This window comes from Mobula hypostoma, chromosome 14 (assembly GCF_963921235.1).
Source record: "Mobula hypostoma chromosome 14, sMobHyp1.1, whole genome shotgun sequence".
NCBI classification, from domain to species: Eukaryota; Metazoa; Chordata; class Chondrichthyes; order Myliobatiformes; family Myliobatidae; genus Mobula; species Mobula hypostoma.
Window position 1 is genome coordinate 55,762,477 of NC_086110.1, and position 116,378 is coordinate 55,878,854.

The 116,378-nt window shown below is 40.0% G+C and overlaps 1 protein-coding gene across 1 annotated transcript; it reads left to right on the forward strand.

Annotated features, from left to right (window-relative positions):
• The first annotated feature begins 21,015 nt into the window (after positions 1–21,015).
• usp10 (ubiquitin specific peptidase 10) lies at positions 21,016–92,450 on the forward strand. Its single transcript, XM_063067168.1, has 14 exons — positions 21,016–21,119; positions 42,260–42,328; positions 44,209–44,254; positions 45,190–46,287; positions 51,351–51,442; positions 60,026–60,135; positions 60,274–60,329; positions 60,460–60,563; positions 64,783–64,882; positions 67,129–67,306; positions 69,556–69,721; positions 70,968–71,112; positions 74,558–74,623; positions 90,402–92,450. The coding sequence occupies exons 1-14, from the start codon at positions 21,099–21,101 to the stop codon at positions 90,587–90,589; spliced, it is 2,439 nt and encodes an 812-aa protein (XP_062923238.1). The 5' UTR covers positions 21,016–21,098; the 3' UTR covers positions 90,590–92,450.
• The last annotated feature ends 23,928 nt before the right edge of the window (positions 92,451–116,378 follow it).

Below are 116,378 nucleotides of genomic sequence, written 5' to 3' on the forward strand. Positions count from 1 at the left end.
CCGACCAATAACCGAGGGGTCTGTGGACCCTAGGTTGGGATCCGCTGGTTTAGAGAGATATAGGGCAAACACAGACAAATAGACTAGTTCAAGTAGGCAAATTAATTGATACGGATAAGTTGGGCTGAAAAGCATGTTTCTGTTCAGTATGATTCATTGAAGATGTTAAGCATGTTGCCAAAGGGATTTCCAGGTCAGTTAAATGTAAAATGTTCCCAACCTGGAGAGAACTGATGTTACTACTTAACTACAAATGAAATAAATAACTGTTAAGCAGCATTTAGAAAGAATGCACAGAAGAAAACTGGTGAGAACATCTCCCAGCACAAAAATTTATTAAGGCACTAACTGGCAATGAGGTACAAAGAATTTAAGAACTAGGTTAATAAGATAATCTTGAGGAAGATCTAGATGGTAAAGGAGAAAGGGATAGGGTAAACATAACCGAAACGTTTGTAGCAATTGAGACAAAATGAGTGAGGCATACTAGAAGTGTGTATTTTCAGGATCATGTGCCTGAACAAGTTTTCAAAAGTAGTTAAGGGCATAGCTACATTAAGTAATAAAATTTAAAAAATGTTAATTTAAAGGAGTTGCCACTGGAACTATTTTATATCACAGAAGATGAGTGATAATTTTATGGGACATGGTGCAAATGGTGGAGTCTTAGATGAGCTAAATTCATGAAAGGTGAAGATTAGTTCTTCCAGGATATCAGAAGTAGCTGGTTCTTACCCTTTAATGTGGAGGGTTTTTTTTGGGATGTACTGTACCTTGCTCATCTCATAAACAAAATACTATTTAATATGTTAATTATGGCACTGACCAAAATAATGTCTGGAGTCACCACCTGATAACTTTCTTCCTTTCTTCCAGATAAGTTATGCATACCGCTGCCAAAACAACCCATAGAATCTCCTATTTGCCAAGTTTCGTACAAGATGGGAAAAAAACTAATTTGGAGGATCTTTGTATTTATTTCACTTTCAGCATGCCAGCAAGCTGGGTTCTTTTTCCTATGCCTCTCTAACCATTTGAAATAAATAAAACTGCAAAAAGAGTAAAGCTTTTTATTCTTAGATAATCGATTTTGAGGAACTGAGTAATCTAGCCACATGAAACTTCTGATTATTCAGTAATTCCAATTATTTATGATTCCTCGAGTTTTGTCAGTATTAGAATCTTTTCCTTCTTTTCATGATTGCATTAACATTTAAGTTCAGTATAGCTATAAAGGGATAATCTTTGATCAATCTTGGGATTAGTTCAATTCAAAGTGACCAAGCAATTGGGTAAATGAGCCATACATGTGGATATTTTTGAAAAATAATATGGAAAATATTTCTTCAACATAGGCTATCGATAAAGTAAGATGAAAATCTCCGAAAACCCTGAATTGGTGTTTCCCACAGTTTATTCATTATTATCAATGTTTCAGACTGAAGATCTTTTCATCAGAGCAGAGGATTGTCTTTGTATTGAAATATTAACTCAGTTTTTCTCTCCACAGAACCTGCCTCTGGCTTTAATTCCAATTGCCAGCTTTTGTAGCATTTTGCTTTTGGAGTGCCCTTTCATTGCAGTTCACATGAGTTCTCGTGTTAAGCCACATTTGTGTTACATGAGCTACCTTGTAAATTTACTGCTTTTTATGATGAAACAATCTAAAACCCAATGATGCTTCTGTGTATCGGACCATTGTTCTATGTGCTTTGAAGGATGCCCTGAATAACAGCAACGTGGGACTTTTATTTGGACTATTAAGTATTTTTCCAATAAAATTGTCAAACTGAGTTACCATCAATGTTTCCTTTGTCAAAATTGTGAACTGCAGGTCTGCTTGGGCAGATAATGAGGACAACACACTGGTGCCATCTAAATGAATGTGATCAAACAGAAACCAAATCTATTCAAGGGTGTACAGCATTATTTAAATAAGGGCTAATGAATGAAGAATGTCGTGGCAAATGCTCTTAAGAATGACCATATTTATATGTATATCTCAGCACATTGGTGTCTGCCTATACAGTAGCTACATTTAAGAAAAAAATTAATTGACTATGAAGACCGGACAATGTATTAAAGATATGAGAAGCACAATCAAAGTGCAAATTTTGCTGATCATCTTTGATTTTTATGCAACTCTATTAATGAAATAATTGGTACATTTACTATAAATGTAATTATGACTACCTCCATGTCTACTTAATTTGTCGTTTAAAATATGGCCATTAAAATTATCATAATCTGTATCCTGTGTTGGATAACCATTTTAAATATGCTTTAGGGAAATAAATACGCAATCTACCTAATTATGATCTTTCCTCAATGACTATCACCCAGTAGTTGATGCACCTACTGTGACGAAATGCCTTGAGAGTTGGTCATGGTTAGAATTAATCTCTGCCTAAGCAATGACCTGGATCCGCTGCAATTTTCCTACCACTACATTAGGTCTACTGTGGATGCAATCTCATTGGCTCTCCACTTGGCCTTAGACCACCTGGACAACAGCAGAACCCACGTCAGGCTGCTGTTTGTTGATTACAGCTCAGCATTCAACACCATCATCCTCTCAGTACTAGTCAACAAGCTTTAAAATCTGGGCATCTGTACCTCCCTCTGCACTGATTCCCTGACTTCCTCGAATTCCTCATCAGGAGACAACAGTCAGAGTGGATTGGAAGTAATACCTCCTACAATCAACACCAAAACATCTCAAGTACGTGTGCTTAGCCTATTGCTCTACTCTCTCTTCTTCCATAACCGTGTGGCTAAGCACAGCTCATACACCATCTGCAAGTTCCACCGGCTGTCATTGGCTATATTTAAGGCAGAGGTCGATAGGTTCTTGACTAGTAAGGCTATCAAAGGTTACAGGGAGAAAGCAGGAGAATGAGGTTGAGAGGGATAATAAATCACCCATGATGGAACGGCACGTTAGACTTGATGGGCCGAATGACCTAATTCTGCTCCCATGTCTTATGATTATGATTCTGATTCCAATTCCAATTCAACTGAAGCTTAATTATCATTCAACCACATATGAATACAGCCAAATGAGACAGCATTATTCTGGGGCCAAGGTACAAAACACATTACCAACAGTCACACAGAGCACACATGGCACTTCCAAGACAACAAACACGTGTAAGATATCAGTAAAATACATCTATGCAAAAAAAAAGTTCAGATCAGGAGTTCATGAACGCTGCAGAAATCTGCAGTTGACTGTAATAGTGTGTCTTCTGCCGAGTGAACACTGGGGGCAGCACTGACTCCAGCCTGGACGCCATGCCTCCTGGAGGGCATCGACTCTGACACCCTCTCCTGGCGGCTGTAAACAGGTGACACCGTAGCTTGATGCCCTGAGTCCACGAATGCCACAGAAGTCTGCAGTCGACCTCAATACAACTGCCCAGTGACTACTGTAGGTGAAGGGCAGCACTGGTTCCAGTCTGGCTGCTGTGCCACACCACTCTTGGTGGAGCACATTGGCTTTGACTCCTCTCTCCTGACGTCATTTACCTGAATTGGACTTTTTCAGTAATTTTTACAATTTATTCTGCATTGTTATTATTTTACCTTATTCTACCTCAATTACCTGAGAGTCATCTGTATGAACAGAATGCAAGACAGGTTTTTGACAGTATCTTGAGCAACACACACAAAATACTGGAGGCAGTCAGCAAGTTATGCAGCATTTATGAAAATGAATAAATAGTCGACATTTCAGGTCAAGGCCCTTCATCAGGAGTGGGAAGGAATGGGGATGACGCCAGAGTAAAAAGGTGGGGAGGGGGGAGGAAGGAAGATTAGTTAGAAGGTGATAGGTGAAGCCAGGTGAAGAGCTGGAGAAAAAAGAATCTGATAAGTGAAGAAAGTGGACTGTGGGTGAAAAGGAAGTGGGGGCACCGGGGGGAGGTGATAGGCAAGTGAGGAGAGAGGTAAGAGATCAGTGTGGGGAATAGAGGAAGAGGGAAGGGGAGGAAAACAATTACTGAAAGGAGAAGTAGATGTTCATGCCACCAGGTTGGAGGCTACTGGGATAGAATATGAGCTGCTGTTCTTCAACCCTGAGAGTGACGTCATCATCGTAGAGCAGGCTGTGGACTGACATGTCCGAATGGGAATGGGGATAGGAATTAAAATGGTTGGCCACTGGAAAATTCCACTTTTGGTGGATGGAGCACTCATGCTTGACAAAGCAAGCCCCAGTTTATGTTGGGTCTCAGCAGTGTAGAGGAGGCTGTATCACGAGCACCAGATGCAATAGGCAACCCCAACAGAGCTGCAGGTGTTGCCTCACCTGGAAGGACTGCTTGAGGCCCCGAATGGAGGTGGGGGGGGGTGGTGAATGGGCAGGCATAGCATTTCTGTCTCTTGCAGGGATATGTGCCGGGAGGGAGTTTAGTGGGGAGGGTCAAATGGACATGGGAGTCATGGAGGGAGCAATCCTTACGAAAAGAGGAGAGTGGAGGAGGAGTTAAAGATGAGTTTAGTTGTAGGATCCTGTTGAAGATGGCACAAGTTGCGGAGAATGATTTGTAGGATGCAGAGGCTTGTGCTGTGGTATGTGAGGACAAGAGGAACTCTATTCCTGTTTATACAGCAGGAAAATAGGTGAGTGCAGATGTCTGGAGAATGGAAGAGGTATGGGTGAGGGCAGCATCAATGGTAAAGGAAGGGAAACTCTGTTCTTTGAAGGAGGAGGACATTACTCATGTCCTGGAAAGGAAAGCATCATCCTGGGAACAGATGAGTCAGAGATGAAGGAAATGAGAAAAGGGAATAATACTATTTGTACAGGAAACAGGGTGGGAGGAGGTATAGTCAAGATAGCCATAGGAATCGTTAGGTTTATAAAAGATGTCGCAGACAATTTGTCTCTAGATATAGCGACAGAGAGATCAAGAAGGGGGAAAGATGTGTCAGAGATAGACCAAGTGAATTTAAAGGCAGGCTGGAAGTTGGAGGAAAAGTTAGAGAAAATGACAAGCTCAGCATGGGTACATGAACCAGCGTCAATGTAGCAAAGGAAGAGTTGGGAAGCATTACATGAAGGCAGGCATAGCTGGGGCCCATGTGGTTGCCCTTAAGTTTGGAGAAAGTGGGAGGAGCTGAAGAAAATATTGAGGGTGAGAACCATTTCTGCCAGACAGAAGAGGATGGAACTGGTTGGGTCTTTGGTTGAGAAAGCAGCAGAGACCTTTAAGGCTTTCTTTCTGGGGGATAGAAGTGTCTAGGGACTGGACATGCATGGTGAAAATGAGGCAATCAGGCTGAAGGAATTGAAAGATGTTGAGGAGATTGAGAGCACGTGAGGTGCTGCAGATGTATAGTAGGTGAGAAGGGACTGAACTGCGGGACCAATCTCAGTATCTTGGTGCATGTGACAATAATAAAACAACACAAATACCAATACTTAAAAAAACCTTTTCTGCTTCTGTTTTTGAAAAGGGAACACAGAAAGCTGTGAGGTTTTTGTCAGTTAATGATGAAATAAGGCATGTAAAACTTGTGACTGGAATGGCTTGATATTTTCCTTGAATTGAGTTAATATCTTCCTTTAATGACAAAATATCTTGGGGAAATTGGAAAGATAAGCTCAAACTTCTTGCTTTGCAGTGCATCTGAGACAAAGCCTTTACGATCATTATTTTTAAATTTCTTTTATTTTATTGAGATACTGCACAGAGTAGCCCCTCCTGGCCGTTCAAGTCACACCGCCCAGAAATCCCCTGACTTAATCTGAGCCTAATCACAGGACAATTTACAATGACCTACATAATTATGAGTATTAAAACTGACCAACACCCAGCAGCTTGGTTGTTCTGAGTACTTACAGTTTTCATCAATGATGCTGAAAGACATGGAGACCAGCACTCAAGCTGGGGCATAGCCTAAGAGACGCCATTTGTCAATTGCCAATAATATCTACACCAACCACTGTGCTCTGCCACAGAGAAAGTGCAGGTAGGCACTAAAGCCTACGAAACCCAATTTCCCTCAGGATCAGTAAAGTATATCTATCTATCTAAGTGTAAGGTTAATGGGAAATATAGAGTTCATCTTTATTGTACGTGGTCTGATCAAAGATCTTATAATAACAGAATACCAGCTGTCCTTGACCCTGTTGAGAACAACAAGACTGGGGTTGGGAAGCCTGAGGTCAATCAGCAAATCCAGTGGTTGGAAGCCAAAGGTCTGTTGCTGAGTCTAGGGATGGGGGCCCAGAGGTCAGTGACTTCAGAGTTCAGAGGCCACGGTTTGGAATTCAGAGGTCCACCTATATTGTTGGTTGCACAATCCTCAGACTGTGTTGGTTGTTAATACAAACAATGCATTTCTTTGTTTCAGTTTACATGTCATTAATAAATAAATCAAATTTAATCTAAGGGAATATGTGGAAGAGGTAAAGGGCTGAAGGAGGAGGAGGAGGGGGATCAGAGGGAGGTATGGGCAGAGAAGGGGTGAGAGGGTAGCCAGAATGGGAAATGGGAAAATAAAAGAGAAGAACGGAGGGGGGAGAAATTGCTAGAAGTTAGAGAAATCGATGTTTATACCATCAGGTTGCTCACCGAACCCGAGTCTGGTCTCATCATGGCATTGGAGGAGGCCATGGACGGACATGAAAGAATGGGAATGGAAGTCAAATTGAAATGGGCAACCACTGGGAGATCCTACCTTGTGACAGACAGAGCAAAATTGCTCAGCTAAGTGGCTCCCCTGTGTGCACTGAGTCTCTCTCACCAATGCAAAGGAGGCCACACTGGAAGCACCGCATACAATCAACGACCCTGACAGACTAACAGGTGAAGTGTTGCTTCACCTGGAAGGACTGTTTGAGGCCCTGAGTGGTGGTGTGGGGCAGGGGTAGCACTTGTCCCAGTTGAAGGGAGGGCTAAGTGCTAGAATGGAGATCGGTATGAAAGGATGAATGGACAAGGGAATATGTGTAAGTCCTTTTCATCATTGTCTCAGAAGCTGACTGCTGATCAGTTCAAATCAGCCTGGTCCACAGATGACCAAAAACAGGAAGTATATAATAAAGTGGCCACTGAGTGTACAGAAAATAGAAATACAAGCAAGAAGAAACCATTCACACCTTAGTGTTGACTCTGCCTTTTAAAAAAAATGTGAAGGGTCTGTTATCTCAACACCACTTGCCTACATAAACCTCACATCTTTTGTTTGCCTAAGTAACTCTCCTCCTTTAAGCACTTCTAACAACTCATCAAAAATTGCAATTTTCTTCCTGGCATGAGAGTTCTATAATTGAACTTCTATGGGAGTTCAGTAATGTGACTGAGTGCATCTTGCACAAGGCATTAGAAAAGAGGAAATTCCAGCTACATATATTGCTCGACCTTTTGTGGGGAGCTTTCTTCGAAGTTAGTGGAGTAGCATGCTGGGCTACTGCCTGTAAAGTTTAGGCTTGCATTTCCTTCCATGGTTCAGTGTCAATTTTTCTTTATCCACTTCTGTTAATGAGTCTGACCTGAAACATTAATGCTGTTTCTTTGTCTTGAGCTGTAGAATGTTTACAGCACTTGCTGTTTTTATTTCCAATTTCCATAATCGGCAGCAGTTTTTTTTATTATGAGTAAAATATTAGCTATAGTACTAACTATATAACTTGTTGATTGTGTGAAATATGACAAATTAAACATTTCTGTGAATATCTCCCTGAGTTTACACAGTAGTGTGGTGGCCAGCTTAATGCTTTACAGCACAAGCAATCGAGGGTTCAATTTCCACCGCTTTAATGAGTTAGCACATTCTTCTTGTGACCATGTGGATTTCCTCTGGGTAATCGGGTTTCCTCTCATATTCCAAAGGTGCACAGGTTAGCAAGTTGGGGGCATGCTATGTTGGCGCTGGCAGTGCGATGACAAACGTTGAGGCAAACAACGCATTTCTCTGTATGTTTTGATGTGTACATGACAAATAAAGCTAAGCTTTTTTTTGGAAGTGTCATTGTTCAAGTTAACAAAATTATGTTAATTAATGCACATAGTTGAGAATAGTAAAATGATTGGTACCATGATAAGACATGCATTGCCACAAAAGTACTCAAAGTTGGCAGGCACTGTGAAGCAACAGGAGTCTGAGAACATAACAGGGTAAAGCACAGTCCGGAATGGAACCAGATCATTTTCTTGCTTGTAACTAAATGAGAGCAAAGTTTGAAGTGTATGGTAATAATAATAACAGTAACTTATTTATAGAGCACTTTTCATATAAATAATGTAGTCCAAGGGTGCTTTACAATGGGATAATGTGCAAACATAAAAATAAAACGACAAAAATGAAAGCAAAGTTAAATAAACAGGTTTTGAACTAGCAATTAAAAGTGTCAGCTGAGTCTGCATCCCTTACAGTGTTAGGTACTTAAGTTCTACATTTTAGGAGTGTAGTTAAAAAAAAGAGCTGACTGGCCAATTTTCTATTGAGGAAGAGTGCTTAAATTTAAGAGAATGGTGTAGGAAATCCTGAGAGCTGGAGCAGGATTATGAAACGAATGGCAGGCATGGATGTGTTTAAACAGACAACAGAAGTACAGATTACCCTTTGACTAAGCTTAGATCAGTGTGGCCATTAATGAAAAACTTTTCTTCAACTTTTTATGTTTAAAAGCAATGTGAAAACTCACTACAGCTCCAGTTCTTCTACTTGAGGGAATTTTCTGTTTGTACATTAATTACCAGATTTCTTTTAATAACTTCTGACAATTGGTCTCTGAGATGCTAATTCTGTTTTAATTTACACATATGCTGCCAGTTTTAATTTTTTTTATTTCAGCACCTTCAGTTCATTTTGGATTTTCTTCATATTTCCTGTTACACTACTGAAAACACTTCAGGGATGTACTTACCTCCAGAGACCTTTGGAGCATCTTGAATCAGAATTAGGTTTAATATCACCGGCATATGTAGTGAAGTTTGTTAACTTTGCAGCAGTAGTACAATGCAATACATGATAAATATAGCAAACAATCTGAATTACATTAAATATATATGTATATTAAACAGTTAAGTCAAAGTAAGTAGCACAAGCGACAGAAATATATTTTTAAAAAGTAGTGAAGTAGTGTTCATGGGTTCAGTGTCCATTTAGAAATCAGATGGCAGAGGGGAAGAAGCTGTTCCTGAATCGCAGAGTGTGTGCCTTCCGGCTTCTGTACCTCTTTCCTGATAGTAACAATGAGAAGAGGGCATGGCCTGGGTGGTGGGGGTTCTTAATGATGGACGCTGCCTTCCTGAGGTACTGCTCCTTGCAAATGTCTTGGATAGTACGGAGGCCAGTACCCATGATGGAGCCGACTAATTTTACAAGTTTCTGCAATTTACTTCAATCCTATACAGTAGCATCCCCCCCACCCCCGCACCCCGTACCAAATGGTGATGCAGCCAGTCAGAATGCTCTCCATGATACATCTATAGAAGTTTTGAGTGTTCTAAGTGACAAACCAAATCTCCTCAAACTTCTAGGGTATAGCTGCTGTCTTTCCTTCTCTATAGCAGCCTCAATATGTTGCATCAAGGTTAGGTCCTCAGAAACATTGACACCTTGGGACTTGAAATTGCTCTCTCTGCTGCTGATCCCTCTATGGGAATGGTTTGTGTTCCCTCGTTCTACACTTTCTGAAGTCCATAAGCAGTTCTTTGGTCTTACTAACGTTGAGCACAAGTTTATTCCTATGACACCACTCAACTAGCTGACATATCTCACTCCTGTATGCCCTCTTGATATCATCTGAGAGTCTGCCAACAATTTATGGATGATTTTGGAAGAAACTTTAAAGGTTCTTTTTTGTTTCTATAATATTTCCACAATGTCAAATTGTCTGCCTCACAGCTCAAAATAATATTCCATCCTTGTACCCCGTTCAGCATGCAAATGAGCTTCAGCAAGGAGGCAATTCAGAATTTTGTCTGAATACATACAGCATTGTACATTGTGATGTATGCAGACAGGTTAGTTTTAAACTTAAATGAAAGAGTTTCACAGTGAATCTGCAGGACTTCACAAGGGCTATTGATTTCTTCATATATCTTTACAACATAGAAGGGGCTACTTCAGCTCATTGAGTCAAGTTCAAGATTATTGTCATTCACCCATACACACGATACAACTAAGCAAAGCAACATTCCTAAGGGACCAAGGTGCAAATCACAGTGCACATGTCATATACAGCACATAAAATGATAATGATCGCATCCATCTGTCTCAAAGGACAATGGAGTGTGTGCTATGGGTTAGTCTGCTATGGCTGTGCAGTCTAACTTTAGAGCGGCAGGTCTTGCTGCAGTTTCTCACTCGTAACTACTGCCTCCCATGTTGGTTCTGTCATTGCAAACGGCAGCACTGGCCTGCGCGGAAGGTACGGCGATCCCCCTCTCGTCGTCACTGGTGCAGTCCATAGGAAAGCGAAGCAGTCTGTTTGGCATCAGCTTGGCTGCAGGAGCTGCTGGAAGGATGTTCAGTGATGTCCTTAGGGGCTCCACTCTGGATTTCCTGTCTGGGTTTACTTCAGTAGCCTTCGTCTCTCCTGAGGCTGCCCACAAAGCAGTGGGGCTATTTACACAAAGCTAGGGATCTTGCTCACAAGCACCAGAGCACATAAAATAATATTAACACAATTATATAAACAGATAAAGAAAAAGTCTATACCATCTTCAAGAACAATTCCATTCCTCCACTAGTTTTCCCTGTAATTTATTCCGCCCACATTTCCTTCAACTTTTCCCAGATTCTACCACTCACCTACATACCAGAGGCTATTTACAGTGGCCAAATAACCTACCAACTTCTATACCTTTGAGATGTGTGAGGTAGCTGGAGCACCTGTAGGAAACCCATATAGCCACGAAGAAAATATGCAAACTCATCACAGATGGCATAAGAGGTTAGGATAGAGCTCGAGTCAATCTACATGCATGACTTTGCTGTTCTTTGTCCTGCTGTGCCAGCCACATCATGTCTAACTGGGTTCACTCTATGATGTTTCATCAACTTTTCTGCATCTCCCACCCTGTCAAATATCATCTCCCAATCTACCACGCACCTCTTCCCATAATGAATTACGTCTTACATTCGGAAATACCTTACTTTGAGACAGGGTATACAGGGAAATGCAAACGTGGAAATACACACAGTTATCTACAACTGGTTTATTTACTAATTATGGCCAATTTATTAGACTCACCTGCTCATTAATGCAAATATCTAATCAGCCAGTCATGTGGCAGAACTCAAGGGATTCAATTGTTGTTCAGACCAACATCAGAATGAGGAAGAAATTTGATCTTAGTGACTTTGACTACTGAATGAATGTTGGTGCATCTAATTTCCAAAGGACAGTTTTGCATTGTAAATGACTTCTGTCATTTTGTTTGAATACTTTCATTCCACGATTTGAGTCATATTTTTTGTCTCTTTCTTTTTCAATCTTCTTATTAATTTCATAATAAACATAGCATAGTATGTTTACAAAGTTATTGGGAATACGTTGTTATAATTGACATAGTTAAATATAAACCCAGTTGACACTTAAATGTTAAAACTCCCAATCATACAGAATACAGATGAACAACATAAAACAAAGAAAAATATCTTTAAAAAATTCATGAAAAAGGAAAAAAATAAAAATATAACCCCCCCCCCAAAAAAAACTAACCTAAACAGTGTTAATCAACTAAAAAAAAGACATGGGCTGTTATGTAACATCATAAAAAAAAGGAAGCAGTAGTGTCGATGACCCCGTTCCTCTCAACAAATATTACAAAGAAATAGTATAAGTTTGGAAAAGGTCAAATTACATCATACGAAAATATTTTTTTTTGTCTCAGTTCTTATACTTTCTTCAAGGTCTGGCTGAATTAAACTCAATCCTGGTCAGAGTTTTCTGCACTTTTGCAACTCAGCAGCAGCGTAACCTATTATGGAAGGTGGCAGAATGATTTGCTAATTGATATCTCATTGTTAAATCTGTAATACTTGATCCTTCAGCAATTCTCACTGACCTCCCAGCTGCACCATTTTAGGCTGGATGATATGATGAAATGTGTGTGTACTTCATACATACTTCTTGCTTCACAAAATGCTCAAATGAAACTGAAGAGCAATATCCAAGATTAGCAATGCTGGTAAATCACAACTAGAGAAAATAGTTCATATCAAATCAAGTTTAATTATCATTCAACGATACATGGACACAGCTGAACAAAACAACATTCTTCTGGGGCCAAGGTACAAAACATACACAGCACATTCAAACTAGAGAGCAAACAAAAACAGTCACGCAAAAAAACACACATACAAGACCACAAGACATAGGATCAGAATTAGGCCATTCAGCCCATTGAGTCTGCTCTGCCATTCTATCGTGGCTGATCCTGGATCCCACTCAACCCCATACACCTGCCTTCTTGCCCTGTCTTTGATGCCCTGACTGATCAGGAAACTTCTGCCTTAAATGGACTTGGCCTCCGCCGCAGTCTGTGGCAGAGCATTCCACAGATTTACTGCTCTCTGGCAAAAAAAAATTCCTCTTTACCTCTGTTCTAAAGCGCAAAACCTTGAGCACCATGTCCCGCAAATTGATGGTACAGTTTCTGGCACTGCAATCCAGCATATCATTCCACTGATCAAACACTGGAGGGCAGCACTGATGGGAGAGGCCAGCCCCCAACTGAGCATGGACTGCCTCCGGCGTCTCCTCTACTGGGCTGCAACAGCCAGCAAGCTAGCGACTTGAGGCCTAGTCCTCACTACAAATTAGGCTATGTAGCTTCCCCACTGCCTGTCACACCACCAAACAAGAGAAACAGGTCTGCAGTATCTTACATTATCAACGTCCAATAGGGTCTTGTGATCGCAAGAGAAATGTCCAAGACAATCAACCACTGTTACACTGCAGGCTGGCTTCATGCACCAACTTTGATGCCTTTGAGTAGTAGGCAGCTCCTCCAAACCTAATCAGGTTCTTTCGACACACTGGCTGGCTCCTCTGACATGCCAACCGGCTGCTCCGATCAATGAGCAGCTCACTGATTGGGTAGACCTGCGTTACCCAGAGTTCTTGGAGTCCAGTAAAGTCTTGCGATCGTAACATTTAACATATCTAACAAAGAAAACATCATTGGTTGGTTGCTGAGAGGCTGCTGCATCAGAATGTACCGCCATCTTACTGGAAGATCTCAATTCTCTGACAATAGTACTGAAACCCAATAAACTTTGATTGAAATAAAATCAAAAAATGCTCAGCGGGTCAGGATGAATTTGTGGAAAGTGAAACAGAGTTAAAGTTTCAGGTTGAAGACCCTTCATCAGAACTGATAATGAGACAAAATGGGCTTGTTAAAAGGGTGGGAAAGGGATGACCTCTCTGGGGTGTTTGAATCTTATTGTCACCAGTTAGAAGATGAGCTCAACAAAGCAGCCTACAGAGAAGAAGTCATCACCCTGACACAGTGGTCTCAAGAAAAAAAAATCCTCTCCCCCAATGTCAAAAAAACAAAGGAGCTGGTTGTGGACTAAAGGAAAAATGGAGACAGGCTAACCCCTATTAGCATCAATGGATCTGGGGTTGAGAAGGTGAACAGCTTGAAGTTCCTCGGCATACACATCACCAAGTATCTCACGTGGTCTGTACATACGAGCTGTGTGGTGAAAAAAACCTCTCTCACCTCAGGTGGTTTAAGAAGTTTGCTGTGGGTCCCCATATCCTAAGGACTTTCTACAGGGGCACAACTGAGAGCACCCTGACTGGCTGCATCACTGCCTGGTATGGGAACTGTACTTCCCTCAATTGCAAGACTCTGCAGAGAGTGGTGCAGACAACCCAGTGCATCATAGACGTGAACTTCCCAATATTCAAGACATTTACAAAGACAGGTGTGAAAAAAAAGGGCCCGAAGGACCACTTAGGACCCCTGTCACCCCCTCCCCCCCAACCACAAACTGTTCCAGCTGCTGCCATCTGGAGCATAAAAGCCCGACCAACAGGCTCCGGGACAGCTTCTTCCACCAGGCCATCAAACTGATTAATTCATGCCAATACAATTGTATTTCTATGCTATACTGACTGTCCTGTTGTACATACTATTTATTACAAATTACTATAAATTGCACATTGAGACAGGGACATAACGTAAAGACTTTTATTCCTCATGTATGTGAAGGATGGAAGTAATAAAGTCAATTCAAATTTTCTACCTCAATACCTATATACCGTCTACAAAGTCAGCAGAGAGGATAATTGATGTCCAGTCTTTGACGTATATTTGGGATTTCAGAAGATTTTGTTAAGATTGCACATAGTAGTTTTCTGAACAGTGATAAAGCACATAGATTTAGTGTAATATAACGGAATGGACTGAGAATCGATTAACGTATAGAAAACAAAGAGTGAGAATAGAGGAGTCCATCTCTGATTGGTTACCTGTGACCAAAAGGGTACCACATGACTTATTTCTGGTTCCTCGACAATTCCATAATCCATATCAGAAATTTGGATTAATTGACTAAATGCCATATTTCAAAGTTTATTGATGACACAAAGTTATATGGCGAGTACTGATGAGAATGCAAAGAGGCTTGAAAAAAAGATCTTGTGTAAATGGGCAACAGTATGGCAGATTTTGTGAAATACTTGAGATTACCCATAAAGGTATAAAAAAAGAGATTTCTTTTAATGAGTTTAGTGAGTAAAAGACCATGACACCATGGTTGGCATGAACTTGCTGGGCCGAAGGGCCTGTATCTATACTGTATTGCTCTATGATTACGAGTCAGCATCTTTAAAATTCCTGGGCATTAACATATTGGATGACTTGTTCTGGGCTCAACACATGAGGAATATGTACTTCTATCTTAGAAGGTTAAAGAGGTTTGGCGTGTTAACACCCTAACACACTTCTGCAGAAGTGCCCTAATTAGTTGCAATCATGGTGTAACAAAATATTTTCAGATTTGATCTTTCCTAATTCAGCAGCAAGAGGTATCCACGAACAAAGGAGTCACTGTACATGTATTAAAGATTAAGAAATTACTTTATTGGAGTATAAAATACAGAAAGGGAGATTGCTTAATACAATAAAGATAAGAACAAAATAATACTTATCAACCAATCAATGAACTGATTCATATAATAGAAGAGAGAACCTCAGGTGTCTGGGAGTATTTCTACAGTTGTTTTTTCCTCTCTCCCTCCCCTCCCCCTCTATTTGTGACCAATTTAATATTCTTCCAAAATTTACCAATTTTTTTTATCCCAGTACTTTTCCAATCCCTCGTGGTAACAGCCCGTACCAGCTTATCCCTTGTAACCCTTGACCTGGACTCATATCTTGAAAACAGAGACAGCAGATTTACAAAAGACATTCTTCACCAGTATCTACTCTGAAGAAGGTACATCCAAGTAAATTCTCAAGGTATTACCACATTCTTAGATGACACCATTTTGTATTAAACACATTGTACTTACCAAGGTGCAATGAGAAAACTTATTCGGTAGCTTTTTCTCCTTCCAAGTGACATGATGATGGGTAATGATGAGTTTGAGTACAGAGAGGAAATTATGAACCTGGTGGCATGGTGCAAAGACAATCACCTATCCCTCAACATCAGCATGACGAAGGAATTGGTTGTTGCTTCAGAAGGAGTAGCGGACCGCATGACCCAATTTACATTGGTGGTGCACAAGTGGAACAGATCAAAAGCTTTAAGTTCCTCGGGGTCAATACAAGCAGAGTCCACTGCCAAGAAGGCCCACCAGCACCTTTACTTCCTGAGAAAACTAAAGAAATTTGGCCTGTTCCCTAAAACCCTCACTGATTTTTATAGATGCACCGTAGAAGGCATTCTTCTAGGGTGCATCACAACCTGGTATGGAAGTTGTCCCGTCCAAGACCGGAAGAAGCTGCAGAAGATCGTGAACACGGCGCAGCACATCACACAAACCAATCTTCCGTCCTTGGACTCACTTTACACCGCACGCTGTCGGAGCAGTGTTGCCAGGATAATCAAGGACATGACCCACCCAGCCAACACACTTTTTGTCCCCCTTCCCTCTGGCAGAAGGCTCGGGAGCTTGAAGACTCATATGGCCAGATTTGGGAACAGCTTCTTTCCAACTGTGATAAGACTGCTGAACGGATCCTGACCTGGATCTGGGCCATACCCTCCAAATATCCAGACCTGCATCTTGGTTTTTTTGCACTACCCTACTTTCCATTTTTATATTTTCTATTTATGATTTATAATTTACATTTTTAATACTTACTATTGATTTATAATCCAGGGAGCACGAAGCGCATAATCAAATATCGCTATGATGATTGTACGTTCTAGTATCAATTGTTTGGCGACAATAAAGTATGAAGCATAAAGTATGATACAGCAATTCGAATGTGCAGGAACGCAAGAAGCTGCAGAGAGTAGTGGACTCTGCTCAGCACATCACTGGTGACATCTTCAAGAGGGCAATATCCATCATCAGATATCCCCACCATCCAGGCCATGCTGTCTTTTTTGCAGCAACCAACAGGCAAAAGATACAGAAGCCTTACCTACCATACCATTAGGTTCAAGAACATCAATGTCCTTCCAGCTGTTGGTTCTTGAGCAAATGAACAGGACCCTAATCACTACAGTTTAACATCACCATGACCACTTTGCACTAAAATGGACTTTAATTTTCTTTTCTAATTGTGTTCTTCATGTAAAAAATATGTACAACCTACATGTTTTCTTGTAAATTCTGCTTCTATGATGCTCTGTTCTGGTGATGTTGCTGCAAGTAAGTCCTTCATTTCACTCATGCATAACTGTACATATGCAGACTTCCCACCTCTCCTGGAAGTTCCAGGAGTCTCCCGCATATCAACAGCGGCTCCCTGACACCCAGAAATTATATACAATATCCCGGAAATCGATTTTTTGAGAGCAAGAGCGAGCACCCTGATTGGTCTCCCTTCGTGCTAAGTAGACCTATCAGTTTTCTCTGTGGGCGGGATTTACAGAGGACTTCAAAAATAATGACAGTGTTGCTCGCTGCACTGTTTGCAACAGTGACTTTTCTATTGCCCATGGTGGGTTAAAATGTAAAAGACATGTTGAGGTGAGTTCAACAGGTGTCATTCGTTCATTAGCATAGCTAACATTATTCAAACTAGCTGGCTAGCTGCTAAGGAGCTACTCTATTGATGTCCTATGTGATGAGGCCAAACTCCCTGTAGACTTGCTTAAAGTTGTAATAGAACAAACATGATAATATAAGGACATATTTTAATGTCACATTTTCTGTATATACCCAACTTGGTTTACAGATTAGACAAAAATCACTAAACAAAGTATTACATACACCCTTGGAGGTCGACCCGGGGCGGGGGGTAATATGGGTTGCAGGGGCCAGGGGTGCTACCTCCCTGAAATGGTGGTGCGACCTCCCTGAAATGAGTTTCTGCAGGGTGGGATGTCTGCATATGACAATAAACTCAACTTTGACTCCAATTAAAGAAATATTGACACGAAAATACATCTGGGTGTCCTTGTAGACCAACCATGAAAATGGTAATTAGGAAAACAAATAGAACATTTGACTTTCCTGCAAGCAGTTTGGACACAAGGATGTCAAACTAAAATTACATGAGGCCTAAGTGAAACCAGATATGACTTATTCTGTGTTTTATCTCTCCTCAACCAGAAAAGGATATTCTTCTTACAGAGAAGTACAGCTGCAGTTAATCAGACTTGTTCTTAGGATGGCAGATTTGTCATTGAGTAGATCAGAATCATAATTATCACAAGCATATATAATGAAATCTAGATTACAGTAAATAAATATATAAAATACTTGAATTAAGTAGTGCAAAAACAGAAATATAAAAGTAATGAGGTAGTGTTTATGGGTTCACAGTCCACTCAGAAATCAGTTGGCGGAGGGGAAGAAGCTGTTGCTGAATTATTGAGTGCGTGCCTTCAGGCTTCTGTACCTCCTTCCTGATGGCAGCAATGAGAACAGGGCATGTCTTGGGTGATGGGTGTCCTGAATATTGGACACTGGCTTTTTGAGGTAAACTCTTTGAAGATGTCTTCATTACTAAGGACGTTATTGTTCTTTAAAGCTTAAAGAACAAAATGAATTTCATCTATCATCTTTTATTTGTACTCCTTCCCCTCTCCCAACTTCTTATTCCGGCTTCTTTCCCCTTCCTTAGCAGTCCTGATGAAGGGTCTCAGCCCAAAATATTAATTCTTTACTCATCTCCAGACATGCCGCCTGATCTGTTGAGTTCCTCAAGCATTTTGTGTGTGTGACTAAGGAATGAGAAGTAACAACATTGAAAAACACAATAATTTTTTTTTTTGAGTACAAGGAAAGCAAAAGGAAAGTTTAAAAAACAGCAGATGCTGGAAATCTAAAAGTAAAAAGAAACAGAAGATGCCGGAAACACTCAGCAAGCCAGGTAACTTCCAAATCAAAGCTCCATTATCAGAACCAGGAAAGGGAGGTACACCAAAGCTCTATTAATCCACTGCATTTAGGACATTAGTGGGGCTGAACCAGCAGATTTTCTGCACTATTGTATGTTATTTCCATAAATACTCCAACACACTATCCTCTTTTTTTAAGATGCTGCACAGCAGAAGAATATATTTTGCAGTGAAACTGTTAAGTTTAAAGGGTTCATGGGGAAACAAGTCTGTGGTAAGTTTAAAGGGAGTGAAGGGCACAGCGCTAGAGAAATTTCAAGATAGCAGAAAATCTAATTAAACATAAGAAAATCTGTGGATGCTGGACAGAGTCTCGTCATCTTCAGAAGTTTTCGGATGACTCTGCCATAGTTGGATGCATCAGCAAGGGAGATGAGGCTGAGTACAGGGCTACGGTAGGAAACTTTATCACATGGTGTGAGCAGAATTATCTGCAGCTTAATGTGAAAAAGACTAAGGAACTGGTGGTAGACCTGAGGAGAGCTAAGGTACCGGTGATCGAGAGGGTCAGTGTGGACATGGTGGAGGATTACAAATACCTGGGGATACGAATTGACAATAAACTGGACTGGTCTAAGAACACTGAGGCCGTCTACAAGAAGGGTCAGAGCCGTCTCTATTTCCTGAGGAGACTGAGGTCCTTTAACATCTGCCGGACGATGCTGAGGATGTTCTACGAGTCTGTGGTGGCCAGTGCTATCATGTTTGCTGTTGTGTGCTGGGGCAGCAGGCTGAGGGTAGCAGACACCAACAGAATCAACAAACTCATTTGTAAGGCCAGTGATGTTGTGGGGATGGAACTGGACTCTCTCACGGTGGTGTCTGAAAAGAGGATGCTGTCTAAGTTGCATGCCATCTTGGACAATGTCTCCCATCCACTACATAATGTACTGGGTGGGCACAGGAGTACATTCAGCCAGAGACTCATTCCTCCGATATGCAGCACAGAGCGTCATAGGAAGTCATTCCTGCCTGTGGCCATCAAACTTTACAACTCCTCCCTTGGAGGGTCAGACACCCTGAGCCAATAGGCTGGTCCTGGACTTATTTCATAATTTACTGGCATAATTTACATATTACTATTTAACTATTTATGGTTCTATTACTATTTATTATTTATGGTGCAACTGTAACGAAAACCAATTTCCCCCGGGATCAATAAAGTATGACTATGACTAAATCCAAAGCAACATACCCAAATCATCAACTGTTTGTTCATTTTCATAGATGCTGCCTAACCTGCTGAGCTCCTGCAGCATTTTGTGTCTGTTGCTTAGCAAATAGAACTAGGTGAGTTCCAAAGGAGCATGGGAATCCTATACTGGTGAGTTTCAAAGGAGCGCATAATCTGAAATCTTGGTGAATGAGATATCAAGAAGTGGGATGCCCAACCTGTGAAAGGAACTGTGGAAGCAAGGCCCTGGTGTGTGAAAGAGAGCACAGAATCCAGGACCCCGGCATGTAAAAACGTGGGTAGGATCCGGGGTACTAGTGTGTGAAAAGGGATTGTGGGAAATGGGCCCCTAGTCTATGAAAGGTAGAGAAGGACAGGGGCAGTGGTGTGTAACAGTGTGGGAAATATCTTGTGAGCCAGATCGTCAAACATCAGGATTTCAAAATATTCAGATACTAGACTGTGAAGTCAGGTCCAGTTTGTTGTTACATGCACAACTGCACTGAAGTACAAATATAATGAAAAACGTAGGCACGTAGATTAAGACAAGAGAACAGAGTGGTTGCAAGGATATACAGGAGAAAAGGAACATCTGAACAGCACAAGGCCGAGGACTCTAGAAGTACGAGTCACATTCTCAGGTTAAGGGAAAGGCCACTTAGGACTGGGGGAGGAGGGAGAAATCAGAGAAATCATTCAACGGGTGGTGAATCCGCAGAATTGTTATCCCAGAGTCACATGGACTCTCTGCTATTGGTGGCTTCCTATCTGAGATCACAAGTTTTCCTAAAGTTGTGGAGATTAAGGAAAACTGGTGGTGGGGCAGGACGTCTTAAATAAAAACAGTAACAGATCTGTAAATGCTCAGCAGCTCAGGTCACGTGTGGGAAGATAAACAGATTTAATGTTTCAGGGCAGGAAAATGGTGCTGAGGTAGAAGATTGCTCTTTTCTGTTGGTGGGACAGTTTCAAAGGGCTGAATAACCTACTCTGGCCGCGATATCCCTTATCTACAATATATCATTCTTTAGCTCTACGTGTAACCAGAGACATATTTACAAACTGCAGAAAATAAATTGCAATTTAAAGACATGCCGATCACCAACATTGCTGCCTTTGGATCAATGTAAAAGGCGAATACCTGAATTTAACCAATCCTGAAGAAGGCTCTTCGCAGACGCGCGCTAACTGACCAATCCACTGTAGCTCTGTGTTATACCCGTAGGTTACTGGCGGAGCCCGATAATTCGGATATTCACCAATCAGAGAAAAGAATTTTCCGACTATCAACCAATGAACAAGGATCTAGGGGGTGGGGTGCTTCGTTGAGGGTGTAGCGCGCAGGCGCATTGGCTTTCACGTACGAGACAACATGGCAGCAAACGGGGAAGCATGAGTTATCTCATTCAAAGGCAGCAAAATGGCTAGCAACAATATGAAGGTGAGGAAAGTCGGCTGTTGCAGTGTCGTGCTGGAGAAAATATCTATCACCTAGTGCGGGATTGAAAACAACCTGGGTGGGGAAATGGGAAGAGTTTTATCTCCTTTCAGGATGATTGAAAAATTCCATGAGGTCGACGCTTAGGCCCTGGGGTGTTTTCTGGGGCCTGACTCTGAACACGGTACGGTGCATATTGGAAAGAAGGAATGTCCCTTCTTCCAAGCTGTCACTACCACTTAAAACATTCTTCGTTCCCGTCGGCTGGCATCTTGGTTTTGGTTGCGTTCCAAAATGTTCAGCTTATCAAGAAAACATTAGAAGATATAAGGTGTGGGGGAGGGGTTCCTGCCTGCTGGTGATGATTCATTCCAGCATGGACTGTTTTTACTGCAGATTATCCCGCTTCCTAACGTGTTTAACCGGGTAAATTGTGATCGAACGCTAGATCGGAAGAGGGTTAATTTTGTTCAGTAAGATCCATGCGTGTTTCATGGGGATGAATGGTCAAAATGGATTCCGATATACATTTTTCGATGAGAGGCTTTGCGTGCTGTACGATCAAAATATTTTGATTAAGTACTCGAATATATTGGTGGTCGATTCTTTTTTTTGGCCACACTAGCGTTAATTCTGTTTGACAGTTTCACCCTCAGTTGGTTACTATGTTGGAACATTTAAACAATGGTGTTGATTTCTAATGTATTAAGGTATTTTTCCAAGAGAAAGTAAATCAGTGGAAGTTTATTAGCGACTGCTAATTCAACTCTATAAATGTGAAATATCTTGTAATGAGCATATTCAAAATTTATAACTAAATGCTAGGTTAGAAAAGCATAGACGCTGGGGCAAAGTGTTGTCCCTGATAACTTGTTACTTTTTAAAAGGACTTTTATGTTGTACTTTTTTTTCTTGATTCAGCATTTTCATAAAAAAAGATATTCTGAAATTTACCTTTTGGAATGTTGAGTTATGCAGACGTTAGAATCTGTACACATATTAAAAGTCTATTACACAGAAAAGTGCTTCAGTTCTGGAGGTGAAAATCTGATGGAGAGAAAATCAGGTGATCAGTACATTAGTTTAGATTGCAGCACTCCACTGGCTGTAAAATAACATAACTTTGACTCTACAATAAAATTAATATTTTTATCTGCAAAGAAAGATGTTTGAAATCCTTTTGTGCAAGTGGTGATGAATGCAAGGTCATTTTTTAATCTTAAATTTGTAGTCACCAGATATTAAATTTATGATACCAAAGAGCAAAGGTCATAGAATGGAGGGCCATACGGGAGGCTGTGCTATTATGTGTCCAGTGTAAATCAGTGACCAATGTGTAACATTGCATACAACAGAGGCATTATAGAAATGTATAAGCCTATTTAAAAAAAAGTGACTAATAATTATAATTCCCAGTATTTATTTGTCAGTTGATTGACATCTAGCTCAGATGTTTTGTGGCCCCATGAAAGAAAGTTGCTAAACCATTTTGCCATTCATTCATAATGATTCAAAATGTTACTGATTTTTCTTCAGCCATAAAAGTAATTTTCAAATCGATGTTTTAAGTTTTAAAATAGTTTTATTCCACTTTATTTAGCCCAGTTCTTTTCTACTAGAAACAAAGGGCACCAACTCCACAGTGGCATTATTTTCAGAAGCAAGAGAGTGTCATGACCAGAAATCCTTGCACTACTGGTGCCAAGAAAAAATGCTATGTTTTCATTTTAACATTGCAAAATATTCCCGCCAAAATGGTTTTGTTTTAAACAATCGGAATATGTAACAGAAAATGAAGATTGGTTTTAAATTTATACAGGTGATTCTCTTCCCCTCCCCCCCAACTGTGATTAATAGACTGATTCTATTGTTTTATTTTTTCGTATGTTAATCAGTGGCAGATAACTATCTTTATCTGGCATTTCCTTTCCACTGCCTATAAATCTATGGACTATTATCTATAGGCTTTGTCCAATGTCTAGGACAATGAAAATAAAACATCATTCAACTAAAGCTTGGGAAGACTGAACAAGATGATTTTGGTTCTTCACTATTTCCTGTCCCCAGTGTCAACTGAACTCCAGTTCCTGATCATTGATCCCATTCCTTTTCCAGCATACTTCAGGACTGAAACTAGTTGTTTTTAACAGACCTGTCCATACAATCACCAAAACTATCTTCTGTAAAGTTGCCTGAGACTTGCTGTTATCCAAGCTGACTTGTTCAGACACTTACTCCTCTCTGCTTGACAACTCCAATGCAGTTCTGTTGTATATCTTGAGGTAATAAAGAGATGAGTGTTAGTGCAGAAAAGTGGTGCATAGCACAGGAGATTGAAGGACCAAATGTGTTATTTCTACTATTTCTTGTATTTTTGTGTTCATCTAACTTGGATCAAGCCTAGACTGTATGTTCACTTACATCAGTTCTTGGTTTTAAAAAAATCTCCATTTTAATGTGACTCTTCTTGTCCTTCTCTATCCTTCAATCTCCTCCAGTCTCCTATATTTAATGTTTCTCATTCTGTTCTCTTGGGCATTCTATATTTTATTTGCTTCACAATGACTGATATGGAATTCAAGGCCCTGGAAATCCTTCATTACATTCCTCTGCCTCTTTGCCTTTTACTCCTTAGTTTCTTTTTAAATTTTATTTTTGGCCAAACTCTTTATCATGTGCTTGTTCTTGCAGTCAGATGCTGTGTTGGTCGATAACATTTCTCCTGAGTGTCAATGTTAGGCGTGTTTTATCCTTGTAATGTGTTGTAACCTAAGGCTCATGCACTTTTCAAGCCAATATCATACCATGAGTTAAAGCTATTTTGTGTGCGTGTTGGGGGAGAGAAGGTCAAGAGCATTGGCATTTAATGCTGGATGTTCAAAGTGTGAATTTTTGTTTTTAATTTGGGGTAGGTGGTGGCAAATGAAGTCAATGAACAGCATGGTTAGGAAAGTGTTCTGCCTCCATTTACAATTTAAAAAGTCACATTTTCAAGTCATTGCATCCTTAAAACGCAAGGTTAATATTTCAGAATGTAGGTTCATTATCTGAACAGGACTGGGGTTTGTATACAGAACTGTGGTATAGAGCTGATATTTTTCCCGTTACTGGATTAAAATAATTTTTGCAATCACCATTTAATCTACTTATCTATTTCACCAGTGTTAGATTTTGAATCTTGCTGCTGCTTTGATAACCTAATACAAATGCAATTCATGACAACATTACACTGTAAAAGCTGCTTAAGGATTCTTTGACACTTAAGCTTGTTTTTTTTTATTCACTGAATATTTTTGTCTTTAACTCTTGGGAAGATTACTCAAATTTATCATGCTTCTGAGTGTGTTTTCTGTCCAAATGTCTAATTACTGTATCCCAGGACTGAAAATAATAGGCTACCATAGTTTTGTTCAAAATTTCACTTCAGGTTTTGCACAAGGTTATTTCTTTTGGCTAAAGTTAAAGTGTATATGTAAATCAGCCTTAATTGACCTTAAAATTAAAAACCAGAAGATGCTGCCAATACTCAGTGAACCAGGCAGCAGTTTTTTTTTTGGAAAGAGAAATTGTCAAACCATTCAGCCTGATAACCTGCTCTCAGAACTAGGAACGATTAGAAAATTTGTTTTAAATTGCAGATTAGGAGGAGGAATGGTTGAGGAATAGGGATGTTGGAGATCAAGAGAGATTGGATGATACAAATTGGGGTGGTGTGTGCTGAAAACATCTGATTTAAGGCTTGTTGAAGTTGATCTGGATGGATGGAGATGAAGAAGGCAGAATGAGAAAGAAAACATCGCTGGAACTGAGGTACAAAACACTGGGTGTCTGCTGCAGTCAAAGATAGAAATACTCGACAGCCCATTCACACTTCTTCCACTTTAATGTACTGCACTTTGGACCTCTTTGCAAAGCACCTCCAGGTGATCTTAACTGTCAGTTCAACTGTGACTGCAGTTTCCTTTCCTACTCCCATTTTGAAAGTTCAATGTAAGAGAAACATCTCATCTCCTAACTAGTCATGTTACAACTCTCAAAAATCAACATTTAATTCAACAATTTGGGTGGCACAGCTTCTAGAGCTGTTTCCTCAGAGTGCCGTAGATCTTGACCTTTCGTATTACTTGTGTGGATTTTGCACATTCTCCTTTTTATTGTGTGGGTTTCTTCTGATGCTGTGGTTTTGGCTTGAGTCCCAAAGTTCTGCAGGTTGGTAGGTTAAATGGCCACTGTGAATTGCCGGTAGTGGCGAATGTTGGCTGGAATGTTAGAATTGGGAAAGGTTGGGATTATTCCCACTGGTACCTAGGCCAGGTAGCTGACTTGAAAGAAGTTTCAAAAGTGAAAATTAGGGCAGAGGTGTCCAAAACAAGAGCTATAAAGTTTAAGGTCAGAAGAAAGAAATTTAAAGGAGATCTAAGATGGACATTTTTCACACACAGGGTGGTGGTACAGGTAATTGTCAAAGCATTCATGGGTCTTGGATAGATTTGTGTCTGTGGGCAGATGGGATCATCTTGGATCCGCATGATGGAGGACAGACGAGTGGAAAAGATCCATTTCTCTGCTGTGCACTGCTTTGATTCCTTATGTGTACGTGAGTGACATAATCTGGGAGATAAGAATGTGGGGGGGAGGGTATAATGGGTTAGGAGTGAATTCATTTAAAGAAAATGGGTACTTGGTGGTCAGCACAAAATTAGCTTTTTCTGACTAATCTCTTCAGGTTTATTTCAAAATGGAACACTTCTGAAGAAAGGTCATAACATCTGTTTATATCCCTTCACGGATGCTGCCTGACTTGATGGGCATCTTTGCACTTACGAATTTTAGCATCTGCAATCGTCTTGTATCTCATCGTCCTATTATTGTTTTTGTTTTATCCTCGTTCATCTCTCTGTTTACAACTCTTACAGATGGATTGGCTGTAATTAACAATTCTGTACTGTCCTCGGCCAAAATCACTATCATTGTTAAGTATCCCAGTTCCAGCTAAGTTCTATGTGGTGCTACAAGAAACTTTGATTGGCGTTTAAATAATTGGCAAGGATTGGAAATACTTTAAATAATGGGCTAAGGAAGAAAACTGTTTAAGAGATATAACAATAGCATTTATAACATTGAAAAACTTTGACCTTTAGTTTCAAAATAATAGAGATTAAAAGTGCATGCCAATCACACTTAAGTGAGGTAGAAGGTGCAATTCGGTACTAAAATGGGAACCTAGTTTTATTTGGAAGTACATGAATAGTTGATTGTAAAAGAGAACTCATTTAGTTAAACTAATGCTAATTTTGGACTTTGATACATTTGGTATCATGGTTGATAAGCTGCAGGAATTCTGGATCTATTGAAATCTTATCATTAAGGTGAGGAATTTAAGTAGATAAAATAGAATTTAAAGCAAATTTCAATAATGACCGTGCATTTTTTGGTTTATCAGAAAAGCTTGTCTAGTTCAAGAGTGCTCTTCAAGAAAGGCAATGTCATTATAGCTTAGGCTGGTCTCCAGAGTCACCAATGCATCACCTTGTCAAGAACAAGTGGGCATCGATGCTAAATACTGACATTGTTTAGAATAGCTACATCCAATAACTAAGTTAAACTCATGAGCAAATACCTTTTTTTAAGAACTATAAAATGTCCAGATTGAGACAATTTGGCACATTATTGAGAAGAGCTATGAAATACGCTGTCTTGTAATTTCCTCTTGGTGTTTAATTTGCTATTGAAAGGTCCTTTTTGAATCTGTTTCATGGAATCATTTTGTCATTAATTCTACCTTGAGTTGTTTGTGATTTTAAATACTTCTATTATGAAATCTCCTTTTGGCCTTTCTGTTCCCAGAAGAACAGTCCCAGCTTCTCTTATAACTTGTATCTAGTACTCTTAGAACATGGGGAAAGTGCAGCACAGAACAGGCTATTCAGCCTGTTCGTGTGACTTGTTGAATATACCTGCTTCTACCATTTCCCCTGGCACTGAGTTCTGGAATATAGAACTTACTACAAAGAAAAAAATTGCCTTATAAATCTTGTTTAGACTTTTTTCCCCTCTCATTTTAAACCCATGTCCTAGAGAATTTGACATTTTCACCCTGGAGAAAAATATTACCTTGCTTATGCCTTTCATAAATTATATGCTTCCATTAACCTCTGATATGTCAGAGAAAACAATCCAGGTTTATCCAACTCCCTCATAGTTATATTCTCTAATCTAGGCAATGTCCTGGTAAACCTTTATGCATCCTAATGTTATGGTGACCAAAACTTCACACAATACTCCAAATGTGGGCCACCTAAAGTGTACAGCTGCAACAAGACTTGCCAACTTTTTTTTTAAACTTAATGCCCAAGGTAAGCATGTTGTACAATTCTCTATGCAATTGTGTTGCCATTCCATGGTGCCTCCATACATCAATGATCCTAAGCGTTTTACCATTTACTACATACATTACTCTTGCATTTATTTTTTAAAATGCAACATCTCACATATCCAGACTAAACTCCAGTTGCAAATTTTCTCCTGATTTCTAAAGGATCTATATCCAACTGCATCCTTTGACAGCCTTCCTTGCCATCTATATCGAATGCAATCCATGGTGCAATGTTTTTGGATATATGTCAAGACCTCAAAACGTTAGGTATTTAGCAGAACATTGTTGGAAGTAATGTCTTCAAGTGTTCAGAATAATTAACTTGCTTTTTGTAAGTCAGTTATACAACCTGGGATTTCATGCTGCCTTTTACAGCCATGTTGATGTCTGCTGTATTCAAAAGTTATACCTGATGTTCCTTTCTTCATGGGCCTTTAATTTGTATAATTTAGTTGATCTTATCTCTTAATATATAATTTTTAAAACATCTATTAAATTTAATCTGCTATGCAACTGCAATTTTATGTCCAGCTCCTGAACTCTGAGCTCTTACTGAATGATACTTTTAATAATGCCAATATCTGCGGGGAGGAGGGGTTAGGTACATGGTTATGTGTTCAGCTCCTTTCTTCCCTCAGCCAATTGTGTATTCACTCAGCTCACCAAGGTCATGGATTTCAATTATTCAAACAAGTTAGTGTAATAACTCTCTGGTACAGTACACATTTTCCTTTGGCTACTTTAACTACCAGTTGACGTTATTTTTGGTTGAGCTTAAGTGTCAGTATTTACTGTTGTAAATTGCTGTCAACATTTCTTATTTAGTTTTGCAATGTCAACTGTCACAGTGGTTGTGAGCGAGTTGCTGAAGTCTTTCTACTTTCATGTAGTCTTCCATGAAGTCTTTCATGTTTACACATGAGCCATCTTCTGACAATGTGCTAAAGCCCAGTTAGCTAACAAGAGTAGTAGGGAAGTGGTGTTAAGTAAATTGAAGGGATTAAAGGCAGATAAATCCCCAGGGCCAGTTGGTCTGCATCCCAGAGTGCTTAAGGAAGTAGCCCAAGAAATAGTGGATGCATTAGTGATAATTTTTCAAAACTCTTTAGATACTGGACTAGTTCTTGAGGATTGGAGGGTGACTAATGGAACCACGCTTTTTAAAAAAGGAGGGAGAGAGAAACCGGGGAATTGTAGACCGGTTAGCCTAACATCGGTGGTGGGGAAAATGCTAGAGTCAGTTATCAAAGATGTGATAACAGCACATTTGGAAAGCGGTGAAATCATCGGACAAAGTCAGCATGGATTTGTGAAAGGAAACTCATGCCTGACGAATCTCATAGAATTTTTTGAGGATGTAACTAGTAGAGTGGATAGGGGAGACCCAGTTGATGTGGTATATTTGGATTTTCAAAAGGCTTTTGACAAGGTCCCACACAGGAGATTAGTGTGCAAACTTAAAGCACACGGTATTGGGGGTATGGTATTGATGTGGATGGAGAATTGGTTGGCAGACAGGAAGCAAAGAGTGGGAATAAACGGGACCTTTTCAGGATGCAGGCCCTGACTAGTGGGGTACCACAAGGTTCAGTGCTGAGACTCCAGTTGTTTACAATTAATGACTTAGATGAGGGAATTAAATGCAGCATCTCCAAGTTTGCGGATGACACGAAGCTGGGTGGCAGTGTTAGCTGTGAGGAGGATGCAGGGTGACTTGGATAGGTTAGGTGAGTGGGCAGATTCATGGCAGATGCAATTTAATGTGGATAAATGTGAGGTTATCCACTTTGGTGGCAAAAACAGGAAAACAGATTATTATCTGAATGGTGGCCGATTAGGAAAAGGGGAGGTGCAACGAGACCTGAGTGTCATTATACACCAGTCATTGAAAGTGGCCATGCAGGTACAGCAGGCAGTGAAAGAGGCGAATGGTATGCTGGCATTCATAGCAAGTGGATTCGAGTGCAGGGAGGTAGTACTGCAGTTGTACAAGGCCGTGGTGAGACCACACCTGGAGTATTGTGTGCAGTTTTGGTCCCCTAATCTGAGGAAAGACATTCTTGCCATAGAGGGAGTACAAAGAAGGTTCACCAGATTGATTCCTGGGATGGCAGGACTTTCATATGATGAAAGACTGGATCGACTAGGCTTATACTCGCTGGAATTTAGAAGATTGACGGGGGGATCTGATTGAAACGTATAAAATTCTAAAGGGATTGGACAGGCTAGATGCAGGAAGATTGTTCCCGATGTTGGGGAAGTCCAGAACGAGGGGTCACAGTTTAAGGATAAAGGAGAAGCCTTTTAGGACCGAGATGAGGAAAAACTTCTTCACACAGAGAGTGGTGAGTCTGTGGAATTCTCTGCCACAGGAAACAGTTGAGGCTAGTTCATTGGCTATATTTAAGAGGGAGTTAGATATGGCCCTTGTGGCTAAAGGGATCGGGGGTACGGAGAGAAGGCAGTTAAAGGGTTCTGAGTTGGATGATCAGCCATGGTCATACTTAATGGTGGTGCAGGCTCGAAGGGCCGAATGGCCTACTCCTGCACCTATTTTCTATGTTTCTATGTAAGTCAGGTGTATATTTTTATGAAATATTTGCTGTGCTGGCCTGGCTTGGTACTTTATACACATGAGGATAACTTCCCTAGTAAGCATCTTCAAGAAAGTGAAGAATTTCAGGTTCTTGCATTGTTTTGTCCTCAAAGAGCAGGTTTGATACTTTAATAACTTAATGGCAACTGTTGCATATGGAAATAATATGGTTTTGGAGTTATAGGGTATTAATTTTATACCCTCTTTTACTTCCTTTACAATTTATCAATGTGATAAAAGTTGTGGATGGCAGTTTGAATGCAATTTTTGTAGTAATTTGGCAATAATAATATATTGCTCCTATATTAATATGTCATCTTCTGTGACAAAATGTGATTTGGAGTATGAGAGAGGAACTGTATTCAGGGTTATAGTGATTCAGTTGCCATTGAAAAATAGAAAATAGTAGTTGTAAAATTTGAACACCTAAGACTGTTCAGATTCAATGAACTGTACAATTTAAATGTTATGTTTACATTTAGTTTCTCCTGTTTGCATCAGGGAGAAGAATTTGGGTATTGAGTCATTCTTACCTGTTCTTTGCCTAACTCTTATCACCAGAAAAATTCCACTTTGCATTGTTAGTTTTGTTATAGTATGTGGAGTTGAAATGAATTAGTATGGGTAATATGTATATAAAAATATGCCATTTTTGAACTAAATATTTTATTGATAGTTAAAATTGTAGACAATTGTACAAGACTGTTAGTAAAGGTCAGGGCTGTTATGGTACTTTTGTGAATGAGGATTAGTGAAGTGCTTTTCTCATGTTTTCTGCTCTTGGCTTAACTTCATTCTAATTATTCAGCATGTTTTTTCCATTTCACACAAAAGATCAATCTCCGAAGAAAGTGCGCAAATGATTTTGCTCTGGTTTGGAGAGTGTGAATAATCACATTAAACATGACTTTTCCTATCCTCTGATTTTATTTTTGGCAAATGAACTTTGGAAAATAGATCACAAAGAAATTTGTATTGCTTTGATTAATTAAATATATGATGGGTGGGAAATGCATGTTGCCAAACACAGTTAATTCATGAAATGCAAATGTACTTTTGCACGAAGTAATTCATGAACAAATCATAGAATTTCAAATTAGTTCATTTATATTACTTTTGAATCATAAGATCCCAAATAACTATTGCTCTTCCTATTGGCTGATACCAATAGTGCTTTAGAACAAGTGTATAATTTGAGTTGTATTGAAGCATGGAACTTTTCTAAGGCAATAAATGGATCCACATTAAATGCTTGGATCATTCTCATCTCAAAGAGATACTTTAAAAATAGAAGATAGATTAGCATGCCATCCGCTGAAGGCTAAATATAACAGTTACATCAGAACTTTGTGACCCAGTATACATTTAAATCAATGTGTGGTTAATTTTTTTAATTTGCGTACTTGCATTCAAACTGCTTAAGGGTTCAACATAAATCACAGTATTGGCTATAGCTTGCCTCTAGCATTTTCTGTCAGTTATCTGACTAAACTGTGATCTTACTGCTGAATAATAGTTTGACATTTGGAGCTTTTGGGAAGGGGAGTGGAGTTGCATCTTTCTAGGTTGGCCTCAAACAGATTTGTTCAGAGATTAGAATTTTTTTAAAGTGTTGAAGTATATGCTCAAAGTTGGATGTAAATAAACAATACTTTAATTTCATGTACAGGAGCAGTAATTTATAATAAACAGACACTGTTTATTTATCTATAGGAAGAGGTACAGTCGACATTTCGGGCCGAGACCCTTCATCAGGACTAACAAAGAAGAGCTAGTGAGAGATTTGAAAGTGGGAGGGGGAGTGGGAGATCCAAAATGATAGGAGAAGACAGGAGGGGAAGGGATGGAGCCAAGAGCTGGACAGTTGATTGGCAAGAGGGATATGAGAGGATCATGGAACGGGAGGCCGAGGGAGATAGAAATGGGGGGAAGCCCAGAGGGTGGGCAATAATGGATGGGGTACGAGGGGGAGGTGGGGTTAGAGAAGTCAATGTTCATGCCATCAGGTTGGAGGATACCCAGACGGAATATAAGGTGTTGTTCCTCCAACCTGAGTGTGGCTTCATCTTTACAGTAGAGGAGGCCATGGATTTCATCTTTACAGTAGAAGCATACAACACCTTATATTCCGAATCGTCGACTGTACCTCTTCCTGGAGATGCTGCCTGGCCTGCTGCGTTCACCAGCAACTTTTATGTGTTGCTTGAAATTCCAGCATCTGCAGATTTCCTCGTGTTTGCACTGTTAATTCATACACTATTTTTCAAAAAATTGTCGTGAAGTTGGTATCCTCATTTTGTGTAATTGGAATAAGAGTAGACATTAGCAAATTGGTAAATTATTGTCACATGTATTGAGTGGAAAAAATTGTTCTGTATGCCTTTCATGCCGGTCATTTCATTATAGCATTGTATTGAGGTAGTATGAGGGAAAACAATAACAATGCAAAATCAAGTGTTAGAGGAAGTACAGTGCAAGCAGACAATGAAGTTCAAGGCCATAATGAGGTAGATTGTGAGGTTGACTCCATCTTGTATTAATATTCTAAAAAGGGGAATAGACACTTTCCTCGAGCCTTGTGTTCTGTGCTTTCAGGCATTGTATATATGGCGTGGGTGGGGTTTTTTCATTATGTCGGCTGCTTTACCAAGGCAATAAGAAATGTGGACAAGGTCCGTGGGGGGAAGCTGGTTTATGTGATAAGCTGAGCAGTGTTCATATCTCTGCAGTAACTTAAGGTTTCGGGGAGGGTAGTTGTTATACCAAACTGTTATCTATTCTGATAAAATGCTTTCTAGGGAGAGTGCCAAACGGGAAGAGCCAGTTTTCTTTAGCCTCTTGAAGAAGCGGAGGCATTGGTGATCAATGTGATAAGACCAGACAGGCTATTAGTGATGTTCACACCTTATGCAAGAAACACAACATTGTTATAGAAGGTGATTTTTAACTTTCTACATAATGACTTGGACTCCTACTGTAAAAGGACTAGATGAGAGAGAGTTCATCATATGTGTTCAGAAAAGTTTCCTTAATCAGTACGTAGTAATCCCAACGAGTGAGAATGCGATACTGGATCTTCTTTTAGGGAATGAAACAACAGATGACTGAAGTTTGCGTAGGGATATACTTTGCATCTTGAGACCATAATGTCATTAGTTTTAAATTAAATATGCAAAAAGATAGGTCTAGTCCACGGGTTGAGATTCTAAATTGGAGTAAGGCCATGAGTTCGATGTCAATTCAGAACTCTGGTGGCAGAGGGAAAGAAGCTGTCCTGAATCATTGTATGTCTGTCTTCTGGCTCCTGGATCTCCTCCCTGAAGGTGGTAATGAGAAGAGGGCATGTCCTGGGTGATGGATGCCGTCTTTTTGAGGCATTGCTAATATACCATAAGTACTTCAATTTTTTTCTAAATTTGCCTTATTAAATTCACTTCAATAAAGATTCTCTTTGAATTAATTTCTCTTCAACCATCATTCAGACTTTTTATGGTGAAGATGTTAACACGAGTTTTAGATCAAAATTGTCATTGTTACTCAGTGAACCATATTAGAATACAATAGATGTAAACAATCAGGGGAAAATTCCAAACCATCTAGTTATTTTGCTAGAGAACAAACAAATGCATTGTGATAGGAAATGCATTTCATTGTGTATTTTTTTGCTTGTATTTAAATTATGTTAAATTGTTTCACGTGCAGTATAAAATCTTTGTAATTCGATAATTTACTGTTTAATGTGTGGTATTGAGATTTAGAAAATCCAAACTTGGCTTTCACTGCTGAACTGATTCATTCTCTTGTGCATGCTCTTGTTTGTTTTCTCTGCTTCTGAGCCAAGAGCGTAATCTAGGCTGGCATGTAAGTATTGCAGATGCAGGATTTTTTAATGATTCATTTGGATTGCACTATCACACATACTGATGATAAGGAATACTCAGTCACTTAGCTGGAAATTAAGCCCTCTACAAAAAGTTCTAAAATTTAAAATGTAAGGCTGATGGTGAAGATGGTGCATGATTCCAAAAACCTATCAACCTCCAAGGCTAGATGTCAAGCTACTGTCCCATTCCACTGCTTGCTATTGTTCAATACGAGCGTTCATGGACGATCTTGCCCTTTTGGGTCCCAGCACGGAGGCAGTGGAAAATGTACTATCTAGACTCAAGGAGCTAATGGATTGGGGAAGAATGAATTTCAAGACCAAGAAGTCAAGGAGCCTTGTTCTTGGGAGAGGAAAGCTGGCTGACTTTCATTTCACCCTTTGTGGAGAGGAGATTCCATCCATTCAGGACCAACCAGTTAAGAGCCTTGGGCTATGGTACACAGAGGAGCTGAGAGACACCAAGAGGGTTCAGGAGACAGGAGAACAGATCAGCAGAGGTTTGATGTCTGTTGACAAGTGTGGCTTGCCTGGCAAGTTGAAGTTGTGGTGCTTGCAGTACAGACTGATGCCACGGATAATGTGGCCGCTAACTGTCTATGGAGTGGCAATGTCCCATGTTGAGGCAATGGAACGGAAAATCAACAAGTATGTGAAGAAGTGGCTTGGAGTACCGAGCAGCCTCACCAATGTTGCAATCCACAGTAGCCAGACAAAGCTTACCATCCCAGTGCAATCTCTTGTTGAGGAGATCAGGGTAGCCAAGGTAAGATCATTCTTGATGCTTCGAGACTCAAAAGAGCCTGTCATCAAGAACACCCAGCCAGATGTGAGATCAGGCAGGAAGTGGTCAGCCCATGTAGCAGTTGATGAGGCAGAGTCTAGATTGAAGCACAAGGAGACGGTTGGGGCTATCCAGCTAGGCCTCCAGGGACTTGGATGGACAACCCACAAGTGGTGGTTATCTTCTACAGGTAAGGAGCGCCGTGAGCTTGTAACACAGGAAATACAAGAGGTAGAAGAGGAGAAGAGGTTAACTAAAACAGCTGGCCTGGCCAAACAAGGGGCTTGGACCCGGTGGGAAAGTGTTGAACAACGACATCTATCTTGGAATGTTCTGTGGCAGATGGAACCGCTCCGCATTTCTTTTCTATGCAGAGCAGCGTATGATCTGCTCCCAACACCTGCCAACCTCAGCACCTGGTATGAACATAAGACAGACAGGTGTGCTGCTTGTGGCGAGAAGGGAACACTTCAACATATCTTGAGTGCATACAGAGTCAATCTTTCCAGCGGCATGTACACTTGGAGACATAACAACGTTCTCAAAGTTGTAACAGAAGCGGTTGAGCAGAGAGTACTGCAGCACAACTTATCTCATGCCCCATGCTGCACAGAACATCGCATATCATTTGTGAAAGAAGGCTCCAAGTCAAGGGTGTACAGCACAGGCTCACGATCAAGCATACTTTCTTCAGCCAATGATTGATGTGTCAAGGCTGACCTGGACAGGAAAGACAGTTTCCCAGAGCAAATAGCTTTCACAACATTGCGTCCAGATATTGTATGGTCGGACACCAGTAGAGAAGTGGTTATTGGTGAACTCACAGTCCCCTGGGAAGACAACATTGATGAAGCCCATGAGTGCAAGTTAACCAAGTATGCAGAATTAAGATCAGAGTGCAGAGGCAGAGGGTGGAAGGTCTCATGCTATCCATTTGAAGCAGGCTGCCGTGGGTTTATTGCATTCACTCTCCAGAAGTGGCTGCGTGACCTTGGCTTCACTAGAAGAGAGATCAAGTCAACCAGCAGGGCTATAGCTGAGGCAGCAGAGAAAGGATCAGCATGGGTGTGGACCAAGTACGTCCAGAGGGGCAGATAGTCAGACAGTGTATACATATCTTGCAAACCCTTCAGTAGTTGCATGGACACTTGAAGAGCAGACTATCTGTTGGATGGAAGTGACCAACAACTCTGATAGAGGCAGTTCCCAAGTTTTTAAGCTCACCAGTGGGAGGTGATGTTTAGCACTGCTGGCCCACCACCTCGAGGGAGTCTTGATCATAAGTGGGCCGAAACTCCTGAAGCCAGGTGGCAGATCAACTGATGATCCCACTGGTGATAGCACAGGACAGTTAACATCTTAGTCCACGTGTATTTTGTAACTCAAGAAGTTAGTTCAACAGCAGGTACTTTCAGACATTAAAATCATTAATATGTGACCAAACTGACATCATGTTCAAAGCTGAAGTAAATTTATTATTTAAAAACATGTATGTCACCATATCGCACTCAGATCCTTTATCTTGTGGGCACACACAGTGGGTTTCCTCTGGGTGCTCCAGTTTCTTCCCACAATCCAAAGACCTACGGGTTAGTAGATTAATTGGTCATTGTAAATTGTTCATGATTATGCTCTGTTAAACTGAGGATTTCTGGGCAGCATGGCTGAAAGGATCTGTTTCGCGCTGAATCTCAATAAATAAACAGTAAATCTGAGACTACGTCCACATGACGCCGGTTTCAAGTAAAACCGACAGACGTCCACACTAAGCGTTTTTCAAAATATCTCCGTCCACATTAGACGGATATTTGGGCGAATCTCCTACTGGGCACGTGCAGGACACACAGAAAACAAGTGAAGAGGAAACGGTATACTTGGTGCGCGTTTGTCCAGTTACAGAGTAGAAAAACTTAAAAGGACTTGCTCTTGGCTCTCATGCAGGAGGACTTAAAACTTAAAAAAAACAAATACTGGAGCGTATGGAGGCAACCGACAGGGAGTTCACGGACAGTATGATCCAGCTGACGACGAACATTGAAAAACGGACTAACTTGCATTAATAAAGCACCTTGTTAAATGTATAAAATGTCTGCATTGGTGTTATCTTGTATTTCCATACAATGTTACATTAGGCTGTTGCTATTGTCAGAGAAATACTTGCATAAGTAGGTGAACCACCTTCATACAAGCAAGGACAGGAAACAGGGCAAAGTGAGTATACTTATTTATTCAGTAAGCTATAGGTCAAAGTATTTGGTGAGTACATTTCTAACCCTTCTGGCTTCAGTCTCGTTGCCATCTGTTCTGAAATTGTTAGGTGGTTGCGTTCAAGAAAACAACGAAATGCCGTGTTGCGGCTATCTGTTCCAGCACGTCATGACAGCGTTTTTAAATAGTCAAAAAAGCTCACTTTACAATTTAACTCTCAGGCCATTCACACCGACTGCCCGTTATAACAGCTTGCACAGTACCAAGCAGAAACAGAAAAAACGTTGTGGTGTTGTCATGACAGTGTTTTTAAATCTCTCCGGTTACCCCGTACACACTACAATGGATATTAGGCGTTTTCAGATTTATTCACTCTGGAGATCGTTTCTGAAAATCTCCGTTTTCGGGGGATGAAAATGCCGTTTCAGTGTGGACAGAAGGTCAAAACGAAGAGAAAAAGTTTCGTTTTCAAAATTATCTGGCGTAGTGTGGAGATACCCTAAGGAATACAATAGAATCAATGAGAGACCGCACCCAACAGCACAGACAAACAGCCAATGAAGAAGAGACAAACTGTAAATACAAAAGAGAGAACATAAATAACAACATAACATAAACATTAAATACTGAGAACGTAGTCCTTGAATGTGGGTCCATAGGCTGTGGGAACTGTTCAGTGATGGGGTGAATGAAGTTATCCCCATAGGTTCAAGAGCCTATATCTATTATGAAATTGTGGGAAACTGGTCTAGAATTTAAGTTCACAAAAGTAGGAAAGTTCCAATCCAGCCAATTATCACCCCATCATTCCACTCTCAATCATCAGCCATCTGAAGAATGCAGGAATCATCCCTCAAAATATAGTCCTGCTGTCCTAGGGATCAGTCAGATGAATCCTTACTGCATCACCCTCGAGCCCAACATTACCTGGAGTGAGTTGGTAGAAGGTTGGTTTCTGTGACAGTGGGGATCTCAACAGGAAGCAGTGATGCATCATCTATTTATTCTGCACTTCTGGCTGAGTTTGCCTCTGAGTGCTTCAGCCTTTTTGGCACTCCTATGTTTGAAATGTAAGGGAGTGTTCTAGGAGCTGCTGCTTCTTATTGGCTGTTTAAATTGTCCATTATTATTCACAAGCAAATGTGATAGGACTACAGAGATTTGATCGGAATCACTGACATGAGACTGCTTGGCTGTTGTATCCCAGTTAGCATGCAGGATTCTTGTACTGCAGCTTCAAAAAGCAAAAACCTTGACATGTTTAGGTATTCCTCTGCACTATCAGGAATGATCACTGGCTTGTAAGAATTGTTTGTGGGAAAGAATATGGTACTCTGTGGTCATCAGTGTTTCCGCTAGGAGGAAAGGTTTATTTCTATCTGTGTCCTCAATGTTGTACAACTCAGATCACCTCTTATTCTCTACTAGTGAGAGTGCATATTTCTGCTGCAGCTGATGATCCACAAGGTCTCATGGTTGCCCAGTTTTGAGTAACCAGAGGCTATCCCATTTATCATGCAAGTCATGCTCATTGCACAATTGGAAGTTGTCAGTGTTAAAAATGTGAGTTGATCTCCACGAGGGCAATGCAATGGTCACTTCTAATGCTGTTGTGGACATGTGCATCAGGCACAGGTAACTTGGTGATTACAAGGTCGAGTAGGTTTATTTATCTTGATGCACTTCCTGGTGTGTATGTGTTCAGAATTTTGTTTGGTTTGTATGATGGTGCTATAAGGGCATACAAGCCTCTTTCTCTAGGTTCTTGTCCTCCTCTACCCCCAGTATAAAATAAAAGTTTTGAATACATATCAGTGTGATCTCATTTTAGATTGGTTAAGCTGGCCGGTTGTGTAGTGGCATCCATACCAGACTTCGAGGTGAGTGGTCCTGGGTTTGAATCCAGCCGGCTCCTTGCACGCTTTCTTTCCCTGCTGAGTTGAGCATCAAGCTGGCAATTTGATCTTGTAAAAAAAACACAAAAATGATAAAGATATGGGAAAGTTGCCCACCGATGTGCCACAAGGCACAATAAGGAACATTAGATTAGTTGTTCTATAGTAATCATGCAAGTCCCACATGATTTTTGCCAACTGATTATGAGAAAAACACAATTGAAGCTAACTGCTGGACAGGCATATTCATTTATAATTGTCATCACTTGTGAGTTTCAGTTGTGAACTTGGAGAGCTAAGGCTAATTGCAGTGCATCTGACTCCGTCAGCGCAGACTGGCTGTTCAATCTGCAGTGCTCCTGATTCATTTTATTTATTTATTGAGTATAGCACAGAATGGGCCCTTCCGGCCCTTTGAGCCAGGCTATCCAGAAACCCCTGATTTAACTCTAGCCTATTCACAGGACAATTTACAATAACCAATTAACCTACCAACTGGTACATCTTTGGACCACGTGAGGAAACCCATGTGGTCACGGGGAGAACGTACAAACATCTTGCAGACAGCAGTGAGATTTGAACTTGAGTTGCTGTTACTGTAAAGCATTGTGGTAACTATTACCATGCTGCCTTATTAGTGGCCAGGTGGAAACATGAATTAGTTAGAGGAAAGAATATTATGAATGAATGGAAATAATTGCCGGGGGGGGGGGCGTCAGCTTTGGTCAAAATGGTGCGTACAAAGCTGCTTTGGTTGACATCTGGATAGATCGTGAAACCAATTTTTTTTTGTTACTACTTTCATGACTTTTACATTTGTTTCTCGTCTTGAATATAATTCTGGAACTGTTGGAGCCTGTATTTTGCTGTTTGGAGATCGTTTGGGTGCTTCAATGCTCTGCAGTCTCCGAGAAGATTCTGGAAGGTAGTGTGAATGAACCTTGTGGCGAGAAGGCCACAGGATGGCCTGTGAGTTGATGTTTGACCCCATTTCTCCGATTATAGCTTCTGTTGTTAATTGATTAAAATGATGAGGGCGACATCAAGGTGAGTGTGTAAGTTTGGAGATAGTTTGGGTGTTCCTGTACGAGGATTCCGAGAGGCAGAGGCCGTGTGCACGAACCTTGTAGCAGGCAGGCTGCGGGACAGGCGCAGGCCATTTTGCCAATTAAAGCGACGAGGGAGATTGAAGCTTCCAAATGTGTGCAACTGCCTGTCTTTTTGATCAGTGGCTCTGTACTGGAGAAGGAGAAGCCAGCCGCACCCAGAGAGTGTGCCCAGTTTTTTTGTGTGATTGGATATGGACTTTGGACGATAGACTCCTAGCTTTTATATTCTGTGTTTTTTCGCCCAATCGTGTTTTTTTATGCTGGGAGGGGGATTTTGGCTGTCAGTGTATTTCGGTCGCTTTGGTTTTTTTTTGTGCCCGGAGGAGTATTTTGAGTTCAATGTGCCTGGCCCATTTTGTATTTTTGTGTGGGAGGAGGGATTTAGAGGGTTGATGTGCCTGATCTGTTTTGCTCGGTTTTGTGTGGGGGGGGCGGGGGTATTTGGGGGTTGATGTGCCTGTTCAGATTTTGTTCGTGTTTTTTTTTGTGTGGAGAGGTCGGATTTGGGGTTTGATGATTGAACTGCCTTTTCTTTCTTGGTTTCATGGCTTCCAAGAGAACTGAAGAATTTCAGAGATGTACACTTCGATAATAGATCAATACTTCCATAAAATATTAGACATTTTTATAAAGGAATGGTTGTGTGGTGCAATTATTTTGTGTTTTTTTTCTCACCAGTTAACTGAAGCCTGCAAAGTGGAATCTTACATCTCCCAATCAAGAATAACACACAGCTGGATGAACTCAGCTGTTTGACTGTTTATTCCCGTCCATAGATGCTGACTGGCCTGCTGAGTTCCCACAGCTGTATGTTTTGTTGCCCAATTAATTTCTCTTTAATAGGCGAAAGTGGATCTAATCTTCCCATACAATATAGTCCTGCTATCCTGGGAATCAGGAAGATGAATCCTCATTTGATCACCCTTGAAGCCAATATATTTTTCATTTAGCAAAAAGATCAAAACTGCACACTCTAGGTGTGGTCTCCCCAGTGCCTTGCATATTTGTACCGAGATATCATCCTTTCACTCGTACTCTAAAATAAAGCCATATGTGCCATTTTCTAACTTAACTACATGCTGTACATACTTATCGGCTGTCAGTATCTGTTACCTTAATGAAGAAAGCATGGCAGCTCCTCTATTTCCTTAGAAGTTTACGAATATTCGGCATGACATCTAAAATTTTGACAAACTTCTATAGGTATGTGGTGGAGAGTATGTTGAGTGGTTGCATCACAGCCTGGTATGGAAGCACAATGCTCTTAAACGGAAAATCCAACCAAAAAAAAAGCACCCAGTCCATCACTGGTAAAGCCCTCCCCACTGAGCACATCTACACACAGTGCTGTCGCAGGAAAGCAGTATCCATCAAGGACCCCAGCTGCCCAGGATATGCTCTCTTCTGGTTGCTGCCACTGGGGAGAAAGAAGATCGCACACCACTAGGTTTAGGAATAATTATTACCCTTCAACCATCAGGCTCTTGAACCAGTAGGGATAACCATTCAACTTCACTCATCCCACCACTAAACTGTTCCCACAACCTTTGGGTCATGTTCAAGGACTAGTTTGTTGTCTTTTGCACATTGGTTGGTTGTCCATCATATTGGGTGTGGTCTGTCATTGATTCTATTTTGTTTCTTGGATTTGCTGTGTATACCTCAAGGTTGTATATGGTGACATACATGTACTTTGATAATAAATTTGCTGTGACTCTGTGTTCTTTAGGAAAGTGGATAGCCTGATTATCATTGCCATGATTCTGCCCCACTTGCTCAATATGTCGCCTTGAAATCCCATTATCCTTCTCACAATTCATGACCCCACCTGTTTGGTCTCATTGGCAAACTTTAAAATATTGCACATTGTACCCTTATCCAAATGATAGATATGTAGGCACTTGGAGCCCAAGCAAATTTACATATTATGCAAACTTTGCAGCAATCCTGGCTTTCCTGCTCTCATCAACCAAAGTTTTGATCACCAGTCCTAATATTTTGTGGCTGCTTGTCAAATTTTGTAAATTAAATTACTTGCTGGGGATGCTATGTTATGTGTAGTATTATAAATGTAAGTTGTTGGTCTGTGGAAACAAATAAAATGAGACCAATTTTGCTGTGATAATAGTGGCATTTGCTTGGTTTCTGGAATATCCTTCCCTTCCTTTTACAAGGCAGATAATGGCAAATGCATTTTTAGTTTCACTATTCTCTGTCTTAGATTTTCTGAAATCTGAGACTAAATTGTATTTGCAATTGAACTAGATTAAATGTTCATTTTTTTTCTTTCAGTACATCTTTGGGGAGTTTAGCCCTGATGAATTCAATCAATTTTTTGTAACATCGCGCAGCTCTGTTGAAGTAAGTATGCTTTCATCTATGCTCATTGTGAGCGAAATCTAGAAATGTTATTTCTGTTCCTTTATTGTGCAATACATATAAACGTGTAGGATGTTTATGTATTATTTTTTTTAAAACTAGAATGTGCATGGCTGTTAAAAGTTCAGAGTTCAAAACAATATATGTGGATTGGTTGAAGAGCTTCAGATGGTAGGATTTTACTTTTAACTGAACAAAAGCATCTGATACCTGTTTGTGTATCCTGAGTAATCCAAAAATGATGATTGAGCATAAGAAATTGGGTCACTGTAACCGTATAACCCAGCTGTCCTCCTTTCCCATTGAATAAGAGTATGGTAAATCACCTCCAGTTTGCTGTTCTGACCCTGTAATCCTTGATTCTCTTCATGATCAGATGTCGACTGTTGCTGCTCTTGAACATATTGCTTGAGCGTCCATCGATGGAAAATTAAAATTAGCTGAAGTAGCCTTTATAAAGCGATCATATTCTGAAATTTCTAATGTTAATGGATTCAAGGGTTATCATGGACAGAAAAATTGACTTGAAAAATATCAGATCAGACATAATCCTATAAAATGTTGAATCGGCTCAAAGGACTTCTGTATCTTCTTGTGGTCTTATTTCCTGTACCATACAAATTTGGACTCCTGCATTGACACTGTAATTTCTACATTGGATGAATCAAATGCAGTGGTTGACTGTCTCACAGCATACCACCTAGTCATTCCATGGGGTTGATCCCAGGCTTTTGGATACCTGTCACTTCAGTTCCCCTTCCCTCTGTTTCTCTGACACCTTTCTCCACTCACTCGGCTCTGACAAGGCCCAACAGAAGTTTGAGGAACATGGTCTTTCTTGACACCACATGAAATTCAATACATTTGGATAACTGGCTTCTTTTCTCAAGCCAGAATAACAGTATTTTGGAAACCTTCACCATCTCAGCTGACTTTTGACTATTACAGAATGTTTATTTGTCTTTTACCTCTCCTCCAGTCCTGCAAATTAAGTTGTTTGAATTTTAACTTGTAGTTGTTGAAGCATCACTAGAGGTCCTTACTGAATGGATGTTTCCCTGACTGAGGGAGTTACTGTCTTATAATAATTATTTGGGACTGATAAGAAAAATTACTTCAGTCAGAGGATGATGAGCCTTTGGAATTCTGTGCTCTGGAATGGGATATGAGTTTAGTCATTCAGATGCATAGATTCCAAAGGTAATGGGGATGGTACACGAAAATGATTATTACGGTTAAAAAGAAGAGTTATTGAATGGTAGAGTAGGCTTGAAGCTAAATGGCATATACTTATTACTTGATGATAAATTCACTGTAGCTCATTTTCTTGTAGATACTTATACAAAAGAACCAGTGTATGTCTAATATCTTACAACAGTGAAGCTGAAGAATTGTAAATTCTAACTGTATTTTACAATTGCATATGCTTGTTGATCTCCAAGTTTGTCCTAGGATCACAAACTTGATCAGCAAGCGTCATAAGTTACCTTGAATTCAATTGGTACCAGAGAACTGGATTATTCACTGCTGAGTATAATAATAAAAAAAATTGGATGTTTCAATGCCAGCTATCTTACAAATGAGACTACTGATATGTATCCTGCTAACATTTGGTTGCTATTGTTGGTCAAGAATTTGTACACTGTCACATCAGTAAAATGATTTTGTCTAGTACTCTTCCTCATTTGGTTTGAATTTACTCACAGATTGATTAAAACCATAAGGTAAATGTGGTTAAGATATTATCTTTTCTATTTCAGAGATTAAATCATATTTGTTAAAATTGTAGATGGTGGAATATAATTTTAGTGTATATAATGTTTACACTGGAAGCCTAAACTTTAGTTTTTGTTTTGGCACAGCTTCCTCCATACAATGATAAAGTCCTGCATGTCAGTCAATCAGCAGGTAAGTGTTCTCATTCGTTCCTCAAATATTACATTTAGCCTGACAACATATGGAGTCAAATTCTCGACACGGATAATTACAGGAATGCTATCTTGATTTAATAAGTTTATATGTAAAAAATTACAAACAGTACTATTATTTTTGAGCAGCAGTGTTCTTGATTTATGAATGAGCTTATAATGTGCATTAATTCTACTATTAAAGATGGAAGTAATTAGAATATCCTTTAAAGACCTGGCTTAATTTTTGTTTATAGTTGTTAGGCATGCTGATGCATATACAAGTTTGATTTTTGTGTTGAGATCTCGTACAAATATTTGGAATAATATTAAAAGTGTATTTCTGACACCACTACCAAGGAGTCAAATGCAATCAAAGTTGGCTTTTGACACTAGTTTATTTACAAAACTTGATTAAACAAAGATATAGCACATAATTGTGAACTGAATTGTTTGTTGGTTACGTATAACCTGAGTTATATGTGTGTTGGTGCGTGGCCAAGTGGTTAAGGCGTTCGTCTAGTGATTTGAATGTTGCTGGTTCGAGCCTTGGCTGAGGCAGTGAGTGTGTCCTTGAGCAAGGCACTTAACCACACATTGCTCTGTGACGACACCGGTACCAAGCTGTATGGGTCCTTAATTTCCTTCCCTTGGACAACATCGGTGGCGTGGAGAGGGGGAGACTTGCAGTATGAGTAACTGCTGGTCAGGCCTGCGCCCTGGAAACCTTCCAAGGCGCAAATCCATGGTCTCATGAGACTTAACGGATACCTATAAAAACATGAAGTATTTACTTTCCTGGAAAAATGAAATTTTGCCAGTACACAAGTTATCAGAGCTTCCCCCACTCCCAAGAACAAGATAGAAACTTTAAAATTTAGTGTACATCAGTATTTAGGAAAAAATCACTAATTTTTGTTTTGGTTGTTTAAATAGGAGATGGAAATGATTCTGACATTGAAGAAAATGATTCGGAGCCACCTGGACTGCAGAGCAATGTTTACAAAGTCTCCAGTACATTGAATCCACAGGCACCGGAATTCATATTGGGATATCAACCTGTACAGAAATCATTAGACAGCTTATCAGAAGAAGCTGCCTACAGCTCCATTGACTGTCAGTTTGGAGAAGGTAATATTTCTCTGGACAGTGGCAACTGCCAGGGAAATGATGATCTTGCCTACCGAGAACAAGGGCCAAGGGAAAGGAGAAACAAGAAGAAAAGACCGCCTGGTTATTATAATTATCAGGAAGGTGTGAGTGATGCAGGGAGTCCTACTGAAGCTTTGGATCTTGTTAATGGGCATGTGTTAAATCCAGGACTGAATGCTAATAGCACAGAAGATGTTGAATTGCTTGCCCAAAAGGAGATTCCTGAATCACATGGACCTATTTCTTCAAAGGCCAATCAGAGGACTTGTGAAAGCCCTGAGAATGATGCGGACTTAATTGGTGGAGCCTTCTGTAATGACTCGGCCTCTAGTGCAATAGATGAGGCCAGGACAGCTGAGCAGCCTGGATTTGATGCTGAGGGTAATACCCAGGCTAATAATGATGAGGCTACTGTTGAGATTAATTCCACTGAACAGCTTGGTCTCTCAGAGACAGAAAGGAGTAGTCCAGTAAGGACAGCTATTGCACAGTCATGTGCAAGCGCAGATACTAATCTGGATGCTAAAAGTGAACACACACTGGAACCCTCTGGTGATAGTGTTATAACACTTCCTAGTTCCTCTGGATCAGGATTGGATACTGATAGCACGGAATGTGAGCAGGATAAACCGGAGGATACGTGTTCAGTTGAGCCAGAGCAGACTGCCTTAGCCCCCTCTACAGCTTCAGCTCCTTTGCCTGCCAAATCATGGGCTAGTCTTTTCCACAATTCAAAGCCGTCTTCGACGGGAACTGTGGCCTATGTTGAGGCAAAGTTCACATCAACCAATGCTTCTGCTCAAATTCCTGAAAAGCAATCAGAAATGAGAACCGATTCCCCTGTTCCAGTGTCTGAGGATTCTGTAGCTCAAAAGATGGCAGGTAATTTCTTAAATATATTCTGAAAAAAGCTTTTAAAAAACTATCAGTTCTGGTTTGTACATTTCTAAGTACAACTAATTAACTATTTACTCAGGTGTAAACTGGGTCGTTAACAGCGTGACACCTTTAAAACCAGTAATTCAGAAAAAATTGTTTCCAAGTGCTTATTAAGCTGTTCTTGTAGCTATTTTTGTTCTGCAGCCATTGTTAGTTCTGCATAACTGAACTTGAAAGTGCATTTCATTGTATCTGGAGTTAAAAGATGAAATTTCAATAAATTTTGTTCTTATCTGTGCAAGGTATATAAAATTGTTAGCATAGATATCCCTGTTATTCAACAAAAAAAATGAAAAAACCCTGTTGTTAGAACAGGTTTGAGTACCCTTTGTCTGAAATACCAATCTCCAAAAATCTGAAATCTGAAAAAAAAATTGAGCGCTGACGTGAAATCACAACTGGAAAATTCCATTAGGCACTTGGGAAGTCTCTGTGTACCATAGACAGTTCTGAGAAGTGACCTCACATATGTAATGAACAGTAGTTAATGAAAAATAGAAAAACACTGCATATGGCAAAAAGTGAAGATCTCAATTGTGTATTGAAAGAATGGGTTTGTCAGCTTTGGAGTGAATGTATACTGCTTAACAATATACTGATCATGAAACAAGTAAAGATCTGTCACAACAAATTGAAAATTCAAATTGTGAAGGTTCAGCAGGCTGATTGCAAAAATTTAAGAAAAAGCAAAAGCATGGTCTTAATTTTTTTTAGGATGCTTTAAAGCATCTCCTGATCATGAAGCAGCAGAAAAATTTATTGCTGAGTTTGTAAAGATCATCGTTAATAACAAGAGCAAGTCACCAGAACAAGTGTACAATGCTGATTGTTTTTATACCTTACATTAAACTTTAACAAAAGTAAAATACAAATAGTGTACTGTAACCTTTGAATCAAAACATGACATCATATGTTTTGTTCAGCTGATTCACATATTCTACTGATACTGCTGTGCTGCTTTTGTTACCCTGCACACATTATATTTTCTTTACATTAACGGTATGTTATAAGACAAAGACTCCTTACAGATAGCATGTAAATTCAGAGTTGGGAACGATTACAAAATTTTTTTAAAAATCTGAAAACCAAAATATTTTAAGCATTTCGGATAAGTGGTACTCAACTTGTACTGTTAAATTCAAATGTACCTGCAAGCATATGGTGTGATTGAATTTTAATTTGTAATTTTTAATGAATTTTTATAAATTGTACATCATCGTTCCTCATTTTATTTTGGGTAATGAATTATGCAATAAGTTATAATGTCCAGTTTGTTTTGGTTATGTTTTGCAATTATGTTAGAAATGTTTATGTTGAGTCATAAATGGTAGCTACTGTCTTGTGTTCACTGTTTTGTGCTGTATGAGTATCATTAAATTGTTGAAACTAGTTATGACTTAGAAGGCATGTGGCTCTGGGTTGTTCCAGATAGCATTGTGAAGTTCTGAACATCAAGAAGGCAGTAGTTGTTAGTGTAATTGAAGGAGATGGATAAAACTGCACTCTGCTGGACATTGTTTACATCAAGAGTTAATGGTTTGGGCATTTGTTCAGTACTGTGCCATTGAAAGTTTCCCTCTGCAACAGTTGTGCCAAAATGAAGCAAGGGGAATGACTCTTTACCCAATTGGCCTATATTTTTGTTCACACGTTGTAGTTCCCACCTGAGGCAAATATTTGATAGTATTGTTAATAAAGATGAGTGATAGTTTCTCAATTTCCTTGGGAGGAAATGTTTGCATTCAGTTAATAATCCTTGTTTGGATATAGTTATTTTAAGCCACAAGGAATAGGAGAAAGTTTTATTGGAAAAAGATGCTAATAAGTCTCATTCCCAGAAAAAAAGCTACTCCATTGATTGGAGATAATGAAGATCTTGCATATGATTATAACATGCATTTTAAAAAACCATTTAGACAAATAGATGTCACTGAAGAGCAAAAAAAACCAGAATAAATTAGAAATGTCAGTTGAAATCAAATGTGATGAAACATACATTTGAATTGATAAAAATTCTAGTGTTGATCCTAGACAGAAGAAAGTGAAGACAATGGAGATGGAAGCCAGCATTCAAAGGCAGCAGCTGCACGGGGAACATCAGTGTTGGTGTTTATTATGTTCCTGACATTACATCGGGAAACATTTTTGTAATATTGACTGTACTGATTGCTGCATGATAAATTGTTATTCTTACCACCAGTATTTTGTATGGAATCATTGAGATTTCCTAAATAAAGTGAAATACTACATTCTATAAAAGCACGACAAGGAGTAGTCAGAAAGGAATTGTATTTTCGATGCTATTTGGGGCATCTTGATTCAAATATTTTCACATTCACTGAAGTTTTGGCAAAAGACAGTGAATACCTTCTGTATTCCATATGTAATAACAGAACTAGAGGGTGGTGATCCAAATTGGCAACTTCTAATTCCATGTGTCCAGCAGAGGGGTTGTTTTTAGTTCTACAGGAAAACATGTATTGTACAGTTATTAATGTTAAGATATTTTCAGAATTTGGTAATTTGTTGTGGTTGTTGACCACTGTTTCTGGTTTATTTAAAATCAAAAAAAAAATCTGTTTGAAAATTGGAAATTTAATCTGAGTTGCATGGAAGACGAGATCTAATTAATTATGGCTTAAGAACAATGGTCCAGGGAGGCTTTTCTATGTTCTCACTAAGCTCAAGCATTTATACCAATTGACCTGATGGTGAGCTCTGTTTCTTCTGTAGTTAAACCTTAGCTGGTACATTCCAAACCAATATTTATTCTGAAGAGTTTTTAAAATCTGTACTTGTGTATTTATGCATAGGTTAGCTGTGATAAGTGAGTATGCATTAAATTTTTGCAATGTGGAGGGTTTAAGCATAATTGGAACTTTATTAAATTTAGCTATTGAAGATTTGCCTTATTGCCACAAGATGGTGCTGGAAGCCTATGATTCTGACCAATTGTCCTTTTGTTTCCTCACCATCTTACAAATGTTGCTTTCATTCTTCTACTTTTGGCAATCGTTAGTCTTCATTGCTCAGCAAAATTTTTATTTTAGAGCAAGTCAGTTTTGATTCAATTTTTCTCAAAATTTTCAATTTAAAACTAATTCCACATTATTGACATACATAAATCCGTTACTTTTCAGTGCTTGTCTAAATCATTGTCAAACTTTTCGAACTGGGAATGAATGGTTTCTGATCTTGATCTTAGTTTTTACACTGAATGGATTTAGTTACAGTTTATGTTTGGTCATTTTGTCTTGACTGTAGTATTGTTTCCTACAAAGATCTTGAAAGAGTTTTATATTACTCTTCCCTGGTCTCAAAGTACATTAGTTAACCTGTGCCAGATGTCTTTTAAATGAATTGGGGTGCATTTTGCCTTCCAGTCATCTAATAGTCATTTTCAAATAATTTTCCTTTAGTATATTTTGCCTTCCCTGTACTGGATGTTGCTAATTTGCTGAGGCATTTGTCATATTTCCAAGAGGTGCATGAATGAAGAAAAAAGGCAGCAGAATGAGGCATTGATAAATGTTATTCTTCAATCATTTTAGCAGTACATACCCACTTGTTGTATTTTTAGATAAAATGTCCTAAACGATGTATCTGAAGCAATATTCTTTTTCAGGAATGTCATTATTACTCCAGCTTTACATTACCAGCCAGGCTTTATATGTTGCTGAGACTTTGGGTCATATTTTACAAATATTGCTATGGTACATTCTCAGATTGTTGTATTTATGTTGACATAAAATTAATTTCAGGTCATTCTGTCACCATTTGAATTTCAAGGCTTCATTGAGAGTAGTTATGTTAATTATAGTACTAACAAATTTGAGATGGAAACTGCTGCATGAAGTTCAGTATATACATCTGTGCTGAAGTGAGACCGTAGGAGCAGAATGAGGCCATTCGGCCCACTGAATCTGCTACAGCATTTCATCATGGCTGATCCATTTTTCCTCTCAGCCCCAATCTCCTGCCTTCTCCCCATATCCCTTCATGCCCTGACCAATTAAGAATCTATCAACCTCTGATTTAAATATAGATAAAGACTTGGCCGCCACAGCTGCCTGTGGCAAATAATTCCACAGATCACTACTCTCTGGCGAAAGAAATTTCTCCTCTTCTCCATTCTGAAAGGGCGCCCTTATATTCCTGAGGCCGTGTTCCCGTGCCTTAGACTCTCCCACCATAGAAAGCATCCTCTCCATCAACTCTATATCAAGGCCTTTCACCATTTGATAGGTTTCAGTAAGGTCACCCCTCATTCTTCTGAGTTCTAGTTCATGCAGGCCCAGAGCCATTAAAAACTTTTCATATGACAAGCCATTCAATCCTTTAATTATTTTTGTGAACCTCCTTTGAACTCTCCAGTTTCAGCACATTCTTTCTAAGAGGTCCAAAACTGTACTCAATACTCCCAAGTGAGGCCTCGTGCTTTATGAAGTCTCAATATTACACCCTTGCGTTTATATTCTAGCCCTCTTGAAATGAACCCTGCACAAGGGATCCCAAGTCCCTTTGTGCCTCAGGTTGTATCTTCTCTCCCATTTAGAAAACAGTTCAAACTTTCAGGGTTTAGCTTCACTAGCCAAATCAGTGCCTTCAATGTGTGTATACTGATGTTTGTGGTTTCCATGCAGAAATAGATATATTGTGATTGTACAGTGAAATACTGTTTAACAATTGTTAATCTCTTTTAGTTTAACAGTTCTTACTTGACTGACAGCATTTAAAAAAAACTTGATTGCTGAACACATTGGGTTGCTGAGATGCTGTGTAGTTTATAATGCTGTCAGCATATTTAGCAATGCTAGCAATGGTTAAAGATAATGCAGGAAGAACAGTGAAATAGACACTTTTAAATAGAATGACAAATCATAGTTTCCACTAAGCAAAAGGTTTCGTAGTGTTGTATTAGATCAGTACATTAATTGTATTGAGGATCTTGTGAGCCAGATTTCAGACCATGATCTTTTAACACTTTCTCTTTCCCATATCTACAGAACTACTGGAAACTGTGAAACTGGTGCACAAACCAGTGTCTTTGCAACCTCGAGGACTGATCAACAAGAGCAACTGGTGTTACATCAATGCTGTATCCTTATAACTTGAATATAACTTACTGTCATCGAACAACCCATTTCACATCTAAAGAAATGGAAATGAAAGGTCTTGTCAAACTAATATAAATTCTACTATATCATATTATTTGGGTACGCATTGTAAAAGGATTGCAGGCATGTCTTCTACTGTTCTGGAAGTGTGTAGCCAGGCAATGAAGTAACTCTGCAGTAAGTAAAGTTCAGTGGGTCCTGCTTAATTGAGACCAATACATTTTGACCCAATTTAGTAGCTGCCCCCTATTAGTCTGTGTTTCATGGAAATAGTTTAAAAATATAAAATAATAATGCACCAAAAAAAGTCCAAGGAGAGAAAGAAAGCGAGATGCCATCTTAAGATGTAAAGAAGCCGAATACTTCCCCAATAAATTTTCAAAGGAAAATCAAACACTACTTAATTACTCTCAAAAGCAGAAAAATTTAAAGTAAAAAAAAAAACAATCAGTCTTTCCCATTTTTAACTTCTCGTCCTCTGGTCTGCATTTCAAGCGAGTTAAAATCGAAGTTCAAAGATAGATTAGACTCAACTTTATTGTCACTGTGCCAAGTACAGATACAAAGTCAATGAAATGCATCTAGCCCCTGACCAGAAATACAAAGAATAGTGTTATTTACAAAATAACTGCGAATAAAAGAAGTGCTACAGCACACAAATATAAAATTACTGAGACGGTACAATACGGATGCAATACTGCTTAGCGCTGTGATTAGAGGTTCAGCAGTGTCACAGCCTCAGAGAAGCTCTTCCTGTGCCTGCTGGTGCGGGACCAGAGGCTCCTGTAGTGCCTACTGGATGGGAGGAGAGTAAAAAGTCCATGGTTAGGGTGAGATGCATCCCAATAATGCTTTTCGCCCTGCCCAGGCAGCATTCATGGTAGATGTTCTCAATGGTGGGCAATTGGGTGCCAATAATCTGCTGGGCAGTTTTCACAACATGTTGGAGTGCTTTGCGGTCCGATGCGTGACAATTGCCATACCACACTGAGATGCAGTTTATGAGTATGCTCTCAATGGTACAGCGGTAAAAGTCCGTCAGTATCCTGGGACAGAGGTGAGCTTTCTTCATGCTCTGCAGGAAATAAAGGCGTTGTTGTGCCTTTTTGATCAGGATGGAGGAGTTCAGGGACCAGGTGAGATCCTCAGAAATGTGGACACCAAGGAATTTGAAGCTTGATACACGCTCCACTACAGTTCCGTTGATGTAAATGGGGACGTGAGTGTGACTCCTGGCGTGCCTGAAGATGTATCTGTGGTATAAACTTTTTAGTGTAGGTATAAACGGAGTAAGCAAGGGTGGTTATGGGTAAAAGAAGTAAAGGGAATGGAGCAAAGCCAAAATGTACCTCACAGCATGAGCACCTCCTGGAGAGTCTCCCAAGGCTGATTTATACTTTTGCATAGCACTACGCTGTAGTGAGCATGCGTAGTTGTGTCTGCGTCGCTCTGCAATTCACTGGCAAAAGGCTAGTTGGCGGTGGGGTTTCTATGCCGCTGGAGTTTCTTTGTGAGAGACGTGGACAACGAAATGCATTTCAATACTTTCAGATGTTGGCAGGTAGATTTGGCAATTTGGTTCATCGTCTCCAACCGTTTATTTCGCATCAGTGTACAGACATGGCGGAGAAAAGCAACCGGAAATGCGTGGAAGAAATGCGATGCTACCAAACGGACCAATCACAGTTGTTGCGGTCTGCGTCACCTCGACGAGTGAGTTACATTTTTGGGGAGGTGCACATCACCCTGCGGCGTAGAGTACGTGGTACCTATTGCATACATTTGATGCAGAAGTATAAATTGTGCTTTAGCCTTATGCATTTTTCTATCATACAGTTCTTTGTAAGCACTCAAAACATCCTGCAGACCTGCCCAAAACCTAGGTGCCCTTTCAAAATTAAAGTCATACTTTACTGCAATCTCACGCAAGTGCTTCACGTTCAGTTCCTGGACGACTTCACTTTTGGGCCGTTCGCTATTGCGTTTGGTTTCAATTCGTATCCTTTCCTCTTGCAATTGCGTCAGCTGTTCATCTGTCAGTTCTTGGTCGTGGGATGCCAAAACTTCTTCAACATCATCTTCATCAACTTTTACAAACCCAGCCTCCTTAGCCAAAGTCACTATTGCTGTATTTATTGTTGTTGGCTTGAAACCTTTAAAGTCATTCACTGCTTCAGGACAGTTTCCTCCAAACGCCATTTCTCATCGAGACTGTTAGCCTATCGAAAGCATCTCCAAGGTTGGCGATTACCAATTTATATTGTAGTCCTTCCAGAGCTCTGGCAAAGATGCTTCGGAGTTGCCCTCTCTGTCAATGGCACTTACAATAAAATGCATCACATTTTGCTTATAGTAAGCCTTAATTGTGGCTATTAGGCCTTGGTCACATGGTTGCAGCAACGACGTCGTATTTGGCGGTAAGAACACAACACGAATATTACCGCCATACTCGGTAATGCCAGGTGGATGAGCAGCACAATTATTTACAATCACAAGACAACTTATTGTCGAGGTTATTTTCTCTACAATATTTTTCAACAAGGACTAACGTATCCACTCGTACTCAAAAAGAATCACTTGGTTATCCAACCGCTTGGATGTGAACGAAACACATCAGGAAGTGTATCCTTATCAACGCCTTTAAGTGCCCTCGAATTTTCTGAATGGTACACTAGTAGAGGCCTAAGGACAGCATCACCAGTGGCGTAAATAATAGACATTAGGGTAAACCTGTCCTTTGATGCCTTGTGGCCCTTATCCTGCTAAGGACACATCTTGCTAACAGATGCACAATATAAACCGAGATAAAGCACGGATGCTCACATACACATTTCAAAGCTATGGCGGCTTGATGCTGAGTGTAGTTCCCGGGGAAGGAGCTTGGCAGCATCACTCTCGCTGTTCGGGGTGTGCGCTGCCTCTAGCTGCTCACTGCAAAACAAACGCTGAACGCTATTTTCGCTTTTTGCCTTTTTTCATAAAAGCGAAGTGGTGTAAAGCGAACTTTCGAAAAGCGGGGGATACCTGTATTTAGATGAAGTACAGAACAAATTAGAACACTACCAATACTATTATGCCACTATAAAAGTTATTGTCGTAAGAATTCATCTAGTGTATGCTGCCACATTCTCTTGATTGAGTGTAAATGAACAAAATCAATGCAGGCACCTAGTGCAGATAATGAACTGCCTTCTTACAATGCTTTTGTTGATTGCATCCTTCAAGTCTTCATTTTCATTCTAACTTTCAAGTTGATTAGATCCTTGTCCATTCAAGGTGATTATCAATTCCTTCAAATTCTTCATAGTTCCTAACTTGATGTAGGAGTCAAATTGTTTCATTTTCACTCCCAGCCCTTTCTAGCACCGACAAGCCTGAATGCTTGAAACAATGAGAAAAATATTTCTGAATTGTCTTACCACTTATTTTGTCGCCAACTATCGGTGACAGAAATCGTTATTGACATTAACCCACAACTGACACTACTTAAAAATTGTTTGCTTGAAGCGCAATGTCAAATGGACACACAAGTGCCATGTGACTGCTCGTTAGAAAGAGTCTCCTGTCCCAACTAATTGGCATAGTGTCCCAAATGAGCAGCTGCCCAGTTAACCACTGTATTTGTAAGCCAATGTTAAAAAAATTGGGGCCAATTTTGCTGATATTTGTCTGGAGCTACTGACTGAAACTGCTGGCTTTCAGCCATTGAAACTGAAGTTAATTCTGCGCTTCGTGTGTTTGAAATGTGGAAATTTGGGATTTACTGACATATTTGCAGCCTGCAGCTGGGTTCACTTTTGAGCCAAGAGATGTCAGTCATCATCTAAGGAATTATCCCTTGTGTTCTTTGCCAGCTCTGATTTTTTGATGTGGACTATAAAGTTTTGAAACTTTTAAATTTTCATTGAACTTAATTATTTTAAATGGTATCAAAGTATTTAATGGATTTTCTGAAAACATGCATTAAACTCTGCGGAGTAATTGGCATGATCAATCAAATATTACAATATTCTAGTACGGATGCTTATTACATGCAAGAAGGTAAGAATAGCAGAATTAAGCAGATTAATGGTTAAGAAACTGGTGCAGGGGGCAGGGCTTCAAATTCTTGAATCATTGGGGTCGATTTTGGGGGAGGTATGACTTATACAAAAATGATGGGTTACACCTGAACTCAAAGGGTACTAATATCCTGGCGGGATTGTTTAATATAGCTGTTAGGGAGGGTTTAAACTAAGTTGGCAGGGGGAAGGAAACCAGGGTGTTAGGGTCGAGGAAGAGGAAAATAGAAATAAGTCAAAGATACTGTGCAGCAAAGATGGCAAGAAGGACAGGCAGGTGAATGGACAGGATGATTTGCTGTGCGATAGAAATATAGCAAAATCAGTAACAGATACTGATCTAAATGTACTGTACTTAAATGCACGCAGCATTGGAGATAAAGTGGATGACCTTGTACAGCTACAGGTTAAAAGAAATGACATTATGGCCATCACCGAGTCATGTCTAAATGATGGATATAATTGGGAGCTGAATGTCCAAGGATACACAGTGTATAGGAAAGATAGGAAGGTAGGTAAAGGTGGTGGCGTGGCCCTGATGGTAAGCAACGATATCAAATCAATAGAAAGAGGGGACGTAGGATCAGAGGAGGTAGATCCTTATGGGTCGAGTTAAGAAATGGCAAGGGTAAAAAGACACTAATAACAGTTGTATACAGGCCTCCAAACAGCAGCTGGGATGTGGACTACAAGTTACAGCTGGAAATAGAAAAAGCGTGTCAGAAGGAAAATGTTAAGGTAATTATAGGGGATTTTAATATGAAAGTGGATTGGGAAAGTCAGGATGGTACTGGATCTCAGGAGAGGGAGTTTGTAGAATGCCTACGGGGTGGCTTTTTGGAGCAGCTTGTCCATAAGCCATCAGGGGATCGTCTGTTTTGGATTGGGTGCTGTGTAATGAACATGAGGTGATTAGGGAGCTGGAGGTAATGGAACCCCTTGGAAGTAGTGATCATAATATGATTGAGTTCAGTTTCAAATTTGAAAAGGAGAAGCCGGTATCAGGTGTATCAGTGGAACAAAGGAAATTACAGTGGTATGAGAGAAGAACTGGCCCAAGTCGATTGGAAAAGTAAGCTAGATGGAGGGACGGTAGAGCAGAATTGGATGAAATTCCTACAGGAAATGACGAAAGTGCAGGAAAAATATATTCCAAGAAAAAAGAAAATCATAAGTGGAAAAATGGCACAAATGTGGCTAACGAGAGAGGTTAAGGCTAAAATAAAAGCAAAAGAGACAGCGTACAAGGAAGCAAAAGTTAGTGGGAAAACTGAGGACTGGATGACATGATAGGCCCAAGCCGGCATGGTTTCATGAAGGGAAGATCCTGCTTACCAACCTATTGGAATTTTTTGAGGTAATCTCGAATAAGATTGACAAGGGAGAGGCTGTGGATGTTGTGTATTTGGATTTTCAAAAGGCCTTCAATAAGGTGCCGCATGAGAGGCTGCTTAATAAGATGGGAGCCCATGGAATTACAGGAAAGATATTGGAATGGGTGGCGCATTGGCTGAAAGCAAAAGGTGGGAATAAAGGGATCCTATTCTGATTGGTTGCCGGTTACTGTTGGTGTTCCGCAGGGGTCGGTGTTGGGGCTGCTTCTTTTTACAATGTACTAGACAACGGGGTGACCTGTTGGGGCACCCTTTGAGAGAAGGATAGTGCAGTCTGATGTGACCAGAATGAACATTAAATTTTCCTGAATGCTATTGCTATCACTTTGCTTTGGAAACTAAAGTAGAAAACCTCAGTTTATTAAAGAAGAGCGAAGCGTAGCAATGTAAATATTGCTGCTCCTCCTTTAACGAAGGACACTTCTGATGTCATCATTTCTGGTTTATCTGCCAGCCTTGTGCCTCTCGTTGTCATTCTGGAAACGTGCAGTCCTTTCATCCCCCGTCTCTTCATCTCTTCTGCTGTTTGTTCTTTGTCTCTGATTCTGGAGGCGTGCATGCCTCTCCTCTGTCTCTTCTGTCATCTTTTTTTGTCCTGACTGTTTGATCCTGGAGTCTTGTAGCCCTGGCCTCATCCAATTCTTGTTCTCTGCCTCTCCTTGCCGCTTCCCGACGAAGTTTGGCGTCATCTCTTGGCCATAATGTCCCCCTTCCCTTTCCACGTGGCAGAATTAGGCTGACTTTTTTTACCCTAATTCTGGATAGAAGATATGAAGCAGTAACACCAAAGGATGCTGATTATTCTTGATGATGTGGTTGGCGCTCTCCTAAATGGACGTGATATAGTCACTGCTGTCCTTTGACTGCAGCAAAGGGTTTTATGGGTGTCTCGTTGTATGTCATTACAATAAGATTTAATTATCTCTTATTGATGGGTGGCAGTTAGATCTGTCCCAATCCTACATGTGCTGATGGTGATTAGCAGAATGTGACCCCTTGAAATAGAGCTGCCCTTCCTTTTTGCTCCAGTAGGTGTCGCTGCTGAGGCTGGCTGTGCGCATGCGTCGGGCTGTCGTGTCCTGATTTCCATGATGGCCGATCGGGTCTCGGGTGAAAGCCAGCCTGTTGATTTTGGCAAATGAGCAATTTTATACGAATATATAACCCTGAGCTTTGCCTGCATTTTGTAAGTTAGCGCATTTTAATTTGATTTAGCCAAAAAAAGTGCTGTCGTAATGCACCGTTTGCGCTAATTGGAGGTCACAGACAGACAGAGCATGAGAGTTTTAGTAGTATATAGATAACGATTTAGATTATGGGTTAAATGGTTTTGTGGCTAAGTTTGTGGGTGACACCAAGATAGGTGGAGGAGCAGGAAGTGTTGAAGAAATGGAAAGGTTACAGAGAGACTTGCTCAGTTTAGGAGAGTGGGCAAAGAAATGGCAGATGAGGTACAATGTTGAGAAATGTACGGTTGTACATTTTGGAAGAAGAAATAATTGGGCAGATTATTATTTAGATGGGGAGAAAGTTCAAAAATCGGAAGTGCAAAAGGACTTGGGGGTCCTCGTGCAGAATACCCTAACGGTTAACCACCAGGTTGGATCGGCAGTAAGGAAAGCGAATGCTATGTTGGCATTCATTTCAAGAGGAATAGTGTATAAGAGTAAGGAGGTGTTGATGAGGCTCTATGGGGCACTGGTGAGACCTCATTTTGAATACTGTGTGCAGTTTTGGGCCCCCTATCTTAGAAGGGATGTACTGATGTTGGAGAGAGTTCAGAGAAGATTTATGAGGATGGTTCCTGTAATGCAGGGGCTAAAATATGAGGAGCATTTGTTGGCTCTTGGACTGTATTCATTAGAGTATAGAAGAATGAGTGGGGATCGCATAGAAAGATTTCGAATATTGAAAGGGTTGGACAGAGTAGATGTGAAAAGGCTGATTCCCTTGGTGGGTGAGTCCAGGATTAGAGGCCACAGTCTTAGAATTAGAGGGTACCCATTTAAAACAGAGATAAGGAGAAATTTTTTTAGCCAGAGGGTTGTGGATCAATGGAATTCGTTCATTGAGGGTATTTAAGGAAGAGATTGATAGGTATCAAGGGATATGGGGGAAAAGCTGGAAATTGAAACTAAATGGGAGAATAGTATAGTTCATGGTGGAGTGGCGGAGCAGACTCGATGGGCTGAATGGCCTACTTCTGCTCCTTTGTCTTGTGAGCATATAACATTTCTTTAGTTTTAAGTAAGCGCAGAAAATGCTGGAAGTCCTCAATGGATGAAACATTTATGGATGATGATGCACTCAGGCCTGTGTTGTTTTGTTGTGAGATGGCCAAATTCAAGACTTCGCAAATTTTAAGCCTTTGTGAAAACAACAGTGAAAAGCAAAGAAAAAAAGGTTTAATGAGACAGGTTGTAGTGATCCAAATGATAAAAAGATTTGATGGTGGAAACTGAAAGGAAACAAGAATAAAGCAAAGATGCATCAAGAAGAGATGAAAATAGTCAAGAGAATCATTACCAATGGCTGATGTGTATATATTTTTTTAAAAAGTGAGCACTTTGGTGTAAAATTGTTCAGCTCCAGTCCAAAGGGCTGTAAAGTAACTACATGATAATTAAGTGATTAAAATCAAAGATTGAGATTTGCAGTGAGAGTGGGTATTAAAACAGAAGGTGATCACAAGCTCTAGATCATGATTCTGGATGTGGCAGGGTGATTCACAAAGTTCCAAATAATCTGTTTAATTTCCTGCATTAGGGTTGTATCATTAGCATGAAAGAATTCCAAATAATTCTAATTTTTTACCAAGAAGTGCATTACATCACAATGAAAAGGAGAGGGATGTTGGTGATTGAAAAGCAGCCCAGGATGTGGAGGAAGGAAATAACACCTCTGAGTGATGAGAAATCTTCAGCTGAAGTAAAGGGAAGATCAGTTGAAAGATGGTTAGGAAACTGTGTGGTCTAGCAGTGAGGAAAGGAATAGTCAACGGAATCGTATTGCAACAAGCATTTCCATTATATTGTCTTTATTGATGAGTTGCCAATATTTTGCATCATTTCCATTAAGATCAAAATTCCCTTAACAAATGTATCTATAGACTCTGCAAGCTTTGGTTGCATGTCCACCCATGTATCACCTGATGAAGTCAATTCCGATGTTTAGTGAGACACAGCGACCTCGCAGTTCTACACCAATGATTGACAGCTTGTAAGTATTATATATAATATTGTATGTATTTTTACGTCTGAAATGTTTTGATTTGCACATTAACATAGACATGTTAAGTTGTGTTCTGTTTCACTTAAACACTTTACTGCAATTTGTTCTCTTTTATCAATTAAATAGTGTTCGACTGATGAATGAGTTCAGTACAATGCCGATACCCTCCAAGACAAAACCAGGTGAGTAATTTATATCTTTGTGCTCAGAAAATTGACAGTGAACTCCATTTTATAAAGCAGTCGTCTGGTGTATTTCTGGAATGTGCTGTTGTAAAATAATTGATTAATCACAATCTTTCATTATCATAAGGTACTGGTGATAAAAGTGTTAAAGATATTCGCACTGGAGTTCCTTTCGAACCAACCTACATATATAGACTTCTGACAGTTATCAAGTCAAGCTTATCTGAAAAGGTAAATCTAGGATAATGTTGGCACTTGAGCAATTTGTATTTTTTTATTTGTTTCTCCCCCCAATGGTGTTTTGGAGATTCCATAGTATTGACTGTTACCAAGTCCTTTTTGAACCACCGCTATTATTTTGTTGCAGCATGTATACCCAATGCTGCAATGAAATTCTGTAAACATGTTAATTTGAATGTTTTGAGTCCCTTGTGCTCATTAACAATCCAAATTGGCTTTGACATTTTTTATAATTCATAATAATAAATTCCTTTGTAAAACAGTGTCAAAATGGAATATAAAGTGGAAAAGTTATTGGTGACGCAGTGCATGGTGCCATAAATTGGGATGTGAGTTTATGCCCATGACTTGTCCTCTTCTCTCTCCTCCCCCCACACCTCTGAATTGTTTCGATCTCTCTCGTACCAAAGTGGGAGGTGCTGAAGAGAGGCCGTGCCCTTCCTCACAGAGGAGAGTTGTCACCGAGCCATGCTCTTCCTGTGATGCTGAAAGGTATTTTTTAATAATCATTAGTTGTTTTTGACTGTCTCTGTCTGCAACTGAGTTTTTAAATTTTTTTCCCCACCCCAAGTCTCTAACATAACAATCACTTTTCCTGATTGAGGAGTGCTGGAGACCTGCTCCCAATCAATTCTGCTATTGCTGGTGCATAGTCAGCGTTAGGCGGATGAGAGTGATGGCCTCTAAGCTTCCCACCTTTTCAGAGGAAAGGTATTGTGACCTCTCTCATATTAGAGCTAACATTGGGGATTCCTCCAACTCTCCTCACCGTTCCCCCCCCCACCTCTCCAAGATCATGGATATCATTTTTCATTTTCACAATGCGCTAAATGAAATTCTGAGACTGTGCTGCCATGTGCAAATTATTTTTCTCTGCAAGAGGCAAATGTGATGCTCTCAGTTCATCTACAAACATTTTAATTAAAGTTGTTGATACATTGGTAGTTTTTCAAGATGTTTCTCATAGAGCTGCTTTTGTCGTGAGTAGTTTGCTGTCCCATTACTGAACAAATGTGATTGAAGGTACAATCTGAAGTGGTAAGCACCTGGTGTGAGCACAGATTAAATTTGTGATGTACAGCAAACCAATACTGCACATGACTTACAGGGTGTCTTTCTAAAGAGTGAAGGGTTATTTGTATTAAACCGGTATTCCAACTGTAAGTACGGAGATCCTAACATGAGAAGTTTGCAAATAAGACTGGCAAAGCTGATTTCCTTCAGTATGACTATCTGAGCTTGCGTTTAGTGTTGGCTTTGAAGTTTTTCCTATTCGATGATTTTTAGTTTATTTTTCAAACTCATAGAGTTCAAGGTAAATTTAACAATTGTTTTATATTTTAATCACCTGCCTGGTCATCTGCATGCTGTTGATCAGTCGTGTTTTCAGGACTGTTGGTAAAATTAGTCTTCTGCCCATGAGTTAAGACCATGAAGTTAGTCTCTCCCTAATTAGTACAGGGCTTAATTATGTACAGGGGGGCAGGGAGAGGGGAGGGTTGCTCTGAACTTTGGAGGGGTACGGTGCCTGGAAACACTCCTGATCTCGTAGGGTTCCTGTCAACCCATGATGTAGCTCCTAAAGTAAAAAGAACAGTAACAGTTTGTCACTACTGAGTTGCATCCTTCGGATTTGAGAAGCCATGAGTTGCAGGGGTTATTAGGGTAAAGGTTGATGTGAATACAAGGAAGAATCTGCAATGCTCCTCCCTTTCACCATCACAGCAATATATTTGATGCTTCCAGAACTGTGAATTTGGAATTGTAAGAGCTATTTGTATAAATATTACTTCAAAGGGGAGGGTCTTAATGGCATCCACTTTTTGTTTGCTATCTGCTGGATGTCAGTAAGCTTATCCCTCGAAGATGATGAGGACTTGAGCTAACTTCCTTTGAATGTAGGGGATGTGAGGTTTTAGGCTTTGGTCGGACCAACCAGGATAGGTCTTAAACAGTGAATGGTAGGGTACTGAAGGGTGTGGTCAAACAAAGGGAATGCAGGTCCGTAATTTGTTGAAATTGGTGTCACAGGGTCATAAAGAAAGCTTTTGGCATATTGGACTTCATAAATCAATGTATTGTACAGGAGATGGGATGTTATGTTGAGGTTGTATGAGACAGTGAAGGCTAATTTTGAGTATTGTGTGCAGTTTTGCTCACCTTCCTATAGGAAAGATGTAAACATGGTTGAAAGAGTACAGAGAAAATTCACAAGTATGTTGCTGGGTCTGGAGGACCTGAATTGTGAGGAAAGATTGAAGAAGTAGGACTGCATTTTTTAGAACGTAGAAGATATAGAGATTTGATAGAGGTGTACAAAATTATAGGGGTAAATAGGGTAAATGCAAGCAGCCTTTTTCCACTGAGATTAGGTGGGACTACAACTAGAGATTATGGGTTAAGGATGAAAAGTGAGAAGTTTAAGGAGAACATCAGGGGAAATATCTTCACATAGAGGGTTGTGAGAGTGTTGAATGAGCTGCTAGTGCAAGAAGTTTAGGTAGGTGCATGGAGGGGTGTGGAGGAATATGCAGATCAATGGGAGTAAGCAGTTTAAGTAATTTGGCATTGATAGATGGGTCAAAGGGCCTGTTTTTGTGCTGTACTTTTTTATGACCATGACTGTATTGAAGATCTTATAATATTAACCCTATTTGAATTTGAGAAAAAAATGCTGTCTTATTTTCATTTTGTGTTTCAATGTAACTTAGTTTTTATATTAGTTAAACTTAGATTTACTATTTCAGTTTGAGTCTTCACAATCAGAGTTTGAAAGTTGCTGGAAATTTTCTGTATTACAACTTTTGTAAAAGTTTACATACAACAGGAAACAGCATTACAGAATGCTTACTACCCATGCTTGAAGTACAGGTATATCTTTCATTTTTCTAAATCTGAAATTTGAAAGACATCATATGTAGTTTGTGGTGTATGTGAGTTGGATTCCAATGTTTAAGAGAAGTTTGGATAGGTACATGGATAGTAAGGGATGTTGGGGGGAGCTCTGGTACTGGTGCAGGGTCAGTGGGAGAAGGCAGTTTAAATGGACTTGACATGGACTAGGTGCGTCAATGGACCTGTTTCTGTGTTGTATTTCTCTATGCCTATGTAGAAATGGCATTTGGATTGATTTGGAATCCTTTGATGTTAGTAACTTTTTGGCGAACATAGCACTTCCAAGTGATTTATCTTGTACACAAATATTTCAGGCTTCAGATTCTTGTGCAGTGCTAGCTATTATTTCAAGAGTTTGCTGCCATGGTATCTAGAGACTTAACCATTATAGCCTGCATTTTGAACACAATACATCTGAAAGGATACCTTTCATACTTTCAAGAAATTTCCCTGTCATTTGTTTTCATTAATTTGCCAAATAGATTTGATCTCTACCTGATATTTCAGGTTCTTTATGATGCATGCATTTAAATAATGCTTTCCATGTCCTTGAAGATCGCAAAGTACTGCACAGAATGTGAAGTGTTTTTAAATGGCAGCAGCAAATTTCCACAAATTGAGAAACAGTAGTGTAAATGATCTTGTTTTGGCTCTGAGAAATGTTTAACTAAACATTAATGGAGATTGCATACCATTTTGTTGTCTGGTTCTGAAAGATGTAACATCCCCCTTAACCTTACTTTGGAAGTGAACTTGAGCTCATGAGTAGGATTGTTCTGATCTTAATTTTGGTGCTTTAGCAGACTGACCCTGGGCTGAATGTTTTTAAAATGTTTACAGATTTTTTTACTGATATATTTAGAACATCCAATTAATTGGCATCATTATTTCGTTGTTACAGTTAGGCTTAAAAAGCCGAGATATATGTACTGAATGGATAACAGCCTGACTTCTAAATTAAGTCATGTCTAAACAATCACTTGAATTTATTTGAGTCACTTCCTTTCTATTAAGAGATGATGCAAGAAGACCAGGAGATTCTACTGAATCCTTGCCTGTTTCAGTACCATATGTATACAGAAGATGTTTAGACACAATAGGGAATAGAGCTTTCTTAAGCACCTTTTTGCTGAAAATTGCTCATTTATTTCATCTGCTTTGAGACTTTGCCTGTAAACTGGCTGCTGTATTTATCTATAAGTGGTTACTGCAGATAATGAAATAATTGGATTAAATATTTTTCCTACGTATGTTTCCTGCTGAAACTTTCATGGTTTTTAAAAATATTTTTGCTTTTGGTTCTTATCTTATTCAGGGCCGACAAGAAGATGCAGAAGAATATTTGGGCTTTATTCTAAATGGTCTTCATGAAGAAATGTTGGCACTGAAGAAATTGATTACTCCACAAAATGAAAGTAAGCAATTCTTGATGTTTTGTCCTATTAACCTCATCCCTGAAGCAGGAACATGTCAATGTAATTATTCCCAATACATGGTTAGTTTGTAACACCATCAGGCAGAAAGCCTTTGGATCCGCACATTCTAATCTGGTGATTGTATTTTAGTTAAATCCATTAATCTAAATTTCAAACTATATTTTGTGCTAGGCTCTTTAAAGTAAGTTGTATAATAAGTTTGGTGACTAATTCATCTGACCCTAGAATAGTATTAAGATCAATCAGAAAATTTAGACATCCTACTAAATGAAAGTATATATTGTACTGTAGCAAAATTAAATGGTATGAAGTACTTGTATCATGCACTATTTGTATGTTTTATATCGTATAATTCAGGCTAATGTTCTGCCTGGATCAAATTTGTCCAGTTAATTTTTAAATGTGTGTTTCCATCAACTCTATTTTATATTTTTCTGTGTTCTGGTTTACCAGGCAAAATATAATTTTGCTCTGCATGCCAATTGAAGGTTGAATTCTCATATTTTGTTATCTCATTAGGAGGCAGCCATTCAGACAATCAAGCCTATGCTGTCTCACAGAAATCCCTTCCATTCCATCCCCACACTTCCCTATAACCTATACTTTCACACAAGGCCAGTCATAATCCCCTGATGTTCTTATCTGCTAGCTGCAGTAGGGGCAAATTAGCACACCTCGACCTGACAACCAGCACATCCTTAGGATATGGGTGGAGGCTGCTGTTCCTCAGAAAAACCCACATTTTCATAGGAATAATAGTGCTCTCTCTGCAGTTTGCACAAGAGGTCAGGATCATGCCCAAGTCACTAGAACTGTGAGACAGTTGATTACCCGAAGCACCTCGGTGTTTCTCTTTAGATTATTTTTAAGCCTGTTGGTTTTAGTATATATTTGGTTAATTTTATTGTTCAGTTTGCAACTGGAGGATAATTAACATTTATTTTAATCTTTAATTTATTGTCAGTTTCAAAATATTGCTTGAGATTTACTTCATGTAAGATAGAAGATTGAATAAGCTCAACATAACTGGCACCTTAAAGTGATGTTGTCCTCCCAAGCTATTTCACTTATATTATTTACTTTTAAATGCTAGCAATTATCTGTTTAAAAAATCTATCCCTTTTTGACCAAGCCAGGTGCAGTGCTTTTTGGTGATGATGGCTGTTGGTAGAATGAAACTTGTTTTATGCCCATATAATGGGTTAAAACAAAGCAGAAGTACTCTGAAAACATGTGCAAGGGCAAGTTACAAAGTAGAACAGCCTTCAGTACCAAAAAGTAACCTCTTAAATGAGAGAAAGTTTGAAGCTTGTAGGTGGCAGCCCAGCTGCTGTTAGGATGAACTGTTCAGTTTGAGGATCAGAAAGTTGAAATTGAATATAAAGTTGTATGATTGTTATGGGTATGGAATAATTTAGAAAGAAACTGCTTGACTGTGGAATAAAAAATTTAAGGTTGAAATACTAAATAGTGTATGTAAGAACATGAGTGATAGATGAGTTGCATAGGACTTAATGGAGTAAGGACAAGGATAGCTAAGTTTATGGACGAATGAATCATAAACTGACCAGTCAAATCAGGGTACGGAGGTGCTGGTGGGGAAGGCATTGATGAGGGAATAGGTTATCCAAGGCAGTGATAGATTGTGCGTGGAAATGTGCCAGTGTTGTAAACATACTTTTGGCCTGTTCATGTATTTTTAAACCTTGATTAATAGGATTGAAACCTTAATGAAATGCTTACATTGCAGCAACAGATTGTACATTTGACTTTTGATTAAACAAGTAGACTGTTCAGTCCTTTTTATGAAAATTTCAAGTTAGTTTTTGAAAATTGTGTGGTTACGGCAGGTACAGAAAGGTAGGGTCAGCTATCAGCCATGACCTTATTGAATGTTAATGTAGATGTAGGCTGTGAATGGCCTCAAAACACAAATGCATCAAATATGTCGATTTTGGTTGAAGGTTTTTTATGTGGAATCATGATAGAAAAGTACCATTTTTTCAGATTTCATATCCAGTAACATTTTTATTATGATTAATAGTAATTAAACATCTGACTTGAGTGCAACTAAATAGTATAATGTACAAATGTGTATATAAAAATAATTGTGCATCTGAATGTCTGTGACGAGTGCAACCTCGGACTAGATATTTCCTTAGACTCTGCATAGGTGGAAAAACTGGCAAAGCTTATCTTTAAGTATTTTATTTAAAAATGTATAGAATATACAGTTTCAAATGGACCTGAATCACAGCAAGGTGCTGAAGAAGATCAGGAGGAGCAAGGTGAAGGTAGTGAAGATGAATGGGAGCAAGTAGGTCCCAGAAATAAAACATCTGTCACACGTCAAGCCGACTTCATTCGGACTCCCATCACTGATGTATTTGGAGGGCACATAAGGTAATTAATTTTCATTGTGTTTTTTTTATTATTGACAAAACTGTATAATTTTATTGAGCATATATGAAACTTCTGTTTTTCATGCACCCTTGGAGTGCAGACACTTGAATAAGCATTAGTGGATTTTTATGTTGTGACACTTGATTTGCTTTGCTTGGAGAGTTTGTATTTAAAAACATTTATTTTATGGGGCTCACTTACTGCTGCTCTCACCATTTTATATTGCTGAAACTAATCCAGTTTAGTACATCACTGCCAACTATTGAATGAAAAGGCTAGTATGCAAACTTAGGAGTTTATTATCCTTTGACTAAGTGTTTGCCAAAATAAAGAGTGCAGTACACATTGGTCAGCGCTGAGGTTCCAGAAATGGGTTATGAAAATTGCTTCGTGTACTCAATTGCTGTAATAGGTGAAAAGAAAAGCTGACCACATTTGCTTCAGTACAGACCAATTTTTGAGCTATTCACAATGGATATCACCTCATTTGAGAAATGATGAATCATGAATTGAGAAATAGATCAATTTCTATCAATAATTTTAAATCTGCTTCTCTTTTTTTCATTTGAAAATATTTTAAAGGGAGTAATGTGTTGGTAGCAAAAGGAACCTTAGTTCTTCTTTTAAAATTGGATTTGCACATACTGATTCATTTCAGAAAATGGATTTCAAATTTATTGAATTACTATCATATTTCCTGCAGTATGGGTTGGTGAATAAAATTTGATGTTGCTTAATTGTGACTTCCACAAGCTTCTCACAATAAGTTGCTGGAATTTTGTTCCATTCCTCCAGGCAGAACTGGTGTAACTGAGTCAGGTGTGTAGGCCTTCTTGCTCACACACGCTTTTTCAGTGCTACCCAAAACGTTTGACCCAAGTTAAACAACTTAAAGACAATGCTACCAAATACTAACAAAGTGTATGTAAACTTCTGACCCACTGGGAAAGCGATGAAAGAAATAAAAGCTGAAATAAATCATTCTGTCTATTATTCTGACATTTCACATTCTTAAAATAAAGTAGTGATCCTAACTGACCTAAGACAGGAAATGTTTTCTAGGATTAAATGTCAGGAATTGTGAAAAACTGAGTTTAAATGTATTTGGCTAAGGTGTATGTAAACTTCTGACTTCAACTGTATACAGATATTCAAGTCTTTGAATCTGTCCCTCAGTATCCAGGAATGGTTGTAGAATGGGTTATTGGCTGAAGGATGTGATTCTCTGAGCAGAACTTTTGAGCTGTTTCTAAGTTCTCAGAAGTATGAATGTTTTCGTGTTCATTCAAAGGATATTTGTAGAACTGAATTTTAGCCTATCATATCTGAATTCAATCTTGGGTGAATTCATAGTGTTTAGTCTGAATTTATTCTTAGTATTGATGTTATGCTTTGATGCAGTAGATTTTGCTAGACTATTTGAATACCTTTCAGAGTTGCCCACTTGTATATGGAACTGGAGTCAAGTATAATTACTGTATAACAACTAAGAATGGCCAGTTTCTTTTCTGAAAAAGTTGGTGGTAGCTCAGTACCTTCATGATCAGCATTTCTTTTACTAGACATCTGAGATTTTTTTCTGTCTGTTTGAATAATTTGTTTCAATTCCCCGTTTGCTGTGATGTCGGATTCTTTATACCTCTGAATTATTGTGCTCGGTCTCTATTCCTGTAAATTGACACTGTCACTGTTCCCAACTCCAATGTGGACATGCTGAATGAAGGAACATCCACCACCTTCTGCTTTTATCTATCCATTTCTCACTAGGGTATAGCCAGTAACAGATTCTGTTTTTGCCACTGCATGAATATATAGAAATGTACTAAAGATGCTTCAGGAGAATTAGATATATTATAGTCAAAATTGGTTAGAAAGAAAGAAATATTGAATTTGCTCTTTGAACCTAATATAGGATTAAAATGTATTCTCAGATGGAGACATCTGCTGATTTGTGAGAAATAGAATTGAACTGGAGCTAATTTGGAAATCTTTCTAAGAACTGGCACTGTTTTTGTATTGCATGATTCTGTGTTAGTCATCCACTTTATCCTTGAAAGTATCTGGTTTGTCAATCAGCAACTGAAAATGAGTGATTGTTATAGGCCATAATTAGCTGGAATGATAAGAATGCAGTTCCACAAATGAGTTATTCACTTTTTTCAATTAAACAAATATTTAGCATTATTCCAAATCTGCTACTAGATATTTAAGGCATTCAAAAATACCTCTGCTGTTTATATTTTCCTTAGGTCCGTCGTTTACCAGCAAAGCTCCAAGGAATCTGCCACCCTCCAGCTATTCTTCTCACTGCAGCTTGATATACAGTCTGAGAAGATTCGTACAGTTCAGGATGCTCTGGAAAGTTTGGTGGCCAGGGAGTCTGTTCAGGGATACACCACTAAAACCAAGCAAGAAGTATGTGCCAGTAAATAAAATGGATTTCAAATACAAGTAGAAATTATTTGTTAATTACATTTTTATTTAAAGTGTTTTATTGTGTATGCTAACACCAGAGCATTAAAACAATGTACTTCTGAATTCCAAGCGTTAAATTTTAAAATATTAGAATTTGTTTTACTTGTGTGCGCAAACACGCGCGCACACACACTCTTCAATTATGTGTATGTAAGTGCGTTCTTCAGCAGTATACCTGGTTGCAAATTGCCAGCATTTAAAAAAAAATTAACCTACACATTTAGTCACTTTAATATCAAACCATTTAAAATGCCATAGGGAACTGCCTGCATATTATTGTGAGCATAGAAACATCAACAGTTTTGTGTAGGCCATTTTGGTTTCTTTAAATTCCTTCTTGTGACATGAAGTGTTGATTGCTAGCAGCGATAAAGGTTTTCTGATAAGTTTTCAAATCAGAAAGGTGTATGACTTTCAGGGAGATCTGCAGATTTGCAATGAATACAGATATGGACGTGGGAAGATAGAGTACGCAAGTGTAGATAAGAGGTAAAGCTCGTGTAGAATGGAAGTGCATGCAGAATTGAGTATGGATGCTAAGTGAAGCAACTGACCAAGTATTTTTCTTCCATATCCTGGTTTGATAGCCATTTTTTCCCCTATGTCCACTTCCCCTAATTTGTAACACATCTCCCTCTGCTGCATAGAGGAAAAGCAACTTGCTATGCAAGATGCCAATGTGCTGGGTCATCCATCATTTTCGACTTGTACTGATTGCTTTTGGCCTTTTTTGTCAGCAGTGGAGCGTAGAACAACAGGAATATGAGTTCTGGTGTCAGGTTTCTGACTGATTTGATGCTGTTGGGAATTGTGGAAAAAGCAACATTGTTGATTTGTTGTCTTGTTCTTTCCCTTTTATTGAGAGGGTTCATTTCAGTTATGCATACCTTACAGGGAGAGTGAAATACCTTTTCAGTTGCAAACATTATCAAGCTGTAGACATGACTTCTATTTGTATGTTCTCTATTTTGCACCAGTTTGGAAAAATGTGTTGGTGGTTTGACGGTGGAGTGGCATCATTTCACAGAATACCATAGTTTAAAGTAGATTTGATAGTAAGGAATGTAAATGGATCCAGTTCCCCAATGACTGTACAGTATTGTATTTTGTGAATTTTAATTCAGTCATACTCATTCCTAATTTGCTTATGGAGCTGATGTAATTTGATTTCCATTTGATTTTTCAGGTTGAGATATGTCGTCGTGTTACCTTGGAAGAATTGCCCCCTGTCCTTGTCCTGCATCTGAAGCGCTTCGTTTATGAAAAGACTGGGGGTTGCCAGAAACCTATCAAGAATATTGATTACCCTATTGATCTTGAAATAAGTAAAGGTAACTGTAGTGTTAGCATACAATAAACGTAAAAAGTTGATTCCCTGTTCTGCCTTTGAACACTGAAATTTTAGTATGTGGAGAAAGGTCCCCAAACATTTGCCAGTTTTCTTTTGGGCTTCATCAAAGCAGCAGTTTTGTGCAACAGGGAATCCAACGTTCCCTCTAATTTTTTTTTACAGCTACATGGACCAACCATTGCTCTGAGCTGAAAATTTTTTCATAGGCTGAAAACTGCGCAGTACCTTAATGAAACATTATAGAAAAGAAAATTCCAGCTGTGCAGCAACAAAGGTTATGTATGCAGAAGCATTTTGGTTGCTGTGTGGCTGCATACATGAGCAGCTTGGAGGGAACAGTGGAATACACAGGTTTTAACATCCTGTTAATTTAACACTGAACTAATGCTTCATCATTGTAGCTGGAGGTGACCACTGACTAAACTTTTTATTTCACAAAGTGCTTGATTTCTGTTATGACATTACATTAGATTGCATTGTCAGATTAAACTTGCAGTTATTAAATAAACACGGTTCAATACAGAGCCAGAAAAGAGAATTCACTCTAGCTTCATCATAAGAGTCAGCTCCTTTCAGTGTCCCAGTCACGTATTACACTCTTGATTCTCACTTGAAAGTTACTGATTTTTCTGAAATGTGAACTCTGATTGCTGCACTTCCTTTGCTGATGCCTGCTTAAATAATGTAGATGGGAGACCCTTGGGAGGTAAGGAAAACAACATAACTACAATGAATATAAGAATTAGACTAAATTGTTTCAATAAAGATGATCTAAATGTCACCTCAAATCACTTAAAATACAGCAAATTTACTGTCTGACAGCCAGTTCAGCACATAAGACAAAACTTATTGGAGGTGTGTTGGGAGCAGTCAGTGGAGTTTGATTATGTTGTGCAGATGGAAAATCAAAGTAACTATATGATGGTAGCCTCTAATGATCAAAGAAACACTTAGAACTAGAAACTCTTGCATCTGCATAGTACCTTGGCTTTAGAAAGTATTCTAAAATCAATTTGGACTCTGTAGGTTCTTACAAAAGAGTCATTACCTATTGGTTGAGAGTTAAGTTTTGGCTAGGATATGGAGAGACTCCAGCTTGATCAATATTTAAAATATACTTTAATTTAAGCTCTTAATTTTGTAAATTTTGCCCTGGAGCAGTTGCATTTTTGTAAGTCATGGTATTGAGCTGCTTAAGTTGGTGCTGCTTTCGGGCAAGTGGAGAGTATACCATTACATTTCTTTAGAATTGGTGGCAAGGGTTTGAGGCAACTGGGGGACAAGTCACTTGATTCGGGGTGCTTGGGTTTAATAAATTTCTTTTCATTAGTGACTGCCTTGTGTTGCTGTTGAGTATTTGACTGTAGTAATGCCAACGAATATCAAGAGAAGATGGTTAAACTGTCTTTTTGGAGATGGTCATCGGTCACCACTTCTGTTACTTGCCACTAATTCAGCTCATGCCTGATAGTTGTCTTGGTCCTGCTGTACGCAGGTATGGAGTGCTTCACTTGTTGAGAAATTGTGAATAGAATTGTGGAGTCATCAATGAACATCCCTCCTCTGACCTTATGATGGAATAAACGTCATTGACGAGAAAGCCAAAAATGGTTAGGCCAAGAGCACTGCACTGCAGTGATGTCATGAGGCTGTCAACAATCTCAATCATCTTAATTTCTGATGAAGGGTCTCGGCCCGAAACGTCAGCTGTACCTCTTCCTATAGATGCTGCCTGGCCTGCTGCGTTCCACCAGCATTTGGTATGCGCATCTAATTTCTGTCTGGAATAACTTAAACCATTGAAGGGTTTCTCTGGACATCTGTTGATTTCAGTTTATACTAAACAGATCGAAGCCCTACAGCTTTATCGCATTTAGGCATGAATAGTCTTTGGCAATTAAGCAAATAATGTCCAGAGGCTCTAAGAATATCCCCACAACCCCATCTGTTCAACAACAGGAGGAATATTCTTGGAGGTGCCACCTCCTGTTAGACGTTTAATTTCCCATGCACTCACAACCAGGACTGCAAAGTTTTGATATGATCATTTTGTTGTGAAATCTCTTGGTCTTGCCTACTGCATGTGTTTAGTGTGCATTGCAGCTATGCTAGGCTGATAGCTCATCATTTATAGGTATGCTTGCTATTGCCCCTGGCATGCCCATTTGAACTGCTAGGCCTGTTAATGGTGGTAGAATGAGAGATGCTGGGTCCCAAGATTGCAGATTGTGGTGGTAGTCGTTACTGTTCTGCTAATGGGTAATGTGTCATTGATGCCCATTGAACATGGTGGTGACTGTCTGGACTGTGAAGATGAATTATTGTCTCTACAAGGACAGTGCAGTAGTCACTTCTAGCGAAGTCTTCATGGGCAGATACATCTGCCACAGCTGGGTTAGTGAGGAGAAATTAAAGTACATTTATTCCTTACATTGGTTTGCTTATTTTTGCCACAGACTCAGTCTGGTAGCTCTGTCCTGCAAGGTTTGGCAGGCTTGACTGTTGATGCTACCAACCCATTCTTGGTGAAGTTGAAGTCCCTCAACTGGCGTATATTGCCCTTTTCCTACTTCCGGCAGCTTTCCAGGTGTTTATCCACGAAGGCACTGTTTCGTAACAGGAGGAGGATGGTATATAGATAATCAGGAAGAGATTTCCTCACTGGTATTTGTCCTAAAGCCATGAGACTTTATGACCTCTGTCATCAATGTTGAGGACTCCATGAACTATTCCTTCATGTTTGTATGTTAGTCTTTTTCCCTCTGGTATGTCTGACCTGTCTGTGAGACCAGATGTACTCGGGTGTTGACGGGAAATTCTGCTGAATTGTCTGTGTGACTACATTTGACTCGTCATACTAGTCTTAATAAACACCAGTCCCCAAACGTCTGTGAGGATGATTTAAGAATCAGCTGTTGGAGTGGTTCTGAAGTCACAAATAGGCCAAAGCATATAACAACATGAATGAATGGAAAGGGTGTTTTTTTTTACTGGTAATGTGATGATTACAATTGAAGTAAATTTTTTTTTTATTTATTTTCTTTTGTGCATTGAATAAACTTTTGAGACCTTACCATTACTAAAATATCTGCCATTGCGGTTTTCTAGCTCTATAGTCACCTGTTCTTAAAAGCCCACTGAATTTTTTTTTGTTAATTTGTGAAACAAAGAGATTACTCCATTGAGATATAAACCTGCATCTTTCAATGTTTATTTGTATTGACACTTCATTAAATAAACACTTGAAGATGTGTCCTTAGTGTGATATCTTATCAACTTTCATGAAGTAATGGTCTATATATTTTGATACCCAGCTGAATTTACCCCATTGCATGACCTTTCCCATATTATCCTTTATATTAAAACTTGGGTTGCTATAAAACTAGTAAGGTATCACTGTACTAAAGCTATTGCTTTCATTGTAGATCTCCTTTCCCCTGGTGTGAAGAGTAAGATTTCCAAAGTCCAAAGAACCTATAGGCTCTTTGCAGGTATGTAATTTATTAAAATTGCCCATTCCTTAGCTTTTGCATTTGTAGTGATCATTATAAAGTATCTTAAAAGAAAACATGAAGCTATAATATTCAATTAGTGCCAAGTTCCTGGTGGTGCTTGTTCACTTTGTGTTAATTGTCTGGTTTAGATTTAAAAAGTACTGTTTAGATAAAATAATGGTTTTAAGTTTTAAAAAGCAAGATTCATCAGATATATTAACTTGCAATTCTGAGTGTTGATGGGAGGATACAATAAGCTTCAATGATTTCCTCATTACTGAAGTTTTTTTTAAAAAGGGATTGGACTGCTTTAGATGATAAGACCATTCGAAAATACTAATTTGTAACTTTTTTTGTGATAGGAACCTTATTTTTGAAGCCCTGTTGTAAAGACTCCAAGTACGTCAGCTGGAGTATAATATCCTGTCAAATTTAAAACAGCAAACCTAGCATTTAAAATAACAGCTGTTAAGTAGTTTGTGTACATTCCAGTAGTAAGGACTTGGTACTCAATGTTAACAACTTATCATGAACTATCATTTGCACATTTCTGTTTATTTTTTTAGAGACTGGATGTTGATACTTTGTTCTTCTACTTTCAGTCCTGGTGTAGAAACTATTAGCTGAAATGTTCATCTTATATCAAATCTATGATGTTTCTTGGTTATGGTTAGATGGCAGATGCCTTACATCATGGCACACATTGTCTTGTTCGTTTCTGTTAAAGTTTAATATAAATCCATCCTTAATTTACCAAGTATGCGAGAAGCAGTTTGAAAATTGTATGCTTTTCCAGTTACAGAGCTGATATGTGTTGCTACTTCATTCTATCTAAACTGTTAAATTTGTACTAGATTACAGGCTAACAAAATTTGAGGCATTCTGTAGGCAGCCTGTAAAGTTTGAAATGCCTTGTATGCCTTAACCTGACAAATCTAAATCAGAAAATAGATGGCATTTTCTGACTCTCTCTCCCCCAACCCCTTTATGAATTAGCATCTCTAAATTCCTTAATCAATTACCTTTTTAGTCTTTCAAGAATATAGGACAGAGCTCTGGGTTTAAGACCACATTTGGAGTTTTTTGTGCCATACTGGTCTTTTTACTTAAGGAAGGGTAAAAATTAAGTATTGTATACAGCAGGGGTCCCCAACCTTTTTTGCACTGCGGACCGGTTTCATGTTGACAATATTCTTAAGGACTGGCCGACCGGTGGGGGGGTGGGTGGCGGGGATGGTTGCCAACGGACGAGAGTAGCAGTCAAATACATTGTGTTTACCCCAAGAAAGACTACAATGACCATGAAGCCTTGCGCGGGCATCATTGCTCATGCGTGCACGTGCCGTTTTCCTTTCTGCAAATCGTTTTTGGCGATTCTCTTCGGCGGGGGGGGGGTGTTAATCACGACCGCAATATAGGTGATAAGTGGCTAATACACTCAATTTAATTTCTAAAAGAGTTTATCTAACGAATTTAATATTAAACACACAGCGCATATTTTCCTCGCGTGAATATAGCGATAAGTCAATTATCAGGGGAGGATAGGGGAGCTTGAAGTAAGTGTTGAACGAACTTCCAGTAGAAGTGATAGAGGCAGGTTGGATAAGTTAAACTGGACAGCTATATGGACCGAAAAGGAATGGACGGTTATGGGCTGAGTGCAGGTCGGTGGGACTAGGTGAGAGTAGCGTTCGACACGGACTAGAAGGGCAGAGATGGCCTGTTTCCATGCTGTAATTGTTATATGGTTGTACAAGTCACTTATAAGTCAATAGCATCATCACATTTTAAGTAACGTTTGGATATTAAACACACCGTATATTTTCCTCGTATGAACATATAAAATCATTGCAACACACCAATATCGCTGAATCAGTGGGAGCCCTGGGCTGAATACTTGTTTTCCTGCAACAAGACGGTCCTATCGAGGGGGGATGGGAGACAACGATACTCAAATGGGTTCCTTATGTCCAGTCTATTCCGCAATTTAGTTTTCGTTGCATTCACTGCAGGGATGTGTTGAAAATGGAAGCAATATTTTCGGTGCTTCCGTGTCTATCTCAGGATATTTAGCCTTGACTTTGATCCAGAATGCCGGCAGAGATGTTGTGTCAAACATACTTTTTAGCCCGCCGTCATTTGCAAGCTCGAGGAGTTGATCTCCTTCCCGTGCTGACATGGATGACGCATGCGTAATGAGCTCGCGTGTGTTCAAGCTCAACAGTGGGTGTGACAGGGAATGAGGAAAGGTGCAGCTGACTCATCGCCAAATCGTACTGGTGCGCGGCCCGGTGGTTGGGGACCGCTGGTATACAGTGCCTTGTAAAAACATTCAGCCCTAACCCTTTGTTCACATAAATGTGTGTTACAGCCAGGGAATTTGATCAATTTAACTGAGAAGTTTTATTTGTGAATCACATGCTATGGCCCAAAGACAGGAAAAAAAAGTATGAAAATCTAAAAATTTCAAACTGAATTTCAGCAGTTCAAAAGCATTCATCTCCCTTTGCTAGGTACTTAATGAACCGCCTATCACAGCTATTACAGCCAGTAGTCTTTTTGGATGAACCTGGATGAAACCTGGGTAGCAGCAAATTCAAGAAATGCTGAAGCACTGTTGGAATTCATGCAGGGTTCCCCCCACACCCACTTTGGGGGTTGCAGGGTTTGTTGACAAAGCCAGCATTTAAAGCTGATATTAAATTGCTTTTGTCAAGATGGATGTGAATGCTATGTTGCCTTGAGCTGCAGCATTTTATGTGCTACAGCTGCTCCCAAACTACTGTTGATTAAGGAAGTTCTAGGACCTAAAACCAGTGACAATGATGGAATGGTAGTTATAAGTAGGGTGGTGTGTAACTGGAGGAGAATCTACAAGTAGTAGATTTCTTGTGTTCCTGGTAGCCTTGTTTCTTGAAGTTATGAGTTCCAGATGTATTGGGAGTAGCCTTGATGAGCAACTGCAGTGCATTCACTTGATAGGACTGATTACAGGCACTGTGTAACCCAGCGGTCCCCAACCACCGGGCTGCAGAGCATGCGCTACCGGGCCGTGAGGAAACTGTATGATTTGGCGATATGAGTCAGCTGCACCTTTCCTCATTCCCTGTCACACCCACTGTTGAGCTTGAATGCACACATCATCCATGTCAGCGCGGGAAGGAGATCAACTCCTCGAGCTTGCAAATGACGATGTGCTGAAAAGTATGTTTGACCTGACATCTCTGCCGGCATTCTGGATCAAAGTCAAGGCTGAATATCCTGAGATAGCCATGAAAGCGTTGATTCCATTTCCAACATATCTCTGCAATGAATGCAACGAAAACCAAATTGCGGAATAGACTGGACATAAGGAAGCCCCTTCGAGTATCGCTGTCTCCCATCACCCCTTGATAGGACTGTCTTGTTGCAGGAAAACAAGCCCAGAGCTCCCACTGATTCAGCGATATTGGTGTGTTGCAATGATTTTATATGTTCATACGGGGAAAATATGTGCTGTGTGTTTAATATCCAAATGCTACTTAAAATGTTATGATGCTATTGACTTATATAACCATTTAACCATATAACAATTACAGCACGGAAACAGACCATCTCTGCCCTTCTAGTCCTTGCCGAACGCTACTCTCACCTAGTCTCACCGACCTGCACTCAGCCCATAACCCTCCATTCCTTTCCTGTCCATATACCTATCCAACTTTGCTTTAAATGATAATATTGAACCTGCCTCTACCACCTCTGCTGGAAGTTCATTCAACACTTACTTCAAGCTCCCCTGTCTTCCCCGATGATTGACTTATCACTATATTCATGCGAGGAAAATATGCGCTGTGTGTTTAATATTAAATTCGTTAGATAAACCCTTTTAGAAACGAACTTGAGTGTATTAGCCACTTATCACCTATATTCTGGTCGTGACTAACACCCCCTCCCCCCCACCCAAACAGAATCGCCAAAAAACGATTTGGAGAGAAGAAAATCGGCGGGTACACGCATGCGCACTGGTGCCCGTGCAAGGCCTCATGGTCATTGTAGTCTTTCTCGGGGTAAAAACAATGTATTTGACTGCTACTCTTGTCCGTTGGCAATCCTACCTCCCCCCCCGGGTCGGCCGGTCCGTGTTGCAAAAAAGGTTGGGGACCCCTGATGTAACCAACAGGGTGTTAGCTTTTTACATGTAGGTGGTGTGCTTCTCGAGAGAGAGAAACAAAATGCTGGAATACACAGCAGATCAGGAAACATCTGTGAAGAGAGAAATTGTGTTAACATTTCAGATCAAAGATCCCTTATCAGAATTGGAGTAATGAAGTGGTGTTGGGTGGGAAGGTAAACTACTTTTACAGGAATCCAAGTCTAAAGTGCATCAGGCTTCTCATGCTGGCCTGTTGCATTATCAAGCACCAAAGATGCTTTAGGTTCAGGGTCATACTCCTCACAATACTGCTTCACAGCTGGACAAATTGTGAAACAAACCAATTTTCGAAAACATCAATCATCACCCAGGCTTTCTTGTTTGGTTTCCAAATCACTGGTAGATTTAACTTTAGAATGCTTTCATTGCTTGTGGTGTTTCAGAGTGATACATGATCATAAACTTGAACTTGGTCACTTTTGGCATTGGCCTCCAGCAAGAGAGTTGACCAATCCTTTGCAGCCTTGAACCCAGATTCATGTTTCTCTTAAGAGATGAAAGTACAAAAAGGCATTCTTTTCTGAAACAAGTCTGTTTTGTCCACTTTGAAGATGAGCTTGGGAGGATAATCATGCTTTTATCTTGTATTTATTTTTTATTATCGAATAATTGTGTTGTAACAAATCAGTACTATGCCGGGTAGAGTTATGTGGGGTCTGAGTGTATATAAAAGATGTGATTTTTTTTTTTTAAGTGGTCTATCACCAAGATAGTTTCATATAACACCAGCCATGAAGTACTTTTGGGATCTTCACTGATCCTAGTACACTCTTAACTTGTGCACATGGTGGAAAAAAATTGTGGGAAGGAAGGAGATGAACTGGAATGAGGGTTGAAATGATAAACATAGAAACATAGAAAATAGGTGCAGGAGTAGGCCATTCGGCCCTTCAAGCCTGCACCGCCATTTATTATGATCATGGCTGATCATCCAACTCAGAACCCCGCCCCTGCCTTCCCTCCATACCCCCTGACCCCCGTAGCCACAAGGGCCATATCTAACTCCCTCTTAAATATAGCCAATGAACTGGCCTCAACTGTTTCCTGTGGCAGAGAATTCCACAGATTCACCACTCTCTGTGTGAAGAAGTTTTTCCTAATCTCGGTCCTAAAAGGCTTCCCCTCTATCCTTAAACTGTGGCCCCTCGTTCTGGACTTCCCCAACATCGGGAACAATCTTCCTGCATCTAGCCTGTCCAATCCTTTAGGATCTTATACGTTTCAATCAGATCCCCCCTCAATCTTCTAAATTCCAACGAGTACAAGCCCAGTTCATCCAGTCTTTCTTCATATGAAAGTCCTGCCATCCCAGGAATCAATCCGGTGAACCTTCTTTGTACTCCCTCTATGGCAAGGATGTCTTTCCTCAGATTAGGGGACCAAAACTGCACACAATACTCCAGGTGTGGTCTCACCAAGGCCTTGTACAACTGCAGTAGTACCTCCCTGCTCCTGTACTCAAATCCTCTCGCTATAAATGTCAGCATACCATTTGCCTTTTTCACCGCCTGCTGTACCTGCATGCCCACTTTCAATGACTGGTGTATAATGACACCCAGGTCTCGTTGCACCTCCCCTTTTCCTAATCGGCCACCATTCAGATAATAATCTGTTTTCCTATTTTTGCCACCAAAGTGGATAACTTCACATTTATCCACATTAAATTGCATCTGCCATGAATTTGCCCACTCACCCAACCTATCCAAGTCACCCTGCATCCTCTTAGCATCCTCCTCACAACTAACACTGCCACCTAGCTTCGTGTCATTTGGAATGAAGAGGACCAAAAAAAAATGTTGATTCCTTGCAAACAGTGTTATAATGGGATTTTATGAATATTTTTTAATTCCAGTGACTTAAGTTTGTTGAAAAGGCATTAATTTCAAACATTAATATGAAAATTGAGATTTTCTTGCTGATCACCACTCCACAGCCTATGGAAATTAAATGTGCTATGATATTGCCAAATATGTTACTATTATTAAGTATTAATGGATTCTGGTATTACATGCGACACACACAAAATGCTGGAGGAACACAGCAGACCAGGCAGCATCTATGGAAAAAATAGTTGGTGTTTCGGGCATGTCGACTGTACTTTTTTCCATAGATGGTTATTGGCCTGAGGTGTTCCTCCAGTACTTTGTGTGTGTGTGTTGCTTGGACTTCCAGCATCTGCAGATTTTCTGCTGTGTTACATGATAGATTTTGACCTATTGCTGAATAATAAACTCTTCTGGGGCTTCCAGTGAGTTTATTCATCATATACCCTGGGAAAGTATTAGATCTATGGAGAGAAAGTTCATCGCAATATTCATCGCTTTGAATCATTGTGTAAAGAGAAGGCAAGGCGCTTACTGTTCAAAAATTAGAATTTAATGCAGAAAAGTACAAGGTATTCCACTTTGGTAGGGTCAACCATGGTAGGTCTTACTCAGTGAATGGTTGGGCTCTGAGGTTTCTGGGAATACAACCCCATAATTCGTTGAAAGTGGAGTCATAGGGGTGTAAAGAAAGCTTTTAGTATATTGGCTTTGATATGGCAAAGTATTGAGTACAAGAGATGGGATGTTATATTGAAGTTGTACAAGATGTTGCTGAACTCTAATTTGGATTCTTGTGTGTACTTTTGGTCACTTAACCCACGGGAAAAATGTTAAGGTTGAAAGAGTACAGAGAAAATTTACAAGGATGTTGCTGGATCTGGGGGACCTGAGTTGTAAGGAATGATTGAATAAGCTAAGACTTTATTCCTTGAAACATAGATTGAAAAGAGATTTGATAGAGGTATACAAAATTATGAGGGGTGCAGACAGGGTAAATGCAAGCAGACTTTTTCCACTGGAGTCCAGAGGGCATGGGTTAAGGATAAAAGGTGAAAAGTTTAAGGGGAACATGAGGGGAAACATCTCTCAGAGGGTCATGAGACTGCGGAATAAGCTGTCAGCATGAGAAGCTTGGACTGGTACATGGTAGGGTTATGGAGGAATATGGTCCTGGTGCAGATCAGTGGGAGTAGGCAGTTGAAGTTTGGCATTGACTAGATGGGCTGAAGGGTCTGTTTCTGTGCTTTACTTTTCCATGACTGTGACTCTAAATGAAGATCTTATATTAACTCTATCTGGATTTGAGAAAAATAGAGGCTCTGTCTCATCGTAAACAAGAGAAGATCTGCAGATGCTGGAAATCCAAGCAACATACACAAAGTGCTGGAGGAACTTGGCAGGTCAGACAGCACCCATTGAAAAGAATACTGAAGCTTTGAGCCGAAATCCTTCATTAGGACTTTAGTCTTTTCCATAGATGCTGCCTGGCCTGCTGAGTTCTTCAGCATTTTATGTGTGTTGTTCTGTCTCATCATTTTCATTTTATGATTTAATGTAACTTGACTTTTAAATTAGTTAAACTTATATTTAATATTTTAGATGAGTCTTCACAATCAGTTTGAAAGTTGCTGAAAATTTTCTGTATTGCAACTTCTGTAAAAGTTTCACATGCAGCAGCAAACTGCATTGCAGAATGCTTAATACTCATGCTGAAGTACAGGTAAATCTTTCATGTTTTACATCTGAAAGACAGTGGTTGTGCTTCTGGCACAGAGTCCGGCCCTGTGGCCCAGAAGGGTAGGGAAAGGAAGAGGAAGACAGTGGTGATAGGGGACTCTATAGTTAGGGGGTCAGACAGGTGATTCTGTGGATGCAGGAAAGAAACTCAGATGGTAGTTTGCCTCCCAGGTGCCAGGGTCCGGGATGTTTCAGGTCGCATCCAAGATGTTCTGCAGTGGGAGGGAGAACAGCCAGAGGTTGTGGTACATATTGGTACCAACAACATAGGTAGGTAAAGGGAAGAGGTCCTGAAAAAAGACTACAGGGAGTTAGGAAGGAAGTTGCGAAGCAGGACTGCAACGGTAGTAATCTCAGGGTTACTGCCTGTGCCACGCGACAGTGAAGGAAAGAATAGAATGAGGTGGAGGATAAATACGTGGCTGAGGGATTGGAGCAGGGGGCAGTGATTCAGATTTCTGGATAATTGGGACCTCTTTTGGGGCAGGTGAGACCTGTACAAAAAGGATGGGTTGCACTTGAATCCCAGGGGGACCAATATTCTGGCGGGGAGGTTTGCTAAGGCGACTAGGGAGAGTTAGACTAGAATTAGGGGGTGGGAACTGAACTGAAGAGACTGGGGAAGAGGTGGTTGGCTCACAAATAGAGAAAGCTTGTAGACAGTGTGAATGGGAGGATAGGCAGGTGATAGAGGAGGGATGCGCTCAGACCAACGATTTGAGATGTGTCTATTTTAACACAAGGAGTATTGTGAGCAAAGCGGATGTGCCTAGAGCGTGGATCAGTACTTGTAGCTATGATGTGGTGGCCATTACAGAGATTTGGATGGATTAGGGACAGGAATTGTTACTTCAAGTGCCGGGATTTAGATGTTTCAGAAGGGACAGGGAGTGAGTCAAAAGAGTTGGGGGGTGTGGCACTGTTGATCAGAGATAGTGGCATTGCTGCAAAAAAGGGATTGTCTACGGAGTCTCTGGTGGTGGAGGTTAGGAGCAGGAAGGGGTCAATAACTTCACTGGGTGTTTTTTATAGGCCGCCCAGTAGTAACAGGGATAGCGAGGAGTAGATAGGGAAATAGATCCTGGAAAGGTGTAATAATAGCAGAGTTGTTGTGATGGGAGATTTTAATTCCCAAATATCGATTGGCATCTCCCTAGAACAAGGGGTTCAGATGGGGTGGAGTTTGTTAAGTGTGTTCAGGAAGGTTTCTTGACACAATATGTAGATAAGCCTACAAGAGGAGGGAATGTACTTGATTTGGTATTGGGAAATGAAGCTGGTCAGGTGTCAGATCTCTCAGTGGAAGAGAATTTTGGAGATAGTGATTATAATTCTATCTCCTTTACAATAGCATTGGAGAGAGATAGGAACAGACAAGATTGAAAAGTGTTTAATTGGAGTAAGGGGAATTATGAGGCTATCAGGCAGGTAATTGGAAGCTTAAATTGGGAACAGATGTTCTCAGGGAAAAGTATGGAAGAAATGTGGCAAATGTTCAGGGGATATTTCTGTGGAGTTCTGCATTGGTACGTTCCAATGAGACAGGGAAGTTATGGTAGGGTACAGGAACCGTGGTGTATAAAGGCTGTTGTAAATCTAGTCAAGAAGAAAAGAAAAGCTTACGAAAAGTTCAGAAACGCAAACATGAAGAAATCTGCAGATGCTGGAATTTCAAGCAACACACACAAAATGCTGGTGAACGCAGCAGGCCAGGCAGCATCTATAGGAAGAGGTACAGTTGACGTTTCGGGCTGAGACCCTTCATCAGGACTAACTGAAAGAAGAGCTAGTAAGAGCTTTGAAAGTGGGAGGGGGAAGGGGAGATCTGAAATGATAGGAGAAGACAGGAGGGGGAGGAATGGAGACAAGAGCTGAACAGTTGATTGGCAAAAGGGATATGAGAGGATCATGGGACAGGAGGCCCAGGGAGAAAGAAAAGGGGGAGGGGGAAAACGCAGAGGATGGGCAAGGGGTATTTCCGACACCTCCCTCCCCTTTCTAGATCTTTCTGTCTCTATCTCTGGAGACAACTTATCTACTGATGTCTACTATAAGCCAACTGACTCTCACAGCTATCTGGACTATTCCTCTTCTCACCCTGTCTCTTGCAAAAATGCCATCCCTTTCTCGCAATTCCTCCGTCTCTGCTGCATCTGCTCTCAGGATGAGGCTTTTCATTCCAGGACAAGGGAGATGTGCTTTTTTAAAGAAAGGGGCTTCCCTGGCTACACTTTAGTTTGGAGGAAGTGTGAGGAGCCAAAGTAGAAATTATTAAGAGTAAGAACTAATTTGGCTAGATGGAGCAGAGTGGTTGTAGAGGGGAACTGGTTAGGTCTGGAATCCAAAAAGAAGCGGAGAGCTTTGAGATCTTCCTGATGGGGGATGGAAGTATATAGGGACTGGACATCCGTGGTGAAAATAAAGCGGTGGGGGCCAGGGATGGTTCAGAAAGCTAGGTAATGTTAGAGATCTAGAAGATTATAAGGGTAACAGGAAGGAGCTTAAGAAGGAAATTAAGAGAGTCAGAAGGGGCCACATGAGAAGGCCTTGGCAGGCAGGATTAAGGAAAACCCCAAGGCATTCTGCAAGTATGTGAGGAGCAAGAGGATAAGACGTGAAAGGATAGGACCTATCAAATGTGACAGTGGGAGAGTGTGTATGGAACCAGAGGAAATAGCAGAGGTACTTAATGAAATCTTCACTTCAGTATTCACTATGGAAGAGGATCTTGGTAATTGTGGTGATGACTTGAAGCAGACTGAAAAGCTTGAGCATGTAGATATTAAGAAAGAGGATGTGCTGGAGCCTTTGGAAAGCATCAAGTTGGATAAGTTGCCGGGACCGGATGAGATGTAACCCAGGCTACTGTGGGAGGCGAGGGAGGAGATAGCTGAGTCTCTGGCGATGATCTTTGCATCATCAATGGGGACGGGAGAGGTTCCAGAGATTGGAGGGTTGTGGATGTTGTTCCTTTATTCAAGAAAGGGTGTAGAGATAGCCCAGGAAATTATAGACCAGTGAGCCTTACTTCAGTGGTTGTTAAGTTGATGGAGAAGATCCTGAGAGCCAGGATTTATGAACATTTGGTGAGGTATAATATGATTAGGAATAGCCAGCATGGCTTTGTCAAGGGCAGGTCCTGCCTTACGAGCCTAATTGAATTTTTTGAGGATGTGACTAAACACATTGATGAAGGAAGAGCAGTAGATGTAGTGTATATGGATTTCAGCAAAGCATTTGATAAGGTACCCCATGCAAAGCTTATTGAGAAAGTAAGGAGGCATGGGATCCAAGGGGATATTGCTTTGTGGATCCAGAACTGGCTTGCCCACAGAAGGCAAAGAGTGGTTGTAGATGGGTCATTTTCTGCATGGAGGTCGGTGACCAGTGATGTACTTCAAGGATCTGTTCTGGGACCCTTACTCTTCGTGATTTTTAGAAAAGACCTGGATGAGGAAGTGGAGGGATGGGTTAGTAAGTTTGCTGATGACACAATGGGGGAGGTGTTATGGATAATGTGGAGGCCTGTCAGATGTTACAGCAGGGGATTGATAGGATGCAAAACTGGGCTGAGAAGTGGCAGATTGAGTTCAACCCAGATAAGTGTGAAGTGCTTAATTTTGGTAGGTCAAATATGATGGCAGAATATAGTATTAATGGTAAGACTCTTGGCAGTGTGGAGGATTAGAGGGATCTTGAGGTCCGAGTCTATAGGACTCTCAAAGCAGCTGCACAGGTTAACGCTGTGGTTAAGAAGGCAATCGTGGAATTGAATTTAGGAGCCGAGAGATAATGTTGCAGCTACCGTATATAGGACACTGGTCGGACCCTGGTCAGACCCCACTTGAAGTACTGTGCTCAGTTCTGGTCGCCTCACTACAGGAAGGATGTGGAAGCCATAGAAAAGGTGCAGAGGAAATTTACAAGGATGTTGCCTGGATTGGGGAGCATGCCTTATAAAAACAGGTTGAGTGAACTCGGCCTTTTCTCCTTGGAGCGACGGAGGATGAGAGGTAACCTGATAGAGGTGTATAAGATGATGAGAGTCATTGATCGTGTGGGTAGTAGGAGGCTTTTTCCCAGGGCTGAAATGGTTGCCACAAGAGGACACAGGTTTAAGGTGCTGGCAAATCGGTACAGAGGAGATGTCAGGGGTAAGTTTTTTACTCAGAGTGGTGAGTGCGTGGAATGGGCTGCCGGCAATGGTGGTGGAGGCAGATACAATAGGGTCTTTTAAGAGACTTTTGGATTGGTACATGGAGCTTAGAAAAATAGAGGGCTATGGGTAAGCCTAGTAATTTCTACGGTAGGGACATGTTCGGCACAACTTTGTGGGCCGAAGGGTCTGTATTGTGCTGTAGGTTTTCTATGTTTCTATGACATGGTCGTGTAATTTCTCAAAATTGCATTGTCAATTTGTATGAATAATTTATAGAGGTTATAATAAATTAGATAAATTTTATTAACAATATTAGATTCATTCTACAATGAATATGGGAGTTTTCCACTATTCTAAATAAGCAAGTGTGATCCTGGCTCCATTTGTGGCCCAGAATGGGCATGTTTTGTGAAACACGATGATACGCATATGGTATTTACCATTCTAGATTGCAAAATGCTGGGAGCTTTGTGTGCTGTGTCATGTTATCTTTATTGGGAAGAGATTGTACTAAAATGGAGAAATGAGTTCAAGAAATTTCTCTTCACCATAAGCATTTGACTTCATATAACAACTCATTATTGCATGAGTTGATCATATGTAAAGATTTTGCTTAGAGTCTTTCAAATATAAGCATCTCTGGTTGTGTCTCCTTTTTGACGACATTGGTAAGATGAAAACTGCTAACATCCACTTAGAGTATTCTGGAGTTAGGTGAATATAGTAGATATAGTAGAACCAGCTTTCAGTTCTTAATGGAAATTGTAAATTGCAAGCAGTTAATTGAAGTTCAAAACAAACTTTTGCAAATAACCAAAGTTCAAAGTAAATTATTATCAAAGTACAAATGTGTCATCATATACAATGCTGTGATTCATTTTCTTGCTGGTATACACAATAAATCCAGTAGCCATAATATAATCAATGAAAGACCACACCAACGGGGCAGACAACCAGGGCAGAAGACAGTAAACTGCAAATACAAAAAGAAAGAACGAATAATAATTAATAAATATCGAGAAAATGAGATGAAGGGCCCTTGAAAGTGAGTCCATAAATTGTGGGAACAGTTCAATGATGGGGCAAGCTGAGTGAAGTTATCCCCTCTAGTTCAAGAGCTTGGAGGTTGAGGGGTAATTACTGTTCCTGGACCTGGTGGTATGAGTCATGAAGTTCCTTTGTCACCTTTCTGAAGGCAGCAGCGAGAAGAGAACACATCCTATAGGACACCATCTTAGTGTAGCTGTTAGCAAAACGCTATTAGAGCTTGGGGTATTGGACTTCACAATTCAGTTCCAACATGATCTGTAAGGAGTTTGTACATCCTCCCCGTGAATGTGTGGGTTTCCTCCGGGTGCTCCAGTTTCCTACCACGAAGACTTATTAGTTGATTGGACATTTTGAATTGTTCCATGGTTAGGCTAGGATTAAATCGCGACACAGCTTGCAGAGCCTATTCCGTGTTTCATCGCTAAAATTAAAAAAAATAAAATAAAGCCAAATAAAACTAAATTTTACACTGTAATGTTACAATTTCAACCTGCTTTCTATTAATTAGCTTACCTGCTGCTTTATCTTTTGTCTGGGTGAATTTTGCTGGGATTTGGTTTTCAATAGAGTAGTATCAACTTTTAATTAGCTTATTAGTGTTGTGTGTTCAAAAAATCAATCAAAAATCTGTGTTTAGATGGATTTCTTGCATCTTGAAAACTCCTACAATGATATTAAGAAAAAAATCATTACCCCTGGCACCCATTTGTCCTGAGGTAATTATTGGACCCCTTTTTATTCAGCTACTTTGTCATAAGCCCAATGGTAACGTCCTTTAATTCTGCAAAAATTGGACACTGGTATTTTATTAAAGTACTAGCACTTTATTTGTTCCATGTTGCTACTTAATGAAATGTGGGGGAAGGATGGGAACGGAAAATTATGAAAATATTTAGCAGATTGGGCAGCATCTGTTGATCAAAAAAGCAAATCAGCTTTCAGTTTGATGATCTAAAATTAGGAATATTTAAACAGTGTGCACTTTATAAGTTGTAGTTAAGACTGGATAGTGAGGAGGTCAACCTGTATGGATGGCAGGTTAATAAAGACGTTGTTAGTTATATGATTGGACTATGTACTGTAGGAGGGACAGAAGGAAAAGGCAATTATACTTAAGTTGTGTGAGTTACCCCTTGCAGTGGTAAATGCTTAGAAAATTTGGTGAACAAAGGATGCTTTATCCAGATTATTTAGCTCCATTTTAGTACTTGCATGCAGTGGCTTAGTGGAATTTGTAAATAACTTTTTATTGTTAAATTGTGCATTTGGCTGAATTTATTTGGAAGCAAAAATACTTGAATCAAAATCTGATGAATCACAAAAAGGTGACTTTTACCTTTAAATGTCATTTTTTGGTGTACAAGGAATCTTATTACAATTTTATAATAAGGGATAAGGTGTCCTGTAAACACTCCAAACCGCAGGGAAAGAAACAGTACTGTACTTTAGTACAGAACTCTATCTTGCATGTGCGTCATCGTAGCAGCTGGTTGCTATGGAATTGTCATGAATTTGCAAATCAGTGGCAGCTTCTAGGGTGAGTCAGTGGTCTATTTGGTCTTTGTATTGATTTCAACCGCTAGATAACTTAAATCCATAATATTTATGAAAGTAAAAAGTGAAAACTATAACCATGTTACATTTGTCATTGCAATAACTGAACTTTGATTCCTCTTCAAAGTCATTTTATTAAGTTACCATGTTGTGCTGAGTTATTTTGTTTCTTCTATTCCTTTTGAGGTTTGTCTCTGTTTTTTGAAGACTTTTCTGTCTAATAGAATGGTATTAGAAGTGAGGTTGGCTATTTTTGGAGCATTTACAAATTATATTGAGGTGCCTTCCGTTTTAAGCATAAAGGTCAATCAAACTTTGTGGGAAAGTTAGTACATAATTTTAAAGTGTTTGTATGTCTGTCTTTAAATATGGTGATCCAACTTGCAAACTGTCTGCAAGGTGGTTTCGACATGGGTAGTGCCAGCACACTGGTTGCCATTAAATTCCTTTAGTTGCAGCAGTTTATAAAGTAAATGCACAGACTGTTGATGCTCTCTAGCCAGGGTAAATCTTAACCACCGCAGGTCAAACCTAGCTAAGTGTACAAACATTGAAATAATTTAATTAATTCTTGTTGGGGCACCTAGGATTTTTTGTTATGAAGTAATTGCTTCAAAAATTTAAAAGCACAATATAACTTCATTTTTTGGTTTTTGAATTAGCCATCGCAATTGCAAAAAGTATTTGCAAAAAGTATTGTACATGAAATGCATGGTAAATTGCTGTACAAATGTATTTTTGAGTACAATCAACTATCTGGACCAAAACTAGTATTTAATAAGTGATTGAATAAGATCTTAAGTTTTTCACTTTTATTAACAATAAAAAGAAATGCATCCCATTCTTAGTATAACTTACATTTTTTTAAATTTCACAACTAATTGGCTTGAATTAAAATATCTTGGGCTCAGAGAACTGACAACAAACATATGCTCCAAACCAGTGCATTACATTGAGGGCAGTTTTCAATGGAGCTTCTAAATCATATACTGATGGTAGGAATTTTCTCCCATGTGTTTAAATATAACTACCTGAACATCTGGGATTCTCGTCTATTACTACTTACCTGAGCTATAACTAAAATTAATTATGCTCATTACGGTGTGTTTTTCTACCATTTACATAAAAGGAAGTCATTTACTGTTTGTGAAAGATAGAAATACCAGCAAAAGGATATTTACTGCTGTTGTTTTGTTAAAAGTTACTTAAAAGGTTGTCATATTGGTTTTAGTATCTCAGTTTTTCTTTCTTTTTCAGTTGTCTATCACCATGGAAACAGTGCAACTGGTGGACATTACACTACCGATGTCTTCCACATTGGTCTGAATGGCTGGCTACGCATTGATGACCAGATAGTGAAAGTGATAAATCAGTACCAGGTTGTGAAGCCCTCTCCTGAACGTACAGCCTACCTCCTGTACTACCGCCGCGTTGATCTGCTGTGAACGATCACTGCTGTGTTGCTCCAGCATCTTGCTTCCCAGAGCACCAAGTGTCAGATAAAAACCCTCCCCTCCCTCATTGCAACTTTTTCAAATCCACTTCCAGAAATTTCAGATTAAAGCATTTAATTGGGGAAAACTTTTGAGATGTGCACCAGCAGCAAATCTTGTAGATTTATGTCTATACGTGACATCTTTCATAACATTTAACTCCATTCATTTCAATCACGGATGTTTTTTGCTTTTTTTAATAGGTAACACTTCAGCCCATGATTTTGGGGGAGGGACAAAAGTGTTCCATTGTATTGAATGCTTTGGTGTTTTGATGAGAAAAACTTGTGTGTGATTACTGGGTGTTGAGTAGCATTAGTATGCTGACAGTTTAAAGAAAATGCTAATGAAAAAGCTTAAAATTGCATGTTAAAATTACATGCAAATTCACATTTGAGGTTGAAATGTTGAGTCTCTGTAGATGGGTGATCGTAACTTTGCTGCAGTTACAAAGACTTCTGATTGCAATTATGCTTCTGTGTACACAATTGAAACTTGATAAAAAAATGATTGATATAATTCCATTAACAGTTCAGTCTGGCTTTGTTTACTTTCTGTGGTTCTGCTCTTCTCTAATTGTTAAAAATGGAACTGTACACAATTTAGTGATATTTATAGAAAATTTGAGCTTTATTGCCCATTAGTTAATAAATTCATCACAAGCTCTTTACATAACCTTTTGGGACCTGCATTGGGTGCACAGTCACAATGGAACATTGAATTAAGAACTTCTCTTTTTCAACTAATCTGTATTGATGTACAGAAAGTGAACTTCAAGACCTTGAGTTCTAGAATTATATGATAGTTATTGTTTCAGAAACATCAAATGGGTCAACTTTGGATTTTGATTTGCCACAGAGCTGTAACTAAAGATTCCTATGAAATGTTCTGGTTCTAAGGAAATAATAGTTTTCTTTTGCTTATAACATTCTTACAAACTTGCAGTTAATTGGTAACTCATTCCACTGTTGATTGCTGCACAACGGCTGTATAACTACCGACATGCTCACATGACAGTCAGATAGACTGCTTGTTTGGTTCAGTGAATTGTTACCACCTGTCCAATAAGCTAGTAGTTGTCTTATCCTAAAAGTCCTCATTTTTGCCATACTTTCCATGATTAACAGTTGAAATGTAATTAATTTTTTAATGAACTGGATTCATTTTACTGCCGTAAAAATTAAATTTCTGAGCCATTAGACCATGGCAAGTACTTCGTTATTAGTATTGAGGATACAGGTTTTCTTTTGGTATGGAAGGTGGCTGGTGTTGGGGATTGGTCTGTTTTTAAAACCTTTTTCCATATTTGGTTGTCAGGGATTGATAAAGTATCTGCAATTTTTGCTTAAAGACATGTTTAGTTCCTATATGCAAAGATTTATTTTCCTGACCTTTTTATGTATTCAGTCATTGGAATCTCTAACTTGTGCATTCCCTAATAAAACCTTTCCCCACTACTATGAGATCCATTCTTAGATGACCAAACATGGTTGACATTTTAATGTGAGATATTTTCAGAGCTTTTTAAGAACTATACTTGCGTGGTAACCAAATGATTTGCTTTTAGATTCTGTGAACTTGATCTTACAAGTTAATTTGTTGTCTTGCAGAAGAAACTACCTTGAATAAAAGTCTATTACTATGGAACATTGTAGTGTTTAATCTATTTTACCGAGATCCCTATATTTTATGCTCAAGTCCTCATTTATATAATGTCCTTTATTTATCCAAATACTGGCAAAAAAGTTCCATATTTGCAGTACCTCATGCTTGCTATTTGAACACTTAAATCCTGCAAATGTTACAATAAATTCACTTGCAACTTTTTTTAAAACCGCTTTCCTTGGGTTGAATTGTGTGGTTAATATTAAATCTGAAGACTGACTAAGACAGAAAATGCTGGAAACACTCAACAGTTACCTTCAAAGAGTTAACAGATGTTTTCTTTTATCTCTCTTCCTCGGCTTCTCTGTAACTTAAAACTATCTTGTTTTTCCCCCTCTTTTGCAGTTCTGACAAAGAGCTTTCACTGAAGCACAAACTGTTTCTTTTCATACACTAACTGATCTGAATGTACCAAACATTTTGTTTTAGTTCAGATTTCCACCATCTGCAGTTATAATTTCCACCAAATAATATTAAAGCCATTCAGATAGCTTTACAATATTGATAGCAAGAAATGTATGCCCTCCTTTTTTTTTATATTAACTTGCTCCTATAAACTACTTATCAAGTGGTATGAATGATCAGATTTCTGAAGTTTTACTAACAATGTGCAATGTTAATCTCACAGTTCAGGGTGGTTCATTATGGTACCAAGTCAGCTTTACCTATTGACACGAATGTGGAGTTTGTGAAACTTTCCCACGTGGGGAAACAGCTGATAAAGCATGAAGTCTTCAATTAGACCCTGTTCTTGTACCACAAAAAACACCTCCACAGCACTGGTTTGCTGCGGTTTGCACCTCCAACGCCACTGGTTTTGGCAGCCCAGTGGCATTGGATAACTTGGGTGTTGGTGGGGGAGAGACATATTTATTTTTATGCTTTGCTTGCTTTATTTTGGTGGATTGAAATGAAGTAAAACACACTGTCTGATAGGCAACTACCAGTCTGCATGGATCATAATTATCTGGTGACAGCACAGAACCTCATTCATAAAATTAACAGTTCTTGGGACAATGTGTGCTTTAGCTCTGTAATCCAGAAGCCAGTCCTTCGGGAAACAACAAATTGCTTTGAATTAAACTAGTTATAGAAGTGTAATTTTCCCCCCAGAAGCCAAATTTTGTTATTGGGTCTAATTCTTTCATGATTTACACTCTGACTATTAGCGAGGTTCTCATCTTGCCATTTTATAAAGCAATAAATAAAATTTCACTGAGAAGAATGAGCTGAAATACTCATTTCTGCAACTAAATTATTCAGAAATAATTTGAAAAAAGATGATTTAGTGGATTTGCCCACGATCCTTATTGACGTCACTTGCCATTATGAAAGCTTAAATTCGGCTGCGTTGGGATCACACATCTCAAATTTGAAATCGGAATGGCGCATTTTGAGTTGCCCAGCTCCATAAGTATGCTATACCTTTATCTTGCTGAGCAATGTAATATTTACTCGTACACAATGTTATGTGTTTCATCCGTAGCTATTATATACGATAACTGAACAGTGTTAACTTACACACTTTTTAAAAAAAATCCTTCTACAAAGATCCCAAAAGCCGTTGAACTGTTTATCTTTTATTGTTGTAATCTGAAGCAGTAAGTACTATAAGAACACAGGAAAATAGGACTAGGCCACCAGACCCCTCGATCAATGTCATCATGGATGATCAATGGAAGCTTTAACTCATAGCGTTGCCCATAACCCTCACATCCTTAATCTTTCAGCTATTTGTCTTCATTTTAAATATATCCAATGATTTGCTTTCCACCACTCCATAGAGAATTCCAGAGATTCACTACTATTTGAGAAGAAATTGCTATGCACCTCAGTATTAAATAATTAACCCTTTGTAGGTATGGCTCTTTGTCCTTGACTCTCTCACTAGAGAATACACCTCAATATATAGCCTGTCAAACACCTTTAAGATCTTAAATAAGGTCACCTTTTCTAAACTCCCAAAGAATATAGACCCATGTTGTCTAGACTCTTGATAGGTTGCTGGCTTATTCCAGGATATAGCCTGGTGATTCTCCTGCGGACTGCCTCCAAAACAATTGCATCCATTTATGTAAGGGATCACAACTGCATTATGAGTGGAGATGTGAGACTGCAAGTGCAATGCACAAAGGAGCTGGAGGAGCTCAGTGAGTCAGGCAGCACCTATGGAGGGAAATAGCTAATAAACATGGTGTGACAGCGGATGTGACAAAGGACAAAGGTGGAATGTGGAGGGGATTCTGGAATTAAGTGAAGAAAGTGGAAGGGAATTTAAAGAATGTGTGGGTGATTGAGAGAGCAGAGGAGGTGAAGGAAATGGGTGATGGGATCAGTCTGAGGTGGGGTGGGGGGGAGGGACAGCAGTGAGTGGTTAGCTAAAGAGAGGAGTCGATGTTTCTACTGTCAGTTTGGAGGCTACCGAGGCAGAATATGAGGAGCTGTTACTCTAATCTGCAGCAAGCCAGCAAGCTTTGACCCCCTTCATCTCGACCAGATGTAATAGTCCTCACCTAACACTCCAGAAGCCTACACATCCAGTGTATCTCTGTAAATTCTGCTGTCTAAAATGATACCCCACCACTCTACCAAGCGTATTTAGCACACCCACCCACCCACCTTCCAGGCACCTATTCCTGTAACCATGTTGTTAAACCTTTTCACTGCCAGTTAGGGCCCAAAACTGTCCTTCCAGGCATAGTATCCTTTGCAAGTGAATCCATCGGTGTCAATTGGTGTATCTGGTGCTTCTAGTACAGCACCCTCTACATTGGTAAGACCCAAAGCAGATTGGGACAATCGCTTTGTGAAGCATCTTCCTTTCATCTGCCACACCAGCTGGGATCTCCCTGTGGCCAGCCATTATAATTCCATTTCACATTAAAGGGTCTGTCCATGTGACGCTCAGCTAAGGCTAGGCACAGATTAGAGGAGCAGCAACACCTCGTTCCACCTCAGCAGTCATGAACCTCATGGAATGAACATTCATTTCGCTAACCAGTGACCGCTCCCTCTTTTCCACCTTCTCCCCACCCCTCAAATCCCACTGGTCCCCTTCTCTTTCTCCTCCCTCTGCCCATTGCCCTCACATTTCCTACAATACCATAGGTTCTTACATTATGCACCAGCTTCTTATGTGGCATCCTGTCAAAATCCAGATGGAAATCCAACATACAATCTTTACAGGTTCAGCCTTGTCACATCTTTGAGGAAATTAAGCACATTTTTCATATTATTGACCTTTCATCAAATTATGTTGATGTTCCATTGTATTCTTTCCTAAATGATTGTTTTTTCCTCTTTAAAATATGTAGCAAGTTGGATGATAAAAAGAATTTGTTGCTGATAACAACCATAAATAAATATTTTGGTGTTACCTATTCTCGATATGATTTTATAGGGTTAGCAACTTTATAGTTGCTGCTCTGGAAAAAAAAAAATCCTTCCACAATTCAAACCTTGATGTCTAGGTCTAGAACAGCAGGCACCCCCAGGAAATACTGACAAGTTCCTCTCCACCCTGAATTGGAAGTATATGATCATTACTTCATTGTCAATGGATGCTTACCCTTGAGAAATGGGTCATCAAAAGTTTGAGTAGAGCTCTCAAGGACAATTACAGGCATGCAATAAATTTTGGCCTTGACATTGACATTAATTGTGGAAATTGAATATCCCAGATATTAAGCTTGTTCAAAGATAAGTAAGCAAAACTATTTTGTAATCCTGACTTGCATCCTTTCCCCCATTATCTCCATTTGCTACTGAAGTGCACTCCTATAAAATGCAATAAAACTGAGGTTTACCACAAGAATGTAATATTTTAATGATTACTCACAAAACTGCATCTTTATTTTAAAATTCTCATTCTTGTTTAAAAATCCCTGCATGGTTTTTGATCGTCCTGATTACTTTGACTTGAGGACCGGAAAACTTGGGGCACTTGAAGAGCCCTGAACTTACTTTGTCCACCATTGGTAGCAGTGCCCTCAGCTTCCAAAACTCAGACATTTTCTCTTTCAGCTTTTCTGTCCCACCTCCATTTTCATTTGCTAACCATACAATCCTACTAATGATTGAATTTTGGTTATTGCTTTAACACCTCCCTGTGTAGCCTGTCTTAAATAAATTCAGATCAGACAGGGGAATTAATATTTCAGACTGATGATGAATGAAAGGTAAACCTGAAGTATTTATTCTACTTCAACTTGGCCTATTGAATGTTTACAGATTTTTCTCATTTCAAATTTCCAGCATCCAGATTGTTGCCTTTGTTATACTGATAAATCACACCTTGAATGCAGTTGCCATTTTAGTTGTCAGTCAGTTAAGGGTTTCAATTTCTGGGTTGCAACTGGCATCTTGGATGGATTTTTTTATTCGCTCAGTGCTACCAAACAGGGAATGGAATAACTTGCCCAGTTTCTTGTTTTTGTCTTTCACCTTTTGGATGAAAGCCTGGGCCCAACATATCGATGCAGTTACAAAGAAGACACAACAGCTATCTATATTTCATTAGGAGTTTGAGAAAATTTGGTATGTCTCCAAAAACACTCAAATTTCTACAGATGTGTCGTGGAGAGCATTCTAACTGTCTGTGTCACTGTCTGGTACTGGGAGGGAGTGGAGGAGCTACCGCACAGAATAGAAGTAAGCTGTAGAAAGCTGTAAACTTAGTCAGCTCCTTCATGAACACTAGCCTCTGTAGTATCTAGGACATCTTCAAGGAGCGATACCTCAAACAGGTGGCATACATTATTAAGGACCCCTATCACATAGGTCATACCTTGTTCTCATTGCTACCATCAGGAAGGAGGTACAGAAGCCTGAAGGCAAACGCTCAACAATTCAGGAACAGCTTCTTCCCCTTTGTCATCTGATTTCTGAATGGACATTGAACCTAAGGACACAATCTCAATATCTAAGTTTCCTTCCCTGATCCCTAACTCCAAGGGTCTGTAAGTCTCGTAGACCTACAGTATCTCTGTCATTGTTTCACGTCTGTAAGTAAATTCCCTGAGCTCTCTATCCCATGCGCCCCAGGATGTGTCTATGATCTTTCATGAGGCACTTTATCAAATGACTTTTAAATATCTAAATATGGATAAACTACCCTTTATATGCTCTCGTCCTTGAGAAAGCCCAAATCTCTATTTCCTTTTCATTAACTAGTATTGAGTTGCAATCACTTTATGCTTTATTTGTCCTATCATTTCCTTAACAATGGTTTCTAATATTTTCATGACAACCTATATCAACTAAAGTTTTCTCCCATCTTAAACAGGTGTGTTGCTTCTGTTGTTTTCTAATCCGATGGGCTGATTTATCAAGCAACAACTGATTATCTATGAACTTTCTCACAGGTTAAGATTCAGTAAAAGGCTTAACGTCTCAACTTGGCACACCTCTACAGGGCAATATTTCAGGCCTCTCGCAACCTCAAGCCTTCATCTGCCAAGCCCTTGCTTCATTAGATAGCCCACAAATTTTTGTACTGGATTCACCCTTGTGAATAAAAGATTGAATTAAGCTTATGCTGGGTCAACTAAATATTTTGCTTACTATGAAACATTAGCCGATGTGCTTAATAAACAGTCTCAGTTTTTGGGCAAATAAATGCTGAATTGTGTATCATTTGGCTTTAACTTGCCTGAGTTATAAGGAGTTGTGTTGTTGATATTTGCATTTTATGCTTTTTTAATGAAACCATAAAGCCCATGGGATTGAGAGGCGGTAGCTGTGTGAGTGAATTTGACTAACAGAACTCAGTGCTGTAAAAGGATATTTTACGGAGAGGAAGGATGTATGTAGCGTTGTACCCCCCACCCCCACGCCCCCAGGTGCAGGCTTTTGGGACAACTACATATATGGATAAACAGGTGTGGGAAGGGGAGATGTGGCTTTGCATTAGAAACCATAGAAAAACTACAGCACAGAAACAGGCCTTTTGGCCCTTCTTGGCTGTGCCGAACTATTTTCTGCCTAGTCCCACTGACCTGCACACGGACCATATCCCTCCATACACCTCCCATCCATGTATCTGTCCAATTTATTCTTAAATGTTAAAAAAGAACCCGCATTTACCACCTCGTCTGGCAGCTCATTCCATACTCCCACCACTCTCTGTGTGAAGAAGCCCCCACTAATGTTCCCTTTAAACTTTTCCCCCCTCACCCTTAACCCATGTCTTCTGGTTTTTTTCTCCCCTTGCCTCAGTGGAAAAAGCCTGCTTGCATTCACTCTATCTATACCCATCATAATTTTATATACCTCTATCAAATCTCCCCTCATTCTTCTACGCTCCAGGGAATAAAGTCCTAACCTATTCAACCTTTCTCTGTAACTGAGTTTCTCAAGTCCCGGCAATATCCTTGTAAACCTTCTCTGCACTCTTTCAACCTTATTAATATCCTTCCTGTAATTTGGTGACCAAAACTGAACACAATACTCCAGACTCGGCCTCACCAATGCCTTATACAACCTCATCATAACATTCCAGCTCTTATACTCAATACTTTTATTAATAAACGCCAATGTACCAAAAGCTCTCTTTACGACCCTAGCTACCTGTGACGCCACTTTTAGGGAATTTTGTATCTATCTGTATTCCCAGATCCCTCTGTTCTACTGCACTCTTCAGTGCCTTACCATTTATCCTGTATGTTCTACCTTGGTTTGTCCTTCCAAAGTGCAATACCTCACACTTGTCTGTATAAAACTCCATCTGCCATTTTTCAGCCCAATTTTCCAGCTGGTCCAAGTCCCCCTGCAGGCTTTGAAAACATTCCTCACTGTCTACTACACCTCCAGTCTTTGTATCATCAGCAAATTTGCTGATCCAATTTACCACATTATCATCCAGATCATTGATATAGATGACAAATAACAATGGACCCAGCATTGATCCCTGTGGCACACCACTAGTCACAGGCCTCCACTCAGAGAAGCAATTCTCTACCACCACTCTCTGGCTTCTTCCATCGAGCCAATGTCTAATCCAATTTATCACCGGTCCACGTATACCTAGCGAATGAATTTTCCTAACTAACCTCCCATGCAGGACCTTGTCAAAGGCCTTACTGAAGTCCATGTAGACAACATCCACTGCCTTCCCTTCATCCACTTTCCTGGTAACCTCCTCGAAAAACTCCAATAGATTGGTCAAACATGACCTACCACGCACAAAGCCATGTTGACTCTTCCTAATAAGTCCCTGTCTATCCAAATGCTTGTAGATTCTGTCTCTTAGTACTCCTTCCAATAATTTATCCACTACTGACGTCAAATTTACCGGCCTATAATTTCCCAGATTACATTTCGATCCTTTTTTAAACAACGGAAAAACATGAGCCACTCTCCAATCCTCTGGCACCTCACCCGTAGACACCGACATTTTAAATATATCTGTCAGGGCCCCCGCAATTTCAACACTAGTCTCCTTCAAGGTCCGAGGGAATACCGTGTCAGGTCCTGGGGATTTATCCACTTTAATTTGCCTCAACATAGCAAGCACCTCCTCCTTTTCAATCTGTACAGTTTCCATGATCTCACTACTTGTTACCCTTAATTCCATAGACTTCATGCCAGTTTCCTTAGTAAATACATATGCAAAAAAACCCCATTTAAGATCTCCCCCATTTCTTTTGGTTCCGCACATAGCCGACCACTCTGATCTTCAAGAGAACCAATTTTATCCCTTACAATCCTTTTACTCTTAATATACCTGTAAAAGCTCTTTGGATTATCCTTCACTTTGGATTATTCCTCGAAAATGGTCCACATCGTGATTTTTTATAATGTGAAGAGTTTCATCTGTGCATAGATGATGAATGTGGCAGAAAAAAAGAATGTCTTGAGCTATTTACTCTGTTTTCACATAAATTTCATCAGAACAATTTTTATTCTATACCTTGAGTTTGTGGATAATGATCAGTGAAATTCATAAGGGCAAGTTACAGACAGTGGGACTCACCTGTATTTGGAAAGCCCAACTTGTCTGTGAGGTAATAATTTTGACGTATGACAAGGATTGGAAATGTGCTAAGTGCTAAAGCACACAGACATGGTCAAGAGGTCCAGTTGTTGTTCAGAATAATCATCAGTATGGGGAAGAAATGACTTTGATTGTTGGTGCTAGACAGGGTGATTTGAGTCTCTCAGAAACTACTGAGAAATAGTGCGCCAAGCAGAAACAAAAAGCATCCGGTGAGCAGTAGTTCTGTGGACGAAAATGCCTTGCTAATGAGAAAGGTCAGAGGAGAATGGCCAGACTGGTTCAAGCTGACAAGAAGGTGACAATAACTCAAATAACGACATGTTGCAACAGTGGAGTGCAGAGGAGCATCTCTGAATGCACAACACATTGAACTTTGAACTTGATGGGTTACCGCAGCAGAAGACCATGGACATGTACTCAATGGCCAGTTCATTAGGTACAGGAAGTAACTAATAAAGTGCCCACTTTGTGCATTGGAGCATATTAGTGGATGGTAAGAAGTTTTAGCAGGCTGGTGAAATGTGATGAGCAGAAATAAGAAGAATGTTAAACAAAATTACTGACAGGAATAGAACATTTTTAAGTTAATTCTAAGAAAATTTAGTGTCAGGGACAGGAAAATGTTTAATATTTCTTCAAGCCTCAGTGAGTTTGTGGCTGATTTGTAACCTAATTTTATGTGGAGCCTTTGTCCAATTTTCCCTTAACATACTCAAAAGCAAACTACCGCAGATGCTGAAAACATGAAATAAGAATTCAAAATGGTGGGCAGGTGGCACCTCTTAAGAAAGATATGGGAAATCTTTTGGGTTCTTAACTTTTCATCAGAACTGGGGAAAGTTAGGAATGAAACAAGTTTTAAGCTGTGGAGAAAGGGAGAGTGACAGAGTAATAAAGCAGTGACTGACTGGTCCAGATGAAGCACCCTGACGTGCAGTGTCAACTGTCCATTTCCCCTTTACAAATGCAGCCTGATTTGTTGAGTACCTCCAGCAGTCTGTGTTGTGTTCCAGATTCCAACATACACATTCTCTTGTGTATCAAGAAAAATAATTGAAACCAGGAGAGATTAAAAGATACAGTGGTGGTGTCGTGAAGGTGGGGGTGGTAACTAAAAGGGAGGTGAGTGAAATCTGAAGGACTTGACAAGGAGCAATGAAACCAGATCATGTGGTGCATGTGTGAGATACCAGAATGAAGCGGCTGATCATCTGAAGTCTTTCAATTCAATTCTGAATCCTGAGTATGGAAATATAACAAGTCAAGGAATGAGGTGCTGTACGTTAAGCTTAAATTGAGCTTTGTTGGAATAGTTTGGAAGGACAAAAACGGGGGTCAGAGTGCGAATGGGATGAAGACCTCAAGTAAAATGTGATTGAAAGCTTCGAGTCACCCTTGCAGATCAAATGGAGATGTGTTCAATTTACTTTACTTTACATAAAATAATCTGTTTTAAATTAAGCAATAGATCAATCATCAAATGCCTTTTTATAAAAATAGTTGAACTGCTCTCGCTTTATGTAGATAAAACTTTCTTAGTCTCACTGCTGAAAGGCCAGGTTTTGATTTTCACGCTACTTTGTTAGACTTACATACCCTAACCAGCAGAAATAGTTTGTTCTGATTTATCCTTTCAACTCTTTGTAATATTGGAGTGTATGGGGTGTCAGGGAGGGGTAGCACCTATGGTGGGGTAACGTGTCGCGTCCTTTTCAAGGCGGTTAGTCCACCTTTGGTCCCCACCTGGCACTCAGCTCTCACCTGTGGCTCCTCGTTGCTGTTTGCATGCGACAGTGGCCACACCCTGGGCAACGGCTTCGACAAGCCGGCTAAACCAGGTGAGGGTAGCCGACGGGTCTCAAACCCTCGGTGAGATAGGGAGTTGTCTATCCCAGCATGTGAAGACAGACTCTGGCGGATTGAGCGGACAAGACCAATGAAAGGTCCAACGGTCAAGAGGGCGGTCTCTGCAAGCGTCGTGGAACGTGTAGAGCAGGACAAGACACTGAAGACGTCCTGGTCATCCACTGCGCTTAGTCCCATCTCCAGCCGTCTAGACTCTGTCTTGCCACTGGATCCAGATGGGAATTGGGAAGAGCGAGTGAGGCTGACGCTGCGCAACTCTCCCTCACTTAAATCCAAATCACGCGCTAGTCTCGACACCATCATAATGGTATCGAGGTCCTCATCGATGTCAATGATGGACGAATAACACATTACTATGGAACTATATTGAATCTTAATGTCTTAAAAACAAGTATTAAATTGCCCCCTAATTTTAATTCCATATGATAAATTCCAACTGAATACATGGGGTCCAGGCAAAATGTTGATATATCTACCGTACCCTCTTTAGTGTCCTTGGTATGGATATGTGGCTTTAACTGAATTTTGTCAGCTGTTGTCCAACTGAGTTCCTGTGAGTGTTGATCAAATTCTGACACACTGTTGTCCTGATACATGGGTTTACCTTTTAAGAACCTCGTTGTTTGGGTATCTACTAGTGGTGATTTAATCTGTCTATGATTCAATTACAAATGAATAGATAGAATGCAATGGAAAGTTTCAAAGTCTATTTAATAATAGAGAGTAAGTATCCAGTATACAGCCTGAAATTTGTCCTCTTCACAGACATCTATGAAACAAAGAAACCCCATAGAATGATTGAAACATTGAAGCCCTGAATGCTTAGGTATAAGAATAAAATGCTTAAGTAAATGGAGTAGTAATCTAGATTCCTACTTTAATGATTTGGAAACTTGAGTTCCAATTCCACAATGGCAGCTGAGGATTTTAAATATAGTTAATTATATAAATCTGGATTTTTTTTAAAGCTGATATCTATAATGGTGTCTATCATCAGATTCTGACCAAGAAAATTTCCAGTTCTATCCTCAACACAAACAAGAGAAAATCTGCAGATGCTGGAAGTACAAGCAACACCCACAAAATGCTGAAGGAACTCAGCAGGCCAGGCAGCATCTATGGAAAAGAGTACAGTCGACGTTAAGGGCTGAGACCCTTCAGCAGGACCGGAGAAAGGAAGTTGAGGAGGAGGGATAAAAGGTGGGAGGAGGGGAGGGAGAATCACAAGGTGAAACGGGGAGTGGGAGGGGTGAAATAAAGAGCTGGGAAGTTGAAAGCTGATTGGTGAAAGAGATACAGGGTTGGAGAAAAGGGACTCTAATAGGAGAGGACTGTATTCTTTTCCATAGATGGTGCCTTGTCTGCTGAGTTCCTCCTTCATTTTGTGTATGTTGTCCAGTTCCACCCTGATACATTGTTAGCAATAAAGGCTTCAAGGCAGCCATCAGCATCCTGGTGCCCAAGAGGTACAAATGACTACCATCCATGGCACTGGCCTCAACAATAATGAAATACTTTGAGTGGCTGGTTATGGATTGCTTCAAATCACATCTTCCTGCAACATTGGACCCTTTCCACTTTGCTTATTACTCAGATTAGTTGCTGATGATGCCATAGCCTTTGCACTCAACTCCATCCTGTCCCACCTGGGAAATAGTGCCTCATAAACCAGGATGCTTTGTCAGCCTCAACTTGGTAATTATTACAATCATTCCTCTGAAACTTGTGGATTAACTATTCTCACTGGGTCTCAACGACTCTCTTTCTAACTGGATATCAGACTTCTTGACAGAAAGGCCACAGTCAGTCTGTTGGCAGAATCTTTTCTATCTCCATCATGCTGAGCACCACCAACAATCCCAGCCCCAAGGCTGTGTGCATGGCCCACTGCTGTTCATGCTGCTGACGCATGTCTGCACTACTAGACCCAGATCAAACCAGTAGCTGGCGTCATCAACAACGATGACAAGATGGCGTACAGAGGAGGAAGAGTGCTGGTAGACTGGTGTGAACACAACACCTTGAGTTTCAACATTGACAAGACCAAAGAGATGTGTGTGGACATTAGGAAGATGCAAACTGATCACTCCTCAATGCACATAAATGGCTCCTCTGTGGAGACTGTCAGAAGCACCAAGTTTCTGGGAGTGCACGTAACAGACAATCTCACTTGATCTCTGAACACCACCTCTTTGATCAAGAAAACATAGCAGTGTTTTCACTACCTGCGGAGATCAAGGCAAGTGAGGCTTCCTCCCTCCCCACTCCCCCAACCCATTCGAATCAATTTTTACAGGAGCACCGCCGAGAGTGTCCTGACCAGCTGCATCACCGTCTGGTATGGGAATTGCAAGGCATCTGACTGTAAAGCCCAAAGGATTGCGAGGACTGCTGAGAGGATCTTCGGGGTCTGTCTTCCACCCATCCGAGGTGCTTATCAGGAGCACTGTGTATGCAGAGCTCTTAGCATCGGCAATGATCCCTGCCATCTGTCCAACAACCTCTTCAGGCAGGAAGTACCACAGCATTAGGACAAGAACTGTTAGGATGGAGAACAGCTTTCTCCCCCAGGCCGTAAGACAGCTGAACTCCCTGCCACCACCCAGGTCTTAACACTTATGCAGTTCCAGAAGTGTTATACTGTTTACTTTGAGCTTGTGCCAAAAATGTACCCTATTATTTGTTAATTAAGTTGTGGTAATATTACTTCATGTTGTGTGCATGTGTATTGAGGATCTTGGTCTGGAGGAACATTGTTTCATTTGGCGGTATACATGTGTAAAGTTGAATGACAATAAACTGAATTTGAACTTGAAGATTCAGCTGGAATGGAATATGAGCATGCTGGTCCATGAAGGGGTACTGGATTGTAAACATTTCCTGCTTCATTTGTGCCTTTTAGGGACAAAACTCTGCAGTCATTACTTGGCAAAATAGAAATGGGTGCTCAACCTTCAACTGCTCTCTTTTTGGTGGCCTTTCAAGCCACTCATATGTCAGGATGGGAGTCTGCAAAGGCATTCTAGAGAAAAAATGGGCAGAATTTATTTACCTTATGAGCACTGTCCACAACTTTCAATTTAAAACTAAAGTGTCCACTATTCTTCTCCAGCCATGATGCCAAAGTTAAATAAACCTTACACTCTGGCTGAGATCAGTTGCTACTTCAACACGTCTTAGGGACATAACATTATTTGAATAGTTACTAATTCAATGGGGAAATCCTCTCAATTTGTAACTGCTAATAATACGACTTATTTTTATTCATCAGCTCTTGAGTAAAATTGCATTATATTGGGATATGTATTTGTTTATGTGTAGTTTTTCATTGATTCCATTTTATTTCTCTGTTCCATTGTGAATGCCTGCAAGAAAATGAATCCCAAAGTACTTTGATAATAAATTTACTTTGCACTTTGGATATTTATAGAACAGTTTGTGGGCCCTCATGATAGATAGCTAATACTTTATCGATTTGTATTACACTGTAATTTTGAATGCTTTTTGAAATTAGTGTTGAATTGAAACCAATGTTTGCTGTTCAGTGAGCTGTTGCGAGGTTATATAGGCGAGAGTGATGTTGATTAGTCTTTTATTAACGTTGTATTAAGCTTAGATTTAAATGATGTATCAAATGCACTTTACATGGTTGAACTCGGTCTGCTGCTGGTTTCTGGTTTTGGCTGAAGGACAGATTAATTCACTTCCAAATGAGCACAGGAAACAAACTAAATAACTTCTCAATTGAGGAGCATTTAAATTTCTTGAAAATAACTTTGAGTCTGTGGTGGCCAGTGCTATCATGTTTGCTGTTGTGTGCTGGGGCAGCAGGCTGAGGGTAGCAGACACCAACAGAATCAACAAACTCATTCGTCAGGCCAGTGATGTTGTGGGGATGGAACTGGACTCTCTGACGGTGGTGTCTGAAAAGAGGATGCTGTCTAAGTTGCATGCTATCTTGGTCAATGTCTCCCATCCACTACATAATGTATTGGTTGGACACAGGAGTACATTCAGCCAGAGACTCATTCCACCGAGATGCAGCACAGAATGTCATAGGAAGTCATTCCTGCCTGTGGCCATCAAACTTTACAACTCCTCCCTTGGAGGGTCAGACACCCTGAGCCAATAGGCTGGTCCTGGACTTATTTTATAATTTACTGGCATAATTTACATATTACTATTTAACTATTTATGGTTCTATTACTATTTATTATTTATGGTGCAACTGTAAGCAAAACCAATTTCCCCCGGGATCAATAATGTATGACTATGACTATGACTATGTTCACTTGTGGATCACATGTGAATTGAGAAACATTTCCCGTCTTTCAACAAAACTAAAATGTTTTGCTCTCCTTCGATGCTTCCTCACTTGCTGAGTATTTGCAGCATTTTCCATTTTCATTTTGTGTTTTCAGCATACACAGCCTGCAGATTTGTAGAAATTCTAAATGATTATTCTCCGCACTTCACGGTAACTGAACTATCAATCAGTTAACCTACTGGAATCCTAAACACAAGATTCTACAATTGCTGGAAGTCCAGAGCAACACACACAAAATGCTGGAGGAACTCAGCAGGTCAGGCAGCATCCACAGAAGGGAATAAACAGTCAGGGTTTTGGGTCAATACTCTTCAACAGAACTGAGAAGGAAAGGGATAAGACACCAGAATAAAATGATGGGGCAGGCGGAGGAGGACAAGTTAGAAGGTGATAGGTGATGCCAGGCGGGTGGAAAAGGTAAAGGGCTGGAGAAGAAGGAATTTGATAGGAGAGCAGAAGGGAGCATGGGAGAAAGGGAAGAAGGAGGGGCTCCAGGGGTAGGTGATTCGGCAGGTGAGGAGAAGAGGTAAAATGCTGGAGGGGAAATAGAAGTGTTAAGGTGGAGGGGAAAAGAAAAACAGAGAGAATAAAAGTAAAGTAAAGAAAACTACTGGAAAGAGGAATTGAATCTTATGTTTGTGCTAAAATTTGCATCTTTTGTAATTAAGAAAGTCTAGAACCAGGTGGAGACAGTTAATATGAACAACCAAGGGCATGTTGAATTAACATAAAAACAAGTACTTCTGGAGATAGAAGATAAGAATTTGGTGCGATAAATTCATCTTTCTGATTGATTATTTTTCTTACTTCCCATTTCACACTTCTATTACGAAAAATATTTTGAGTTCCATGCTAAGTCCATTTGTAAATTTGATTTAAAGGCCTCTTAATCAATAACGTTTCAAACACTCCTGGCAGTGTGGAGGATCAGCAAGATCTTAAGAGTCCATAGGATACTCAAAGGTACTTTGCAGGTTAATAGTGTGGTTTAGAAGGTGTGTGGTGTGTTGGCCTTCATCAACCATATGATTGAGTTCAAGAGCTGTGAGGTAATGTTACATCTATATAAGACCTTAGTTCGACCTCACCTGGAGTATTGTGTTCAGTTCTGGTCACCTCACTACAGGAAGGATGTGGATGCTATAAAGAGAGTGCAGAGGAGATTTACAAAGATGTTGCCTGGATTGGACAGCATGCCTTATGAGCGTAGGTTGATTCAGTGAACTTTGCCTTTTCTCCTTGTAGAGACGGAGGATGTGAGGTGACCTGATAGAGGTGTATAAGATGATGAGAGGCATTGATCATGTGGATAGCCAGAGGCTTTTTCCCAGGGCTGAAATTGCTAACATGAGGGAGCATAGTTTTAAGGTGCTTGGAAGTAGGTACAAAGGGGATGTCAGAGGTAGGCTTTTCACACAGAGAATGGTGGGTGTGGGTGCGTGGAATGTCCTCCCTGTGATGGTGGTAGAGGTGGATGCGATAGGGTCTTTTAAGAGACCCTTAAATAGGTACATGGAACTTGGGAAAATAGATGGCCATGCAGCAGGGAAATTCTGGGCAGATTCTAGAGTAGGTTACATGGTCGGCCTGTAATGTGCTGTCGATTTCTATGTTCTATGTTCTACTGCTTCCCTTTTGACTTTTTATTGACATTTAGTCGGAGACAACTGACGTCAATGACCTTCAGGAAGGCTACACAGAAATATGAATCTGTTTCAAGCATAGATAATCAACTTGACAGAAACCACAAGAAATGATCTCAATAAGAGCAGGATAAATCTCCAGAAACTGTGCAGTAAATGGTGGGGGGGGGGGGGTAACTATATTTGGATGAAATGCATCAGATCAGTCTCAGCCTTGTACAGTCATCAGTCCTACAACTGAGGTGTTCATAGGACTTGGAAAAGGATGGGATGAGGTTTCAAAGACCTTACGTTTATGGGGAATAGAAGAAGATAAAGTGGTCAGGGATGTGTTTCGAATAATCATTCCTGAGGTGGCAAAGGCATGAATCGGAATATGTGGTGAAATGAGTCATGAGTCATGTGATATTACGTAGGTAGAAATAAGCAGTTTTATTGATGAGCTGATACAGTGGATGGCTACCTGCTTATTACCATGGTAAAAATGACATCAGGGTTTCAGAGTCTGGTTCATCCTTGGACACTTGCTAGGATGGAGTTCTGATAAAACAATAGAGATTTAGCTTAAGTCCAAAGGTTGCATACTTGGTTGCCATAATATGTGACTGAAAGATTTTCTGCTCATTCAGGAGACTGTGGGACAATCATTTTGAGAAGTTAGAAGCATTGAACAGTAGACAGTGGTGGTGGTGGTGACACAGAGATGAGTGATCCAGGCATTGTTTAAATTGATGCTCACAGCTGTAAACTTCCAACCAGAGTAGATGTGGTAAAACTGATGAAGAACCTCTCAGAATGTGTGGTATCTACCACTTAATCTTGTTTCATTCTTCTAATCCTTTGCTTTAGCATTCTGGTGACCTACTTTCTTTTGGCCAAGCTGTTCCTATGAAGATGCAACACTGTCATCTACGTAACAATTTGGAAAATTGCCCAAGCATGTCCTGTTGTCAAAAGGCAGGACAAATCCAGTCCAGTTACTCACTGCCCACTCGATCTTTTCTCATTAGCAAAGTGATGGATGATGTCACCAGCAGTGGAACGGAGAAACACTTACTCACCAAAACCCTGCTATAAGGCACCCCAAGGCAACACATACAAAATGCTGGAGGAATTCAGCAGGCCGGGTAACATCTGTGGAAAAGAGTAAACAGCCGACATTTCTGGCCAAAGCTCTTCATCTCAGTTCAAAACATCGACAGTTTACTCTTTTCCATAGGTGCTACCTGGCCTGCTGACTTCCTCCAGAATTTTGAGCGTGTGCTTTGGACTTCCAGCATCTGCAGACTTTCTCGTGCAGGGCACATCAGCGGGTTTTGCCAGAATCATTCTGCTTCAGAACTCCTCACAACCTTGGTTGAAGTATTGACCAGCTAGCTAAATTCCAGAGGTGGTCATATCACAACCTGGTATGAAAGCTCCAATGCATAGTATCACAAGAGGCCTGTGGGCTCAACCAGTTGCACCACAGGCACAACCTTCCTCTCCATCGAGGAAAGCTTCGAGGGGAGGCCCCTCAATGAGGCTGCATTCATCGTTAAGGACTCTCACCTTCTAGGACATACCCTCTTCACATTACAACCATTGATGAGCAAGTACAGGAACCTTAAGGCTACACTCAGTGATTCTGTAATAGCTTCATCCCCTCTGTCATCAGATTTTTGAATAGTCCATGAACCCATGGATACTACCTCATTATTCCTTTTTCTGTACTACTTATTAATCTTGCAATTTATAGTAATCTTATGTCTTTACGCTGTACTTCCGCTGCATGACAAATTTCATGTCATGTAAGATGTTGATCACAAGACTGATTCTAATTCTAACTCTGAAAGGTGATTGAAAATATGATTGGTAATGGAGATGATGAATGATTTAAAACCGGAATTAGAAAATCCCTCATGAATTTAAATATTTCTGTGAGATCACCTGATTCCTTGAACTGACATTTATTGAGTGTGGTATTGCAGTAATTATAAGTGTCCGTGTGATCTTTGTGCAAAAATTGTACTTTTATAAACACGGTTTGCATGTTGTTTTATTTGATCCCAGTAATGTTTGTTAGCTATATTATTAGTTACTCCTCTGGTCTGGTACTGTAATTGATTGATTGATTGATTTATTATTTTCTCTTGTATATTATATATTGTATTGAACTGCTGCTGCTAAGTTAACAAATTTCACGTCACATGCCTGTGATAATAAACCTGATTCTGATTCTGGTCTGAGGCTGAAGTTTACCCCTAATAATCTTTAACAAACTTAAGATACTTGACTGTGTGTTGTCTGGTTTGAAGTAAACACCAACTTGATTCTGGTCTTGAGGGTACGTAGATGCTAAGGGAAAATCAATTAAAACATTGAACATTGCAGCACAGTACAGGCCCTTTGGCCTCAATTGTTGTGCTGACCTTTTAACCAACTTCAAAGTCAATCTAATGCTTCCCTCCCCTATAGCCCCTACTTTTCTTTCATCTACATACCTGTCTAAGGGTCTCTTAGATGTCCCTAACGTATCTCCCTATACCATCGCACTTGGCAACATGTTCCATGCACCCAATATCTGTGCAAAAAAAAACCTCTGACATTCCCCCCCCCCCTATACTTCCCTCCAATTACCTTAAAATTATGCCCTTTCATTTTAGCCATTTTCACCCTGGGAAAAATCAGCTGACTAGCCACTCTGTCAATTCCTCTTATCATCTTATACACCTCGATCAGAAGATAAAGTTGAGCGGGCTGGGAATTATTTTTTACAACAGCGATGAACTGCTGGAGATATTTATCCCAGAGGGTTCTGGTGGTTCGATCATTGGAATTTGTATTTTGGACAAATCAGGGGATTAAAGTCAAAGAATATTGAATATTCTTAAGGCATAGATAGATGGACACCTGATAAGCTGTTGCATAAAAGGTTACTATGCATAGACAGAAAGACAAAGTGAACAAGCAGATCACCCAGACTCGGAATCAGGTTTAATGTCACTGGCATAGGTTTGTGAAATGTCTTGTTTTATTGCAACGGTACATTGCTTACTTTTAGCTCACTGATAGCAGCTCCCCAGAGTTCCCTGTCTTGGGCCAACGGAGCAATACATTAAAAAACTATAAATTACAACTATGTTATTAAATATGGAGAAACATTAAGGACTCTTGCTCCCAATTTGTATGTTCAATCATCAACATCGCAGAATGCATCAGATGATGGAAAAGGAAATGGGAGATGAGGGTCGATGTGGGGACGAAGCTGCAGTTCCCGGAGGTGGTGCAAACCACACTTCGACCAGACATCGTACTGTGGTCCACCAAAGACAAGAAAATAATCCTGGTGGAGCTCACAGCACCATGGAGGAAGGATGTGAGGAGACTCACGAGAGGAAGGCCCTAAAGTACCAGACCTCAGTCCAGGAGAGCAGGGACAAAGGGTGGCAATTCCCCGTGGAGATCGGCTGTAGAGGGTTCCCTGGCAAGGTTAGCATGGAGGTTGCTGTCTGCGCTCTGCCTTAATGAAAAGAGCAAGAAACAAGCAGCTCGCAGGATGGGAGAGGAAGCAGAAAGAGCCTCTTGCTGAATATGGAGCAGGCGAGGGGAGTTGGGCGGGAAGTCAGTAGCAGATGGGCAGTGACTTGGCCACCACTGCTGACCCACCAACCAGAGAGTGTAGTGATTAAGAGTTGAAACATTCTATAATGGCTGGGCACCAACTGACAACATCTGCTCCTGGCCAAAGGCTAAGGTTACCTCATCAGGTCACTGAAAAGAGCACCCAGTGTATGATGCAAGAAACATCTGGTTTGCCAGCGTCTTCCAGGAAAGACTGGACGGCAATCAAGGAAGATCAGTGACGCTGGAAAGACATATGACCTCCAGGAAAGACTGGCACAGGCACACAAGGCTAGTAATTTTGTGTGCAGCACTTGCAAGAGGGCACCATACAAGCTATGGATGAACTAAATACGCAGTTTCCCCAGAGTCTCCCTGGAGGGGGGAGGATGAGAGACTCAATAGGACAGACATAATGACAATGGCCAGACCTGGAAATATGAAAATAAGAAGGCTCAAGCAAGCAGCACTGACCAGGGAGGCATTCATTTCAGAGTGCCATTGCAGCAAAATCTACGAAAACAGCAAAGCCTCAAGATGCACCAAAGCAGGTCCAGCTGTGGAACGAAGGTGACTCAAGAGCAATGCACGGACTCAACGTCCGGTGAGACGTTGGGAAACACCCCACAGAGCTGACGATCTCTCCACACCTGAGACGCCCCAGTGCCAAAGAAGGGACCAAGTGAGTGCCCCCTCGGACACCCTAATCCATTCATCAAGGAAAGAGAGGATCAGATGGCCTAGGTCATCAGACAATGTATCTTGGAAGCGGTTTGATGACGACCCAGATTGCGACTTGAAAGCTACACTGGCAGGACGTGCCTGCAGAAAAATTGACTCGCTCACAGCCATTATGTTCAACTTTGCTAAAGAGCGATTTGGCCCAATGGATAAGAAAGGGGATCTTAAACCATCACGGCAATCAAACAGGAGGGAAAGGGAGATTCGCCACCTGAGGAATGAGATAAAGACCCTGAACAAGCAGTTCATCTGATGAAAAAGAAGGTGTCAAAGATCTAACCAGCAAACTGCAGGAACAGCTGCACGAAGTTCAGGAGGTGGAACAGCTGTGCAAGTGAAGAAGGGAGAAAGAGGGAAGGAGAGCACAGTTTGTTAAAAACCATTCAGGTTCACTAGGGCTCTGTTCAGCCAGCAAAGATCTGCCACCCTAACCAACTCAAAGCAGGAGGTGGAAGAATGTCTGTGGGAATCACACAGTGATCCCCGTAGGAATCAAGGAGCAGTATTCAATCCCGAAGTCCCCAACCAAGAATCCCAGCAACTGAGCTGAACGTGGCAGGAGGTCCAGGAAGAAATGTTTCAGAATAATTCTTTGTGCTCTTTCTAATTCTGCAATATTTTTCAATTGAATTGAACTTACGTAATATTTGCACATTTTGTGACCAGTATGTAATATAAGAATGTGTAATATTTTTAGCTAGTACCTCCATGTCCAGCACATAATTCTCCACATTCCACATTCTCTAAAGGGGTCCCACCGCCAAGCACATCTTTCCCTTGCACTCCTTCCCCCCTGCCCCCACTCCCCTCCTGTATACCGGTGAGACCCAACGTAGATTGGGAGACCAAGCACCTAAGCTCCATCCGCCAGAAAAAGCAGGATCGCCCGGTGGCCACCCATTTCAAGTCTACTTCCATTCCCATTCTGACATGTTGTCCATGGCCTCCTCTACTGTTCCAATGAGGTCGAAGGAGCAACACCTTATATTCCATCAGGGTAGACTCCATCCCGATGGCATGAACATTGGTTTCTCGAACTTCTGGTAATTACCCCTGCCCCCACTTCACCATTCCCCCATTCCTGTCTCCCTCTCTCACCTCCTTACCTGCCCATCAACTCCCTCTGCTGCTCCTCCCCCTTCCCTTTTTTCCCTAGGTCTTCTACCCTCTCTTATCAAATACCCCCTTCTCCAGCCCCTTATCTCTTTCACCAGTCAACTTCCCAGCTCTTTACTTCACCCTTCTCCCCCTCCTGGATTCACCTGTCACCTTGTACTTTCTCCCTCTCCCCACTTTCTTACTCAGACCTCTCATGTTTTTTTCCAGACATGATGAAGGGTCTCAGCCTGAAATGTCAATTGTTTACTCTTTTCCACAGATCCTGCCTGGCCTGCTGAGTTCTGCCAGCATCTTGTGTGAATTGGTTGTATAATATTCTTAGAGTGTTAAGTGTTTTGAAATGTATAAAATGTGCATTTCAAAGATTAACATATTAAGCCCAACTGTTTAATTAATCAGAAGTTTCTATATTGCTACTACATAAATTCTGCTTTTTCACGCCTTTTCAAATGTCTGATAGATGGCTCCTATTGCTTTCTTAGCTTTAGTTCATAAATTTAGATCAGTCAAGTATATAAAATTGGAAGGGATTAAAAGTGAATTTTAAGCAACCGCGGCAGTAGAACGTGGCCTATGTGGAAGGGATTTGGTCCTATTTATTGAGATTTTTATGAATGTGATAGCTCCTGATTGTATTATTGCTATTTAATGACAGGTGGAACAAATCTGACCAAAATATCGATCTGCCCACCTGGCCCCAGGATGAATGAAGTGGATACACCTGTACATCATAGACGTGTCAGTCAATCAGTGACAGACGGACAGAGATTCATGATATCAGGTTCATGGTATTACAACACAACAGGACGCACTGCACGTTGTGTTCAGATGAATCTTGGCAACAGCTAAACAATTAACAACCCCTTGGACCTCATGTCCTTTCTGCATGGTAATGGTTATAATTAAAATAATTTTCTTATTTCATTAAATCCAGCACAAAGTCAAACCTTGGTTACAAATCAACATTGAATCCAAGTGTAAACGAAGATTTTGGAAAACCAAACTGAAACCAGAAAATGCCGTGAACATTGATCAAGCAGGTCAGGAAGCAAAGGGAGAAACAGTTAACATCAGATCCAGATGAAACACCTGCTCATTTTCTCTTTCTACTGATAATTGCACGATCTAACATTTCTATCATTCATTGTTTCGTTTATTATTAAATTCATCAATTTCAGACTATCTGCTTTTCCAAGGGTGATTACAGGATTTGGCGGGAATGCACATTACGATCAGATCGGTCGTGATTTGATTGAACGACAAAGAAAGTTCAAAGGGCCAAATCACCCACTCCAAATCTGAATTTATATGTTTTATCTTATATTTCCATCCTTAAGAATTTTTCTCCTCTTATTCCATAATTTCAGGTTTCCATTTATCCCCTTATCTTATTATTCACAACCACCAGGATCTGCGACATGTAAACACGCCTCATATCCACGTTATTGTAGATTTTCCCTTTTGATTTGTATGGTACAACTTGTTTGTATCTCCGAGTTCACACAGTCGTGTTGAAATCTTATTGACCTGAAATATTAACGCTGATTACTTCAGCAATACTGTCTGGTCTTTTGAGTATTTCCGGCGTTTTCTGTTTTATTTTACATTTCCAGTATCTAGGCTAATTGTTTTTCCATTAAAAAAAATTATGACAGTTATCTGTTCCTGCCGCAGGAACAGGAGGTGAAACTCTGACGAATTAACGATCAGGAAAGCTTGGAGTTGAAGTTACCTGTTCAAACAAGTTACAAATAGTGTCCGAGAATTGTATAGCTGAGGCGTCACCGCTAGAGGGCAGCATCATGAAACGCTTTCACTAGAAATTAAACCCACCCAGGCGAAATTAAAACCCAAAGTTTAACTACCTGCCAATCATACTGTACAAAAGTATTGATCCAAACATATTATTCGATCATAAATGATTCCAGAAATATACGGTGATTAATATTCAAGCGACGTTTTAGCGAGAAAAGGTTAAGGTTTTTTTTAACTTGTGTTAAATATGATTAATATTAATTAATAATATTAATTCTTCGATTATATTGGGATGTACCTGAAATAACTCTGAACTCGTTATTCATTTATGTCAACTAGAAAGTTTGAAAGTATGGGGGAATGGTAATTACACATATAAGACTCAAACTTCCAGCTGGTTATTTTGTTGTTACGAAGTTTAATGATTACGTTCACCAGTCTAGTAAGCAATTCATGGTGGCAAAATTGATTACATTACTTAAATGTGAACGTCCTTGGTTGCAAACAATTCAGGGCAGAACACATTATCATTCCCTCGTCCAAAATATAGCGGATGCGCCAGGTCGAAAACGAGCACAGAAAAACAAAATGATGGAGATACTCAGTGGGTCAAGCCCCATCTGAGAAGGAAGGAGTCTAAACCCTGTTAGGTGAGAGGTATAACAACAGCACACAACACTCCCCTATGTCTCTTCATGTAGACGGTTTATTCACTAAATGAAGGGCTACATTTGGGGAAACGTACAAAAAAAAAATCCAATTTAAACAGTTACATCGCGTTTGGGCGCAAGAACGAATAAACAGAAACGAGAGAAAATCTGCAGACACTGGAAATCCAAGCAACACACACAAAGTGCTGGAGGAACTCAGCAGGCCCGGCAGCATCGATGGAAAAGAGTAAAGTCAGGCCGAGACCCTTCAGCAGGACCCAAAATCAGAATGTCGGTTACAAGGAACACCGTGAAATGCGAATAAATTTACTTCAGTACACCCACTCGTGCGATCAGAATGCTTCTAGAATATATT

What these genes read in the sequence shown, in the direction of transcription:
- usp10 (XM_063067168.1), top strand. Translation starts at nt 21,099, where the DNA reads ATGGCTAGCAACAATATGAAG. An exon ending in GCATGTCAGTCAATCAGCAG is followed by an intron (nt 44,255 to 45,189) that starts GTAAGTGTTCTC and finishes TTGTTTAAATAG; the next exon opens with GAGATGGAAATGATTCTGAC. An exon ending in GATTACTCCACAAAATGAAA is followed by an intron (nt 64,883 to 67,128) that starts GTAAGCAATTCT and finishes AAAAATGTATAG; the next exon opens with AATATACAGTTTCAAATGGA.